Here is a 144,179-nt window from a genome sequence, read left to right as displayed (position 1 = left end):
TAGGATGTGGATACCCATACTGAAAGAGGAAGTCAATAGAAAGAAAATACCACAATTAGTAAGTCAATAGTCGAGTTAGTACATATTTTATATTTTAGTATTACTTATATACCCATGTATTATTGATATTATTTATAATTTAAACAAAATTATAGTAAAGTCAGAATTTGGTATTAATTTTGAGAGTAAATTAAATGTAAGACCAAATACTTACGATGTCGGGATAGTATCACGAGGTTTTTCCTGGTTTTCCCTCGTGATTTACTATGAGATCTCTAACGCGAGAATTTTAATGTCACCGTTGCATGTGGTTGTCTTTTTAAAGACAGATCACATGCTATGATTTTTTTGTGACGGATATTCTTGAGTTGGGGTTGATTTCATGTAATCGAATGAACTATCTTTCAGTAAAGTCGTCCCAGGAACGCAACTCATAAATATTGGCAATATCATTTTAAAGTCTTCTACTTTAAAATGTATCATGTGTATCTGAATTGCCGATATAAATGAGTCAAATTAAATAAATTATTAGAAGAATTTTTTTACTGAGCAACAACATTTTTGTTTATATTAATAGTATTTTGTATTTTGACAACGGCACCCGATTTGGGCGTCGAAACGTTAATAAAAAATCATTTTTTAATAATATTGTGGCTTATTTCCCATTCTAAATAGTTAAAACCAATTTTTAAGAGAAGGTACACAATATTTTTTGTTGATTGTTTATTACAATGTATTAATAACCACGATTTTTATAAAAACAAACAATTTTGTAACTATAAAGAAAGAATAGATAAAAACAAAGATCTTTATTTCTGTTAAGAAGAACAGTTACCTATGACCCGTTTGCCGCTAGGTGCTCAGTGCACTAAGTCAACATAGTGTTGTTTGCCATCAACACACAGTTAGTAACTATGAGGTAAAAACACCCAAGTTTACATAGCGCTTTTACCTCTCAAATTATTTGAACATAGGGTTCTATTTTTTTGGTAATTTCGTTTTCCTGGTCATTAGTACCAAGTGTAGTATACCTCTAGAAAACTCTTGGAGAGCCGAGTGAGTTAAAGGAATAAAAACAAAACAACACCATGTCGACATAGTGTAGTTTACCTCCGAGTTCCAGATTTGTAAATTTGCTTTATATACTGCTGCAATAATCATAATATATTATTTATTTGACAATTTCCCAGGATTTATTATAGTTTTTTCCGGTACCGTAACATATGCTTTTGTCAAATTAGCAAAAAAATGGACCTCTGGTTACGTGATACCTATTTTTTCTTCAGCCAGTTGACTTATAATAAAAAAATGATCGAGATATGATCTTCCTGCTAGGAATATGATTTCATATTTATTTTTAGGTACGGTAAGGATAATAATTACTTCTAGTTCTAAGACTAAATTTAAGTTATTTATTACATGTCATGCAGACTAGGGTGGGTCGAAAAACAATAATGTTTCATTTTTTAATCGCTATACCGCGGAAAACTTGCCTTTGGAGTATATAAGTAAAATGCAAAGTCAAATAAAGTTATATATTGAACCCCCAGCTAGCGCATCACACTTAAAATTTAGTTTTTTTCAGAAATCAAGACATTTTTCAATTATTTTTAAAATCTTTAGCCAATAATATTTGAACGTGCTCTAGTGAAAACTGTTTAGTTAATAGTTTAAAAAATAAGAAATAAATTTGAAACAGACAATATCTTTTAATTTGCGGTAGCGCAAAATACTCAAAAATTGTTAAAATTCACATATTAGCACCTTAAAAGAAGGTGTGGGCTAGTGTGTTGTGTTGGGTGTAATTAGCACAATCCATTTTTTGTTCTTTTACTTTACACTCCATTTAATTGGAATATAATTATTATAGTGTGTTTAAGGTTATAATTGATATAAATAAAACAACTTATACTTTTAATAACATGTTTAATTGAAAAAAAAAGAAACCAAATTATAGAAAAACAATGTAAACAAATTAAATGAAATTTTGACTTTAGAAAGAGTCTTTTACTCACTATTGCTGAGTGGGTAGTTGAAGCTGCGCTTGCTGTCAAACTTTGGCATCGAACCTCTGGATGCTACGGCAGATCTTATGAAACCATCTCATTACTTAGCACCGACGACTTTTTTAGATGCTTCAGTGACTTACTTGACGCATCGTTCCACGGCTTGACTATGACCTTTTAAATTTTCCAAAGTTCCAATCCTCGGGTGTTTCACCAGCAGTGATTTTAACCCAAACTTCATCATCAGAGACTCTCCGTAACAGTGATGGTGGTGTAATTTCAGTGGTGTTCCAATCAAATAATTCAGTAGAGTCAGTCGCATGAAAGGTGATTTTTGGAGGTCGAAAAACCCTAATTGTTTCTGTTTCTGTAGCTAACATCCTTGCTTTGATTATTCTTCGGAATCCTAATTCTCTTATCTGTTTCCCTTCATCCACTATCATCCTCAGTAGCAAATTTTCTGGGTGAGAAAAATGCATTTCTTTCGATTACAAGATCAACTACTTTAATCAAATTCTCTGGTAGAAATCTGGTTGATTTGATAGCCTCAAAAACGTGTTCAGGTCCATCTGTTATTTATTTGCTGTACTTTATTTTGAACCATACAGGCATGCATGATTTAAAAATGAATGATACTAACAATTTATGTTCAACTGAAGACGTTTCCACACTTACATACAGTCTCAAAACTCTGTTCATCATCCAGCCTCAAAAGTCCACTGCTGAACATAGGCCTCCTCCCCTCGTTTCTAACCCAATCTATCCTGCGCCGCTCTCATCCAGTTTTTATTTACCTTTCTTAAGTCGTCAGTCCATCTTGTAGGCGGTCGACCGACGCTTCTCTTGGCCTCCATTCCAATAACCTCTTCGTCCATCGCCCATCTGTCATTCTGGCTATGTGACCTGCTCATCTCCACTTCAAACTGGCTATCCTCTCGATGACGTTAGTCACTGGCGACTGACGTCAAGGTGACTGACGTCAAAACTCTGTTAGCTGTAGTCAACCATCGAGAGTGGGAAAATGGACCCGGCTCTCGAACAGATAAGTTCACAGGGCAGTTGCCTGACTTTATCGCACAACTTATATCTAGAAGATACTATTCATCTTTACTCAAAAGATTGCGATTAACTAGTCCTCCTAGTGATTAGGAACGAGATGGTTTCATAAGATCTGTCGTATCATCCAGAGCTTCGATGCCAAAGGTTGACAGCAAGCGCAGCTTCAACGTACCCACTAAGACATAATGAGTAAAAGACTCTTCCTAAAGTCAAAATTTCATTTAATTTGTTGACATTGTTTGGCTACAATTTGGTTTCTTTTTTGTTTCAATTAAACATGTTATCAAAATTATAAGTTGTTTTATTTATATCCTTTATAACTTTAAACACACTATAATAATTCTATTCCAATTAAATGGGGTGTAAAGTAAAAGAACAAAAAATGGATTGTGCTATTTACACCCAACACAACATACTAGACCACACCTTCTTTTAAGGTGATAATATGTGAATTTTAATAATTTTTTAGTATTTTGCGCTACCGCAAATTAAAAGATATTGTGTGTTTCAAATTTATTTTCTATTTTTTAAGCTATTAACTAAACAGTTTTCACTATAGCACGTTCAAATATTATTAGCTAAAGATTGTAAAAATAATTGAAAACTGTCTTGATTTCTGAAAAAAAAACTAAACTTTAAGTATGATGCGCTAGCTGGGGGTTCAATATATAACTTTATTTTACTTTGCATTTTACTTATATACCCCAAAGGCAAGTTTTCCGCGGTATAGCGATTAAAAAATGAAACATTATTATTTTTCGACCCACCCTAATGCAGACTGCTAAAAGTTTTTAAACAAATATTTTGATTATTCATCAAGTATGTCGTTAGTCCTTAATGTGATGGATTTCGAAGCAGATTGTGTCTTTTAAATGAACTTTACACAGATTTTTGTATTTCAGTCATCAGCTAAGAATATGGATGATTTAAATAACTGTTCCGGCTAATGTCGAGAGAGAGGAAAAATTTTTTAGAGAATATATGTACAAAAAGAAATGCTAGTTATCACACAAAAAACTTTTTTTTTGAAACTACTATGTTATAGCCAGTAAACCAGTCAGAATTATTTAGCCACGAGTAAAGTAAGTATAATTAGTTTAATTATGTTTTTGTGTTAAAATTATTAGCAATTATTAAACAATAATTATTACCTCTAGTACATAAAATAGCAAAGTAATTCTGAATTACATTTTATAGGAATATTTATAATACATTATAAATTACTTTGTGTATGACGCTACCAAAATTTAAAACCTGTTTCTTAAAAATTCTATTGTAATAATTACTTCATTACCTATTAAAAAAAAACAAAGAGCCATACAAAAAAGTAATTAATCGAAAAAAGTGTGAACTAAAAAATTAAAACGACTTAAAATAATTTAACTAAACACAATTCAAAAAATTTAAGGTCTCTTCCTTCCCAGACCATTTCCAAAGATCATGGAGGAGATGAAATGGTCGTCCAATCCATCCCCAGGGCTTTTTCCTTTAATATCTGTCTGTAATCTCTTTCGTACTGACTGGGCTCCAAACCGAATTCTTTGATATCCACGTGGTGCGATCTGCTTTTCTCACTTCAAATTAAAGGTTTTTGTTCAATGTAGCTTCGTAAGTCTTGGTCTAATGCAAATCTTCTATATCTCCACATTTTTAATACGTTCCAGTCTTACTACTTTACAGCTTCTTCTCAGGAACTCCATTTAGGTTGCTGTAATTTTGGACCTGTTTCGTTTGTTTACTGCCCAATTCTTTACCTACTACATAAGTCATTTCACTACATATTACCATAATAATACCATTACACTACATAATAACATTACACTAAACCAATTACAAAAAACTCGAAGATGTACCACAAGGTTACTTATTATTGTTAAGAAACATATAAAAGGACGCGTTTCGGCTTTACACAAGCCATCATCAGCTTAAATACAGGACAAAAAACAACGGACTGACCTACAATGTAAAAATATCCAACGTTACACATGAGAATAAAGTAAATGGTGACAACGCCCACCTCAGTTTAGGAACTTACCAGAAAAACAGGAAGGAGGAAGAATCAGCTAGTTTACATTATAAAATATAGAGATGTACACATTTCTTCATTAATAATTAGCTATTAATAGCATTTTGTTATTATTGTATTGTGAAATCCTCAAGAACTTCCGCATGTAGAGGAACCATCATGTGAGCCGGTCAGGTGTAAAGACCTTCCGGTGAAAAGTCAAATTGCTGTCAATGATGACATAGAGTACTCAACAATGAAGTGTCATTAATGGTGGTAACCTTTGTAACTAGGAGACTGTTCGAACTAAGGAAAGAAAAAGAAGAAGATAAACGTCAGAATTAATTTAAGTGGATTGAGCCGAGTGGAAAGGAAACTGAGACTGTATTAAGGTGTGACAAAGATGGAAACGACCAGAGAATGTCTGTAATAATGTTGAATATCGATAAATTTTATGTAAGTAACTACTGAGGCGGACGAGACCAAGTAAGGTTGGATAGAAGTAGGCCAGTCATTAAAAAGATTCAATCAGGACAAAAAACATATTACGGTAGCACCAAATAAATTACAATAAGATAATACTCCGAATTAGGTATCACAGTCAGGAAGAAAAATAAATAAATAATATATATTACAATATCTGTTTAGGTAAAATGGTTTAAAAAACCGAAATAACACTCTGTACACTCAAAAGTGTTAAACTAAAAGAGTACATAGATTAAATGTATAAGGTTATTTGGTAAGAGTATGGTACCAAGTCAACTTATGCCGATTTTGATTATTTGCATTGCTAAAAATTAATTTTTTTATTGTCAAACAAAGCCATAAACAAATAGTGTTTCCCTTGCCCTATGCATGCATTTTACTGCATGCTACGTAGAAATTACCTGTTTGTAAGCGCGCCTACTCGTTCGGTTTTAAATGAGAGATGCATTGAAAACATAACTCAAGCACTACGTGTTTATAACTTTGTTTAATAATAAAAAAATAATTTTTAACAATGCAAATAATCAAAACCGATAGAATTTGTCTTGAACTTTCAAATGGGGCAAGCAGAATTGCTATTTTATTTTTTAATCAAAAGTTGTTCGGGTTAAAATTTGCAATTTTTCGATTTTTTTTTAAGTTCAACTGCGTTTATCTCGAAAATTATGTATCCTACGAAAAAACTTGTAAGAACATTTTTTGCTTAGAACGACCCAAAAAATACAAAAAAACATAAGTTCTTTGTATATGTATAACAATCTTATCGACATCTGGATCAACTCTTACCCAAAAAATTCGTATTCTACGGGTCAAAATACATAAAAAACTTTTGAAAGTCCATCTGAATAAAGGATGCCGTTGTACTCCCTCTGGCGACAAGACTATATCGTATCTAATCGTATCTGATTTTATTTGAGATATATTTGTTTAATATATACAGGGTGAAGTAGATAAATGGCCAATTAAAAATACCTCGAAAACTAAAGGTAACTTAATCATGAAAATTGGAATAACGGGGTTTCGAAAAGTTAGCTGTTTAATGAAAATAGTTTCATCTATTTGCTACTTCCGGTTATAGCGCTTGCTTCCGGTTATATGGGTCTACCCCAAAATCCCGACAGCCAAAACCTCGACAGCCAAAATCCCGACGGCCAAAATCCCGACACGCCAGGATCCCGACACGCCAAAATCCCAAAATCTCAAAAAAGAGGATGATTTTCGCGATTACTTTACCAAAAAATAAAAGGGACCAACAATATTTTGTGCGTAACGCACTTACTTTTAATGTTACAAGTTTTTTAAAAAACAAAAATAAACCTTTTTTAAACACTTTAAAAAATTTGAAATGAATTTTGGGTTATTTCACATTGAAATATTCGATTTGGAATTTGATGAAGAAGAACCTACTTTTCATTAGATACATCTCTGCGTCTATACTGGGTCTAGAGACATCAAGCATACACCATTTTTTTCAGGTTTTTATAAGCTATATTTTTGCTAAGAATATTTGTTTTCGCTGAAATACTTACTTTTTGAGTTATCTCCAAAAAACCGTCCAAAACATGTTTTTTTCTGTTAAAGATGAACATATTCACTTGCAAATAACTCGAAAAGTATTGACTTAGGGAAAAAAACTCTATAGAACAAAATTTGCTTAGAATTAGTCATTTTATCCAATTCCGGACTTATTTTGAATGTATATTTTTCACCTTCGAGAGGGGGGTATTCCCCTTCATTTTGTAAAATGGAGGGGATTTAGAATTGTAAACTTTGTCTTATATAATAATAGACAATTTCAACTACCTATTCCCAAATTTTTATCCTTCCTTTATTTTTTTTGGGGTCAGATTGTTCTTTGATCGGGCTAGCACTCCCGAATCATAATTTACAATGTATAAACTTTGGAAATCATGATTTGGGATTTTCAATATATATACATTGTAAATTATAATTCAGGAGTGCTCCTAGTAGCATTTAACGTGTCTTGGTTTGTTTATTTCTACTGCATCTTGATTGTAAATTTAGTATAATTAACTTTTCAACTTCAATACTCTATATCCATACCACAGAGCTAAGCTGTATTAACTCAATTTTTTTGAAAAATTGTATTATTTCACTTTCTACGTAACAGACTTCATATCTTTCATATGCGATACGATATAAAATCCTATTTAATGTGGTTCCAAAGATAGGCAATGTTAAAGTGTATTAAGTCCCTTCGTAGTTCCGAACTAAACAGTCGTTTACACTTTATAATACCCAGCAAAATAAAAGTACTATCAATAGTATTAGTGGAGTTAATATCACTTGCACCTGTAAGAAGTATTAACTCCATGGAACGATGTAAGAGCGTTGTGCTGCTGGTAGTCAGTATTCTGTGGAAAATAAATGGAAGTAGAACTAAATGACTTCAAGGATTTTAAGACTCTTAACAACAACAACCGTTCACCTTTTATTATAATAAGGAAAAAAACTCAGCAGAATACAGACTTTCTTATGTCAGATATTATCCAAATTTAGGATTACTTTTTTCAAAACTAATTTTAGTTCGGAAATATTCCCATCTGTTGATATTAACAGAAATCCTAGGCGTGTTGTGTTTCATGCGGCCCTGCCTGTGCTTCACGATAAGCCAAAAGAATTTCATAATTTTTATAAAAATTTATCCCACTCCGATAAAGTAGATGAGGATTTATAAAATTTTTCCAAAATAATTGTAAGTGAACAACATTCATGATACTTAAAGTTTTGTTTTTGGTTAGTTTTGTTTACTCGTTTTGTTGTATAGATATTGTTTATTTGATTTAATTAAAAAAGAAGTGTTTTTGACTAAATTTTGTCTCATGTACCTTATCTCTGTTATCTCCAAATTATTTATTTACGTGTGTCAACTTACCATTATATTATCTCCTGAACATGGTAATTGTTTTCATGTCAAACAGTATTAACTCCATGTTTTTTCAAAAAATTAAAGATTTATAAAAATAACAAAAACAGTAATATACATATAGTACCATTTATACTTATCAAAATAGTGTTTACCACATATTTGAAGGGAAAGAAAGAAAAATATTATTTAAAATTTACTCTTTATATTTCTTTTAAAATTCTTTTTCTTATTCAGGTGCCATCTCCGCTACGGAGGTTGGCAATCGTCATAGCTACTTTAGTTATTGAGGCAGTAGCTCTAAATATTTGTTTTGAGCTGCATCCAAACCATTCTCTCAGGTTATTCAGCCGTGAAATTCGTCTTCTGCCGATGCTCCTCCCTCCATCTATCTTTTCTTGCATTATGAGTCGCAGGATGCCATACTTCTCGCCCCGCACTTCTTCTTCTTTTAAACTGCTCTCCTGTAAAATTTCAATTTTGTGAGTTAATACAGTTTAGCATACAAATATGATTTGGTACTGCATTTGAAAAGGAAACAATAAATATTATTCAAAATATAGCGGTTGGGATTTTTACTTCTGCAAAGATTGTGGCATGTCGGGATTTTGGTATGTCGAGATTTTGGTATGTCGGGATTTTGGGTGTCGGGATTCTGGCCTGTCGGGATTCTGGCGTGTCGGGATTCTGGTGTGTCGGGATTTTGGCTATCGGGATTTTGGATGCCACCGGGTTATATCAAAATAGCACAATGTCAAATGTTTAAGCAAGTTTATTGTCAAAGTCATAGCCAGCTATGTAGAATATTATATGATTTTATTAATATTCTACTCACCAACAATCTTGTGAGAATATTGCTATGAAATTAATAAAAAAACATAAATATCTTTTAAACTACCTGCCTATAACATTACCAAACCTCGTATTTTCAGAAAGAAGATATCCAGGAGAATAAAAAAATTTATTAGTAGGTATATGAACAATATATCAGTGAATATATTTATACATTATATCCATTCAAAAAATCTGTTACCGCATAGTGGTGTAGATTTGTTTGATAACAGAATAAAAAGTAGAAACACTTAAGTCGTACCCTCAACTAGATGTTAAATTGAAATCTAAACATATTATTTATGTTATATATTTTCCCATCACACAAGCTAAAATAATAAGAAATTTCAACGCCAAAAATTGGTAAAACTAAACCTTTCTGATACATTCGTAGGTGAACGTGGCTTGGTTAGCCTGTACTATATAGCCGATACTATTCTTTGACACGACATAACTCTTACATAACTGAGTGAGTGTTACATAACTGCAAGGTCTAAAGCGCAGGCGACACTTTCTGCAAACTGTCAAGTAACTCAAAAAAAAGCAGTACGAAACCACTAGACCTCACATCACATATCATGGATAAATGGAATATGTAAAAGAAGCCAATTGGTTAATTGCCAGTAAGGTTTACAACAAACGGTTTACAACAAAAAGGAATTTGCTTATATACCTATTATTGACGTTTGGACTTCCAGTCTGAAGATCTTTTTAAAAATTCAAATAACTGTATCAATAAAAAGCCATATTGACTAGGTATATAAAACGCATTAACAAAAACTTATTCTTGCTAAGAATTGTAAAACAGATCTTATCTGTTTTACAATTTTTTTACATTATATTGCAAAATAATTTTTATCATTGTTTACGACGTTTAATTTGAATAATTATCATTAAAACATTTTAAAAATATTCCTAGTCTGCCCTTTAGCAGAGAAAGTGTAGATAATAGGTTAACATCTATTTAACGAACTAGGAATATTCAATAATTTTGTAAAATTATATATTATCTCTATGGTTAAATTACTTTGATTTATATTAGAAAAATCCTTGACTTTTAGTTTATACATATACAATACATAGATATACATAATATACCTATGTATATATTATAAGTACATAAAATTTAAGAAATTTTTTATCTTTTTATTTTTTTTTCTTCTTTATATCTAACTAAATCTATTGTGTACCGAGTCAGTTACTCTTGTAGCAATTAATTTGATATTATCATTATTAAGGAATAAAAATTATTACAGAGTGGAGACCATGGACATACAAACGAAAGAGAGGGAGGCTACAGATGAAATGGGTAAATGACCTAAAACATCAAGCCGGCTCCAAATGGATGCACATGGCTTAGGATAGAGAAACACGGAGGAGCGAAGGGGAGGCCTATGTCCGATATTGGATGTTGCAAGGCTGATAAAAAATAAGAGGAATAGAAAACAAGGAAAAATTTGAGAAAATAAAATAATAAATGTATTAGTTAAATGTAATTTTCATAACAATACATATTTAACTTAGACATGCCACAAGAAAAAAGCCTAGAACCATTATTCAACTTCCGGTGTCTATCCTTTCCGGATGTTGGCGATCAGCATGACGATCCAAACTTTGCTGGCTGCTATTCGGAATAGACCGATTGTCGATGTATTAAACCACTTTCTTTGTGGTCCTCTTTATACAAAAATACTTTGTCGGGAAGAATAGGTTGCAAAAAGCCATATCTCTTTTCATTGCTCATAATATGGCCAAGATATTCTATTGTATGCTCTTTGATTGTGTTAATAATCTCGCATTCTTTGCCCATTCTACGTAGGTTCCCAACACTAGTTACCCGATCCAGCCATGAAATTCTTAAAATGCGCCTGTAACTTACTTACTTACTTATTCCTCTTAACTCCATGCGGAGCATAGGGCGTCAACTGTATGCCTCCGTTCTGTCCTATCCTTTGCACTAATCTTTATTTCTGCCCAGGTTTTCCCAATAGCACTTACTTCTTTGTCCACACTTCTTTTCCACGTTTTTACGGGTCTACCTGGTCTTCTCTTTCCATGTGGTGTGTATTCTAGGGCTTGCCTCGCTATGTTTGTATCAGGTCTTCTTAGTGTGTGCCTCATCCAACTCCATTTCCTTTTGAATATTGTCTTATATGGTACATATGGTGCATATCTATAGGTACCTGGTTAGTTCTTGTCCATAATTCTTGGTTTGATATGCGGTTTGGCCAGTAAATGTTAAGAATCTTCCTTAGGCATTTATTTATAAACACTTGCATCTGTCCGATACATTTACTTGACACTTTCCAAGTTTCTGTTCCGTATAATAACACAGTCTTCAAGTTGCTGTTGAATAATCTTATCTTGGTTTCACTTGTCATCTGACGTGAAGACCACATTTTCCTTAGCATATTGAATGCGTTTTGAGCTATTCCTATTCTCCGTTATACGTCCTCCTCCGTCCCTCCTTTGTTGTTCAAAATACTGCCCAAGTAGTTAAATTTCTTTACCGTTTCTAATTCCGTGCCTCCCAGTGATATTCCCTGCGCCTGTAACACCATATCTTAAATGCCTCGTTTTTTTAGCCTCGAAAAGTGTCCAGGCCTCTACTCCGTATTAGAGATGGGAAAACCTACCGGTTTTAACCTAAAACCGGTGTTTTTACTTCGCAATAACCGGTTTTACCGGTTGTTTTTTTGTCCCGCTTATAACAGGTTTTTCTTTTTAAAGTAAAAATCGGTTATTAGCTTTTACGGTGATTAGGATTAGGTTAGGTATTATTTTGGATCCCACTCATAATTATTATTCTCAAGTAATTATTCCGAAGCAAACTAAAAGTGCAAACTCACATCAGCCAGAAACAATTATTAAGTTTTATTATATTTGTAATCATAATATTTACATAAGAAGTGATCTGGTTGAAGTAGACGCAAACATCATATATTTTTCACACTTGACTCTTGACATTGAAAGTGGGTGAATGACTGTTTCTGATTACCAAAAATAATGTTCTGACTGTGAATATCGAATTACCGATTACGAATACGAATCTCCAAGGATTTCCCTACCTTTTCAAAACGATACACCCATACAGAAAGTATTAAATGAGTTAAAATGTACAGGGTTATTCACTATATTTTGACTGTTGCCCATGTAAACTGCTTTATTTACAGAATAAGAAAAAAATTTAAAATGCAAAAGTTATTCGATTTTTAAATTATGATTTTTTGACATATATCATACTACTGACGTCATCCATCTGGGCGTGATAACGCAATCGACTATTTTTTTAAACGAGAATATGGGTCGTGTGCTAGCTCAATTAAAAGGTTATCTCTATTTAGTAATATAAAGATTGAAATAATTATTTATACAGGGTGTCCAAAAATTTTTTTAATTTTAATTGACACAAAAAGAAGAATGTATGTAGTTTATTTAATAAAAAATATCTTCTACTGCTGTTAGAAAACAGAAATAAAATTTTATTGCACAAATAAATATTGCTTTTGCTTAAATTCAATGTTCAAACTCCCAAGAGGCAGATGGGTGGCAGCTCATGTAGCATTTCTGTTTTCTGACAGCAGTAGAATGTGTTTTGATTTAAATAAATTACTTACATTCTTCTTTTTGTGCCAATTAATTTAATTAAAAAAATTGTTTTTTGGACACCCTGTACAAATAATCATATTAATGCTTATATTACTGAATAGGCAATTGAATAACCTTTCAAATGAGCTATCACACGACCCCTATTCTCATTCAAAAAAATAGTAGGTTACGTCATCACGCCCAGATGGATGACGTCACTAGTATAATATATATGTCAAAAAATCATAATTTAATAATCGAATAACTTTTGTATTTTGAATTTTCTAATTCTGTAAATAAAGCAGTTTACAGGGGGTCAAAATATAGTGAATAACTCTGTACCTATTATACAAATAATGAAGAAAATCTTCTGTGTAAAAGGTATATTTATTTAATATACAAACGTGTTAAAAGTAATATATATGATAAATTTTTTTGATGGTAGTAAAAATAAAAGATAAATTGCATTATCCAATTTATTTTTAAGTAAAATACTTATGTTGATATTATTTTTTTTTTAATCCCATTTGAAAGAGTCTGGGAAATTTTTTATAAGTTGAAATGGTTGGGGAGTTTTTTGGGTTTGGAAGGAGAGGAAAATTGGTGGGTATTTTAGAGGATTATATTTTAAAATGGCAAATTAAATTTGTTTAATAAATAAAATAATTAATAGAATAAAATGGTTTTATTAAAAATTGTGTTTTATTTATATTGATATTGATGTTCTTTCGATAGTACTAAATTTGATCATATTGCCCAAGTACCAATTTTTCGACGCATTGGTTGTCAGTACAAACAAATGCACTGTCTACAACGTTGCCCGAGAGCATTTTCAGTTGTTTCGGCCAACGTCCCCTACCCCGACTGACATTACGATGTTACAACCTGTAGTTATACGGGCAACTAATTTATTACCATTTTGACAACTACATATCCCACTTCAGTTTTTTCAACAATCGCAACGACTTAAAAATGTTATAATGCTAAACTAATTATTATATATTTTATTTTGATAGGAATTTTCGATTTATTTAGCAACCTGTTTATTTGTTTTTTTAATAGCTGGTTTCCATTCCATTGTTTTATCAGTAGATTTGAGATTTGATAACCATCTTTGTATCTGCTTTGGTAGACAGGGTTGCCAGGTCAGTTTTAACTCTTTCAGTAGTTTTGTTTTCACAAAATCAGTAGATTCTTTTTAGGCCATGTAAATATACAGTAATAGAGTGATATGCACATCCGTCCTAAATGTCCCAAGAGCAATTCCACAAAATTGGAAACCTAATTATTCCAAACCACCAACTATTAATTATCATTTTTTAGCTAAAATCTACTAAATCAAAAACTAAAATATACTTAAGTATTTTTGGGATATATTTGGGATTTTTTATAATAAAAATAACAGCTAACTTAAGGGGATAGGCGCAAAATGTCGTCTGTTAAAATGTTCAATATATTTTAAATGTTTTCGTTTTTTGCGAATCCTTAGAAAACTAATAAGTATTTTTGAAAAATTTAAACGCACAAAGAAAGATTACGTTATTACCGAGGACCGAAAGTCCCTGAAAACTTCTATAATGTTTATTTTAATACGTTACAGGGGTGAAAAAAAAAGAAAAAATTTAGTGACCTTTAATTCCAAATATCTCGTTCAAAAGAAACCTTTTGGTTTTTCTAAATAATGCAGTCTTTCATTCTGCGGTTAAATTTTTCAAAAAGACTTATTATAGTTTCCTCATGATTTGAAAATAATGGATCAAATTCTGTTGAAATATACCAAAAATCTACTAAAAAAGATTGCCTACTAGAATTTTTTAAAAGACATCAAAAATCTACCAAAAAAGTAGAAATCTAGTAAATGTGGCAACGCTGTTAATGAGAATGATACACTTTTGACACTGGTCACATGACCTCTGTCACCCAATAAGAGGGTGCGTTCTAAAATGGTTTTGATAGTCGGCGCGGCCGGGTTTGGTTGGCGATTGGACTTCTAAGTTGTCTTATCCGTCTAAGGTTGGTAATTAGGTATTTTTTTAGTAATATTGGTAATATTGTTTAATGCGCCATTTTGGTTTTACTTGAGATTTTTGGGATGTAAAGAAAATGAAAACACAGAATATAAAAAATGCAGGCATTTTCTGATAACTTTAAAAGCACCATCAATACATTAAATTTATACAGAGCATCTTTAACATAAATTTTGACTTTTATATTAAAATTTGATTTTTTAAATTTGCATAGTTTTTGTCAAAAATGTCATAAAAATAGCAGCGCGTGTGTTTTTTAAAGGTGAAATATCCATATTTCACGGTAATCTGAGATGCGTTTATAAATTTCACATCAGGTAATAAGTCCTTTATGTATTTATATCATATAAATTTAAATACCCAATACGATGTCAAAACAGTTTACTTTTTGGTTTTTTGGCATTCACCATACAGGTGTCAAAAATATAGATAAAAAACATAACTAGTCTGACTCCTTGAGCAACCATTGCACGCGCAGGTGCTTTTTATAGACGCTTCAGTTGTCTTATGCAACAGTTACGAAACGATGTTGCTTAAACAGGAGGTTGCCTAGGCAACGTCAAGACAACTCAAAAATCGTCCACCAAATCAGTGCAGAATAGGGTCGTCTTTTAGGCAATAACAACGTTGTAAGAAAACGTTGCCACGCGGTAGACAACGTTGTCGCGTCGACAAATTGCTACTTGGGTGATATCGAGCAGAGTGGAGTATCGCAAACTAAATTGCACTGTAAATATAACATTGTAACCTATTGGATTAAAAAAACCGAAAACCGGTTTTTGGAAAAACCGTAAGCAAAAAAAAACGGTATAACCGAAAACCGGTGTTTTGCCAAAAACCGCCATCCCTACTCCGTATGACAACGTAGAAAATTCGTAGCATCTCACAAAGGAGATTTTGGTACTAAGTATTAATAGTTCAGAGAAATAAGGAAAAAAAATATCATGTTTGTGATACAAGCCCTCCAGGCCGAAACCAAATTTTTTGAGTAGTATGGACATCTATAATAACGGCGATAATAATCTATATGTTTCCTGCAAGCAAGCAAGCAGTTTGATTTAACCCGACCTGTGGGAATGTCCACCCTCTCGAAAGAGTACATTCGGGTGTAACAATTCATTGGGGCGAGGTGTTTTGACCCGAGTATATACAGGGATCACCCCACCTCGCTTCAATGCCCCAGGCCATCCCTTTCCCCCCCATAGCACGCTGATGCGCGATGGGGGCACAACTATCGTAGCCAAATGCTCTTCACAATGGAATCCTGGGTAATAAGATTCCATTGTGGTACCCTAATCGAATGCAAAAAACTAGGCCAGCGTGATGCGCTCTATGCCTTTATCTTCTTTCTTACTTATCCGCGGAACTAAAAATTGCTTGCTTGGGCCCCGAGTCATAGTGCTGAGCCCTAGTGGGCTCCGCCCGATGACTCGTTGCTCGAGTTTGTATGTGTTTTATGGTTTTTTATAATTTTTTTGGGGGCTTTCGTCATTTTTTTATTTTATTTATATTTTTTTGGGGGCTTATGCCCTTCTGTAATTTTCTAAAATTCACTTACCTTAGAGGCGGTCGTGGTACTTGATCTTCGTATGTAACGCTGTCTTCGGCACTTGTTTTCGAGCTACGAACTCACTACTATCACTTATCACTTTTGTACTCTTATCCCACTATTTGTTGCTTCGGACGTCTGTGCTTCCATCGGTGGAACTCATCATACCTTAGCGTCTCTCGCAGTATGTAATTTGGGTGGTGCTCCAGTTCCGCGAATTTGGTCCTTGCCTTATCTGTCATGATTTCGGTGACTCTCACCTGTTGGAGTTCTCTGAACAGGAATCTTTCAGCTACATATCTTGGGACTCTGGCGGCCTCCCTCAAGCTGTTGTTGTGGGCTGCTTGGATCTTCTTCTTGTGTGTGTTACTTACGTGTCCCCATGCGAGAGACGCGTATGTTTCTATATGTTTCCTGCAACCGATTTTGATGATATACATAGATATAAACAAATGAAGATCAAAAAACGGTAAATTTTCGCTTTTTTCGTCTATTACCAAAAAGTTAAGCATTTTAAATAAATTTAAGAGTAATAAGCTTATAAATCGTTTAAAAAAGCTTCAATATGGCGTTCGCGGGATATGTCTATCGTTATTGGTTGCTTAGAAAATTGCAAAATAAATCATAAATTTCGAGTTTTTATATTCATAAAATTCAAATTTAATATTCATAAATTATGTAAAAATTAACTTAAACCTTCTTATAACACATAATGCTGAGACTTCTGGTGCTTAAATCGTACCCTAAATTTCAATGAAATTGGTCAAACAGTTTAAAAGTTATATAATTTGTTTTTCCCAAATTCATTGTTTTGCAACACTATAAGTCAGAAAATGATGAAGTTAAAGTAATACTTTGGATAGCTTATGAAAGAAGAAGATTGACACTATTAATTTAATTAAAAAAATGACAAAAATAATTCTAAATATTGCAAAATTATTTTGCAAAATCATGTGAATTTAAAAATGGGGGGGGGGGCTAACTTCGTCCCTAATTGTCCTAGGTCAATTGTTTTTCTTTCTAAATGTGTATAAAAATTCAGTCCTTCTAAATATGGAAAAATAATTTTTCTACAGGTAACGGTTAAAAAGTTATTCTAATTGATTTTATGTAAGCAAAAATTCGACATGTTTTTGCAAAAAGATTTTTCACTGTTTCAAATTACTTTTTGTCATTTTTCTTAATTAAGTTAATAGTATAAATGTTCTTCTTTCATAAACTCTCCGAAGTATTACTTTAACCTCATAATTTTCTGACTTGTAGTGTTGCAAAAAAAATGAATTTGGGAAAAACAAATTAAATAACTTTTAAAATATTTGACCAATTGCTTTAAAATTTAAAATATAATTTAAGCATAAGAAGTCTCAGCACTCCGTGTAATAAGAAGGTTCTAAGTTAATTTTTACATAAGTTATGAACATTTATAAAATCTCAAAATTTATGATTTATTTTGCAAGTTTCTAAGCAACAAATAAGGATAGACATATTCAGCGAACGCCACATTCAAGTTTTTTATATATGATTTATGAGTTTCTTATTCTCAAATTTATTTAGAATGCTTAACGTTTCGGTAATAGACGAAAAAACGAAAATTTACGGTTTTTTGATGTTCATTTGTTTATAACTATGTATATCATCAAAATCGGCTGCAGGAAACATAGGTTATTAATATAGATGTCTACACTACTCAAAAAATTTGGTTTCGGCCTGCAGGGGGATGTGCCACGAGAAAAATCTTATTTCTCTGGACTATAAATCGTGACTTCTAAAAAGGGCGGTGTTTTTCTATGCGGTGTTTTATTTCAGTAAAGTGGTCCCATTGGCTGTTTATGTTTATTCTCAGTATATCTATCTTTAATCCATATTGGGCCCGATGTGTTTGCATTTTCAAATTAATTATTATCATTATGTAATATACTTCGTTCACTGACGGTAAAATATTGCAAAACCTATAAATTTTAAAGAACCCCTTAGACTGACATGAAATTTGGCATACATCTAGGTAACATGTCAAAGAAGAGAAGTAATATTATGCCGATGTGTGCGTTCGCCATGGGGGTGAGTTTCACTCTTTCTCGGGGGTGAAAATATATACGTTCAAAATATGTCCGGAAATGTCTTCTAATCAACTTTGGTTCTACAGCATTTTCTCACCAAATTAAAACTCTTCGAATTATTTGCGAGTAAATATGGTCATTTTTCAAGAAAAAAACACGTTTTAGACGGTTTTTTGCAAATAACTCAAAATGTACGTATTTTAGTGAAAAATACATTCTTAGTAAAATTATAGCCCATCGAAAATGAAAAAATGTATGTATGAGATCCCTAGACTCAGTAAAAGAAGAGTTATAACAAATGAAAAAATAGGTTCATACTTGCCAAATGCCAAATCGAATATTTCAATATAAAATAACAAAAAAATTAAGCACTTTTTGGGGAAAATCCATTAGAACTTTTTTAATGTGTTTAAAAGAACTATATTTTTGGTTTTTAGAAAAGTTTCTGGAAATGAAAGTAAGAACGTTACGCTCTCAATAAAGTTGCTCCGTTTTTATTGGTAAAAAAATCGTGAAAATCACCCCGTAATTAGCATCCCAAATAAAATTAATAGTTACCACTTGACAAGTTGCTTTACTCGTAGCTGTATTGTTTATATGATCTGTAAGTCTAATCGGTTTAAAGTGCTTATTTTTGAAGTACCTGCAGTTGAAAGGGCTTACAGAAAAACCTTTTTGCCTTACAGAAAAACAAAAAATTAAAAATATTCAAAAAAGCAAAACTTTCATTTTTGTACTCCTTGTGATTTATGGTATCACTAATAAATTTTAAGTTATTTTGAAAGAAAGCATTTGTTTTAAAATTAAGAATTAAACAAAAGAATGTGTGTGTACTTTGTACGCACGTAAGAAGTTATACTTCTATTATATGATTTCAACGAAATCAATATACTTTAAACAGTTTATTTATATTTTATTTAAATATTAAACTAATTTTAATACTTACTACTTTCCAAAAATTTTTATTAAAACTATACCAAAAATTAAAATATTAAAAGAATAAAACACACGCAAACACATTGAAAAACGAAACAAAGGAATGATTTCTGAACAATAATTGTTGAGAAAATTTTTAACTAAATACGTATTTTCTGAAAAAAAAAAATATAATAAATATACCTACAATCATAAAATGTATAAAAAAATAAAAAAAATAAAAATTTGCATTGGGAATTGAACCTGCGTCTATCAGGTTGTTAGATTATTTTGAACTCACCCCACGCAGAATTTAACTACCGAGACACGTGAATGAACTGGGAAGATATAGCAATTAGACGTTTTAAAAAAATTTTTTACAGTTGCTTATTCTCTTAGTTTAATCAAATAGGTTTAATTCTTGTGGAATTAAAATACGACAAAATATCAAATTATGTAAATCAAAGCATTAATACCTACTCGCTAGGTAGGTACATTTCCCAAATAGGTACGTATTTTGTAATTTTTTATTACAATACTGAAACATTTACAAGAAGGTACATACCTGTTGCTTTTAAAAACTATTTAAAAAGTCACTATAATTCGACACCCCCATCGAACAAGGTTGTAACTCAAGTTACACCTTTTTCCAGATTTCAACAGAGGCGAATTCAGCAAAAAATTGCGCACACGTCAATATAAACGACATAGTTTAATTCTCAATACTTTGGCTAATACTTCATTGAAAAAAGTTGTATTTTAACTTACGTGTGCCATTTTAGCGTGAAAAAGGCAGTAGCATTGGATACTCCTTATGTTAAATATTTACTTTCCTTAGACTTCACGATTAACAAGAAAGATGAGTTACAACTTTGTTGCACGTATGCTTAATTTATAAAGTATTCAAACATATGGTGCATCTCATAAGTCAATTTATCTAAATAAAACTAAAAAAGGTTTACAGACTTTTTTTCCTTTTTGATAGTTGTGGTGGACAAAATAAGTATAGAATAGTGTTTGCTACCTACTTCTATGTAGTGAAAAAGTTTAATATTAACATTACACATGTATTTTTTGAAATAGCACATTTACAAAACGAGGGTGATTCAATGCATGCCCTTATAGAAAAACGGAAAAAGCATTAAGTCGTATATGCTCCACATCAATGGATAACCATGATACGATATGCCAAAGCATCTGGCAAGCCTAAATCCGTAACTGAAATAAATCAGAAGCAACTTCTAAATTTTAAGCAATTTAAGGACACACGACATGTTAATTTTGAGGTAGATATTAATAGTAAAAGAATAAAGTAATAAAGTAAAATGGTTTAAAATTAAATATTTAAAGATACGCAATAAAATTGCGAAAAATTTGAGATACTTTGTACCATGTTTTTTCATAGTGATAGAATATTATTGTTATTGTATAATTAATTGATTGGTTGACTTACCTGTTAAGGAAGGACAATCATAATTGTCCTATCTTACATTTCGAACATTTGTACTAATGGTAGTGGCATTTTCTGGCCGATGATCACAGTTTAAAGAAGAAGAATAAGAAAAAAGAAGATATTAGGCTTCTTGACACGTGACGTGCGCACATCACTGTTTTTTTTTTATTTTGATCGCACAAAAACGGGTGGGTTCGAAAGAATCAAAGGGAGGGAGCGTACAAATGTTCGAAATGTAAGATAGGACAATTATGATTGTCCTTCCTTAACAGGTAAGTCAACCAATCAATTAATTGTCCTTCACATAACATTTCGAACATTTGTACTAATGGTAGGCTGTTGAAAGATAAAGCAATATTGTGCGATAATTAAACAACACTACATTGCAATCCAAAAATCGATACTTTACATTTTTTTTTTTTTAGGAACTTTACAAAAAAAAGAGAGAATGTATTAGAACAATTAAGAGTAATGTTTGTAAGTAATAAGAACATTAATGTTCTTATGCAATAATAATAACATAAACATATAATTACAAACGTATAACAAACAATAAACAAACGCAGAAGCATACATGGACTAAACAGACAATATAGTTTTTGCAAAGAGTCCGTAATCTTTTGCTAGAGGTTTATTATAAAAAATATTAAATACTTGAGAATTTTCTGTCAATCCCGCCGTCTCTCTAATAGTTTCTATATTTAATCCAGCTCTAGCTCCTGCTGACGTAGATGCTTATCTAACACTACACCCTTTAAACATATTGGTGTCTGTGTTACATAATTTTAAAACATCTTTTAGCCATCTACTCAAAGTCTTCGTAAATGCTGCTTTATATGTTTTTTTTATTGTTATAAACAACTTGTCCTCTGATTGAGGACGAATGATTTTAGAAATCTCTAAATAGTGACATAAAGTCGATGCTACACACAACTGTGGTTTTTCTTTAAAATAGAGAAATCTTAAAATAGGTTGATTTTTATTTTTCGAAGAAGTCTTTATCCTATCTGGTATCATAATCGCAATTTTATCTTGATCCATGAAAATATTTTGAATTTTTATTAGGGATAGGGTTTGCAACCTGTGAGCTGTAGTCAGAGCAATTAACATTACAAGTTTGTAAGTAAGTTCTTTCAAGGAAAGACCTGTGAGAGGAAATAATGTTTCTAAATAAAATAATACTGGTTGAGGGTCTCAAGTAAATTGATATTTGGTATATATACATTTGTAAAAATTTTTAAACATGTTTTTATGTTTTTATGGTATATGTATTATCAATGCCAATGCAGCTCTATGAATGTTTATAGAGCTATATGTATAATCCCGATCTACGATATATTTAATAAAATTAATAATATTTGATAATTCATAAGCAAAAGGGTCCATATTTTTTCTATACTATACCTCCACCATCTCTTGAAAACTGTATCATATAAATTTAGTGTTTTTGTTGTAATAGATGCAATCATAATTGTGATGGAATGCTCAGGAATACCTTTTCTTAAAAAAGCTTGCCTGACAAACATGCAATAGTCAGGGTAAGATGTTGGTGTCCCGGATATGGAAGACTAAAAGGGTGCAAAATTCAATTTTTACCAGGTCCTAAAATTATCTTTTTGCCTGATATCCAAGGTTGGTTGCCAAGGCTGATTTGGCCATTCTGCTACTACCACAATTCCTACTGCTTTGTCACATATGATTTTTTCTAAAACTCTTGGAATAATAGCAAAAGGTGGAGTAGAAAAGCATAAAATTTTAATCCATGCCAATTTAGAGTGAAGGCATCAACTTTCTCCGATTCGGGGTCAGGTTTCCAAGATACATACCTTGCACATTTTTTGTTAAGTTATGTGGCAAACAAATCGATTTCTGGAATATGAAGCTGTTTAAAAATTATATTAACACAATTATCACTTAAAGAATACTCTGTTCCTCTTTTCAAAAATCTTGGCTCTTAATCAGCAATAATATTTTCTTTTGTACTGATATAAGATGCAAATATTTTTAAATTTCTATTTTCACAGTATTGTCAAATTTCTCTGCAAATGTTGTTAAGATTAGATTAGAGTATTGCACACTCCCCATCTTGTTAATACAAGATACAGCTGTTGTGTTATCTATTCTTAGCAAAATATTACCATTCCTATATTCCTTGGAAAAGGATTTCAAGTCATTATATGCTGCCAATAGCTCAAGTACATTTATATGTAGTTCTCGCTGTCCATAACTCCAAAAACTATGAGTTTTATTATCATTACAGTATGCTCCCCATGCTAAAAGAGATGCATCACAAAATATTTCAAGTACATAATCAGATTTTTTTATATTTTGTTCACTAATTGGTATGTTATATAACCACCAATTGAAATCGTTTTACAAGTATTTAGGTATGGTCATTTTTGTCTTAAAACTATTAGTTTTAGAAGGAGCAAGCCACTTTTCTTTTTCTAAATTTTTTAAGTATAATTTTCCATATTTAACTGAAGGACAAACTGCTACCAACTGACAGATTAAAACTGCAAATGATCTTATCGTACATGTACTTTTATTTTTGATGGTCTGAATACTATTAATTATTTTTTCTTTTTTTGTCAGCAGGTGCAAAATATATCATTTTATTAGAATCAAACGTAAAACCAAGAAAAGTTATAATTTTTGTGGGTGAAAGTATACTTTTTTTTATTTATAGTAAATCCCAGGCGGAAAAAAGAACAAGTTTCAACAATATTTTCCTTAAATTCTAAATATGATTTTGAAATCAGTAAAGTGTCATCTAAAAAAATGACAGAAGTAAAGCCTCTTGTTCTTAGATTGTTTAAGGCTAGTTTTAAGGTTTTCGTAAATATAAAAGGCGAGATATTCAAAACAAATGGTAAGAAGTTGAAATGATATAGAATATTTTTGTACTCCAATTTTAAATATTTTTCTTTTTAATTTTCATGAAGAGGAATAGCAAAATAGGCATCTTGTAAATCTACTTTTGCCATAAAACAACCCTTGAAAAATGAGCTTGAGAACTGACCTATAGTCTTCCAACTTAAAATGTGGGGCTTCTATAAAGCAATTTAACTGTTTTAAATTTAAAACAAATCTATGACTTCCGTCCTTTTTGGGCACTAGACAATATGAAGAAAGGAATTGCTCTCTTGTATGCTAAGAAGAAGAAATAGCTCCCTTATCTAGTAATTGCTTTATAGCTAAATCATACGACTCATTTGGGTCTATGAAAAACTTTTGGTGCTCTCTCTTGAGACGGTGTTGTTTTAAATAAAATATTAAAACCTTGGACCCAACTTAAAACTTTGTTGTCTGAAGTAATCTTTTTCCGGTTTTTAAAATAATTAGCCACATTTTCTGCTGATTTTTTATTTACCTTTAGTATGACCTCCTGGTTGTCCTGGTTGGGTTTTGATGCTGTTGTCTGCTCGTCTGTTTGTATCTCGATGTTAGTTGAGGATGATTTGGGTACTGGCTTTGTCGAAATCTTGGTCTGTTCGAGGCTGGATTGAAGTTTAAACTCTGTTGATTGAAGTTGTAAGATTCTGGAAGTACCCTTGTTGGATGCTCAGTGGAAAAAACAGCTTGGCGTTGTGGCGCGGTCTTCGGATAAAAAGTGGCTTTTTGTGGCTTCATTATAGAGCTGACTTGAAAAGCTGCTGATCTTGTATCTTTGCTTTCTTTCAACATTTCAATCAAATTCTCCCCAAATAAATATTTATCTATAGGTTGCTCGTCTAATAATTTTTTAAATTTTAAATTTAATGAAGAACTGAGCAAAAATCTTCTGTGCAAGGACATCTTCTAAAACACTTCTATATTGAAGTTTATGTAATTGGCAATTGTTTCGATATTCGACCTCTTTATAAAGGGACATAATACTTGCAGCTAAAATTGTTTGCATAGTTTGCAAGTCTTTATCTTCCCTAATTTTATTTTTATCTTTTATGGCAGATAAAATCTCAGAATTCAACTGAGGTGGGCAAAGTCTTTCGCAGTTTGTAGCAGGTAAGAATTTTTCTGTAAGTTTACCCACAATACTTTTGTCTAAGCCTTTGGAAAGGGAATAGTTTAGCCTTTTTGCTACATCTGGCAACATTTCAGAAGCATTAAGGTTAGTTTTTAATGGGTCTTCCCCAATTAAGTTAATCATATTTAGAGAAATAGATTCTTTTTGTGTAGGTACCTCTCCAATGAAAAAATCTTCTGTCTGTTGTTGTGACTCCTCAATAAGTACTGCTGGTTGTAGATCTTCACTTGCCCTAAAATCTTCAATTATGCATCAGTTATGCTCAAATTGCATTGGATCTCATTTTCTGTATTATTTAGTGAAACTGATGGGTTATGCACCTCCACAATGGTTTCTGTAATATTATTTTTAATATTTTGACAAAACCAAATAAAAATTTAGTGTAAGTAAACTTGCTACGCTTGAAAAGTGAAATCAAGGTAAAATGTACAAACAAATATTTAAATAAATATTATGTATTCTATTTTAAATTTCTGTGCTACTATAAAATACCTCTGAGAAATAGGAGCACCTCAAATAAATCATAAAGATTTTCTGGGCTATTAAAAAATACCCGCTTCCCTAGTATTATTGTTTGAAGACAAGCCAAACACAAATTTTGTGTATGTAACTTGCTATTCTTGTGATGTAAATTCGAAGTAAGATGTGTAAAATTAGTTAAATAAAAATATATTCCATACTATACTTCTGGGCCACTATAAAGTGCCTCTGAGGAATAGGAGCATCTCAAATAAATCATAAAGATTTTCTGGGCTATTAAAAAATACCCGCTCCCCTAGTATTATTGTTTGAAGACAAGCCAAACACAAATTTTGTAGAAGTAACTTGCTATTCTTGTGATGTATATTCGAAGTAAAATGTGTAAAATTAGCTAAATAAAGATATATTCCATTCTATACTTCTGGGCTACTATAAAGTGCCTCTGAGAAATAGAAGCAGGTCAAATAATCATAAAGATTTTCTGGGCAACTTAAAAGTACCCTCTTTATAGTTATATCCTTAATTATTTAGTCTGTATTACTTTGGGCTACCTTAAGGCACCTTTAATGAGACAAACAGTATATTTTTTCTTTGCAAAATGTGACGTTTTTGCATGTAATTTATGTTAACACATTTTCTACGAAATAAACATTTTCAGGAAAACCCGTGCAGTCCGGCAACATAGTGCCTGTTTTATATTCGAACAGGAAGATGGCGAAAAAACAGGTACTATGGCAACAGAAAAATATATTGATAACAACAAAATAAAAGACTCCATGTTTGAATTTGATTAAGATTGTCACTTTGTAAATAATTAACAAATATAGCTCTATTTATTCACGCTAAATTTAATTTAACTACCATAAGCAAATCAAAATAAATATCATAATATAAATACCTGAGTCCTTTTCATCCATTTCCTCTCTCAACTTTACCAATTTCTGTTGCAACTCTTCATATTTCCGCCGCTTTCGGGATAAACAACCACTCTTTGATGTCACACCTTTTCGGTATGAAAATTCTCCGGTGTGGACAAGCACACCTTTTTGGCATTTTAAACGCTTTTTAACAATTTTTATAAAATTATTTCGAACACGCGTGTGATCAGCCGCGCACAGAAAAAAACAGTGATGTGCGCACGTCACGTGTCAAGAAGCCTAATATCTTCTTTTTTCTTATTCTTCTTCTTTAAACTGTGATCAGCGGCCAGAAAATGCCACTACCATTAGTACAAATGTTCGAAATGTTATGTGAAGGACAATTTATAATTTCCAATTAAAAATTTATAATTAAAATTGTGTAAACTGTGAATTAATATTTTGTTTAAATATAGCATAAAAACTAATTTTCTCCTAGCTATATTGCAAATGCCTTAAAACATAAAACCTTTAAATAGTTAAACGGGAAAAATAATTATCACGGAGAGTGTAAAATGGTTGTTATGCGAGTTGCAACCTATTTCTACTAATACTCATGTTTAATCTCAAGGTTGTATCTCAAACAAACTCAAGATTTTCAATAGCTAATAAAATTACAAAGCATAAGTACATCTCACAGTAATTCTTCATTATGTTATAAATATCATATTACATTAGTGTAAAATAGTCTAATCATTTCGCTACAAATTTTTAAAAATTAATGTTTTCGTTTTTTGCCTCTCCTGTAAAATCGCTAAAAGTGAGTTACAACCTTGTTCGATGGGGGTGTGGAATTATAAACTTGCTTGTTGCTTTTTGCCTCTGTCCTAACAACAATAAAAACTAATGTACACAACATTTGTTTATCCATAATCTCCATATTATTGAACAATTATTTTGACAGATGATTTTAACACCCAATCAGATCCCGTACAACGTTTGAGCGACTAATACCATACGTGACCATACTGTCGGTGTGTGCATGCGTCTGGCAAAATAAAAATTTACCCCCGTGCCTAAACAAGTAAAACTTCAAAAATTACTTTATAACCAAATCTTTTAAAAAATAAGCCTTTTGAACTGATCAAACTTACAGATCATATAAATAATACATAACTAAAGTAACTTGTGAAGCAGTAACGATTAATTTAAGTTAAGTTGCTAATTAGTTGGTGATTTTCCTTAGTTTTTTTTACCAAAAAAAGGGACCAACTTAATTTTAAGCGTAACTTGCTTACTTTTGATGCTAGAAACTTTTTTATAAAAAGTATTTTTTTAATAACGAGTTTACCCAAAAAGTGCATCATTTTTTGGTTATTTCAAGTTGAAATATTTTTCATTAAATATTACAACACTCTGCTTCTACTGGGTCTAGCTAGAGAGTTCATACATACACCATTTTCTTCACTTTTTTTGAAGCTAAATTGTTGCTGAGATTGTTTTTTAGATAAAATACCTACTTACTTTTTGTGTTATTGTCAAAAAACTTATAAAAATATATTTACCAGCAAATAACTCGAATTAAAGCTCTTTGTGAAAAAATGCTATAGAACTAAAGTGCTATAGAACTAAATTTCGAAAGTATATTTTTTCACCCCCGAGAAGTGGTGAAACTGGCCCCCAGGGAAAAAGCACACATCGGCACAAAATTACTTTTCTTCTTTGACATGTTATCTATGCGTATGTCAAATTTCATGTCAATTCAAGCGGTTATTTAAAATTTGGAGCAAGAACCGTGATTCAATGTACTACACTGAAAAAAATATTGTACATAGTGCCAATGAACGTCAATCATTGACTTTTTTACATTGATTCAATGAAAATTTCGTTAATACTATAAACACGTAGTCATTAAGTAATGACCATATTCATTATTACAACGTAATTATATTCATTAAAAATAATGAATAGAATCATTAGTCCAATGAATCGTTTTGTCTATACAATTACTTTTTTCATTATACTAATAATTTGTTCATTGTATATATGAAACTATACATCAGGATTATACGGTTAAATTATTAATGAATATAAAACGTTGCACTAATGTACAGTGTTCTTTAAATTACGAACTCGTTTATTAAATCAATGTTTTAGACTTTGATTAATAATTCGATAAATTGTTTTGATGTAACATAATCATTGTATTAATGTAATATACTTGAATCAATGGTCAATACATTGTAGCAATAGTCTTGTACATAAACCGATACATTTCTTAAAACTCTATAAGTGTTTTTATTGCTGTAAAAAATTCACGTGACAACAGTTGCAGCCTCCTAGCAGACAGTCACCCTGCAGACTCTGAGGAGCGGTGTTTGGCGCTAGTGATTTGGTTGATTTTTCTAAGGTATATATTTACATATATTTTTAACTATTTATAAATTATTTTGTTGGATTTCTACAAAAAAAAACTTGTACTTCTATTTCCACTTTTGCAGATTGCTATGGACTTTGGAGTGGCATTTGGAAATGGAAATGGACTTATTGATGGATGGGACAGCAATTTAGAAATAATTATCCCATTTCTTCGGTGTGAAAGTCATATCAAAGATAAAACAAATAAATTTTTATTTGAAAAGATTACCCATGAAGACATTACGGAATGTAAGTACCTATTTCATTATTTAATCCTGCATATCTAGTATTAATTAATTTTTGTTCTCTGTAAATTTTTTCAAAAGCTAATTCGACATATAGGTAAAATAAAATAGGAACCATTTGAAAATATTTCCAAATTAATGGTATATTCTAATAAAAGTTTAGTAAATTAAATCTTTAGGTGATTAAACGGTAAATAATTGAAAAATATTATTAAATCTTGCAGTCGGTAATATCTATCAAAGTAAAAATAAACATATCAACATCTACCAATTTTTTCAGGATAAATTAAAATATTTCTATGTATTCAAATATTTTGTATAAAAAAGTGATACCCAAAAATAAAATACGTTCACTATTTAGATTTATTTTTTTATAATAATTTTATTAATATAAATTGTAGATGGCTAACGTGCAGTTCTTCTTTGTGTTCTACATCGATATTTTGTACGAACTAATCAAATGGTTAAAAAAAGATCATAATGGACAACCTAATATAATAAACTATACCATCAGAGATTTCCAGTAATCATTCTTACATCGGAAAGACCCAGCAAGAAATCGAAGATCATATTAGATTTTTGAAATCAAAGAAAAATTCCATTCAACCATTTGTTTTTTGTATGGGTGGTGATAATTAATCCCAGGGAGATGTTGTATTTATGGAGATGTTATTGTAGATGTATTTATTTTCACGATATCAGCTATACATTTTTTATATAATATAAATATTTTTGATAATATATTTGTAATATTTACGTAGACATTAATTCGTCATTTTGTTTACTTATTAACTATTTGTATGTTATATACAAATATACATGAAGATGACATTCACTGAACCAAAAAAGTACGTAAATATAATGAAAAAAACATTGATTCAAAAACGGGGAGCATTAATTTTCGTCCAAAGATCAGTATCGTTGGTCCAATGTAAGAAGATATATTAACTAATGCTCAAAAACATTAGCTTCTATGAATTAGTACGTTTATTCAATGTACTTTCTAGATAAGAATCAATGTACCGATACATTGATTCAATGTACCGATCCATTGATTCAATGTAGCGATATATTGATTCAATGTACCGATACATTAATTCTTAACTAGAAAGTACATTGAATGAACGCACTAATTCATAAAAATTGATGTTTTTGAGCATTAGTTAATGTATCTACTTACATTGGACCGATGATACTGATCTTTGGACGAAAATTAATGCTCCCCGTTTTTGAATTAATGTTTTTTTCATTATCTTTACGTACTTTCTTAGTTCAGTGTAATAATATGTTTTATATTAGTTTTATCATCATCATCATCATCCAGCCTCAAAAGTCCACTGCTGAACATAGGCCTCCTCCCCTCGTTTCCAACCCCATCTATCCTGCGCCGCCCTCATCCAGTTTTTATTTACCTTTCTTAAGTCGTCAGTCCATCTTGTAGGCGGTCGACCGACGCTTCTCTTGTCTTCTCTTGGCCTTCATTCCAATAACCTCTTCGTCCATCGCCCATCTGTCATTCTGGCTACGTGTCCTGCCCATCTCCACTTCAACCTGGCTATCCTCTCGATGACGTCAGTCACCTTAGTTATATATTAGTGTAGTATACCTAAATAACTTTTTCCGTCAAAAAAAAATAGAAAACCTAATTTTTTTCTTCAAAAAAGGACACACTGTATTTGATCTTGATAAAGTTGGAAACTATTGATGAAAATAATGCTTTCCTTCATTTTCCGTAATTGAATTCCCTAATAAGTTCACAAAAGTGAAAAGAGAAATTAAGGCCTCATTTCTACCCGTCCGATATTAGTTACATCTGATGCTGTAAAAATATTATTAAACTTTTCGAAAGTAAATTTGGCACAAATCAATTTCAAGTTCGGCGGTTTTTACCGAATTAGTCAGCCGAAAAATTATAATTTGTTTTTGGAGTTACCAGTATCGACCTGATGTTGGCAAAAAACTCTTCACGAAACTTTGTCACCGAGTGGAGAAAATGTCAAATATAATTAATTTGAAGCATTTGAACTTTTTTTTTTAATAAAAACAAGCGAACGAGGTTTTGATGTGAAAAAGTTGAGAAGTATTGTGATTCTTAAAGTATATCACACTAAATTTTATTTACCGAAGTTTTATCCAAAATGATTATAGCTGAAAGCTGTCAGGCTCAATAATTGATGCTAAGTACTATTATTGTACTTTGCATCACAAAAGTTTTCTAATACGCTGCTTTATGTGATTAGTACGGAAATGTCAATTATTACACGTTTTTCTATACAGTGCAAGCCGAAAGTCCCCCCTCTTGTCTTTTGAAGGGTTATACATACACTTGAGTCCACGAGACTTTACCCGTGCGTCATTAATACCTGGCGAGATAAAACACATACTTTTTATCTAGCATCATTCTCTTCCACACATGAAACTAATGACAAACCAGCTACCGCCTATTATTAAGTAAAAACACATGTTATTTTTATGAACGATCTTCTAGACTCAGTACATTGAAAGAAATAGGTACAAAAAAGACGATTGGGGATGCTTTCACATATTTTAAGTACATTTTCTGACGTTTTGGTTTGTTTACTTTTGTGGCTGTTAGTTTGTTGAATTTGTTGCTGTTATTTTGTCGAATTTTTGCATTTTGAAGTTTTCTATAGTATACAAACAGTTGTTTCACAACTAATTTTATATTGGAGTTTGAAATCTTATGGTAAGTTTATGTTATTTTACGATTAATTTTGACAACGTACAAAGCTAACCTCATTCACACAGTTAAGGAATTCTTGTGTTTAATGTTCCGCCAAAGTGAATTAAATAACAAAAAGAAAATATGTTATTGAATTATTTATAAATTGTTTATTTATTTATTAATCAAACATATTAAAATAATTTCTTAAGCTACTTCAAATGTAGCTGTAATTATGCACCAAAATTTTAAAGCAAAACTTAAATTTGACATTATATATATTTGATAACGTCAAATTTTATAATATAAACCGTGATCGGAGTAATACCCACATTCTGTCACTTGCTGTTGCGTTTAGTAAATTTTCTACTTATTTCGTATGCATTAAATAATGACGCACGGGTAAAGACTCGTGGACTCAACTGTATAATAGTTAAATTTTGAAGGTGGATGTTAACGTAACACGTGACGTAATAGTTATAGATGACATTACAGAGCCACTTTGACCGGTCATTTTAACTGGTACCTTAATGCAAGTGATATTTCGTTGAAACATATTGAAAATACCTGTTCAATCGTATTAATTTTGTTTGGGTTTAACTTGCTTTTGATTAATAAATTAAATGACTACTCTACGTGCAGTTTCGTAATTAAATAATAAAGATATAAACGTCCACCCATAGTCCAAGTAATGAAGCTTAAAATAGGACAAAACCTCGCAATTTTTACAGAATGGATCAATTTGCATTCCACCTCCGAGACGGGGTGGCAACCACCCCCATGGTAAAAGTGCCTTTCGGCATCATAATATAGATTTTGATCCTTGGACTATCCACTACTTCTTCTCAAAATTTCAAGCAAATCGCTCGATTCTGTAAAAATTGCGAGGTGAAAAGCTTCGGTTCCTGGACTACCATGGCTATTTTTCAAAATAGATGACGTTTTTCTATTCTCTATTTGTTTTTACGTTAATGTTTTTAAAAAGAGTTTTTTTGCAAATGACCATATGCCGACGTTTAAATCTTTAATAAAATTAATTCTAAAACTACAATATTTAAAAAATGAATTAAGATCAACATACACTCAAACAAAATTAGTATGATTGAATAGGCATTTTCAATACCTATCAAACGAGATATCACTTACAATAAGGTTCTGTTTAAAATTATCGGTCAAAGTGGCCCTCTAACTTCATCTGTCACTATTATGTCACATGTTATGTTTATTTGAGAAGCATACGTCCATTTATTTCCTCGCTCCAAATTCCACCATTATAATGAGTAGAACCATTCAAAAGATACGAGGGGGAGAAGACTTTTAGCTAGCACGGTATAATATTACTAATACCCCAGTCAAACTGAAAAAAATCATCGATTTCACATATGAATTGTATGCTGTATACAATTGTTAATGTATACAATTTTCACCTCAATTGTATATACAATTGTTATTAAAAAACCGTTTGAAAAACCTGAATTTTCCTGGAAAAGCGTTAGTTTCCTATTTAATTAATAAAGATTCAAATGTCCGCCTATGGTGATTTGTCGAAAAAGATGACGTTTTTCAATTCTCTAGTTGATTTTACGTCAATATCAACTTTTTTGGTCAATAACCAAATTGAAAATTTGGCATTTTCATTAAAAAAAATGACACCTTTTCGGACGGTTTTTTGCGATAAACATTTTTGTAGCTTATAAAAAAATCAAAGAGATTAGTTTCTTCATAAATATTCTAGTTATAATACAAAAAGAGATATGGTAAGTAAAAAAATGATTTTTTTTGTGCATGCTAAAATCGGTGTGTTCAACTTATAGTAAAAGAGAAATTGTCGATTTTAGGGGTATAATGCTACGAATACCTTTTGTAGTGCTTGAAAAGACTTTTAAACGGGCACTGTTAAATGTCTATTGCATTCAAACTAAGTCAGATATGGTACAAAAAAAACTGATGACTAATGTATTTTAAGGAAAAATGAGAAATATATTTAGCCCCTCATCCACCAGAATTTAAATAGACCATTTCCTTCTACAATACCTTTTATTACAGTATTATTTCTACGTTTAAAAAGTTGGACGGGTTTAAAATGCATGGGCGGGTTTAAAATGCAAATTATAGAGCGCATTTTTAAATGTTCTTAAAAATCCTTTTTCTCCATGTAACTCGAGAATGATAAAGAGATATAATAATGAAAAACAAAACAAAATTGTGACCTGAAAAGAACCACCCTTCAATTATGTACTGTATCTTTTTTTGTATCCCTTATCATTTTCGAGTTACATGGAGAAAAATGAAAATTAAAAAAAAATTTAAAATGCGCTCTGTAATTTGATTTTATTGTTTTCAAAAACCGTTTATTTTAAACTCGTCCAACCTTTTTAACATATAAATAATACTATAATAAAAGGTATTGTAGAAGGAAAACGATGCATTTAAATTCTGGTGGATGAGGGCCTTAAAATGCATTAGTCGCCATTTAACAGTGCTCGTTGTAAAGGTCTTTTCAAGAACTACAAAACGTATTCGTACCATTATAGTTCTAAAATCGACAATTTCTCTGTAATTTTAACTTGAATACACCCATTTGAGCATGCACAAAAAAAATCATTTTTTTTACCTACCTCTTTTTGTATTATAACTAGAAGATTTATCAAGAAACTAATCTCTTTTATTTTTCATAAGCTTCTTCTTCTTTAAGTACCGTGCCCAAATTTTTAGGCGTGTTTAGCTTCCATAACAATTTGCCGATATCGTTCTCGATCTTGTGCGGCATGTAACAATTGATCTGCTGATAAGCCAGTCCATTGACGAAGGTTTCGGAGCCATGAATATTTCTTTCGACCAATTCCTCTTTTTCCATAGATCTTTCCATTGAGTATTAACTGCAGCATCCTGTATCTGCTACCTCTCATTATATGCCCCAGATATTCAAGTTTTCTCTTTTTTATCATCTTCATTAAGTCACCTTCGCCTTGACCTACTCTGTTTAAGACTTCTCTGTTTGAAATGCGTTGAACCCAAGATATTCTGAGCATTCTACGATACGACCACATCTCAAAGGCTTCTAATTTGTTCATCATGTTAACCTTCATGATCCAGGTTTCACATCCATATAGTAATACAGGATACACATAGCATTTTAGGAACTTGATTCTTAGTTGTAAGTTCAGCTGAGAGTTGTTCAGAATAGATCTAGTTTCATAAATGCTCCTCTTGCAATTTCTATACGAGTTTTAATTTCTTCATCCGGATTTAGTGTCTCGTTTATCCAACATCCTAGGTATTTAAAATGGTTAACTTTTGTTATTGATTCATCACTTCATAAGCTACAAAAATATTTTATAGTTTTTTTCGTTATATGCATAATTTTCAAGGTATTCGCAAAAAACCGTCCGCAAAGATGTCCTTTTTTTAATGAAAATGGCAAATTTTCAACCACGAAAAACTCAAAAAGCACTAATTAAAAAAAAATAGAATTAAAAAAAATAGAACAGTTTTTGCTTAGAATTAGGTTCTCTAGCCACTTTCGTGTTTGTATTGACCAAAAAATTTTTAACCCAGGAAGAGGTGGAAACCACACTTATAGGGGAGTGCATTTAGATTTTCACTTCGGAAAAAATCAAACAAGATAAAACTTTTTGTAATTTCATTAAGAAATGTTTATTAAACAACATGTCAAAAAGTTCTACTCGAGAAGTGGGTGCTTCATTTTTTATTAAACAAATGAACAGCGAAGTTAGATGTTTTTTTAAATAACTATAACTCCGAAAATATAATTTTTAGAAAAAAACTGACTTGACGATTGAAAAACTCAGAAAATTTTACAAAAAAACCTTTTATAAAGATTTTTCTAAAATTAAATCTCTAGCTTCTGTAATTTTTTATTTATAACGCTAAAGTCACCCTTCTCACACACATTGGCGCACTGTAAACTAGCGTTGGAAGAAGTGCACGATTGAGTTTTTTTAATGTAATTCTTTAACTAATGGATCAAAAGAAATTTTACAAATTGGACATGAAAGAAGGTGAAATAAGCTATCCTATGGTTGTAATAAAAAGAAATAAAATGTATGGACATAAGTACGGTGTGGGCGAAAAGTGAGCCTTACATGAATTTTGTTTAAAAATGATTTAAAAATGTGTAACTAATAAAATTTTACTTATAAAACTCTCAAATTTGCACAACTTAACCCTCAATCATCTTATTAAACGATGTTGTATTAAAAAAAATCTCAAAAATTTAGTTCAAATAATACGATGTCTCAAAAAATGCAATTTTTGAAATCTTCGTAGTTTGACAGAACTCCCACTATTTTAAGACGGTATTATTCAAGTTTGAATAAATCTAGTACAATTTTTTTGCTATTTTTTTAAAGCCTGGGATGTAATTTAAAAAAAAACACTGAATTATTTTAGTTTAAAAATAAAATAAACAATTTATTTTTGAGAAAACTAAGAAAGATAACAAAAATGTAATACAAAAACCGAAAATTACCAGCTGAAAAAATGTATATACAGAGTGATCAAAACTTTTTTCTGTCAAACTTACCTAAAATACATTTAACAATAAGCTTCAACAATAATAAATGTTCAACAAAAAATTTTTTTTAGCTCTTATACAGTATGTCTGCTTAACTTGGAACCTATTGATAACTTTTTTAATATCAGTTTAACGAAAAAAAGTTATTCTTTATAAAATACTCTGCATCGTATATAACATAAGATGCAACCATCAAATATCAAATTTTATTAATTTTGTACGAGGTATGTAAAAAATATGAATTTCACTCAAGAGTAAAGTACCTTTATATTTCACAATATCGAAAATGCTTATAAAGAAAAGTTGTTTGGAATTAAAAACTATGTTCCAATATGTAATTATACCCTTCTAATCGAAAATTTGTTTTTTTAATATTCTTTCCAATACATTTTAATTTTTAATATTATTGTGAAAATTTTTGTTTATCTTTTTTTTAAGAATGAAATTTCATATTTGTTTGATTGGATTCTACTTGTTTTTCATTTAAATATCCGTCATTTTGGATCCGGCATTTTGAAATTTAAATTTTTAATCTTTAATTCAGATTCAACAACCTGTTAAAAATATAGACAATAAATGTTTTAGAAAAATGTTCTTTTTTATGTTATTTTTATAAAATCCGCATTTTAGATCCGCCATTTTATAGTTTATAATGTTAATATTTAAGTTAGGTTTATCAAACCACTCAAAAATAACAATATCTAGAAATAAATACATTTTGTAAAGAAATTATGATTTTACAACTATTTTTAAGTTATTCGCCATTTTAGATCTGCCATTTTATGATTTAAATTATCAAAATTTGATTCAGGTTCAGCAAGCTCTCAAAAATATCCACATATATGCAAACAAACACGTTTTATCTAAAAATTCGGATTTTACAAATACTTTTTAAGGATTTTTAGGAAAAAATCCGCCATTTTGAATTCGTCATTTTGAATTTGCAAATCGTAATGTCAGATTCGGGTTCAGCATAATCAAAACTGAAATAAAAACATTTTTTATCAAAATAAAATGTTGAATTCACCCATATTCTTAACATTATTTTTATACAAAACAATTGTTATTGTTTAAACAATTACTAAACAATTAGCGGCGAAATTTGTGAGTAGAACTTTTTACTTTAACATATTTATAAACTAACAAAAAAAGTTTTAGAAAAATATAACCTTGTTTGATTTTTTCCGAAACATTGTATCTTTTCGTTCTAATTGCACTCCCCTATTACAGTGGTGTTAAAAAGTCCTGCATCACCTAAGCGCCTTATAGTTTTTGAGGTTTAACAGAAGTTTTTTGTATATTTTCGCTAATTCATTTTAAATTTGTGCTTGTAATTTGGCATTATCGGTATACTTACTAATGTTTTTTAATTACTAGCTTAAAATTCTACAGAAAAGATCAAAATAATGTGATTGCAGGGATTTCCCATAATCCGAGAAAATTATGAGGTGATTATTAAGTCGTTAAAGTACTATTAATTTGAATTTTAATGACAAATGTGTCACATATTTTGACTATATAAACACTGTAGTTACCCTTATAACACATTTATTCGCTTTTTGATTTTTGATAAAAAGGTCAAAATGTCATCCCAGGCCAAACAAACTAAACTATCAAACGAAAAGCGTTTTGAAATAATTTTTCACCATAAAAACGACAAATCTAGTCGCGAAATAGCATCCGCAGTAAACCGTAATTAGTCTACAGTAATTAGAGTCATTAAGAAGTATGCTGAACAAGGAAAAATCGACGACAGACCGCGTATTTGGTAAGGTAATGTCGGATTTTTAACACCACTGTAAGACAAAAGTGCCGTAGGATATAGCGTAACCTTTATTTCTTGAGCTATTTCCTATTTACAATGATAATATCAAGTAAAGTGATGCAATAGGATGGAATTCGGAGCCAAATTACGTATTGACTGCACTATTAGTAAAAAAATCTTCTAATAATTTAATTTAATGTGACTCATTTATATCGGCAATTCGGACATGTAGTATAAATTTTAAAGTAAAAAACTTTAAAATGATATTGCTAATATTTATGAGTTGCGTTCCTGGGACAACTTTATTGAAGGAGAGTTCATTTGATTACATGAAATCAAAAGAGGAAATTCAAAGGATCGGCTCTAATTATGTTAAATGAAACCAATTGTGTCGAAAATTCCTCTGTAGAATGCAATAGGATGTGGCTACCCGTACCAAAATAGAGGAAGTCGGTAGAAAGAAAATACATACCACAATTATTAGTAAGTCAACAACATATCGAGCTTAATATATAATATAATTTATGTTTTAGTATTATTTATATATCAATGTATTATTAATATTATTTTTATTTAAAATGATATACTACTTATAAAATCAGAAATTGGTGTTAGTTTTGAGAGTAAATTGAATGTGAGATCAAATTAATAGTTCCAATATCGGGATAGTATCATAGGGTTTTCTCCTGGTTCTTCCTCGTGATTTATTATGAAATCACTAACACGAGAATTTTACTGTCATGATTGCATGTGGTTGTCTTTTTAAAGACAGACCACATGCTATAGTTTTTTTGTGACGGATATTCTTGAGTTAAAGTTGATTTTATGTAAACGAATGAACTATCTTTCATTAATGTTGCCCCAGGAACGCTACTCATAAATAATATTTGTAATATCATTTTAAAGTCTTCTACTTTAAAATATAATATATGTCTGAATTGCCGATATGGATGAGTCAGATTAAATTAAATTATTAGAAGAATTTTTTTTTACTAAGCAACAACATTTTTGTTTAATTTAATATTATTTTATATTTTGATAACGACGTCCGAGAGGGAAGTCGGAATGTCAATAAAATCATCTTATGGGTTTATTGTGTTATATCGATCATTTCATTCATAGGAGATTCTGACCAATAGAAAGCTACAGACATGCAAATTAAGGTTGACATTAATGACAAATGTTTTAAAAATTATAAAAGTGATGACTTTCAACCGTCAAATACATATTTATAATAACTGTGTGTTTAATTTCACTAATTGGTACTTACATATATAAATTACAATAAAATTTTGGTTTTGAACAGTTTTATTCATGAAATAATCGCAACAAATTGCACTCGAACTCTAAAATTAATATAGAATTTTTGCCCTCGTGACACTTTGACATAATTTCACTCGCCTTCGGCTCGTGAAATTAAAACTGCCAAAATGACACTCGGGAAAAATTCAATAATTTTAGAGCTCTTGTGCAATTACTACTGATAATATTACTAATGAGATGAAGATATTTTAACAAAAATATGCTTTCAAAAAAATTGCTACGAACGATCTTTCTAAAAGGAGATGGTTAGTAACACAATGTCTTTAATTTAATCGTTATTCAGTAAATACGTTGTTTGGTCGATTTAAAAATCAAGCAGACCTCAACAATAAAAATTCGCAATTTACCAGAATATTTGCCTAAAGATTGAAATTCTCAAATCAAAAAAATAAAACCGCAGTTGATTTATTAACTTAACTTCGCTCGAATAAACTTGAATATTCAAAAAGCATTAGTCCGGTCTTTTAACATGATGTAAAAAAGAGTGTGTGTACTTTGTACGCTTGTACGCCCGTAAGAAGTTATACTTATATTTTTATGATTTCAATGAAACAAATATATTTGAAACAATTTAATTGTATTTTTATTTACATATTAAGCTAATTAATGCTTAAAATAATACAAAAAATTAAAAATAACGTTTTATTAACTGTATACTAACTGGACACGTGGGAAGGTACACGTGGTAATTTAAACCACTTGTTGTTTTGTTTGTGTAGTTATAAAAATCCTATGTGTTCTGTGTTAATTTATTTATTTATTTTAATAATTTCTCAATTTAATTGCCTACACCCTGTAATTATTTATTCATATATCTTTTTCATTAAAATTGTAAATATTTATCAATATTTCTTTCTGAACATACACTATCATAAAATAGCTTAAACAAACACCTTCCTTTCTCAGATAGAATAGAATAGAAATATGCTTTATTGCCACTGAAAATTTTTACAATTTTATGGACAAAGCTTACATACAGTCAAAAGAAAAACATAATATAAATAACAAATAACAACTACAATTTACTAAAATTAGATAAATCGTCAACAATGTACAGTATAAGATATAAAAGCCAAGACAAAAACAATTTATTGCAAAACATATATAAATTGCAAATTGAACATATAAAGATCACCTTTAATATTCTACAGTTTTCAACCAATTTTTAATTTGACAACCTTTTTTATCTAATTAATTTTCTTATAATCCTCTACATTTCATATATTTCCAAGTGTTAGGCACCTACAATGATACATAATAACTGACATCCCGTAGTCCTGTGACCGGGAAAAATACAAACTTGAATATTTATTCCTATTTGTCATTTACTTCGACCTTTGCCCATAGCTCAAAACACCTAAGAGCAAAGACCTTAACAATCGTACAAGTGTTTACAATAAGTTTATTTTCACCTCAGCTGCATTTATGAACATTCCCACCCGACCGTTGTCTTTCACATAACTAATACATCTGTCTCTGTTTCACAACACACATCTGCCTTCAGGATCCATTCCAATTCACTGTGTTTTGACCTACGAAGCATGCCCCCTTACCCAGTCTCTCACCTAGCTATCCTATTAGCATAATTTGGACGTTTAAACATGTTATCGATGAACTTATAAAGCATCCCTTGTAACGGCATGTAAGTGGATCAAAATTATATAGTTTTTTAGTATTTTAGTTTTTTAGAAAAAAGTTTTAATAATTTTTAAAATTTACCTTAATTCAACAAATAGTCATAAACCGCATGCATTTATGTGCGTATGCGTGCTTATGAGTACCTCTAATATGTGTTCATACGTATGTATCAGTTTGTTGTTCTGAAAATGTCATCAGTTGCTTACTTTTCAAAAAATTTTGAGCTTTATATTTGCATTTTGACACAAAAAGACAAAGTTCTAACTCTGGCATTCTTTAATTGTAGCATTTAACTAATTGTAACGCCGACCTGAAGATGATCTGAATAGTGTAGAGATCGAAACCGGTCGTCGAAGTATTATTAAATGATTGTGAGTAAGTCTGTGTTTCTTTACTTCAACTTTATATAACTTACATAACTTATAAATTTTATTTAATTACACTTCAGTCTATTTATACACTCCTTCACCACCTCCCTCCATCTCCTTCTGTCTAGTGCTAGTTCTATCCATCTCTCATTGTTACTTTTCTTCAAGTCTTCATACCCACTGTCCTTCCATTTTTCCTTGGTCTGCCTTTCCTTCTCTTTTTTATTGGTCTCTGTGAGAGTACCATTTTGGGCATTCGTTTACTTCCCATTCTCTCGATGTGTCCTAAATGCCGTATTCTCTGTGCTTTGATCGTCGTCGTGATCGTTGGCTCTTGATATAATTCTTCCAATTCTTTACTGGTTCTTCTTCTCCACTGACCTTCTATTTTCACACCTCCATATATTGCTCTTTGCATCTTTCTCTCCCATCTTTCTAAAAGGTCTGTTTCTGACTTTTTGAGCATCCATCGCCCGGTTTCCGAAAGGATGATCATCTCAAAAATTATGTAATCGACGATTAACAATAGATTTAATCGACGATTAACAATAGATTTATCAGAAACGTCAACCAAACTAGTTTAAACAACAGTCGATCACCTGACAAAAGATTAATCGTTAGTTAACAGCCGATCATGAGTGTTTTGAGTCTCCGAAAGGTCGATTAACCAGTTTCGCTTGTCAAACGGCGGTAAAAATGGACTGTTACCTAATCTGCGACTATCCGTCGATTAACGGGCTGTTAAGAGTTTTTTTTAGTTTTTTGATTACTGTAATTAACAAATACCAGGAAAAAATTGTCAAATAACACATATATAAATGATATAAATCATATTATTTAATGAAAATAAGATTTTTTTATGGAAGAAATAATTTAAAATATTTATTTAACTTGCAGAACATGGATATCTCGGACATTTTTTATATTTGAGTAAATAATTTATATTTTTTTTCTTTTAAAAATGTAAGATAAGAAGGAGGCTAGACTCATAGAGCTATTTTTTGAGAGGCCAGAGTTCTAAAAAGCAGAACATAATGATTATAGCGATGTAAATAAGAGGGAAAACGTGTGAGAAATTATAGCAGCTAACTTTGAAGACAATAAAACAGCCGGTAAATAAATTAAAAATAAATATAGAAAGTAAATATATAGACCCAAAATAAAAATACGATTATAAAATATTATAGAGCATAAATAAACTGTTTTATATCTCCAACTCTCGTCACATTACCTAGCCTCATTTTTAAAATGCTCTCGTTTAATTCTTGCTCCAAACAAAAGTGACAGTACGTAAGAGAGAATGCACCTTTAGAATCTAAAGATACAAGTTTGGATTTAGAGGTTAATATAATTGAAATTTTGAAGGATAACAGCCAATTGTGACAGTATCGCTACCAAATTGTATGTCAGATCATCGATTACATGATCTATGATCATGCAATTTTACAATAATTGGCGTTTGAGAAACCCATCACAGGTTAACAGTTGATCAAATCTGACAGCCGATTAGATGATCGGAGATTTGAATAACGTTTCGGAAACCGGCTGCATGTTTCGCATGCGTATGTTACTGTAGGTCTGAAAACAGTCTTATAAATTCTTATTTTTGTTTTTTTTAAAACGTATTTGGATTTCAATAGTGTGCGTAGGGCTCCATATTTTTTATTTCCTTTAGTTATTCTTGCCTTTTTCTCCCCTTCTTCATGACCATTTTCATCTATTTTGGCTCCCAGGTAAATAATTTCTTTGGCTCTTTTGAACGAGTATGTTTTTTCTCCATCTATTTGTATTATGATGTTATTTTCTTTTTCTTTTTGGATCTCTTCCATTATTATTATTATGATAATAGGACGGGGAAGGATTAATAAGCCTGTCTAAATCTTCGCTAAATTCATCGTTGTGTAAGTTCTGGATATACTCCTGTCATTTGTCACAGCGGTCTTCACCTTTTAATAGTATTTCTCCGTTATTATTGCGCAAATCAGATGATTTTTAGTTCCTATATACCTACCTCAACGTTCCTTAAGCTTTGTATGCAGATTAAAATTATCATGTAGTCTGAAGGTATTAATATTTAGTTTTCCTTCAGGATTCCCTCACCCATATTTTTTTTTACTTGTTTTGTGTACAATTTTTGTGTACCCATCACGAGCGTTGTTCTTGCATCTTCTTGTATTTATTTCATTTATTTCAAGTTTAAATTTTCCTGTGATATCAATATTTTTCGGTTTAATATTTTTAGGTTTTATTTTACATTTCATTCTACTACTTCATAACGAAGCTTTGGAATACCTACAGTAGGAAAAATGAAAGAATACCCATAAACGAACATATAAAACATGCTGTATTTTCCTGTCACCGTGTCATACAAAAAATTGGCCGGCGCAAGTACATGTATTATAATAATTATTATTACATGTTTTTGCGCTGGGTAATTTTCTTTGTGACATGGTGACAGGAAAATACAGCGTGTTTTATATGTTCGTTCATTGGTATTCTTTCATTTTTCCGACTTTAGAATACACACATTGTCTAAAGGGCTAAAACTGCTAAAGTAGTTTTTCAAAAACAAAGATAAAAAATTTTAAAAATAATATCATTATTATACCTTCAAGTCAAGACAACGATGACACTAGAAAAGATGAAAGAAACTATAGACCAGTTGTTAAGACCAAATCAAGCGGAATTCGGGCTTCAGAAGTAATGGACATTAATACATTAAGAAACATTGTAGAATAAATGGTAGGGGAGCCCAAGCGGGAATTTTTGCAGTTAATCCTACGCGTCAGATTAGCACATGGGGAGAAACCCTGTAACCTGTAAATGTACCTCTACCATATATTAGCGCTCAATACCGGGGAGTTCTTTAATGGGGGGCCGACAAAATATTCCATTCTTAGAAATACTTGAAATCGTCAGATTAAGATAAGGCAAGTTAAGTAATACATGCAAAACAGTGTATATTTCAAGAATCTGACGATTAAAAAAGCGAATATTTAGCTAAATAAACGACAGATCGAAAAACTAAAAAATACGTGCTCAATATGTTTCAAAAATCTCTGTCGAATGATATAAAACACGACTCCCCCCGGAGAGGGGTAAATTTAAAAGGGGTACCCTTTTAAAAGAGAGGGGTACCCCAGGGGGGTAAATTTAAAATTTTAAATACGAATCCTGTGATATTTCGCGAAATGAATATCAGATCGAAAAACTGAAAAAACACTTATTCAATATTTTTGAAAAATCTATCGAATGGAACCGAACACGACCTCCCAGCGGCGTGGAGTGAGGGGTTGCTTAAAATCTTAAATAGGAGCCCCCTTTTTATTGCAGATTTGGATTCCTTAGGTACGTAAAAATAAGTAACTTTTATTCGAGACATATTTTCGAATTATGGATAGATGGCGCTATAATGGCTTGTTGGAAATGGAAAATTAAATTAAAAAATGGAAAGTTCCCCACTTTATGGAAAATTTTTCTTAATCTTTTTTGGTTTTAGCGAAACTCGAGTGACTACACATTTAGCATACTTTCCTCCCCTACTAAAACAACAGAATGACAGAGCAAAATCTATATAAATTTCACTGACTTTAGATAAGCCTTTGACCTGACAAACAAAGAAAAAATGTGGGAAATATTAAAGAGATATAAAATTCCATTAAAATACATAAGAATTATCAAAATGTTCCATGAAAATTATACCGCACAAATCATGCACAATGAGAAACCCACAGAACCAATCAACATAGACAGTGGAGTCAGACAAGGGCGTATTGTATCTTCAACCATATTTTTTATCTTAATCGACTGGGTCATGAAGAAAGCAACGAAAAATAAAACAGGAATTAGATGGAATGCTTTCGGTCAGCTTGAAGATCTAGACATTGCGGATTAGACCTGGATCCTGCGTACCAAAAAAAAGTTGATTAATAGCAAGCTAAAAATTTGTTAATAGCTTAACGGTGTCTAGTCGGACAAATTTTGATGTATGGGAACACTGGAACAGGTGAAGTTTTAATTGTAGAACAGGTTAAAAATTTGGAAGGTTATACTACGAAAACGTTCCATGTATTTAGTCGGACGGAACTTCCAATTGAGTTGTTACCATTTCACTAAACTCTCATGCAAAGTTCAGGCTGGAGTTTATCACCAACGGGCATTTTAATGAGTGGAACACTAAGAACATATCAAATGACAGGAATCATGTCTGATTTTTGCATGAGAGTTTAATGAAAAAGTAACAAATTAATTGGATGTTCTGTCCGACAAAATACATGGGACGTTTTGGTATTCTTACGTTCCAAATTTTTAAACTGTTCCACAATTAAAACTTTCACTGTACCGGTGTTCCTTTACATCAAAGTTTGTCCGACTAGACACCGTTAAGCTAGAAACAAATTTTCAGCTTGCTATTACTCAAGTTTTTTTTGATAAGCGGGATCCAGAACTAGATATGTCTGGTGTCCGAAAAAAGACAACATATGCAGAAAAAAAAAACAGAAAAGGTAACAAAGAAAGCAAGAAAAATAGGATTAGAGATTAACACAAGAAAAACCAAACTTATGAAGATAAATACTGGAAGAAAAATGGGGATATTCATTGAAGAAGAAGAAGTCGAAAATGTACATATGTTTTAAAATAGAAGAAGAAATTAGTGGAAGGATAAATAAAGCCCAGAATGCGTTTTATATACTGACGAAAACATGGGAGTCCGATAAATTAACAACCAAAATTAAAATTAGGATAATTAGACTCTTACGGAGAAAATGAAGATGATCTAAAGAAACAAGTCCTGGATTACCAACCAACTGAAAAAAGAAAATAAGGCAGGCCAATGACATCCTGGAAAAGAAATATTACCAGAGAGCTAGAAGACAACGGGTTAATGTGGAAAGAGGTGCAAGCCCAGACCAGAAACAGAGATGAATGGAGGGGGACTGTAGAGGCCCTATATTCCAAATGGAATCAAGGGGAGTAAAGTAAGTAATAGGGTGGGTCGTTTTTATAATTTTTTTTTTAATTTCAAGACGCCTGAAGTTGAAAAATTTGATATTGGTAAAATTATCTTGTACAATTTGTTTTAAATTTTTTTTCATCATTATTTGAGCCCCCCGGCAGCCCCCTCACAAAACAAAAAAAAATTAAATCAACAAATTAATTTCCCTGTATTATGAAATAATGTAATATGGTTCTCTTATTACCTAAAAAAAAATGTTTTTAATTTTTAGATATATTTAGGCCCCCCGCCAGCCCTTAATGCTTGTTACGCACGGGGAGCTATACTATAATATAATAGTATATTATATCATATGGCTCTCTTAGTAATGAGTGAGGCTGTATACATGGAACTAATGCTTACGTGTGTGCAGGCTCACTCATTACTATAGTTAGCGATATGATATACCATAATATATGTATATTATACTATTAGTCCATGTGGTGAGACCGCTCCCGTCTGAAAAAAATTTCTGATTCGGTTTTTTTTGTGGATTCCTATTCAAAAATGTCCCCGTTAAACAAATCTGAAGGGTGCCGGGCGGAATTTTTGGGCAGAAATTGTTTTAAAATTTTTTTTTAAACAAATACAAAAGATCGTATTTTTTTTGCACCGGAGCATATATTTTTAGATTTTTTGGGTCAATTTAAACAAGAAAGGTATCTTGTAATTTTTCTCAGAAATTGATAGTTTTCGGGTTATAGGCGATTTAAAATCTGAAAAATGCGAAAATACGCATTTTTGAGGCTTAAAGACTCATATTTAAATTCGTATTTTTGACATTGCCATATACTTAGATTGAAGAGTGAACATTCAGCTCCAAGATTCTGAAGAGTGATCGCGTCTAACTTTAATTTATATCGTTGTTTTTTAATTGTTAAATATGCGTGTTTATCTGATTTTTTTGCAGGTGCGGCGGACTCCATTTCAAAAATCTCCTATTTTCTTCCGAAAAATATTTTTTCTAGATTCTTTGTGATATCGTAAATAAAATAAGTTTCTTGCCATTTTTCTCAAAAGTTAATAGTTTTTAAGTTATAAGCGATTTAAAATCCGAAAAATGACAAAAAAACGCATTTTTGGATTTTAAATCGCTTATAACTTTAAAACTATTAACTTTTGAGAAAAATGTCAAGAAAATTATTTTATTTAGAATGTTGAAAAGAATCTAGAAAAAATATTTTTCGGAGGAAAATAGCAGATTTTTGAAACGGAGAGCGCCGCACCGGCAAAAAAATCGGATAAACACGCATGTTTAACAATTAAAAAACAACGGTACGAATTAAAGTTAAACGCGATCACTCTTCATAATCTTGAAGCTGAATATTTAGTCTTCAATTTAAGTATCTGGCAACCTCAAAAATACTAAATTGAATGTGAGTTTTTAAGCCTCGAAAATGCGTATTTTCGCATTTTTCAGATTTTAAATTGCCTATAACTCGAAAACTATAAATTTCTGAGAAAATTTAAAAGATACCTTTCTTGCTCGGAATGACCCACAAAACTCAAAAATATATATTCCGGAGCAAAAAAAACGTGATATTTTGTATTTGTTTAAAAAAATTGTTTAAACTATTTCTGCCCAAAAATTCCGCCCCGCACCCTTCATATTTGTTTAAATGGAACATTTTTGAATAGGAATCCACAAAGAAACCGAATCAGAAATTTTTCCAGACGGGAGCGGTCTCACTACATGGACTATATAGCTCCTCGTACGTGACAAGCTTTGGCTAAAAGCAATCAAGTACTTTTCCACTTTTGAGCAGCTCTTCGCTTATTTTGTGGTTTAAAATATACAAAATACCCTAGAACTCACCATAAGGAGGTAGCTGCCATCGAGTTCCATCCTTGTCCACCCATCCACCCAACCATATGAGCAATTTTTAATTTCCTACTTCATAGTCTGATTTGCTATTCAACTTCGGCATGTTGCTTCTAGATGCTATAGTTGTACGTATCCAACCATCCCTATTAGTAAACCCACATACAGCCAAAGATACCTTCCCCACTAATTTGACACCTCTTTGACCAGCCTGTGTATGGCAAGGTAACTTCCATAAATCTTCTTCTGGATAACTACCAGTTTTAATAAATTCTTGAATGTCCTCATCAGCCAGATTAGTCGTCATTAGCGGCTCCAATTATCTGAACTCTTTACAATTTATTCAATGAATCTAGGATTCCACTTCAAAATTATTGAATTTGGGAATTTGCAATTTTCTCGCAGTGTTATTCAAATTTATAAGATTTTATTTCGCTTTAGATCTGCTCTTTAATATCCTTTTATATCCTAATTTTCTTATATAACTACGTGAGTCAAAGATCATCTTATCAAAATATTTTCAGGATGGCCATAAAAGCCATTTCGTTGGATCACAGTGTCAACTACAGCTTTTATTTCGTCACTTAAATGTCTGGATTATTCAATTAGCTTCCAAAGGTGAAGAGTTCCAAATGTATACACTGGTACAGTTTTTATTAAAAACCAAACCTTAGCATATACTCGCAGAATATACTCTGTTAAAATTTTTAAACCAGGCGGCGGATTCTTTACTGAAATGTAAGCCCTCAAGATACGATTCGCCGTGGTTAGCCATCTTCCATGAGATAATTTGCCAGGAGGGTTATTCGATAAATTATTTGGACAGTTTTCGGAAGATGTGGCAGTGCACATCTGGTATAAATATTTTTGATTACTGCTTAGTTCTTTTAAATTTACCTCAGGCAACTCAACTTTGAATTTTTCGTAGCACACAGCAGGTAATCGCTCATAAGTTTCAATAAGTCTGCCGATAGAACACGAGAATGTTAGAGGTCCTGTGGTATTTCCATCCAGATATCTAACCAAATGTCCAGATATATAACCAAATTCATTTGTATGTAGTTGACATATTTTCCATTGCAAGGGTCGTTTATGACGTAGGTACTCGCAATTCCATAAAATGTATTACACTACTGCGGGGCCCAGTGTTAACGACAGTACTACCGCAGCCAACAGCTGTCAACTCGCTAATTGACACCTGATTTTCTATTAAATAGTTAAAAATCGTTGTTGCTATGGTCTTTGCAGTACCATTTTGACGTGTTACGTGCCCTATATAGTCGCTACCAGGTTCCTTCAATAACATTTTATGTTCTTCGGCAGTGGTTTTTCTTCTTCTTCTTTTTGTATAGACATGACTCTGTCTGTTTGTCCTTTCTGTGTCGGGTCGTGTTTCTGCCGCGTATGTCATTATTGGTCTGATGGCTGTTTTGTAAATTCTCCCTTTCATTTCTTTTCCGATATTTTTATTTCTCCATATTGTGTCATTCAGGCAACCTGCGGCTCTGTTTGCTCTATTCACTTGATCTTCCACTTCTGTTTCGAGCCTTCCGTAGCTAGATAGTGTGATGCCTAGATATTTAAACTCCATCACTTGTTCTATTATCTGACCTTCCAGCTCCAATTTACATCTTATTGGATCTGCTGTTATAACCATGCATTTTGTAGTGGTTTTTCTAGATGACCATTCTCCCTCTTCTTGAGACCATCAAAATAGGGAGCTTGCAGACTAGCATCATCCTTTTTTTTTTGTAAATCAAGTCGTTGCCTTTTTCTTTGTCGATTTAGTCTATTACATAGACTTGTCATTTTTGGATATCAATCCAATATCTTCAAGAACTGCACTAGCGATCATTGCTCCTTTTCTACTCGATAATCCAGTTCGGTATATTGCAGTCAAAGGTAGGCGGTGTAGGCGTAGAGTGCTTAGGGCTATTAGAGGTCCTTCTGGTTTAAGGTTGTTTAAATTAAATAAGTATTTTTTAAGTGCATTTGAAGCTATTTTTAGTCGTTTGAAGCATCAGGTTTCATTGATGTAAGAATTAATTTTTTAATTTTTTTATGGGTCGGGCGGGGGGCTAATTATTAAAATAAAAAAAATAAAAATATCACTATTCATTCTAGACCATTTGACAACTTTCTTCACTACAGGCATAAAAAAACTAAAGAACCGACCCACCCTAGTAAGTAAGTATTATACCATATTATTTTAATTTGTCTATACACCGTGTCAGTAATGACACATAAATCAATACCAGTGGAATCATTGCTTTCTTATTATTCTGAATATATACATAACAATAGAAATAATAATCTAAATATTTATAACAATATTAAAATAATTTACTGAAGCAGCAACATTACAGGACATATTAAATCAGCAACAAATACAAAGATTATTTTTAAATAGAAACCATATTTTAGAATGTTGAGACAATAATAATCATTTATTGAGGATGACACAGCAAACTCAAATTTTAAAAGTAGAGTTTTCAAAATTTTTAAAAATAACCTTTAATGTTGTAATTAACATACACTAAGCAGCAAAATTAACGCTCCACCTTAAAAATGGGATATTTTTGTTGTCTCGAATTTCCTAAACCTCTTGTTCGATTTGAGTGATTTTTTAATATGTTATAGCCTTACGAACAAACTGCAGCTTTTAGAGTAGGGGATCAGTTAACAGACAACATAAAGATAAAAAGAGGTGTGCGACAGGGATGTATATTGTCCCCATTATTGTTCAATACATATTCAGAGCACATTATGAACCTCGTGCTAACGGACATAGACGACGGAGTACTTATAAACGGAGAACGATTAAACAACATAAGATACGCTGATGATACTGTCATTTTTGCAGACAGTCTTGAAGGTCTGCAGACACTTGTCTCCAGGGTGGCAGAAGTAAGTAGCAGGTTTGGGCTTGATTTTAACATAAAAAAAAACCAAATACATGGTGATAAGCAAAAATAGGACACCACCTGGTCCATTACTAGTTTACCAACAACCTATAACACAAATCACCAACTTTTGTTATTTGGGTGCAAACTTAAATGAACAGTGGGACCAATCAATGGAAATTAAGATAAGGATCGAGAAGGCAAGATCAGCTTTCATCAAAATGAAAAAAATCTTTAACAGCCACGATATAAAATTGGAAATAAAAGTTCGTTTACTAAAATGCTACGTATTTTCCGTTCTTTTATATGGCGTGGAGTCATGGACCTTAACTGAAGCATCACTGAAGAGACTCGAAGCATTTGAGATCTGGTGCTATAGACGCATGTTGAGGATTTCCTGGATAGACAGAGTTACCAACGAAGAAGTTCTACATAGAATGGCTAAAGAGCGCAAACTATTCGTAACCATAAAACGTCGCAAACTGGAATACCTGGGCCATATAATGCGCAATGAACAAAGATATGACCTCCTTGGGACCATACTTCAAGGTAAAGTGCATGGGAAAAGAGGTCCAGGACGAAGAAGAATATCCTGGCTGCATAACCTGCAAAAATGGTTTAACTTAACCACTAGCGGACTTTTCAGGGCAGCAGTCAACAAAGTCAGAATAGCCATGTTAGTGTCCAACATCCGTAAAGCCGATGCCGCATTGCAGGATGCTAGTTGATGGCTTGGAGGATGGATTTTAAAGGTGGATGGTGGAGGGTCGCTGCATCCTGGACACAGTGAAAGAGTGAAATGAAGTCAGAAGTCAGTATCCAACTGACGGCTGAGGAATCGTTTGTTTCATTTGTTACGTTACATTTGATTTGTTTTTTTAGCATATCGTCATATTAGAGGTAAACTCACTCACTAAACTTTTCAGAAAGTGGAGAAAAATCGACTTAAGGAAAAAATTGTTTTTTAAATTCACCTGACTTGAATATTGGATTTTTTTATGCAACTGCAAAGAATAAATAAAACAGATATTTTAAGCCATGTTTCGTCACATAGTGGGTCTGCTGGGTCCCAAATTGCCCTTCTTTTATACACAGAACTTATTACGCTTTCATCCATAGCGAGGCTACCCGGATGGATTATCAAACACGACTGATATGGGTGGATAGACGCCTGGCGGACCACCGGGTGGGTAGATGGTAGTGGGAGGCCACTGCGGCTACCGTCGTTGCATTATTCGTGGTATAAGTAGCTGGATGGTCGCCAGGCGGGTATCAGTGACCAACCTGCAAACTGCGCTACAAGAAATAGAGGAATGGAGTATAAAATGGAAGATAGCCATCAACTCGGAAAAGACACAAGCGGTTCTATACAAGAAAGGAAGACAACAACCAGAGCAACAGCTGACGGTACAGAACACCCCCATCGAGTGGAAAAACGAAGCTAAATACCTAGGAATCATCATGGACAAAGGATTAACGTTCCAAAAACATGTAGAAGCCACAGTCCAGAAGGCCAACATAGCGAGAACAACACTAAGAGGACTTACAGGCAGATAAAGCAAATTAAGACTAAAAACAAGGTTAAGATTGATAAACAGCATTATACTACCGGTATTAACATACGCATCTCTCGCATGGGGACAAGTATGTAACACCCACAAAAAGAAGATTCAAGCGGTCCACAACAGCAGCTTGAGAGAAGCCGCCAGAATCCCAAGATACGTAGCAGAAAGATTCCTGTTCAGAGAACTCCAACAGGCGAGAGTCACCGAAATTATGACAGACAAGGCAAGGGTCAAATTCGCGGGCCTGGAGCACCACCCAAGTCACATACTGCGAGAGATGCTAAGTTATGATGAGTTCCACCGATGGAAGCACAAACGACCGAAACAGCAAATAGTGGAATAAAGTGAACAAAAGTGAAAAGTGATAGTAGTCAGTTCGTAGCTCGAAAACAAGTGCCGAAGACAGCGTTACACACGAAGATCCAACACCACGATCACCTTCAAGGTAAGACAATTATAGAAAATTATAGAAGGGCGCAAGCCCCCAAAAAATATATATATATAATATAAAAAAGGCGTAAGCCCCCAAAAAAATATAATAAACCAAAAAAAACACATAAAAACTCGAGCAACAAGCCATTGGGCAGAGCCCAATAGGGCTCAGCACAATGACTTGGGGCCCAAGCAAGCAATTTTTAGTTACCGCGGATAAGTAAGTAAGACGATAAAGGCATAGAGCGCTTCACGCTGGCCTAGTTTTTTGCAATCGACTAGGGTACAACATGGAATCTTATTACCCAGGATTCCATTGTGAAGAGCATTTGGCTACGATAGTTGTGCCCTCATCGCGCATCAGCGTGCTATGGGGAGGAAAGGGATGGCCTGGGGCATTGGAGCGAGGTGGGGTGATCCCTGTTTTTTACTCGGGTCAAAACACCTCGCCCCAATGAACTGTTACACCCGAATGTACTCTTTCGAGAGGGTGGACATTCCCACAGGTCGGGTTGAATCAAATTGCTTGCTTGTTGGCGGGTATCTACCATCCACCATCCTAGCAAACTTCCTGCACTTCGGCATCGGCCTAACGGATAGGCACCATAAGAAGAAGATAGCCTTACTCTTTAACAATCTCACTGTAATAATATTGTTGCTAGACAGGTAAGTTGTTTATATTTACCGGATGTACCAATCATACTGTGTTTTTTCTAAAAGTTCGAAACATCCAGTGGAATATTCTAGCATTTATAAAATGTTGAAATTAAAACTCAATTATTGTAGCCTTATTCTTTCTTAATATTCCCTTTCTTGATTTATTCGCTTATGTTCGATAATAAAAGAGATATGTATGTACTTTAATATGACAAAAATGAGGTTTGCTATTGGGTCTTAAACAATATTATTCCAAATCTCGAGAGCTACTGTTTTTAACTCCTCTGAGGTTCTAGTAAGTGGAAAACGATGTAGTCTGCTGCCAATTAGGTCCCACAAATGTTCGATTGGGTTAAGATCTGGGCAATGCGGTGGCCGATTCTAAAGTACGAATATGTACTGGTTGTAAATATTCAGGTACAGTTCGTGCAACGTGACCTATTGCATTATCGTGCATTATCGTGCATTAGTAGAAAAATGGTACCAATATAAGGACTAATAAGGAGTCGACAGCATGGTGGCTAAGTCCTTCGTTACTACTTGAACACATTCATCGCGGTCAATTCCTTGTAGCACATTCCAGTTCCAACCACAACAAAAATTACGGATTTAATTGAAACATTAAATAATAAATCTACTAATTTTCACAACAAATCATATTTTTTTTGACTATTAAGGATTTGCCATTTATAAAATTGTTAATATCTCATAGCCTTACTGTAGACTTGGTTATTAAACCAAGCAGAAAATGAGGATTTATAAACTAAGAACATGGCTAGCTGTTAAAATACCTAACTTTTTTATTTTCCAATATAAGCGAACGAATAGAAAAACAGAATGTTAAGACAGCCTAAGGCTACAATTGAGTTTTAATCCTAACATTTTATAAGTGATAGAATATTCCACATAGTGTTCCGAACTTTTAGAAAAAAAACACAGTATGAATGGTACACCAGGTATATAATGAAAACTTACCAGTCTAGCATCACAATGATTACAGGGATATTGTTAAAAACAATGCTATAAAATATTGAACAAGTAACTTAAATCGGACAAAAGTTTAGGAAATTCGATATATCAAAAATATCCCATTTTTAAGGTGGTGCGTTAATTTTGCTGCTTAGTGTATAATTGCAAAAAATATGCAAATGAGATTATGATCTTAAAAAGCAACATCTAAGCTCAAAATATCTGGATGTGTTGCCAGATGTATCAAGCATTACAGCAGTCTTCTATTTGGGAAGAAACCCTCGTGTATTAAGGCGCGTACACATCTGGCGAACGCATGCGTCCGAAGCCCTTCGACCGAAGCCATTCGATGTTTTCAGTGTTCGATGAAAAATTTGGTCTTTTGTCCACATTACAGGGAACGAATTCGCTTGAAGTCACTAGTTCAGTTTCGCGGGTATTTTTGGCGATTCGTGATGCGGCAGTTATTTACTTGATATAAATTGTAAAAATGACATGGGATGAGGATATAAGTGTGTCGTATATTATTATTTATAAGACGGAGGCCGAGGCAGTGGAAAACGTCCCCAATAAACGACGAAGACGGCGCTGGTGGACAACATCATTGTTCAAAATCAGAAGTCGGCATAGAGGGATAGACTTATTTAATATATTTAATGATCTAAAAGCTGAAATGGAATACGGGATTTTCAAAAATTTTGTAGAACGAGATCTACTGATTTTGAATGGTTATTAAATGAAATTGGTCCAAAAATTGCGAAAGAAGATATAGAGATTCCATTTTCTTTTTTTCCTCCTCTGTATCGCCTTCCAAAATTGGCGTTCTAGGCATCTATTTTCTTTTATTTCTTTTGCATGCCATATGATATACAGGGTGTCCCGATAAGATTGGTCAAAAATTATACCACAGATTATGGGGTCAAAAATAAGTTGATTGAATCTCACTTACCTATACAATAGAGCACACAAAAAAAGTTACAGCCCTTTGAAATTACAAAATGAAAATCGATTTTTTTTTCATATATCGAAAACTCTTAGAGATTTTTTATTGAAAATGGACATGGGCATTCTTATGGTAGCAACATCTTAAAAAAAATTAAAGTGAAATTTGTGCACCCCATAAAAATTTTATAGGGGTTTTGTTCCTTTACACCCCCCCCCCCCCAAGCTTTTCTGTGCGTTCCAATTAAATTATTATTGTGGCACCATTAGTTAAACACAATGTTTTCAAAATTTTTGCCTCTTAGTACTTTTTCGATAAGCCAGTGTTTATCGACATACTTTGAATATTTGTCGAATCCACCACATACGTGTATAATATGGTTAAGCACGATTACAGAGACCTGTTAATGCATCAGAAAATTTATTTATAATTTGCATTTTTAGGTATATTTGGAAAAAGAAGCCACATCTCGATAAAAGGTGACTTGTCAAAAAAAAACTAGGAGGCAAAAAAGTTTTAAAAACACTGTGTTTAACTAATGGTACCACAATAATAGTTTAATTGGAACGTACACAAACGTTTGGGGGCTTTAAAAGAACAAAACCCCCATAAAATGTTTATGTAAATATATTAAAAAAGAAACCGCGTCTCGATAAAAACTGGATTATCGAAAAAATACTAAGAAGCAAAAAAGTTTTAAACACGTTCTGTTTAACTAATGGTATCACAATAATGAATTAATTGGAACGTACACAAAAGTTTGGGGGGTTTAAGGGAACAAAACCCCCATAAAATTTTTATGGGGTGGACAAATTTCACTATAATTTTGTTTTAAGATTTTCCTGCCACAAGAATAATACATGTCCATTTTCAATAAAAAAATCTCTAATAGTTTTCGATATATTGAAAAAAATCGATTTTCATTTTGTAAATTTAAAGGACTGTAACTTTTTTTATGAGCACATTTGTACTAAGGTAAGTTAGGTTCAATCGAACTATTTTTGACCCCAGAATGTGTGGTATAATTTATGACCAATATTTTCGGGACACCCTGTATACAGGGTGAGTCATGAGGAACTGTACATACTCCTACCTCGTATAGAGGCCCTTATGGGGAATAACAAATCACCATTAAAAAGTGTCTGCTCCCATTGTTTAATAATATACAGGGCGAGTTTCGCCTTTTGACAGAAATTTGTATTCGTCATAATTTTTGAACGGTCAGATCGATGTGTCTCTTATTTTGGTCAATCGTTACACTATTACCACCTAATCAACTGATTTGTTCAAACTAGAAAAAAATCAGGTCCGGCTTCACGTTTGGGTCTTAGAAAAAATTTCACCCTGTATACGATTTTTGAAAACTATAATATGAATTTTATAAATTAGACAAATAGGAAATTAAAATGACATATTTATTTTTTCCCCACACGATTATTTAATTTTTTATAAAAAAAATCAAATTTGAGTATGCATTAAAAGTTTGGTAAAGTGAACCATAAATTTAAAAAAAAATAACTTTTATTATAAAAATTAGTTTTTTTTTGAACAAATATTTAACTTATGTTACCACCCAATCAACTGATTTATACAAACTAGAAAAAAATCAGGCCCGGATTTAAAAAATTGTATACCTGTATACGCTTTTTGAAAACTCTAATATGAATTTTACAAATTAGACAAACAAGCAATTAAAATGGACTATTTATTTTTTTCCCCACACGATTACTTAATTTTTTATAAAAAAATCAAATTTGACTATGAATAATAATTAAAAGTTTGGTAAAGTGAACAATATTTACTAGAAACCAGATTTAAGAAAATTAACTTTTATTACAAAAATTAATTTTTTTTTGAACAAATATTTAATTTATGTTACCACCCAATCAACTGATTTATTCAAACTAGAAAAAAATCAGGCCCCGATTTAAAAAATTAGTTCGTTTTGGTCTTAAAAAAATTTCACCCTGTATACGTTTTTTGAAAACTCTAGTATGAATTTTACAAATTAGACAAATAGGCAATTAAAATGGCTTACTTATTTTTTCCCCACACGATTACTTAATTTTTTATTAAAAAATCAAATTTGTCAAAATCGGAATTTTACCATAAAAATAAAAAAATTAAACAACGTTTTTATCAAAATTTAAAGCTTCACCATTTTTTTTATACCACATCTAGATCTAAAACCCATAACACGTCTCGTTGGACTCTATAGTTTCACATAGACGTGATCACATACATAGATAAATCTTAAATTTTTTCACTTAATTTTTGCGATTTAACTTTGCAATTCACGAATCTGCACCTTTTATTTTTAAAAATCCATAACTTTTATGAGAAGAAGACCGAAAGTCTACAACAATTTTCATATTCACAATGGTAAGAGATATGTGCTGTAAAATTTCAGAAAAAAAAATATTAAAACGGAACAGAGTTGTAGCGAGTTAACCCGTGATTTCATTTTTTTTTTCAGTGTTAGGTTAAAATTCCGATTTTGACAAATTTGATTTTTTAATAAAAAATTAAGTAATCGTGTGGAGAAAAAATAAATATGTAAAATTCGTATTAGAGTTTTCAGAAAGAGTCTACAGGCGAAAGACCAAACCGAACAAATTTTTTAAATCCGGGCCTGATTTATTTCTAGTTTGTATAAATCAGTTGATTGGGTGGTAACATAAGTTAAATATTTGTTCAAAAAAATTAATTTTTGTAATAAAAGTAAATTTTTAAAATCTATGGTTCACTTTACCAAACTTTTAATTATTCAGTGTCAAATTTGATTTTTTTATAAAAAATTAAGTAATTGTGTGGGGAAAAAAATAAATATGCCATTTTAATTGCCTATTTGTCTAATTTGTAAAATTCATATTAGAGTTTTCAAAAAGCGTATACAGGGTGAAATTTTTTCTAAGACAAAAACGAACTAATTTTTTAAATCCGGGCCTGATTTTTTTCTAGTTTGTATAAATCAGTTGATTGGGTGGTAACATAAATTAAATATTTGTTCAAAAAAACTAAATTTTTCTAATAAAAGTTATTTTTTTAAAATCTATGGTTCACTTTACCAAACTTTTAATTCATACTCAAATTTGATTTTTTTATAAAAAATTAAGTAATTGTGTGGGGAAAAAAATAAATATGCCATTTTAATTGCCTATTTGTCTAATTTGTAAAATTCATATTAGAGTTTTCAAAAAGCGTATACAGGGTGAAATTTTTTCTAAGACAAAAACGAACTAATTTTTTAAATCCGGGCCTGATTTTTTTCTAGTTTGTATAAATCAGTTGATTGGGTGGTAACATAAATTAAATATTTGTTCAAAAAAACTAAATTTTTCTAATAAAAGTTATTTTTTTAAAATCTATGGTTCACTTTACCAAACTTTTAATTCATACTCAAATTTGATTTTTTTATAAAAAATTAAGTAATCGTGTGGGGAAAAAAATAGATCTGTCATTTTAATTGCCTATTTGTCTAATTTGTAAAATCCATATTATAGTTTTCTAAAAGCGTATACAGGGTGAAATTTTTTCTAATATCCAAACGAACTAACTTTTTTGAAGCCGGACCTGATTTTTTTCTAGTTTGAATAAATCAGTTGATTAGGTGGTAATAGTGTAACGATTGACCAAAATTAGAGACACATCGATCTAACCGTTCAAAAATTATGACGAATACAAATTTCTGTCAAAATGCAAAACTCGCCCTGTATATTATTAAACAATGGGAGCAGACACTTTTTAATGGTCATTTGTTATTCCCCATAGGAGCCTCTACACGAGGTAGGAGTATGTACAGTTCCTCATGACTCACCCTGTATGCCTTTTTCAGGCATATAAATATAAATATCATACTAGTGAAGTCACTCATCTAGGCGTGATAACGCCATCGATGTTTTTTTAAACGTGAATAGAGGTCGTGTCGTGTAGTAGCTCATTTGAAAGGTAATTCAATTCTCTATTCAGTAATATAAACATAAACCTATTTATTTATACAGGGTGTCCAAAAAAACTTGTTTGAATTCAATTTATTGACATAAAAAGAAGAATGTGTGTAATTTATTTAATTCAAAATACATTTTACTGCTATCAGAAAACAGAAAAAAAATGTTTATATAAATAAATATTGTTTTTTCCTTAAATTCAATATTAAAGCAGCCATCCACCTGCCTCTTGGCAGTTTGAACTTTTAATTTAATTGAAAAGCAATATTTATTTATCAAATAAACATTTTTTTCTGTTTTCTGATAGCAGTAAAATGTATTTTGAATTAAATAAATTACATACATTCTTCTTTTTATGTCAATAAATTTAATTAAAAAAATTTTTTAGACACCCTGTGTAAATAATTGTGTTACTGTTTATATATTATTGAATAGAAAATTGAATTACCTTTCAAATGAGCTATCACACGACTCCTATTCTCATTAAAAAAAGCATCGATTACGTCATCACACCCAGATGGGTGACATCACTAGTATGATATATATGCCAAAAAGTCGTAATTTAAAAATAAAAACTGACCTGTTTTTGGATTTTTTCCAAAGTCGTTCATTCTCGAGAAAATGAATTTATTCCAACCGTTACGTGCTCACTGTACTATAATATTACAATGTGACATAATGCAGATTTTGTGAGGTAAACAATAAAATCTTCCTACATATACTTTCAAATTTTCACGTCTTAAAAGATTCATCAGTAAGTTATCTGAACGCTTTTGGGATATAAGCGCGAGATTTTCTTCTTCTTATATTATCTCATATGCTCCCAGATAATCTGTTAACCTTCTGATGACCAACTTTTTTTTGTTACACGGATGACCAACGGGGATAAAAAATGACCCCAGGTCAAAAATGACCTGGAGTGAATGTTTTCAGCATTTAAATCTTCATCTAACAATACATCCTCGTTTTCTGATACTATTTCATCTTCTATATCATCACAAAAATCGCTAGCAGTAACAATTTCCTGTAACTTAGCCTCAGTAAGATATGTGCGGGCCATATCTTATATGTAGACAAAACACTAAGAAACTATAATAATATACGCCAGGAAATAATAATAATGACTAACTGTAGCAGACAGGAATGTCATGATTCGTACATAACATGCACCACAGTCTAAAAATAGATTTTGATAACGCGCATTGTAAAACTACTTGGAATTCCACATAATAGACGGTATTTTAATAAACATAAACTTCAAAATATATTTTTTATTTGTAAAATATAGGGAATTTTTTTTATTTCATAATATGAGGATATCTACTCTATATTCACAATCAAGATGCAGTAGAAATAAACAAACCAGGGCACGTTATATGTTACAAGGAGCACTCCTGAATCATAATTTACAATGTATAAACTTTGTAAATCATAATTTGGGATTAACAATGTATATACATTGTAAATTATGATTTGGGAGTGCTCCTAGTAACATTTAACGTGTCTTGGTTTGTTTATTTCTACTGCATCTTGATTGTGAACTTAGAGTAGAATGATATTAAAGTCAAATAAAAAAATAATGAGTTAAAAATTGAAAATACTTTTAAATTTATTAAAGAAAAACATACGCAGGGGTCCAAATTTACCCCCTTGTTCATCCGAAGGTTAAAAGTTTATTGATATACCAAATTTCCTGGAAGAAATAGGACTGTTTAATCTGCTCTGCTGAGGATTTATCAAAATTTAATAGAATTAGTAACACTAAAATTGTTGTCCAATACACATTAACAATGTGTATTGGAGGCATTGGAAAAGTGGATTCACAGACAGATGCTAAAGATACCTTGGACAGCAAGAAACACTAATGAAGGAGTGCTAAGGAGGGTCAAAAAAGGTAGAGAAGCGTAGGGGTGTAGGAAGAAAACAAGTTTCTTGGTCAAAAAACATTCATGAATGTACTCAAATATCTATCAAATGTAGGGTAATTATTCCATGTTGCAGAAGATAGAGAAGCCTTCGTAATGGTGATCGCCAACGTCTGATAATTCTGATATGGCACGTGAAGAAAAAGGACGAGTAATGTGCCTCTAACACAAATAACAATAATAAATATTATAACACGTATTATTGGCAATAATTTACACTTTTAACAATGTATTTTTTTTATCTACAAGCAAACATTTGCCTTTGTAATTACTTTAATAATGTGATATGGATTACGTGTTTGAAAAGCTATAGAACCATTCTGGTATAAATTTGGTAACAAATGACATTATCCAAATATTTGAACTAGTGGAACAGTAAAAATGGGTTCACCGATATATCTTTTTTTATCAGTCCTTTGTTTTTCGTGTTCGGTCACATTAACTACTGCAGGTGTGAAAACTTGTACTACTGAACTGGAATATTATTTTAATTTATTTGGACAAACTAATGGTGGCACTTGCCAAATTGATCCCGATGGAGGAGCCAGTCCTGTAAGTTGATTACTTTGATTCTTTTTATTAACATGAATCATAAAAAATATTTAACTCAATCATGAAGATTGGAAGCAGGGGGTATTTGTGTGAACTATTTAATGTGTGAACTATTTAATGAAAATATTTTCATCTCTTTCCTACTTCCGGTTACACTGGAAGTTGCTTATAACTTGGTTTTTTGAAATAAAACGATATTTTTACATTTTTTATTTCTCTTCGATGTCTTCTTTTTTAAAATATGAGGTTTGGTAATGCTACACGGGGTGGTTTAAAAGATAATTCCTTATTTTTGTTAATTTCTTAGCAACATTCACACTCTGTGGAATTGTAGTGATTTGACATCAAAAATTCTATTCATGTTCAAATTATTTTTAGCCTGCTTATGTGTAGTAATATATATAGTTGTTAAAAATTATTCATATATCGAAATGTTCAATTTTAGTATACAGGTTGTTCAAAAGTCGGAATGAGTATTTTGTGACTTTTTAAATTAAACACATTGTATTGTAATATTGCAATAAAATTATATTTTATGATTTTTTATTTCTTAATCATTCCCTACACTGGGCCCAGAGCACGTAAAATAGAATTCTATCACTGCTGAACTGTTTTAAATTGTGAGTTATTCGTGACCTTTTAAGCCACACATTAAATGCAACACAAACTAAGTGAAATTTTATTAGATTAGCCGTGAAATGTTCAATCAATAATTATTTTTTGAAGCTTAATACAAATTTAGACTGATCCTTAATTTATTATTGTTTAATGATATATCAAAATACCTACATTTAAGATTGTTGGTGCGTAAAATATTTAAAAAAACATACAATATTCTACCTAGTTGACTATGACTTTGACACTAAACTTCCTTATAAAAATTTGACATTATAATAATTTTATAGTTCCAGTTGCTTTGCTACCATTCATCATCATCATCACTGGCTCAACAACCCTTTCTGGGTCTTGGCCTGTTCCAGGATTCTTCTCCATTCTGATCTGTATCGTGCTTTTTTTCTCCAGTTTTTTATTTTTAAGGTTACTATATCATTTTCTATTTGTTCTAAATATCTCAGCGCCGGTCTTCCTCTAGTTTTTTTTCCTGCTGGCATCTGTTTGAATATTTTGATTGGTATTTCGCCTTCTTCCATTCTTTCTACATGTCCCATCCAACGCAGCCATCCTATTTTAATGAATGTTATGATATCCGTATCCTGGTATATTTTGTATAGTTCAAAGTTGTACCTTCTTTGCCAAATTCCGTTTTCTTTTGTACCCTTATAATATGTGTCGCAAGATTATTCTTTCAAAGGTGGCTAGCAATGTTTCCTCTCTTTTTGTGTGTCCAGGTTTCTGAGCCGTATGTGAGTACCGGTCTTATTAAGGTTTTGTATATTTGGCATTTTGTTTTTCTTGCGACGTTATCTGATCTTAGTTGCCGAATTAAGCCATGGTAACTTTTATTGGCAATAAATATTCGCCTCTTCAGTTCCTCCGCTACGTTGTTATCAGATGTGACTAGGGATCCCAAGTATGTAAAGTTTTTTAATCCCTCAATGTTGTATTCTCCTATTGTTATATTTTGTGGCTGCCTTATTTCTGCGTTTTTACTTACCGGCATATATTTTGTTTTGTACTGGTTGATTTTAAGGTCACTATTTTGTGCAGCTCATTTTATTTGATTGAATGCCTCTATCATTTCTTTTCTTGATCTTGCGATTATGTCAACATCATCTGCAAATGCTAGTATTTGCACGCTTTTATTAATGATTGTTCCTCGAGTATTGACCGTTGTGTCCCTAATTATTTTCTCGAGTACGATGTTGAACAAGATGCATGATAGAGCGTCTCTCTGGCGTAGTCCCTTTTTAACATCTATTGTTTCCGTTAGTTCGTTTTGTATCCGGATTTTACTTTCTACTTTTAGATTCTTTTATCAGTTCTATTAGTTGTGTTGGTATATTAAATACTTTCATTGCTTTTATTAAGAACTTTGCTTTGCTACCATTACTAATATGAATTTTTTTTTGAAGGAACTGATTAGTATAGTTTTTGCTCTAGGAGAGTATAACCAAAATGAGCTACTAGCAATACGAATTTATCATCAGAAATTCCCTGTAAGACGACAACCCAGAAGAGAACCTTTTCAAAGTTTATTAGCACTGATTCGACTAACTAGACACTTAAATTACGAGAATAGTCGTACTAATATGCAGATTCTCAGTAATACTTAGGATTACCTTAAATTAATTTTAATCATTTAAAATAGTGTTTGTTTGTTCGATGAGATTTCTCGTAATCTATGTGTCCGGTCCATTGAAACCGTTCCAGTTTTCCTAGAAAACTTTTAAAAGTTTTTTTCTTCATCGTTGTATATCAGAGAATTGCTGAGGATACTAGGAATTTTTATTCCTAGTAGCACATTTTTTATACTTTTCTAGCACATAAGCCTTATTAATCAGTTCCTCGTTAGAAAAATTTATATTAGTAATAGGAACGAAGCAAATGTCAAATGTGTAAGCAAATTTAGTGACAAAGTCATAGTCAACTTGATAAAATATTGTATGTTTTTATTAATATTTTACTCACAAACAATGTTAACTACGAAGGTATTTTGTTATTTCAACCAATATTAATAAATTAAGCAGTCTAGATTAATATGTATCTATCTATTTTCGAAAAATTATTTTTGATTAAATATTTTTACTCCCAACATATTAAAATTTCAAGTAATTTTTGTTGAAATAAATGTTTGGTTTAAATAATCACAAATAACTCACAAAATTAAAGTAGTTAGGTAAAGAAAATACTTAAGAAATGAAAAAGTACTCTAAAATTTAATTTCATTACAATGCATAATATACAGGGTGTTCCATTTAAGAAAACTCAGAAAATCCTCATTTCGAGTTTCGATCAAACCTGTATACTAAAATAAATATACCCCATTCCACGAATATACGACTCTCTTGGATTATCGCGACAACGAATATTTTACTGTGCAAAATATGAAGAACGAAATTAAATTGCAAATTATATTGTTGTTTATTGCTATAATTATTAGAGCAAAACACTTTCGTACTTCTTATGTTGCACACTAAAATATTCGTTGTTGCGATAATACAAGACAGTCGTATATTCGTGGAGTACACTTTTTGACAATAATAAGCTACATTGCAAATCGTTTGAACATAAATAATGGAGTTTTTGACATCAAATCACTAAAATTCTACAGGGTCAACAGGGAGTGAATATTGCTAAGATATTAATAAAAAAAGCGTATTAATTATCTTTTAGATTATCCCATAATATAACATTACAAAACCTCATACTTTAAGAAACACCTCACAGATGTTTGCTGTGATATTCGGTAGGCTCACTGTTAGTATATTATTATGTCCTAACTTTTCAGGGATTCCAAGATTCTCTAGATCCTTCATTATTTTCGTCCGATTAATTGTATCAAAAGCGCTTTTAAAATCTATGAGAATTAGGTGCATTATTTCTCTGTTGTATTCTCTCGATTTTTGAATTATTTGCTTCACTGTATTTATGGCCCCGTTCTGGGATTCTCCTAATATTTATTTTTAGTCTCATGTTTATTATGTTTCTAGAATTGTATATGGGGTGTTTAATAAATTGATTGCTCTGTAATTCTCGCAATTCTCCCGAACTCCTTCTTTATATTATATATAAACAAGGCGAAAACGGCGGGTTCGTTGGGAAAAATATTCCAATGATATTTTTTTGCATAATTACATTCGTCAGACATCCCAGAATAAGGTTCAAGAAGTCGCCCACGTGAAAAGTGGGCCAAATTTTTTTTAACAATTTTTTTTAAATAAATTGCAAAAATCAATAATTTTGGCACGGACAATTTTTTTGTAGGTTTTTTCTGGACCATTCTGGATAAAAAGGTCTCTTATAATTTTTCTATAAAGTTGATCGTTTTCGAGTTATAAGCAATTTAAAATTGAAAAAAAAAACGAAAAATTGCGATTTTCAAGGCTTAATACCTCGGTTAAAAGTTATTATTATGTAAGTCAGAAACTGATCAAAGTTTAATGCCCCCTACAAGATACCAAAGAAATTTTTGTCATTATTTTATTACTAAGCTATTATTTTTAAGTAACAATATTGAGCGCCATGCACGTGGTAGGCGGCCTTAAATGTCGGCAGAGTCCGAGAGAGATGCTACTCCGGCAGTCCAATTGTGCATCTTACTTGCATTCACATTTACGGCCGCCTACCACGTGTATGGCGCTCAATATTATTACTGAAAAATAACAGCTTAGTAATAGAATAGTGACAAAAATTTCTTCGGGATCTTGTAGGGGGGGCATTAAACTTAGATTTAGTCACTTTCTGACTTTCATAATAGTAACTTTTAACCGAGTTTTTAAGCCTTGAATATCGCCATTTTTCGTTTTTTTCAATTCTAAATTGCTTATAACTCGAAAACGATCAACTTTAGAGAAAAATTATAAGAAACCTTTTTTATCCAGAATGTTCCAAAAAACTACAAAAAAAAATTGTCCGGGCCAAAAATATTGATTTTTGCAATTTGTTTTAAAAAAAAATTAAAAAAAAATTTGGCCCACTTTTCAGGTGGGCGACTTCTTGAACCTTATTCTGGGATATCTTAAGAATGTAATTATGGAAAAAAAATTCATGGGAATATTTTTTTCAACTAATTCGCCATTTTCGCCTTGTCTACTATAATACCACTGTTCCAATCGTCTGGTAGTGTGTATTGTGTCCAAATTTGTTCTATTAGCTTTTTTATTTCTTTATGTAATTCTCTTCCTCCGTGTTTTATTGTACTTAAGTTAGTTAGGTTATTTTTATTTTTATTTTTACATGATTAATTGATTGGTTGACTTACCTGTTAAGGAGGGACAATCATAATTGTCCTATCTTACATTTCGAACATTTGTACGCTCCCCCCATTGATTCTTTTGAACCCACTCATGTCTTGTGCGATAAAAATAAAATAAAAAACAGTGATGCGCACGTCACGTCTCAAGAAGCTTAATCATCTTCTTTTTTCTTCTTCTGCTTCTTTAAACTGTGATCAGCGGCCCGAAAATACCACTACCATAAGTACAAATGTTCGAAATGTAATGTGAAGGACAATTATGATTATTCTCGGTTTTGGATAGAAATTATGCGGAGATGAGGCTTCTTTTGTATCCTGAATATGTTATGTAACCTCTTGACTTTTATTGTGATTATGTAAACTCAGTTTAGTTGCTTTTTATTTTTACTATAAGCATGATTGTAATTAATATTGGTTTTAGATGGAAATTTTGGGGAGATGGGGCTGCACTGTTGAAGAAAAAATACTAACAACTGGAGACGGTTATCAAGTTTCAGTCATCAGAGCATACAGTAAAAATTTGAATACTTCATTGGCACCCATTTTAATGGTTCACGGTATTTATATGAATACTAGAGGCTTTATGTCCTCACAAGAAAAAAGTCTTGGTATGTATATTTTCAATTAATTATGTATTTTCTGTTAATGTTCGAAACATTTAAACATAAGTAAAGTGCACAGATTTTAAAGGTGCCGGTGGGGGACGGCGTCTATGCTCAGTCTCAGTATTATAGTCGGTGTATCACAGAGAAGGTAATCGAAATAATGAAATACAAATTAATATAGAATTTGTAATTTCATTATTTCGAATACTTTCTCATACACCGACTATATAATACTGCGCATAGACGTTATCCCACACCGGCACCTTTAGAGTCTGTGCACTGTACCTTTCTATGACGAGAATAAATTTAATTAATGTTCCTGACAATTTTATACCAACAAACGGCACTACCACTTAAAAACGTTTTGTTAACGTAGGTACGTCAATGCCAATCTGACACGTCCCATTATATCATCAGCGACCAATTTTTAGAATACAACTGTAAATAACTAATATCTCTCTCTCTCTCCCTCTCTTTTTCTCTCTCTCTCTCTCTTACTCTCTCTCTCTAGTTCTATCCCTCCTTGTGGAGTATTGGGTGCTTATGCTTTTCTTGAACAAAAATTGTAAGATTGCTCTCTGGCCCGGACAGCGCATCTTCTTTTGTCTTTAGCGAACGTTCACATAATAAGAATTTCGACCGTGCGATGGTTAAAATCTACATAGTGGCTCGAGCAACTTTCTCCCTTCACCGAATATTTCAAGCAGTGAAACGAGAAAAATTCCATATTTATGTTAGCTCGAACCACTTTGTAGATTTTAACCATCGCACGGTCGAAATTCTTATAATGTGAAACAACGCATATACTCTGGATAAACTGTGTAGTAGTTCCTTCCATTCTCTTCTATTTTTTGCTCTGTTTTTGACTTCACCCTATCCTGGTCAAATTTTGTCGTCTTCTCTCGTCTTTTTTTCCCTCTGGTTGGTAATCAAGTGCTGGTCTTGCTTTGTTGCTTCCATTTCCATTTTTGTTCCTGGACTGTAGTGGATATGTTAGTTTGTTTTGTTATTTCCCATAGTTCGGTATTAGTTATTCTGTTGGGCCAGTATATTTTCAAGACTTTTCTTAGATATTTGTTTAAAAAAGTTTGCAGTCTTATTTTCTTCCTGTTTTCAATCTATACTTTTGGTGTAACCATTTTGGAGAACCAAAATACTGGCCATCTGACAGTAACAAGATTCCCGATGCTATTGACTTTTGCGTCACAAATGGTGTTGATACTAAAAAGTGCATAGCGAAATTCTGCCATGAGTTTTCACCGGATCATTCTCCAATGATAATATTAATATATTCAAAAATATTGGATCTGTCAAAAGAACCATCCCTATATAATAATAAAACCGATTGGGGAGTATTCAGGGAACAATTAGATCATTTAATCACCTTAAATCAGCCTTTAAAAAATGAACTTGACATAGAAGCAGAGGCAGAAAAGTTGACCAAGATTATAAAGAAGGAGGCCTAGTTTGCTACCCAACACTACGAAACGCGTCAAGGAAAAAATGAAATATCTCCTTCAGTCAGAGAAAAAATTGCCGCAAAAAGACACTTGAGAAAGCAATGGCAACTTCAGGGGCCATATAGGGGCAATATAGGGGCCGCTTCAGTTCTATATGTTTATAACGAAATCTGCGCCCCTTCCAACCCGAAATAAAAGATTGAGAAATATTTTACGCATTTGTTTACATCAGAATATGAAAATATAAATTTTTAGAAGGGGAGTGGATCTAGGAATAATTCTGTACGATTTTTTTTTCAAAAAGGTATACATTCTTGTATAATATTGTTTCATATTTGCAATGAGATCTGGAATACCGGAAAGTGGCCAAATGACTGGGGTAAACTCACGTTTATTCCCATATACAAAAAAGGTTCTCCGACAGATTGCAGTAATTACCGTATAGTCTAAGAGCTGGGAGCGGATTTTGTGCGTGATAAGTAATATGGAAAAACTATACTGGGACATGTTGAATTGGTTGTGTACATGACTTTCACCAACGGCCGGAAACCAGAGTTGGGGCCGAGGGTAGTTATAAGGGGTCAAAGTCGCGGATTTTATTATTTTTTTTATGGCGCTCATGATCGAGATAGTGCACCAAAATTTGGGAATAAGTAGGTCATGACGTACCTAAGTAAAATCTCTAGGGGCTCAACGCTGCGTGGCCGACAAAGGGGTGGGGGTAGGGGTGAATATAAAAAATATAACGGGTCTTTTGCGACGTTCGTAATTGAAATAGTGCACCAAAATTTGGGTGTAAGTAGACCATGACATAAATAATTAAAATCCCCAGAGCCGGAAACCAGAGTGGGGAAGGAAGGTAGTTATAAGGGGTCAAATTTCCGTTTTTTATTATTTTTTTTTTGTGACGCTCATGATCGAGATAGCGCGCCAAAATTTGGTAATAAGTAGGTCATGACGTAACTAAGTAAAATCTCCAGGAGTGGAACGCTGCGTAGTCGACAAAGGGGTGGGGCAGGGGTGAATATAAAAAAATATAAGGGTTTTTTTGCGACGTTCGTGATTGAGATAGTGCACCAAAATTTGGAAATAAGTAGACCATGACATAACTAAGTAATATCCCCAGAGGCGGAAACCAGAGTGGCGGACGAGGGTAGTTATAAGGGGTAAAAGTCGCGGTTTTTATTATTTTTTTTTTGTGGCGCTCATGATGGAGATATTGCACCAAAATTTGGGAGTAAGTAGGTTATGACGTAACTAAGTAAAATCTTCAGGGGCCGAACGCTGCTTGGGGTACAAAGGGGTGGTATGCAGGGGTGAGTATAAAAATAATAATATATGGGGTTTTTTTTGCCGTTCGTGATCGAGATAGTGCACCAAAATTTGGAAATAAGTAGATCATGACATTACTAACTAAAATCTCCAGGGGCGGAACGCTGCGTGGGGTACAAATGTTGATCCGGGTCACAAAAAAAATAATACACACTGCGATTTTGACTCCTTAAAACTACCCTCATCCCCAACTCTGGTTTCCGGCTCTGGGGATTTTACTTAGCTAAGTCATGGTCTACTTATTCCCAAATTTTGGTGCACTATCTCAATCTAGCACGTCGCAAAAAACCCCTTATATTTTTTTATATTCACACCCACCCCCACCCCTTTATCGGCCACGCAGCGTTCCACCCCTGGAGATTTTACTTACTTACCTCATGACCTACTTATTCCCAAATTTTGGTGCACTATCTCGATCATTAGCGTCCCAAAAAAAAATAAAAAAACGGCGATTTTGACCCTCATGCCCCACTCTGGTTTCCGGCTCTGAGGATTTTACTTAGTTATGTCATGGTTTACTTATTCCCAAATTTTGGTGCACTCTCTCAATCACGAACGTCGCAAAAAAACCCCTTATATTTTTTGTATTCACCCCTGCCCCACCCCTTTGTTGGCCACGCAGAGTGCCACCACTGGAGATTTTACTTAGTTACGTCATGACCTACTTATTCCCAAATTTTGGTGCATTCTCTCGATCATGAGCGTCACAAAAAAAAATAATAAAAACGGCGATTTTGACCCCTTATAACTACCCTCATCCCCAACTCTGGTTTCCGGCTCTGGGGATTTTACTTAGTAATGGCATGATCTACTTATTCCCAAATTTTGGTCCACTATCTCAATCACGAACGTCGCAAAAAACCCTTTATATTTTTTATATTCACCCCTACCCCCACCCCTTTGTCGGCCACGCAGAGTTCCGCCCCTAGAGATTTTACTTAGTTACGTCATGACCTACTTATTTCCAAGTTTTGGTGCACTATCTCGATCATGAGCGTCATAAAAAAAATAATAAAATCCGCGATTTTCACCCCTTATAACTACCCTCGGCCCCAACTCTGGTTTCCGGCCGTTGGTGAAAGTCATGTACACAACTAATTCAACATATTCCCGTATAGTTGTTCCATATTACTTATCACGCACAAAATCCGCTTCTATCTCTCCGTAGTACAGTAGCGTTGATATCTCACGCGAGCAATGTACTTCTAACAATAATCAATGAAAGATTAAAATCCATTCTCTTACCGCAAATTCCCCAAGAACAATGCGGATTCGTCCCAGGTAGGGGAACAAGAGAACACATTCTTAATATTCGTCAAATTATCGAAAAATCTCGAGAGTTTAACATAGAAATATTGTGCTTTGTTGACTATTTCAAGGCCTTCGATAACGTAAAATGGGACAAAATGTGGCATATACTTAGAGAAATGGGTACGCCAGAACATCTAATCTATCTATTACAAGCACTTTATGTAAATAACACCGCTAATGTAAGAGTTAATTATGTGGTTTCGAAAAACTTCAAATTAAAATCCCGAGTACGGCAGGGATGTATAATATCCCTCATTCTATTCAATATATATAGTGAACACATTATGCGTCAAGTTTTTGAGGAATGGCAAGGTGGAGCAACGATAGGAGGAAGAAAAATAAAAAACCTACGGTATGCTGATGACACTGTTATATTGGCGTCTTCACCAGAAGAACTGGAAGAAATTATGAATAGGCTAGGAACGGTGAGTACGGAATATGGTTTGAAAATAAATATACAGAAAACCAAAGTAATGATCATCGATAGAATCAGAAACAACCAACCGGAGATAAGAGACTTGGCAGGTTACGAACAGGGGCGGCTCGTGATAGTACAAGATGGTGAGGCACACTACACTTGAGGATTATGGTTAGATTTTCTTTAATAGCCGGAAGGTCGATTTTGTGACGTCATAACGTCACAGAACGGCACCGTATTTATTTTAAGGCTTGCAAACGATAATAAATAACAATTTTATTCGCAAAAGAATAGCTACGAAAGTTCTAAGTCTCTAACAGGTTCATACTCATAGTAGCTGTTTTTTAGCTAAAAATAATAATTAATATGATACCACATATCAAAACAGCAAGAATCAGATGTTTCGTCGTTGGCTCATCAGCGTTGAACACTTGAACAGCCATATTAAGCAAAATTTACATTATATACTACATGAAAACAACGGACAACTGATTCCAGTGGCGTAACTGGGGGGTTGGGGGTTATAAGCCTTAAATGCCTTAAATCCTTAAAGCCTTAAATCCATACCCCCAGAGACCCACCAGTTGTAGCCCCCCTTAGGATCATTCTGGTTTGTCCGTTGATTGATTCTGTTATTATTAATCACTTGCCAAAATGAAATTATGGTACGCAAACAATATACCTGCAAATACGTGATAATTTCATTTTAGAACCAATTTTATTATATTGTAAATGTATTGCATATATGCAAATAGAAACAAGCAAGTAAGCAAATTACGGTTATATTATAAGATTGTTTTTTTATGTTAAATAAACTAAGGGTTAGATTTTATTTTTTTGGTTTTTTATTTATTTTATAAACAGCGTACTTAAAAGTAAATTCATTATTATGAAAGAAATCATAATTTCTAATTTTTTTATTAATTTATTTATTTAATTGACATTGGCTAATGACTTTCAGCCAGTCAGAGCATAATAACATATTCTAAACATCTATTGTATCTCTTATACTAATAGTAAGTACACGTAACTAGAACAAACTGCTCTAACAAACTACCTAAAACTGCAAAACCACGCTAGAGGCATATTTTTGCCTACCTCTGAAAGGATACTTAATCCCGCTTCCAAAAATTATTCTCAGTCATGCTGCCGGCCGATCTCCGTCGGCTTCGTAATATGCTAGAGGAGGTACCATCAGAGGCAGTGCCTCTAATGGTACCTAGTAGAGTAGATCGGTGTGTTATGAAGAACGGGTCAGGGCCGTACTAATTTTTTTTTATCATAAAAATAAAGTTAATAAAAAAAGTTTTATAATAAAAATTAAATTATTTAGCAATTTTCAAAAAGTTAAATTGTATTTAAAGAATTATTGATGATGATATAACGAAAATAAAGTTATTTAGCAAATTTCAAACAGTTAAATTGTATTTAAAGAATTGATGATGAAATAACGAAATAACGTAAATAGTCGATTGGTATACTGGTGAGGCACTGCCTCACCTGACTCATAGGACCAGCCGCCACTGGTTACGAAGTGGTCAGACAATTTAATTACTTAGGCTCCGTTATTACTAACAGTGGAGGATGCGAAGATGAGATCCGTAGGCGCGTCATAATGGCCAGATCGGCAACAGCCAAACTCACAAAAATATGGAAGAACACTGACATTACAAAAAACACAAAATTACGCCTAGTCCGAGCGTTAATATTTCCTATCGCCACCTACGCTTCAGAGACTTGGACCATCAAAGAAGCAGATTCAAAACGTATAATGGCATTTGAAATGTGGGTCTACCGGTGTTGCGCATACCATGGACCGAACATCGCACAAATAATTCAATATTAGCCTAACTTAATATAAAAACTAGACTCAGCACAACTATCAACCAAAATATACTGAGATATTTTGGACATATAACTAGAAGAAGAGAAGGCATGGAACGAATGATAGTTGAAGGCAACGTACAGGGCAGAAGATCCAGAGGAAGATCTCCATTACGATGGTCGGACCAAATAAAGGACATGACCAGCTACTCATTCTCCGAAGCAAAACAGCACGCACAGGAGAGAGAGAACTGGACAAAAATAGTCAAACGACTTACATGACGCCACTACATCCTTACGAAGGAGAACAGATAGAGGAGGAGGACACATTCTTGATCAACAATTGATCTCTCTTAATAAACAATTTAAAATATCTAAGCAACAAGTTCACCAATCGGGCTTTACAATTTTTTTTATTATTTGAAATGAAAACATCTTCATTTTAAATTCTTAAAAAAATAAAAAAAAATATTATCAAAATAAATCACGTAATTTATATTTAAAAGTGTTTCTCTACAATGAATATCCTAAGCTGCACAATTAAAAATCTTTAAAAATTGCAAATTTAACAGACGAATGTAAAACGTCATAAATAAAAAGCTCTTAAAATATTTGGTTACATTTTAGTAGAAGGTGTTCCTGGCATCGTCCTTTACAACACCTGAAAGGTTTCAAAAATTCCTGAATTATATCCTGAAATCGACATAGTTTTCATCCACAGCTTGGACTATAAATGTTATATCATTCATTACTTATTTTATTTTATTATTTTAGCGTATCAATTTCTGGTAGCGGGCGGCGGTGATAGGCAAGTTTTTTTCTTATCCCTAAGAGGTACGATTTATAGTACTGGAAATATAAATGGTCTTGATCAGAGTAACTACGACTACTGGAATTTTTCGTAAGTAATTGTCACGTCCTTTTTTTAAATATTTTTATAGTATATGGTGTAGAAAAGCTACTATATAGCTACGTGGAACGTAACAACTATATTTAAAGGTGCGAAATTACAAAATATTCAGCTAGAAATGGCCAGACTAGACATTACTATCCTAGGTTTATGCGAGACGAAATGGCTAGGGTCAAACATATTTGCGAGTAATGGATGCATTGTATACCACTCGGTAAAGGCAGAAGGACCCAGACGTAACAAAGTCGCAATCATTGTCAAAGAAGAAATTCGTAACTGTATCCGAAATTTCGTCCCCTTCAATGATCGTATCATGATGATTCAGCTGCAAAATAAACTACTGAATATTAATATAATGCAAGTCTATGCAATAACAGCTGACAAACCAGATGAATAAATTGAGAAATCCTACAGCCAAATTAAACAAATTCTCCGGAGCACAAAAAAACATGAAGCTACAATTATTATGGGAGGCTTCAACTCAAAAGTTGGTGCCGAAATCACACAAGATATAGCCGGAAATTATGGACTTGGAGAAAGGAACGAAAGATGGCAAAGACTAATATAGTTCTGCCAAGAAGAGAAATGCATTATAGCAAATACTTTGTTTCAGCAACCTAATAGACGACTATATACCTGGAAATCTCCACCTGATCGAGAGGGAAAGATAGTCAGAAATTAAGTTGACTATATTATCATTAATAGAAGGTTTAGAAACAGTATTACATTTGCAAAAACATACACAAGTGCAGACGCAGCAAATAACCATAATCTACTCTGTGCTGAATTTAAACTAAAACTAAAAAGAATAAAAGCCCCCACAACGCAGGAGAAACCTAATACTCGACTCCTAAGAAATGCCGTACTAGCAGATGAGTTCGGAAATAAGATAAATCGTGAGATTAAAAAAGAGTTAGAAAGATCTAAACAAGAAAATATCGGTCAATATCTAGATATCATGAATTTCGCCATGGTCACCATAGCAAATGAAGTTTTGAAACCAGAAAAAACCCAATAAAGAAAAAGGATTGGATAACCGATAAAATACTAGACCTTATTCAACAAAGAAGAAATTGGAAAAACAAAGGCGAGATTCGATATAGAGAGATATATCGACAAATAAGATACGAAGTTAAGCGAGCAAAAGAAGAATGGGTGGAACAAAGATGTCGTAAAATGGAAGAACTACAAAGAAAACATGACGAGTTTGATATACATAAAAAGCTTAAAGAAATTACCTACACTCAGAGAAAAAGAACTCCCTCACTTTATGAGAAACCCCAAAGGAAAAATAATGCTCGACTTGGATGAAAAAAAGGAAGAATGGACTAACTATATAAAAGAGCTCTTCCTGGATACGAGGCCACCACTTAACACCACAAAATATACGAATACTGCTCCTAGTATTTGAAAAGCGGAAGTGAAGAAAGCCATCAAACAGAGCAAAAATGGGAAATCTCCAAGCCCTGACCAATTACCATCAGACTGGCGCAAACTTCAGGATGACGACAATATCTCACAACTAACAAACATATAATAACCATATATACGAGACTGGAATGATGCCACAGATATGGTTAGAGTCTACATTTTTTCCGCTCCCAAAAAAACCTAATACATAATCATGTAAAGACTTTAGACTCATAAGTCTCATGAGCCACTCTCTCAAGCTACTTCTTAAGATAATTCTTAATAGAATCAAGCAGAAATGTGAAGAGACAATGGGAAACAAACAATTCGGTTTCAAAGAAGGATTGGGAACAAGAGAAGCTTTGTTCTTAATGTTAACATTACTTCAACGATCATGGGAAGTACAGAAACCAATTTACGTCTGCTTTATAGATTTTGAGAAGGCGTTTGATAGAGTTCAACATGATAGGTTGTTTGAATATCTAGAAATGATTGGAATAGATGATAAAGACCTGAGCCTTTTGCAACATCTATACTGGAATCAAGAAGCTTTAATTTTAGTATACGGCAAAGAAACAGACAAAATTTGCATTCAAAGAGGTGTCAGACAGGGTTGTGTGTTATCCCCAACTTTGTTTAACGTATACTCAGAAATAATTTTTAATGAAGCCTTGGAAGGACAATGTGGAGCTCGAATCGGGGGAGAAACTATTAACAACATCAGATATGCAGACGACACCGCGATCATGGCTGAAAATATCGAAGATCTTTAATTCCTTATAGGTCGAGTGACTAGAGAATGCTCCAATAATGGACTTAACATAAATGCAACAAAGACAAAGTTACTTGTGGTTACTAAACAAGAAGTCGGCCCTATGCAACTAATTGTCAGTGATGAACCAAAAACAAAAGTTAACCATTTTAAATACCTAGGATGTTGGATAAACGAGACACTAAATACGGATGCAGAAATTAAAACTCGTATAGAAATTGCAAGAGGAGCATTTATGAAACTTAGATCTATTCTGAGCAACTCTCAGCTGAACTTACAACTAAGAATCAAGTTCCTAAAATGCTATGTGTATCCTGTATTACTATATGAATGTGAAACTTGGGTCATGAAGTTTAACATGATGAACAAATTAGAAGCCTTTGAGATGAAGTCGTATCGTAGAATGCTCAGAATATCTTGGGTTCAACGCATTTCAAACAGAGAAGTCTTAAACAGAGTAGTTCAAGGCGAAGGTGATTTAACCAAGATGATGAAAAACAGAAAACTTGAATATCTGGGGGATATAATGAGAGGTAGCAGATACAGGATGCTGCAGTTATTACTCAATGGAAAGATCGACAGAAAAAGAGGAATTGGTAGGAAGAAATATTCATGGCTCCGAAACATTCCTCAATGGACTGGCTTATAAGCAGATCAACTGTTACATGCCCCACAAGATCGAGAACGATATCGGCAAACTGTTATGGAAGCTACCCACGCCTAAAAATTTGGGCACGGTACTTAAAGAAGAAGAAGGTATAGAAAGAAAAATAAATAAACTTAATTATCTCAGGGCTTTCTTAGGAAGTTTCTATAATACCAATTATTATGGTATTCCAATAGTTCTTATTAAAATAGAATGTAGTTGAATGAATATACCGTCATATCAGAGCAACAGTAGTATTATAATATGTAAAATATTGTGGTTATGGTTTTTTCAACAATAAATGGTTGAGTTTAATTAGTGCGGTCGTAAATATTATTAAATTCATCTGACCTGGCCCATTGTTAAGACCCACCCGGAGCTATAAGCCACCGAGGTAGACAGAGTTGGTCTTTTGCAATTAACACTGACTAGACGGTACTCCCATAATAAAGCCTGAAATAAATTTTACCTGAAACCGGGCGTTTTATACTATTATCGATTAATCCAGGATGTTTATAGTAGTAACTAATTGAACTCAACCATTTACTGTTAAACATACCATACAAGAAAAACGCGATAGAAAACTTTAGGAAACTTCAGTACCTAATTAATAACTTTTTTATATTTGATTGGATTTACATGAAATTTTTTTTGTGTACCTAACTTTACGGGTGGGTTGTAATTGCGCGCAGCGGTCAAATACCTCCTGGGGTACTGAAATTTACCTTTAAGAGGGTTGCTGTTCTTGCGCGCAACGGAAGGATTAAGGTAATTGTGATTGCGCGCAGCGGTATATATAAGCAGCTCTAATACCCGAAAGTTAGGTTTGGACCGAAGGGTTAGGTCTTCCTCCTTTGAAAATTGTACTGTATAATATATAATATATATATATAATATATTAATTTTTTAATTAATTATGTGCAACTAAATAGCTTACATTTACAAAAAAAATTAAAAATATTAATTATGAAAGAACATTAAAATATGTAACAAATTTGATAGAGAAATTTAAAAATAAAGAAATATCCAGAATAGAATTTGTTAAAACTATATGTTATAAGGCATGTTCAAATTAAATGTCTACATATGTACATTATTTAATACAATAAATATTAATTATAAAAGAAACACTATTTAGTTTTTTTATCACAACTATTTTAATATAGTATTCACTTGTTATTATCTTAATTTTTTAAAATTAGCAAAATTTCCGTTCAATAACAATTTATATTAATTCATAAAAAAGTGAACAATAATTAAAAAAAGTTACTTGTCTTACTGCTGCCCTAAAAGATAATCTGTTTTTAACGATATCCGTAAATTGTTTTTATTTAATCGCAGTAAACTAAACTGAACTTATAAAGTTTTGTCTAAAGTTTTTTCATTTCAATAGAAAAAAAAACAATTGTGTTGTTCAAACATTTTATTAGATAAACATGAACATACTTGATTTTTTAACCAAGAAACTTGTTTTCTTCCTACACCTCCTGCGTTTAAGGATCAGTTGTAATATTTTATATCAGTTTGAAGCGTTTTACATGTCTGCTCAAATGGGAACAGGGATAGAACCAACTATAAAAATACTTTGGGACGAAATGGGGCTAAAGAAGAAAGAACAGGCATATAAAGCTTCTTGCGTACGACAGCTCATTTTCTGTGCGGTGGCAGGTCGTGGAATCGTTAGGGGCGTAAGAGGGTTTAAAGAAGACTAACTACCATATCCAAATAAGCAAAGGATACTTACACAGACTTGAGGACTTTCCTACTATTTAAAGAAATTTGGACGCCGTTTGAAAAATCCTCAAATTCACATGTCGGGTACTTACTGCACATATTCCATACTTTTGGGAAACAAATTGGGGGACATTCATCTTAGATTCCTCGTTGGGTCAAACTGGGCCATTATTTACCATCCTATGGCTTCTATGCCATTTCATTTTCTCTACTCTAAAACATATTTCATTTGTATTAGACATCTGGTTAATAATTTTCCAAAAAAAAGGTTACAGAAATAAAAATAGGTACATTTTACAATGTTTATTCAAACCTTTAGACCTTATTATTTTTACTTTGAGAATAAACATATTCTCAAACAAGAAATGAGTAAATAAAACAAATATATGATTTTACAATTCTTAACCTTATTTTTAGCAGTGTATCTCTAAACAAAAATTTGACTTATGGCTGTCAAAAGTCACTGCCATTTTATTTACTTTACATAAAACTTTCCATTAGTTACCATGTTGAAAACAAACTATTTAAATATTTAAAATTTTTACCAAATGTATATCCACTTGGAATTTAATTAAAATAAACATTATTTCATACCTTTCTTTTTAAAACAAAATCCAATCGTCACTTCGTACATAACCAAAATTTTCCATTCAAGAAGGGCGGGGAGGGAAGACATTCAATTTTAACCAAACAGGAAACAGTTGATACCAAATAACATATCATCGGGTACTTCAATACAGGAATTCTTACAGGAACAGGAACAAATCCATAACATCATCATAAAAACAGGAAAAGACAGGAACCACGCACTTTTCTACCGGCAAACCAAACTGCATCACAATAATACTGTTTCACATGAATATATCTAACGTAATGCTGTGAAACTTTGCACCAATACTCCTTAATATTTATAAGACAAATTGCAAGTTCTTTTCTTCGTTTACCATAACAAAAAAGCCATTTCCAAGCCGGCAAGTGCGATTTTCTGTGAGTCTGTTGAGTTTTACCCAAAAAGATGTTCAACCTTCAAACATACTTTTAGAACTAAACTATTTTTACTTTGTCTCTTCTCACACCCTCGCGCGTCAAACCGATCATTCTTTCGGCTGAAGACAATTGACCAATCGGCGGAGAGAACTCAACGATCTTTCAAAATTCACACCAATAATAACAGGGAATATTTCGCGCTCAAAGAAAGGGAAATATACTCGGGACTTTTCAACGGATCCTTTTAAGAATTATCTACGTAGTTAATAAATGCTTACAACATAAACAGGAATTTTCCTAAGTTTTACAATGTTGCGAAATATTTGAAATATTTCCAACAGGAGCGGCTTAAGAAATTTTACTGATATATAAACTCACCAAATATATAAGAAAAATAGATATTTTTCTTGGGATAGGATATAAAATTAATGGATACTATTTACAAATCATTGTAGCGGAAATTTGTAATGCTACAAATTTTAAGAGACTTTTTTTATTTTTAAAGACACATACAATTTTTAAATAATTTAAAATAGTTTCTACAAGTTATTCTCGAAACCTGCATAGTTTTCCTGTCTTTTGAGTTGCAAACCACAACATTTAGCATTTGGCGAAGAAGAGCTAGCCTATAATAAAAGATAGCTCGGTTACTATTACTCTCAAAGAAAATAAAGAAAACGTTTCGTTTATTTTTTCAAAATGTATATTTTTGTTAATTTTAGTTGTTTTGATATACGAACTAATTCATTCGAATTAATTCGTATACGAAAAAATTCGATTGAATTCGAAAATACGACCCCTGGTCCAATAGAATCGCGGTTAAAATATCGCACCCTCAGTGCAAGACTGCAGTAAGTCAAAATAAGTAAGTTTCGAGATAAAGACGATTTTGTTTATTTTCGTGCTAATATCGGTGAAATGAGATATAGTCCAGGGCGGATCTGTTTTGAGATGGACGTTGAGAGGTGACTCAAATTTTTTTGCAGAAATTGCTTGAAAATAAATCAAATAATAATATTTGATTTATCCTCCCTCTCAAAAAGGTCCGGAACATTGTTTAAATAATCAAAATGTCAAGGATTGGAGGAAAAATTCGACTTTTTCCTTCGTTTTTTGATTATAACTTTAAAAGTATTCATTTCCGAGAAAAGTTGTACTGACAAAAGTTGTGTAATTCAATTTACTACAACATAGAATTGGTTAAAACTTTAAAAAATAGTCACCCTAGTTGTAAAATAGCAATAATTGCGAAAAAACCATACAAAAACAAGTATTCGCATTTTACGTTTTTCAACCATTTATGCTACACTTAGGACCTTCATATTTCATCCAGAAAAACTTTATGATACCCTAAAACAATACTGTAAATTTCATTAACCTTCGGAGTACGAAGATTATTTGACTTACTTAGATTACGAAGATGGGTCAAGCGTGACCCATTCTCATTTTATTTATAAGGATGTTTTAAATATTCAGTATTAATAAACAGTATCTTTAATTCAACAAAAAACAAACAAACATAACCATTATAATCCTAAATTATTGTATTTAAATTTTTTAAGATGGTTTCCCATGGGTATATACTAGTTCGCTCCGGCGGCCAGATTTTAATACTTTACAGAAAACGAGCATAGGTAAATTCGCTCCGGCCATATATTTGAATACGTATACCCGTAAACAGAGACGGCTGCGATTTACGTGTACCTACAAACATATTATAAATATTTTTCGAAATCCGAAGACCGGGTCAGGACTGACCCGGCATCATAGATGTTACGTAGAGGAAAAACTGTAATTTGCATGTTCACGAATAATATACGAAAAAATAGACCGAAACAAATAAGGAGAACTTACGATCAATCGGATTTGTAAAAAAATTATTTCATAAAATATTAAGAAATAAGTGAATTTCGGGTCACGCTTGACCCAGTCTTCGTACTCCGAAGGTTAAGACCGGTTCAACAGATTTTGCAAAATAAATTTTGCAATACAGCTTTCGCAAAAAAAATTCATTTTTTCAAAATGTTACAGGACTGAAAATAAAGCCGATAGCAAGTTGAATTTTTTTTTACTTATAGAAGTGTACTGAAAATCGATTAATTACCACGGCGTCAGAAAATTTTTGAAATAAACAATAATTTTTGGTGCTACGCGCAGCTCAGCGGTGTTCGATTCACACAGGTTGATTTCCACCAAAATTTCTTCCAATCTTTATCTAATATAATTATTTTCTTACTCTATATTTTGTTGTATTTTAATTTTTAATTCCACAAAAATCAAACTAATTTTATTATTGTTTGTGAAATATTGTTTAAACAATTGCATATGTTTAAAAATAATAAACTTTTATTATTTAAGTTAAAATATATGAACAAAGAAAGTTTTTGCTAATAAAAGTGTTATTTCAAAGGATAGAGTATGTGTTTTTATTTTGCAATAAACAAATTTATTTATTTATATCGAAATGTCATAAAAATTAAAATGTATCAATCATTATCAAAGGTCATTGGAATGCCCAATCATAGCAACCTATCCGCTGTCCTGCGCGTAGCACCAATAATTAATGTTTATTTAAAAAAATTCCTGACGCCGTGGTGTTAAGCGATTTTAATTTTGCAAAATTGAAAATGAAATGTACAGTGCACTTATATATACAAAAAAATTTTCAACTTGCTATCTGCTTTATTTTCAGTCCTGTAACATTTTGAAAAAATGCATTTTTTTACGAAAGCTGGATTGCAAAATTTATTTTGCAAAATCTATTGAACCGATCTTAATGAAATTTACAGTATTGTTTTACTGTCTCATAAAATTTTTCAGGGTGAAATATGAAGGTCCTAAGTTTAGCATAAATGGTTGAAAAACGTAAAATGCGAATACTTGTTTTTGTATGTTTTTTTCACAATTATTGCTATTTTTCAACAAGGGTGACTCTTTCTTAAATTTTTAACCAATTCTATATTGTAGGAAATTTAATTACGCAACTTTTATGTCAGTACAACTTTTCTCGGAAATGAATACTTTTAAAGTTATAATCAAAAAACCAAGAAAAAAATCGAATTTTTCCTTAATTTTTTGACATTTTGATTATTTAAACAATTTTTCGGACCTTTTTGAGAGGGAGGATAACTCAAATATTATTATTTGATTTATTTTCAAGCAATTTCTGCAAAAAAATTTGAGTCACCTCTTAACGTCCAAATGTACTAATATCTTTACAGATGCGCCCTGGTCTAATACAAGTTTTAAGAAAAATTTACATAATAATGATTTTGCCTGATTTTCAGCTTATGGTACATTAACCAAAAACAGAAATTTAAATAAAATAATATTTAATGCTAAAAAAATTAGGAATTTCATAGTTACAACACTTTTGCGTGGAGAAAATTGTCAATCACTACACATTTAGTATTAGAATTTCAAAGTTACAACACTTTTGCACGGAGAAAATTGTAAAAAGTATAGACACATTTACTATTAGTTGTTGTCCTCTTCTCGTATTCATCATCTTGTGCCAAAATATTTTTATAAAAAGTATGGTGGGCTTCTCTGCCGTCCCCAAATAAAACGCGGTATGTGCAGCTAACTTAAAACCGAGAAATCGACTCTCAAAGTTTTTTCTCAGCACTCTTTATGCACATAAGGCATAATATTCCAATTGGTTTAGTTTGGTAGTAATTAAAATGATACGGCTTTCAGACATTGCAGAAGCATAAATAAGTTTACAAGGAAAACACATATAGCAAAAAGTCGATTTTCAATTTTCTTGCAGATACTGTGTTTTAATTGAGGACGGCAGTTCTGGAATCATACCTGAATGGCATAAGTATACCAAATCTTTATTTTTGGCTTTTCTTTGGCAAGTTTTCTGAGAATAGATATTTTTGACCTGTCCGTGTTGTTAATACACAAGTTTAAAAATAACTGTTTTTCCTTTCATGCGAAAAAATACTTTTTGGTCGTAAATAATTAGTCTTAATTTGTGTTTTTAATCCAATCTAACAAATAAATGGTCAAACGACATCGCACACATCTTATGGAAAATATAATGTTACAAAAAGGACATAAAATTTACATGAATATTTTGGTCTCATAAATCTTTTTTTATTATCTCGGCCGTTAATGGATTACGTAGACACGCTGTATATTAAAATTTAACACCACGGATGTAGATAATATTATAATAACAAATATCTTACTTTTTTCGTGCCTTTCATTGCTTGTTATCGAAGCCATTGCAATGTTCCGTGTAAAACTGTTGTAACTCTGTCACATTAGAGTTACAACAATTTTGCACGGAATTTATGTTCAAAAACGTAAAATAGTTATACTGTTGTTGTTGTAATATTTAGCCGGTTAAGCATTTGAAAGTTACTAAAGGTTTACAGGGGATATATATGCATGTTTACAATCAAATTCCAAGATTACTTCATTTTCATAAAATTTTTGAGTTACTGCAGTCTTGCACTGAGGATGCGATATGTCTGTTTCGGAAAAAATACCTTTATGAGAAATATTTTATAATCTTAGATGGCACGAGATGGGCAAGTACGATGTTGCAGCTGCCCTGGAGTTTGTTTGGGCCACCACTGGACAAAAGGCAATAGTAATTGGATATTCTATGGGAACAACGGTCACAACTGTTTATCTCTCTTTAGATCCAGCGACAGCTCAATCTCGAGTAAGAAATTTTATTGCAATGGCACCAATTGTAATTTTAAATAAACAAATACGATCTATATTAGGAGGCTTAGCAACTATTTGGCCTTTAGTTCAGGTGAGTTGAAAGTAAACTCGTAATTAGACTTCTTTTAGGACTACGCTAACGTATACAGTAGTGAATTATTTCGACCATATCGATGGCTTTTTGACAAAACATCGTAACCGACAAAACGCAAATTTTACAGGAGGCGACTATTTCTTCTACCGACTTTCCGGTTAATATAATTAACATTTTGAAACTGTGATAAATTAGTACATAAAAAAAGATAATAATTAAAGAAAAAAAAAACTGTAATATAACATTCCTTAATTAAATTATGTAGCATACGATACTTTGTGAGACCTTGTCTGTGTAAATTTTAGTTGAAGCTTGTCGCTTAAGATAAACATCGATAGTTTTAAGGTATCAATTTATAAATGAATATTCATAAATAACGTAAGTATCTTAAGAGGAAAAATATTATTCATGACTCATGACAAAAATCGACAAAGAAAAATAAAATTTAATACATTATACAGGGTGTCCCGAAAAGATTGGTCATAAATTATATCACACATTCTGGGGTCAAAAATAGTTCGATTGAACCTAACTTACCTTAGTACAAATATCCTCATAAAAAAAGTTACAGCCCTTTGAAGTTACAAAATAAAAATCGATTGTTTTCAATATATCGAAAACTATTAGAGATTTTTCAATGAAAATGGAGATGCATCATTCTTATGGCAGGAGCATCTTAAAACAAAATTATAGTGAAATTTGTCCACTCTATAAAAAATTTATGGGGATTTTGTTCCCTTAAACCCCCCAAACTTTTTTGTACGTTCCAATCAATTCATTATTGTGATACCATTAGTTAAACACAACGTTTTTAAAACTTTCTTGCCTCCTAGTATTTTTTCGATAAGCCAGTTTTTATCGAGATGCGGCTTCTTTTTCAATATATTTACGTAAAAATTTTATGGGGGTTTTGTTCCTTTAAACCCCCCAAATATTTTTGTACGTTCCAATTAAACTATTATTGTTGTACCATTAGTTAAGCAAAGTGCTTTTAAGACTTTTGCCTCTTAGTCTCTTTTTTATAAGTCACCTTTTATCGAGATGTAGCTTCTTTTTAAAAATATACCTAAAAATGTAAATTATAAATAAATTTTCAGATTATTAACAGGTCTCTAAACCGTACTTAACCATATAAAAATATATGGTGGATTCGAAAAATATTCAAAATATCTCGATAAACACTGACTTATCGAAAAAGCACTAAGAAGCAAAACAGTTTTAGAAACATTGTGTTTAACTAATGGTGCCACAATAAACATTTAATTGGAACGTACACAAAAGTTTGGGGGGGTTTAAGGGAACATAACCCCATAACATTTTTATAGGGTGCACAAATTCCACTTTAATTTTTTTAAGATGTTGCTGCCATAAAAATGCCACATGTTCATTTTAAATAAAAAATCTCTGAGAGTTTTCGATATATGAAAAAAAATCGATTTTCATTTTGTAACTTCAAAGGGCTGTAACTTTTTTTGTGTGCACTATTGTATATGTTGTGAGGTTCAATCAATCTATTTTTGACCCCAAAATCTGTGGTATAATTTATGACCAATCTTTTCGGGACACCCTGTATATTAATATGTAACACTCTGATCTTCTTCATCAGTTTCTGCCAATGTGTCAGGAATTTCACTTTTGTAATTTAACTCTTCATATTCTTGCACAAACTCCTGTGGTATGACATATTTCCGACATAGGTTTATGTGTTTTTTAAAGCTCAAGATGTAATCTTTAAACTGCACTAAATTATTTTGCGTTAGACATGAAATAAACAACATCTTTTTGAGAAAATTAAGAAAGATAAAACAAATGTAGGTAATACAATAACCGAAAAATATCAATTCAAAAAATGTTTGTACAAAGTCATCAAAACCTCATTCTGTACCTACAACTTATAGACCAGTAAGAACACAAGAACAGTAAGACACCTTCAGTAATAATAATTGACTTATGCTCCTTCTCAAATATGCCCGGAACATTAATAAAAAAATTAAAATATTTAAAAATTTCAAAAAACATCGATTTTTTTGTGCTTTCTTTGCTTATAACTTTAAAACGATTCGTTTTGGAACAAAGCCGTAGAGAAATAAAATAAAGATAATTGAATTTTGTATGATATACGAAGTGTAAAAAAAATGTCTTAAGGTATTACCTTTTCTGCAATATAGCAATAAATACAAAATAGGGGGGCAAAATAAGTCTGTTGTTATTCAATATTTTTTAACCACTTTGGTGCCACCTAGAACCTCATTAATTCGCTTAGGAAATTCTTTGTAATATACTTAAATCGTGTACCAAATTTCATTAAAATCGACCCAATAAATTTTGCAAAATAAATTTGCAATCGAAATGTTTTTGAAAAAGTTCAAATTTTTAAAATCTTTCTGAACAAAAAGTACACCATTTAGAAGTTGACTAATTTTTTTACATATAAAGAGGTACTCTACCTATCTAATACAAAATACAGAATTAAAATCGGGTTATTTAAGGGGCCCCAGCAATGTTTTAAATTTATAAACAATTTTTTGGCTTATAAACAAATAGCTTTGTTTAATAATAAAAAAATTAATTTTTAACAATGCAAATAATTAAAACCGGTATAATTTGACTTAAACTTTCAAATGCTGTCAGCAGAATTGCTATTTTATTTTTTAATCAAACGTTATTCGCGTTCAAAAATTGCAATTTCTCGATTTTTTGAAGGTTCCACCGCGTTTATCTCGAAAACTGTGCATGCTACGAAAAACTTGTAAGAGCATTTTTTGCTTAATTATCCAAGAAATACAAAAAAATGTTTTATTTTGCGAAAAATCAATTTTATGTAATTCCTCAAGTTCTTTGTTGGTAACAATCTTATCGACACCCGGATCAACTGTTACCCAAAAAATTCGTGTTCTACGGGTCAAAATACCTAAAAAACTTTGGTAAGTCCATCTAAATAAAGGAGCCCGTAACACCCCCTCCTGGCCACAGCACTAATTTGTTTATAAGCCAAAAAATTGTTTATAACTTTAAAACATTGCTGAGACTGCTTAAATAATCCGATTTCAAATCTGTTAAGTGCATTAGATAGGTGGAGTACTTCTTTATATGTAAAAAATATTGGCAAATCTTTGTATGTTCTAGTCTTTGTTGTGCAAGATTTTAAAAAAATTTAATTTAAAAAAAAAAGTTTAGATTGCAAAATTATTATGCAAAATCTAGTAAGTCAATTTTATTGAAATTTGCTGTACGATTTTAGCACATTACACAAATTTTTTAAGCGAATTAAGAAGGTTCCAAGTGTAACCTAAGTGATGGAAAATCATTGAATAAAGACAGGCTTGTTTTGCCCTCTTATTTTATATTTATTGCTATTTTGAAGCAAGGATGATAAATTAAGACATTTTCTACCGATCGCATCTGATAGAAAATTTAATTATCTTTGTTTTATTCCTATAGGACTTTGTTTTAAAATGAATAGTTTTTAAGTTATAAGCAAAAAAAGTAGAAAAAAACGAAATTTTTAAGTATTTTATTTTTTTTTATTATTGTTCCGGGCATATTTGAGAAGGAGCATAAATCAATTATTATTAACGAAGTTATCACCTAACTTTATCCGCAAAAATCTGAATGCCACCTCTTACATCCACCTAAAAACAGATCCTTACTGGTCTATTACCTAAATAATAACAAGCTTAAAAATGTATAAATGTAATTGTTTTTGAGCTCTTACACAGTATGTCTGCATAACTTGGAACTTATTGATTACTTTTTATTATTAGTTTAAAAAAACTACCTATCAGATATTAAATTTCATTAATTTCATACGAGGTATGTCAAAAAATGTGAATCTTGTTCAAGAGTAAAGTAGCTTTATATTACACAATATCGAAAATTGTTAATAAAAAAAGTTGTTTGGAATTAAAAACTATGTTTCAATGTTCGTTCTATATTGACTCCCCTACATTTGTTTCAGGTTTCAGTGAACTTACTACGTTGATATATTTACTACTAAGTTGATATATTTTTGTTGCAAATATAATATTTATGATATGTCCACAAGAACAACTAAAAACCATAGGTTACGTCATTACCAAATTAGTAAATTAGACTTCCAATTCTATGAAAAAGACAATAAACCATAAAAACAATTATTAAAAACTTACCGCATCTATTGAATAAAAGGATTTATAAAAACTACCACTATTTTCGTTTTAAATTGTTGGAGCGAAATAAAATTTCCACTGAATTCTAACACATTTAAGATAACACTGAGTAATCCTAACGGTCATTTTGGTCATTGAATCTTATCGTAAGCGGCAAAATATCCAAACGTAAACGACAAGATCGATGGCGTTTACCATCAACTGTCGGTACGACCTTGGCGTTTACGATACCATATGCACAAAATGAGTTTGAAATGCGGTGGTTACGATAAACATTAAATTCAATTTTAGACAATTCGGATGTTATTAGGAAAAAAATAATTTTTAATTAGCTGTATACTATCGTAAGGAACTATTTAGGATAAAAATCCCATTTTCGGAAAATTGATGCTTACGATGTTTTGTCAAAAACCCGTCGATATATCTCTGTACACAATAGTTATTTATAAAGCAGTTCGTGAAGTATGCTTTTTGCAAACGCACGCGATGTTTAGAGCACGAGCGACTGGGAGCGAGTGCTATACATCGCGTAAGTTCGCACAAAGTACTTCACGCACAGTTTCATACAATATTTTATCTACGATAAACAAATAAAAAAAACTAGAAAATAAATAAATAAAAATTAGAAATATCTCGAGAACTAAAGGCAACAGAATCATGAAAATCGGAATACAGGGGTTTTGAAGGATGATATATTAAATGAAAATATTTTCATCTCTTTGCAACTTCCTGTTATACCGGAAGTTGCATATAACTTCGTTTTTTAAATGGGACACCCTGTATACTTTTACATTTTTGGAGTCTTTTCAATGTCTTCTTTCTAAAAATATGAAGTTTTGTAATGTTATACAGGGTATTTTAAAAGATAATTACGTTTTTTTATTCATTTCGTAGCAACATTCACACCCTGTAGAATTGTAGTAGTTTAACAACTGGAACTCTACTTACGTTCAAATGATTTTTAATATAGTCTACTATTGTTAAGAATTATTAGTATAGCAAAATTTTTAATTTTAGTATAAAGGGTTGGTCTAAACTCGGAATGAGTATTTTCTGAGTTTTCTTAAATGAAATACCCTGTATTTTAGTATTGTAATGAAATTATATTTTATAGTACTTTTTCATTTCTTAAGCATTCCCTATACCTAACTGCTTTAATTTGCGCTTAATTGTTAATCGTACCAACAATCTTAAGTACGTAGGTATTTTGATAAACCATTCAAGCTAAACCATTATTGGTAATTTTAAGGATCAGTCTGGATTAATATGTATTTATTTCTGAAAAATTATTTGTGATTGAATATTTTCACGGCCAACCTAATAAAATTTTACGTATTTTTTGTGGCAATTAATGGTTAGCTTTAATCACCAATAACTCACAAATTAAAGCAGTTAGGTATAGGGAATACTTATAAAATAAAAAAGTACTATGAAATACCATTTCATTACAATACTAAAATACAGGGTGTTCTATTTAAGAAAACTCAGAAAATATTAATTCCGAGTTTCGACCAACCCTGTATACTAACATTTCAAAATTAGTTACACTAATGATTCTTAACAATAATAGGCTATATTAAAAATCACTTGAACTTAAGCAGAGTTTTTAATGTCAAACTATTCAATTCTACAGGGTGTGAATGTTGCTAAGAAATTAATAAATAAACGTAGATATCTGTAAAATACCCTGTATAATATTACAAAATCTCATATTTTCAGAAAGAAGATATTGAGGAGAATCCAAAAATGTAAAAATATACAGGGTCTCCCATTTAAAAAAACGAAGTTATAAGCAACTTCCGGTATAACCGGAAGTTGCAAAGAGATGAAAATATTTTCATTTAATAGATACTCCTTCAAAACCCCTTTTTTCCAATTTTCATGATTCTGTTGCCTTTAGTTCTCGAGATATTTCTAATAGGCCAGTTATCTGCCTCACCCTATATATTTACATAATACCTATTTGTAACATCTCATTAATTATAATCTTCATTTTAGCCAATGGCCAAGTTGGCATTTAACGGTCAAGTACTTAAGAAGAACCCAGCATACACGAGTTTCTGCGCACTGGTCCCAGTTACGATGCAAATGTGTTACTCGGTTACGGTGCCCATATTTGGAAATAATTACCCCTGTTTAGATTATGTAAGTATAATATCATAGCTTTATTTTGCAGTTATACTTCTTTAGGCTCGTTTGGGAGTAAATGTACCTATACAGGGTGCGCCAAACCTCTGATTTTCTTTGATTACGGCTAAACTATGAGATATACGAAAAAATATTTATAACAAAACTAATGTGTATCAAAGAGGTCTATAATTTAAAATTATTTTCAATTATACAGGGTGAGTCAGAACGACGGTATGAACCAAAGTTGTATTTTTTTTTAATGAAACACCCTATATATCAAATCATTTTTGAATATATTATTTAAAAATATGAAAAATTTGTGTAAGGTCTTATAGGCCTGAAGTTAATAATTTTCGAAATATTTACATTTTTATTGAGAAAAATGGTAATATTTATAGGGTTGTGGATTATGTTTCCAAGGAAATAAAAATTTAGGTGCTAGGTCAAAGTTTTTAAAATATAGTGCTATTTTTAAATAATTTAATATTTTTAACTTTTAGCCATAAAATATACAGTGTGATCACTATTTGCAAATACAAAATTTTCTCATTTTTTTTAAATGGGACACCGTGTATATTAGTTTTGCGTTTTGTAGTAAATATTACAACCTTTCTTTTGGTATAAGGTTGTATGTACCTAGCATGTTTCGTTTTGTAGATATTTTAAAAAAACTATAGATTCTACGTTTTTGCGAATTTTTTATTTAAAAATTTTTTTACAAAAAAAATAATTATAATCTGGTTTTAGAAACATACACTAAAATATAAAATATGAAAATAAAAACGTAATTAAAGATTAAAATAAATCGTATGCTAGTACAATTCAATTGAATTTAATTTCTTTAAATTATTTTACAAAAAATATTTACCATATTAATGAATGCATAAATTAGTTACTAAATTAAATAAACAACCAAATTTTAAATCAAGCGTAGTAATTCTTCTACCGCAGCAACTTTCCTGTACCAAATTTTTTTTTTTTTTTTTTATTTACACACATAAACCCGCATCAACCACTAAGGGTTATTAGCGGGGGGACATACACAAACAGTAAGATACATATTATTATATAAACATGCTTTACAATCTGGTGTATTGTTTAGTCATTTTGAGATAATTTAATAAGGAGTTTAGGTTTGAAGTCAGTACACTTTTAATATTGTCACTAAGAGCACACGCGATCCTTTCTTTCTGGTACACTGGACACTCGATAATTATATGTTTCACTGTCAGTTGCGTGTTGCAATTGGTACACATCGGAGCGGCCTCCTTGTTGAAGATATGCTTGTGTGTTAGTAACGTATGTCCTATTCGGAGTCGGTTGATGATGACTTGGTCTTTTCTATTTCTTGGTAACATGAGTTTAGTTCCTACTTGACTTAGGCATTCTTTTAGTTTGTTGTTAGTCTGATCCCAAGTAGTTTGCCACGTTCTGTGGACATGACCTTTGATATTTACTTTGTGATCAGTCCAAGGTATTTGATCTGTGATAGAAATACTTTGGTCGGTAGTTGCATTGCTTGCTAGAGAGTCCACTTCCTCGTTGCCAATTATTCCCATATGGGAAGGTACCCAGATGAAGAGAATATCTTTCTGTTGATTCTGTAGATAAGATAATTCTTCTTTGATTTTGAGAAGAATAGCGTGAGTTGTATATAGCTGTTTTATCCCAAGTAATGCGCTCATTGAATCGGTGATAATCACAAATTTGCTTTCATGGATAGAACCACATTTTTTCATTGCCTGGTGAATTGCTGTAAGTTCTCCGGTATATATACAACAATTTGTTGGGATTCGTACGGTAGACTTGATGTTTCCGCAGATATAAGCTGCAGCATGTCCTTCATCACATTTGGAAGCATCAGTGAAGATTCGATGAGTTGTTGGGTATTTGGAAATTAAATTTTTAAAAGCTTGCTGGATAAGGAAAGGATGTGTGGAATGTTTAGGGAGATCTTTTAGAGACATATCTATTTTTGGAGGATTGATCATCCAGGGAGGAAAATTTACATGAATGGGTATAGTGAGACTGAACTGTTCTAAATTAAAACCAATACGTTTTGTTCGCTCAGGAAATGGTAGCATATTTCTTGCAATGTTTTCGTAATGATCAGAAGATATATTTGTTCTGTAGAATATTGTTGAGTAGGTTACGTTGCTTTTGTTTGCTGAAATTCTGGCAACGTAATTCAGTGATAGAAGTTGCCTTCGTTGGCTTAAAGGGAGTTCATTAGCCAGAACTTGTAAACTACTTACTGGACTAGTTCGTGTGGCACCTAAAACCAATCTCAAGCACGTATTTTGAATGTAGTCAAGTTTTTTTAAAGATGTTTTGTTAGCAGTATCGTAGCATAAACAGCCGTAATCTAATTTACTTCTTATTAATGATCTATATAGATTAAGTAAAGTTGTTGTATCAGCCCCCCAAGAGGTATTTGACAGCATTTTTAGTAGGTTAATTCTGGATTGGCAAGAACGTTGCAGATTCGTTACGTGGTTTTTCCATTTTAAGTCACGTTCAAAAGAAAGTCCTAAGAAATTTATTTCTTCTGACTGCTTCAGCATAACTCCGTTAAGTGTTAATTGAATATTAGGATAGTCTTTCCTTTTGCTAAAAATTAAATAACGTGTCTTTTCGCCAGAAAATATAAAACCCGTGTTTTGCGACCAGTTTTCAATTGTATGTAAGGCCGTTTGCAATATATGTGATCCCAGAGTTACATTATTTGTTTTTAGATAAATGACTAAGTCGTCTGCATATAGGCTAGTAAATACAGGCAGCTTTATTTGATGTATAATACTATTTATTGCAATCAGAAAGAGTGTAGGACTTAGAGTAGATCCTTGTGGAGTGCCATTTTGCAGTACTCGTCTGGAAGATGTGAATCCATTGGCTCTAACTCGAAAAGTTCGTGTTTCTAGAAAACTTTTAATAAACGACAACATATGCCCTTGGACATTCCATTCTTGAAGTGTTTTTAGTATAAGATGTCTCCATGTTGTGTCAAAAGCTTTTCTTATGTCAAAAAATACGGCAATAAGTTTTTGATTGTGCAGAAAAGATTCATGTACAGCTGATTCAAGGGTTATTAGATTGTCTGTTGTGGATCTACCCGTACGAAATCCACTTTGTCTGATACTTATTAGGTTATTGTTTTCGAGATACCATTTAAGACGATAATTAAGGATTTTTTCTAAAAGTTTGCAGGTACAGCAAGTAAGTGAGATTGGACGATAGGAATTTGGATCGTCTTTTGGTTTATTATATTTAAGGATTGGAATTATAGTTGCTTGCGACCATAGATCAGGAAAGTCGTGCTGAATGAAAATATTATTAAAAATATCAACTAATATTAGTTTTGCATTTAGAGGAAGATTTCGTAAGAAAAGAGGGTGGATATCATCAGGTCCTGGCGTCGAATTTTTTGCGCTTAAACAAAATTCTAATTCTTGAAGACTTATGGGTTTGTTTATTGGATTGTCGCTCTCGGTGATTTGTATATTTGACGATTCCATCAGATTTTTATATTCTAAAAAAGATATGCTATAGTTGGAATCACTAGAATTAAGTTCATATATATCTGCTAGTATTTCTGGAATAGCTACCTTGTTTGAATGCATTTGGTTATTGTATGATAGCGTATCTATGCCTCGGAAGTATTTTGTTCCTTTTATTCTGCGTACTTTGTTCCATATGTCGCCTATGGGAGTGGAAGGATTTATTGAAGCCACATACTTTTTCCAACTGTCTCGTTTTCCTTTCTTGATCAATTGTCTGCTTTTTGCTCTGAGATTTTTAAAAATTATAAGGTTATCGATAGTTTTATGTTTCTTATAAACGTTGAAAGCGTGTTTAGACAAAGTAAGTGCTTGCGCAATTTCGTTATTCCACCAAGGAACTGGCTGCCTTTTACTTGATTTTGTTTTCCCCACTGCGATTGTTGCTGCAGAAATAATAATATTATTAAATAGTTCCAGATTTTCGTTTGCGGTATTGGTTAAATTAAAGTTGTTTGTTTGTCCTTCTATAAGTGTTCGATACAAATCCCAGTCAGCTGACTTTATTTTCCATGTTTGGTGAATTGGAAAAGTCAATATATCATTAGTATCTATGTTTATTGTGATAGGGAAATGATCACTATCATATAAATACCCCAATGTGTCCCAGTATAATAAAGTAGCTAGCGACGGACTGCATAAAGAGAGATCTATAGCTGAAAATGTACCATTGTATGAATTGAACCTAGTAGATTTGCCAGTGTTCAGTAACACTAAATTTAAATTGTCGATGAGATTGTTTAAGAGATTACCACATTTGTCGGTTTTGTTACTTCCCCAGGTACTGTTGTGACAGTTAAAATCGCCTAATATTATTTTTGGGTGTGGAATTTGGTTTAAAACATTGCTTAGTTCAGTTATATCTAAATCAGTAGGATGAGGTAAGTATACGTTGCAAATATTGATTTTCATTTTGTGGGTGACTGACACTGCAACTATTTCCAGGTTTGTTTGCAGTTGTATTTCGGTTGACTCTATGTCATCCCTTACGAAAATTGCTGTTCCGCCGCTTGAATGATCTGTAACTCGGTTTCTTAGAAAAGGAACATAATTTTTTAATGTTACATTTTGATGTTTGAAATGGGTTTCTTCTATGCATATGACTAAAGGAAGATAATCGTTTATAAGAAGCTTGATGGATTCTATATGGGTAAAATAACCATTGAGGTTCCACTGTAATATGAATGTATTATTGGCCATTTTAACTATTTACTTGAGAACTTGATTCGTAGTCAGTTTCGTCAGTAGAAGAAAGACTGCTTAGAAGTAGTTTCTTCTTCAATCTGGTAATATTGTTTTTTAAACTTTTATTTTGTGTTTGAGAATATATAAAGTTTAGAATTTCTTTGATTTCATCGCTTTCATTTGAATAATTTTTAGCAATAAGTTCAGGATGTTTTGAGTGAAGGGAAGTTGACAGAAAATCACATATTTCATGAAAAGAAAGTGTGAAGGAAGGGATTCTATTTTCAATTTTTTCTTTAATTTCATTGAGAATATCTGGAATAGAATCTTGAGTTTTAGGCTTTTTATTTTTTTGTTTTTCAGTAGTGGGAGGAGGTAGGTCATTTTCAAGGATTTCGGGAGAAGTGGAAATTTGTCTTTTAGTAACATGAATAGCTTCAGAGATTTTTCTATCGCTTTCAATTACTGAATCTTGGGATATTTGTGGTTGTGACGAAATCTGTAGTTCTTTGTTTGTTTGTATGGAAGTGGTTTGGTCGTTTGTGGCTGATGTTAATTCGTGATTTTTTGTGATGTTAAGTTTCGGTTCCTTTAATGTCTGGGTACCTTCTTCGTGTTCTTTCCGTGGTTGTTCTTCTGGCTGGCTATATTCTTTATTGGCAGAGTTGAGTACGTTCACTTGATGGTCAGTTTCCGTTTGATTAATTGGACTACTTAATGATGATAAAGAAGGACAGTCAGAATCTTGATGTCCGACCGTCTTGCATCTGGAGCAGTTTAAACCGTCTATGGAAATGTATATTCTATATGATGTATTGTCGAATGAAATTAGGAATGAGTCAGGAATCGATGCATTTTCTAAAGGACTTATGAAGATTTGCCTTCTAAAGCTAAGCACGTGGCTATATTCCGGGTCTTGCATGCCTACTCGTAGAAACGTCATGTTGGAGACGGATTTTATACCCATAGTTTTTAGATGGTCTTCAATTATGCTATTAGGTATAGTAGGACATACACTTGATATGATTAATCTCTGGGCAGGAGTTATTAATCTTCTTACTTCAATTTGGTTGCCGTCAATAATTACATGTTTGTGGGAGCTAAGAAATTGGTCAACTATATATTTAGACGAGAGGTAGATGCAGATGCGGTTGTTTGCGATTCTGGATGCCCAAATAACGTTTTTGGGCTGTACTATTGATCCAACAGCTTTTACATATTCGAAAACTTGTATTCCTTGTATGGTTGAAAGTATGATACCTTGGTCTTTTGAAGGATGTTTAAAACTGTTTAATGCATGAGAGTAAGAGATATGTGACGTAGTCGGTGTATTTCGTGAAGTAGTAGCTAATTCCGGTTCAGCCATCGTCCCGTTGAAAATTTACATGCATTGGAACAGCGGATCTGAAGCCGGACCTGGCCTCTTAACAAAATTAGACGGCAGCCTAATTACTTGAATCAGCAAAAAGTTGTTGTCGATAATCGATAATTTGGATTGAAATCGATAAAATATTGCCTTTTAACTTCTGATTTTATGGTTAGATATAAATAATGCAATTTTGTACTCACAGAATCGTTGGTTTTTTAACACACTGTCACATTTAAACTTTATCTTGCAAACAATGTAAAAATTAAATTATATTTCAACTTTTAACTACTTGAATTTATAAATTTGTCAGGAGTGATATAAAGCTGTAAGATTTGCTTGCTATCAGGACCGGACTCCATCCTGTACCAAATTAATTGTTAGTTATATTGCATTTACGAGAAAGATCAGCTAATAACTTTTTAATTTACCTACATCTTGAGAACGTATAAAGTATGCTTTGAAACAAATGAACGTTATGGAAGTATATTAAGAAGTAAATAGTATTTATGTACCTACTCGTGTCACAAAAGCTGGTGATAATTTCTAATGGTTTCGCCCAAAACAAATGTCATATCCAAAAATTTTTCGGTTAAAAAATTAAAATTTAAAATATAAAAAATTGTTACAAAAATTTCAACTACAAAAGTATTACCAGCTTTTGTGACACCAGTAAATACTATTTATATTAATAAATAATTTGGCTGATACATTTAACATTCATTTGGTTCAAAGCATACTTTAAAATAATTTTTATATTCTCAAGATGTATGTAAGTAAATTTAAAAGGTAAATTAAAAGTTTAACTAAATACAATTTAATTAACAATTAATTTGGTACAAGAAAGTTGCTGTAGTAGAAAAATTACTACGGTTGATTTAAAATTTGGTTGTTTATTTAATTTAGTAACTAATTTATGCATTCATTAATACGGTAAAATATTTTTTGTAAAATAATTTAAAGTTATTAAATTCAATTGAATTGTACTAGCATACGATATATTTTAATCTTTAATTACGTTTTTATTTTCATATTTTATATTTTAGTGTATGTTTCTAAAACCAAATTATAATTATTTTTTTTGCAAAAAAAATTTTAAATAAAAAATCCGCAAAAACGTAAGATCTATAGTTTTTTTAAAATATCTACAAAACGAAACATGCTAGGTACATACAACCTAATACAAAAGAAAGGTTGTAAAATTTACTACAAAATGCAAAACTTATATACAGGGTGTCCTATTTAAAAAAAATGAGAAAATTTTGTATTTGCAAATAGTGATCACACTGTATATTTTATGGCTAAAAGTACAAAATATTAAATTATTTAAAAATAACACTATATTTTAAAAATTTTGACCTGTAACTTAAATTTTTATTTCCTTGGAAACATAATCCACAACCCTATAAATATTACCATTTTTTTCAATAAAAATGTAAATATTTCGAAAATTAATAACTTTAGGCCTATAAGACCTTACACAAATTTTTCATATTTTTAAATAGTATATTCAAAAATGATTTAATATACAGGGTGTTCCATTTAAAAAAATAAACCTTTAGCTCATACCGTCGTTCTGACTCACCCTGTATAATCAAAAATAATTTTAGAATATAGACCTCTTTGATACATATTAGTTTTGTTATAAACATTTTTTTGTATATCTCACAGTTTAGCCGTAATCAAAGAAAACCAGAGGTTTGGCGCACCCTGTATGTACGCGAATTCGTCAAACGTCTTGGTCCTGGGCTCAGCTGAAACTTTTGTGTTCACAAAAATTACTTTACAGCTGCATTCCTAGATGTCTCACAGGCATTCGACAAAGTTTGGCATGTAGGTCTTATCTCCAAGATTAAATCCATATTTCCTTATCCCGTCAGTTCACTATTAAGTTCCTATCTGACAGATAGATTTTTTCAAGTCAAAAGAGGAGGGGAAATTATTAACCTGTTTCCAATATGTTCTGGAGTTCCACAAGGAAGCATATTAGGACCAACACTTTACTTAATATACACATCGGATCTTCCAACCACCATTAATACAACAATTGCTACATATGCGGATGACACAGTTATAATGGCTTCAAATCCTATAGTAACAGAAGCATCCGAGGTATTGCAAAATCATCTGACTGAACTAGAGAGCTGGCTTAAATTGTGGCGAGTACAAGTCAACAGTTTAAAATCCACACAAATAACATTTACTTTAAAAAAAGGTGTCGCGCCTCCGGTTTCTATAAATAACACTCCACTACCAGTCAATACCGCCGTAAAATACCTGGGAATTCATTTAGATAGTAAACTTAATTGGGGCATCCACATCTGGAAGAAACGTCTTCAACTCGGCCTAATCTACAGGAAAATGTATTGGTACATGAGTAGGAAATCAGATCTTAGCCTGGAGAACAAAATTATGATTTATAAATGTATTTTAAAACCGGTGTGGCTATATGCAGCACAAATATGGGGAACAGCAAGTAATACCAATATTCAAAAACTTCAACGGTTCCAATCAAAAGTGTTGCGCCAGATCTGCAATGCCCCTTGGTATGTTACGAACCAAAGATTGCACCACGACCTACAGCTACCAACAGTTAGCGAAGCAATATCTGCTGTAAATTCTAGTCACAAGACCAGACTATCCTGCCATCCAAATCCACTCGCCACGGACCTGCTCAACATTTCTCATGAAAGACGATTAAAAAGACCTGACCCTTTGGACCTCCAGTACATCTGGACATCAGAGCAACAACAGAGTGCAGTGTCATAGTGCAGTGAAATAATCATGTTTTAGTTTTAGTGATTTTTTAAACTTCTTTCATATTTTTATTCATGTTCCTTAGACTTTTAATAATCATATTTTTATTGTCTGAACTGTCCACTATACTAAATTTTATCTATATATTATGTTCCAAGTAATTGTTATGTCTTATTTTAAAATTATATAATGTTATATGTCTTACTGAGTGCTCGCCAATGGGCGGCTTTCATCTGTGTTATTTTTCAATAATTATATGTATTGCTTATTGTTTGTGATCAGACAGATTGCAATAAACGTTGGATGTTAAAAAAAAAGCTGAAACTTTATACATGCTCTGATTGGGTGTTAAAATGACCTATCAATAATTGTTCAATATGGAGGTTATGGGTAAACAAATGGGTATATTAGTTTTTATTGTTGTTGAGTACAGTTTGTTGTTGTATTGTTGTATTTTATAGTTGAGTACAGAGCAACGAACTGTTAATACGGATGGAATGGCCCCGTCCCATTCAAATAGTGGAGCGAGATTACCACCAACATACAAGAGAGAGGTCCTAGAGAGCGACAGAGAATGTGCTGGAAAATTTGACAGGCCGTGTAATTTGAGTTGCCTATATAAAGCTAAGGCCTCTGGCTGATTGACAGTACATATTTCAAAATTTAAACACTTTTTTGTATTTAGAGGGTGAATAGAGTACAGAGTGCCATACTTGGTGTTTAAATACTTTTCAGAATTGTTATTTGTATTTATCAAAAAAAATATCTACTTTCCTGAAGTATTTGGGAGTTGAATAATTTTGAAACTATTTAAATACTAAATTAGTGTTTTACATAAAGTGTAGAAGTCCTTGATTATGTTATTATGTTACTTTTATATTTAGAATTTTATAAGAATTTTATCAATAATTTTACATAGGTATATACAATTTATTCTATTGTAACTAAACTCCCACAATGCATAAACACTTTTAGGTACAGCCAAACGGTTCCAACAGGTCAATTAAGGGTAATAAATTTGCTGAATTAATATTAGTTTTACGACTTCAGATAATGTACGTGTTAATATAGATTTCAATCCTCTACAAATAGTCTCTCATTTCTTTTGATGTAAAATATTTATTACTACAATCTTCAACTACCGTTTACCACTATCAATTATTATTTGTTTGTTTACGAAAGATGGCGATTATCTTCCCTCTTTCCCTGGCTATTGCTCTCATCCTGACCGCATTAAATCCCTTCATTTGTATTTATATACGTCAGAACTCTCTTTTTCATTAAAAAAAAGTACTGGTTTTAGTCTTTGTTTCTGGCATATTCTATTTTGTAGGTTCTGGAACTGCGCCATGATATATTTAATAATTATAAGTAATTTTATTGTGTATCAATTAATGACAATGACAAAAAGACAGATTAAAACCAGTACTTCTTTTAAAGAAGAAGAGAGTTCTGACGTATTTAAATACGAAAAAGTATTTAAATTTGGAAACACTGAATACAGCCCTGATACCAAGTTAAAATATGAGGTCCATTTCTCCGATTTAAGTTGATATAGACAACTGAAATTAATACACGGCCTGTCAAATTTTCCAGCACATTGTCTGTCTCTTTCTAGGACATCTCTCCTGTATGGTGGCCGCATTAATTTTCTTCGTGCCTATTCCATCCGTATTGACAGTTCATTGGTACTTACAGAGACAAGTTTAATACAAGTTTTAATTATCAATATCTCACTCAATTTTTGTTGTACAAAATATTTTCGCAATCCGCCTTATTGTGAATTTAAGAATGTACAGCTTCATTTATAAGCATTTGTTCGTCTCTCCGATGCTAGTCTTTCTATTATGAAGAAAATGGCATTTTTAGCAAACTACAAAAATTCAATATTTGATTTTAACTCCAGTTTTCTTAAAACTAATCATTCTAAGCGGGTCAAACTTCTACAATATATTAACAATACACAAATAAAGAAGACTGAATAAGATAAATGACTATTTAGGTTAATAATTAGGGGGTTTTTCCGCTCACTTTCTCGCTGAAAAACATAGGGACTGACTTTCTTTTCATCATAAGTCACCCAATTTTTGTAAAGACTTCCTTTTTATTTTTTAATATAGACCTCTTGAAACACCTTATATTAGTTTTAATAAGTTATCCTCGAAAAATGCATATTTTCCCGTCCTTTAACACTGAAACTACAAAATTTGACGTTTGACGAACAACAGCTAATCTATATAAAGTATAGCTCGGTTACTATTGGTCTTAAAAAAACAAAAGTAAACCATATTTGATTAAGTGGTTAGCGGTGTCTAGTCGGACAAACTTTGATGTACGGGAACACTGAAACAGGGGGAGTTTTAATTGTGGAACGTGATTTTAATTGTGAAACTTGTCATCCTGACAAGTTTACGCTTGTGAAACTAGTATGTTGTTTTTAAGTTTAATCAATAGCAAACTTTATATTAATATGTACGAATGAAAAAAATGTATGCTCACCTAGTCCATGTGATGAGACCGCTCCCGTCTGGAAAAATTTCTGATTCGGTTTCTTTGTGGATTCCTATTCAAAAATGTCCCCTTTAAACAAATCTGAAGGGTGCCGGGCGGAATTTTTGGGCAGAAATTGTTTATACCCTATTCCACGAACATACGCCTGTTTTGGATTACTTCGACAACGAATATTTTACTGTGCAAAATAAGAAGAACGAAAGTAAATTGCAAATTACATTGTTGTTTATTGGAATAAATATTAGCGCCATTTACTTTCGTACTTCTTATGTTGCACAGTAAAATATTCATTGTCGAAGTAATCCAAAACAGGCATATGTTCGTGGAATGGCCCATAAACAATTTTTTTAAACAAATACAAAGATATTTTTTTTTTGATCCGGCCATATATTTTTAAGTTTTGTGGGTAATTCTAAACAAGAAAGGTATCTAATAAACTTTCTCAAAAATTGATAGTTTTCGAGTTATAGGCGATTAAAAATCTGAAAAATGCGAAAATACGCATTTTCGAGGCCTGAAAACTCATATTTAAATTAGCATTTTGAGGTTGCCAGACACTTAAATTGAAGTTTAGACATTCAGCTTACAGATTCTGAAGAGTGATTGCGTCTAACCTTAATTTATATTGTTGTTTTTTAATTGTTAAATATGCGTGTTTATCCGATTTTTTTGCCGGTGCGGCGAGCTCTATTTCAAAAATCTCCTATTTTCCTCCGAAAAATATTTTTTCTAGATTCTTTGGACTGTTCCAAATAAAATAACTTTCTTGACATTTTTCTAAAAAATTAACAGTTTTAAAGTTATAAGCGATTTAATACCCAAAAATGCGTTTTTTTGTCATTTTTCGGATTTTAAATCGCTTATAACTTTAAAACTATTAATTTTTGAGAAAAATGTCAAGAAACTTATTTTATTTAGAATATATCAAAAAATATTTTTCGGAGGAAAATATGAGATTTTTGAAATAGAGCCCGCCGCACCGGCAAAAATATCGGATAAACACGGAATGTTTAATCTTCAATTTAGGTATCCGGCAACCCAAAAAATACTAATTTAAATATGAGTTTTTAGGCCTCGAAAATGCGTATTTTCGCATTTTTCAGATTTTAAATCGCCTATAACTCGAAAACTATCAATTTTTAAGAAAAATTACAAGATACCTTTCTTGCTTATAATGACACAAAAAACCTAAAAATATATGTTCCAGAGCAAAAAAACGTAAACTTTTGTATTTGCTTAAAAAAATTTGTTTAAACAATTTCTGCCCAAAAATTCCGCCCGGCACCCTTCAGATTTGTTTAAAGGGGACATTTTTGAATAGGAATCCACAAAGAAACAGAATCAGAAATTTTTGTTAGACGGGAGCGGTCTCACCACATGGACTAGGGCATTCTAATAAATCCGACCCGAAGAATATGTCAAAAATGACAGGAATTATATTGGTGGTAAATTGCAGTCTGATTTTTGCATGAGAGTTTAATGAAAGGGTAACAAATTAATTGGAAGTTCTGTCCGACAAAATACATGGAACGTTTTCATAGTCTGACGTTCCAAACCTATAACCTGTTCCACACTTAAAACTTGGCCTGTTCTAGTGTTCCCATACATCAAAGTTTGTCCAACTAGACACCGAAACTATTAACAAATATTCAGCTTGCTATTAATAAACTTTGTTTTGGTACGTGGGATCCAGGCCTAATACTTCTTCTTCTTCTTTCCTATAATCCTTAGTGCCCTTCAGGGCGTTGGATGTCTGGTTCCGCCTTTTATTCATTTCTTCCAATCGCTTTTATTGGTGGCCAGGTTCTTCATATCTCTCATACTCATGTGTCTCCTTTCACCTATATCCTGGATCTGGTCCATCCATGTCTTCCTCGGCATCCCTTTTTTCTTTTGTTTCCCATTTTGTCTTCATGTACCTTCTTTTAAGTCTTTTTTGCTCCATTCGTTGTATGTGTCCAAACCAGCTTAATTATTTGTTTTCGATCTTCCTCATCGGTTCTTTTTCCAGCTCTCTTCTTATATCTTCATTTCTGGATCTATCAAACTTTTTAACTCCGGCTATTCTTCTCATGTATTTCATCTCGGTCGCGTTTATCATTGATTCATGTTTCTTTTGCACAATCCATGTTTCCGCCCCATATGTCATTATCGGATTTACTATGCTGATATATACTCTGAGTTTAGTTTTGTTGTTTATTTCTGAATTTCCAAAAATTGTATTATTTAAAGAGTAATACAGGTAAGTTGCCTTCTTCAGTTTATTACTTATTGCCAAGTCCGTCTTCCCATCATCTGTTATTATATTTCCCAAATATTCAAAAGTAGATACGTGTTCCATTACTTGTTCCCTTACTATTATATTAGTATTCACGAAAGTTCAATGAAAGGGTAACAAATTAATTGGAACTTCTGTCCGACAAAATACATGGAACGTTTTCATAGTCTGACGTTCCAAACCTATAACCTGTTTCACACTTAAAACTTGCCCTGTCCTAGTGTTCCCGTACATCAAGGTTTGTCCGATTAGACACCGAAGCTATTAAAAAATGTTCAGCTTGCTATTAATAAACTTTTTTTGGTACGTGGGATCCAGGCCTAATACTAGTACCAATTATTTCTACTATTTATAGACCTGGGCATTTAGCACTAAAATCACCGGAATAAATCGATTTCTAAATACAGCACCTAGAGACTTGCAGCTTTTTGTATTGTGTTCAGGATGATATCAGGAAAAAAGTCTATTATACAAAAATGGGTGGAAATGCACAACTGCGTTTGAGGTCTATAGAAACAAAACCTGCTAGATCAATTTGTTGGTATCCGGGATTTCTCAATCAAAGGGGTATCAATAAATATCATAAAAAGGCACATAAATTTGTCATTTTTCTGCATGGTACTTAAATTTTCAGAAATTTGTACTTACCCGTAGACCCGTTACCCTAGACACCCGGAACACCTGGTTCCTAGGATAACGTCATCTCCTAGAGTTTCGAGCGATTTCGGCACTAAATTGATGCAAACAGATTACACTAGGTCGTTTAGGGGCTACTAAACACGAACATGTAATCAGAACTGACCCCCGGAGTACCTGGTGCCCATGGTCACTGCTAAGGTGCGTCATCGTCCGGAGTTTTGAAGGTTTTCGTTCTTGAATGTATGCAGATAGCTTACCAGGCGGATTTTGGGGTCGCTGAATACGAATTAATACATCAGATCCGACCCAAGGGCCACCTGGTGCCCACGGTAACTGTTAAGGCATGTTATCTTCTGGATATTGGAGGGTCTTTGGGCACCAAGTGCACCGGAAGTCATTTCTGTTGGCGTTTTCTTATTCAGCGATTCCAAAATCTCCCGAGTAATCTATTTACATTAATGTAGTGCCGAAAACCCTTGAAACTTCAGATGACGTGCCTTAGCAGTCAACCTGGGCACCAGGTACTTCAGTGGTCGATTTTGAAGGTGTATTCGTCTTTAGCGGCCCCAAAAAACTCCAAATAACAAAGTCTAGCTCTTATTATACTTATTTTGACATGTTTATGCACTTTTGAATGCATTTTATGCACAATTCAACTATGAATTTCCACCCATTTTTCTGTAGTAGACTTTTTTCCTGACATCATCCTGATCACAATACAATAAGTTGCATGTCTCTATGTGCTGTATTTAAAAATCGATTTATTTTGTGCTAAATGCTCTGGTCTATTATTAGGTCAGGGTAATAAGACAAAAATATACCCTGTTCGTGACACTTCAGCAGCCAGGGTACTGACGCGTTTTTTCGACAGGTAATACATATAGGAACAAATTATAACTATTTCCTGCTTAGGATCTGGCGGCCATTTTTATTTATAAACAATTAACTGTCAAAAAATGGCACTTTCCCATTTTTTTTTTCAAATCAACGGAAAACAGTGAAACTTATGATTTTTTTATTACAAATATCTTCGAGATTATGGAAAAAGCTTTAAAATGACGTATTACAAAGTTTGATATACTCACTTATTGTTAATATAATTGCGAAAAAAGTCGGAATTGCAAAAAAAATATTTTCTCAATAACTGTTGTAAAAATTAGTGTACAGCTTTGAAATTTTTGTCAAATGAGGGGTCTTTTGCGCTTAATATGTGATAAAAATTTCAAAGCGATTCATTTCATTGTTTAAATTTTATTCAAATTGTTTATCCCAGAGAGCATTTTTTTGAAATAACATAAGTCAGTAAAAATGACCATAGAACCATTCCACAGGTGTCAAGTGAAAGAGCATGAGCTACATTTTCAACTTGGATTAAAAAGGTGAATAAAAGATGCATTTATTAGTAATAAATAATTATGCAAAAGTATCGTCAATTTTTCTTTATAAACTTTTTGAATAACTTTTTCCAAAAAAATTAACTTCTTTACCATGTTTTAAGTGCACAACTACCAAGCAATATTATCTATATCATAGTTGATAAAAAATTGTAATAAATATGTATAATTTCTTATACAACAAAATAAAAAGTTTATAAGGAATGATTTACGATACTTTTGCATAATTATTTATTACTAATAAATACATTTTTATTCACTTTTTTTAAACCAGTTTGAAAATATAGCTCATGTTCTTTCATTTGACACCTGTGGAATGGTTCTAACGTCATTTTCTTCTGACTTATCTTATTGCAAAAAAATGCTCTCTGGGATAAACAATTTGAATAAAATTTAAAAAATTGAATGAATCGGTCTGAAATTTTATCACATATTAAGCACCAAAGAACCCTTACTTGACAAAAATTTCAAAGATGTACACTAATTTTTGCAACAGTTATTGCGAAAATAATTTTTTTGCAATTTCGACCTTTTTTCGCAATTATATTAACAATAAATGAGCATATCAAACTTTGTAATACCTCCTTTTAAAGCTTTTCCATAATCTCGAAGATATTTTTACTAAAAAAACCATAAGTTTCCCTGTTTTCCATTGATTTGAAAAAAAGTGAAAAATGTCATTTTTTGACACTTAATTGTTTATAAATAAAAATGGCCGCCAGATCTTATGCAGGAAATAGTTACAATTTGCTCTTTATAGGTATTGCCTGTCGAAAAAACGCTTCAGTACCCTGGCTGTTCAAGTGTCATGGAAAAAAACCTTATTACCCTGGATTATATAATCAGTTTTTAATTGTGTTAATTTTTACAGGAGAAGCGTCCGATACAAATTACAAATAATCCAGACAGCATTTGCGAAAAGGTCATAACTCATTACGCACAACTAATTAATTCAGGAAGATTCCAGAAGTTTGACTATGGATCAGCCGGAAATCTGGTGGCATATAACAGCGCTACACCACCCGAATATCCATTGAGTGATATTAATGTTCCAGTTACATATATTGTTTCAGATAATGATTGGTTAGCAGAAAAATCCGTAAGTCAATCAAACAAAATAATTGTTACTCTGGGAAAATTAGAAAAATACAAAGAAAAGTTATTTACCAGCAATTTTATTGCAGGAATCGAATCTTGTTCAATTATTGCTCTATAACTTAGAAGATTTTAACGTTGCACCAAAAACACTTAAATAAAAATTCACCGCAAATAAATTCTGTATAGCGGCATGTCTTTTCGGATTTGCTTCGACGAAAGTTTTCCTCGGAAAATGCGGATTTTTCCAACAAAATCTTTAATTTTTAACAAAAATTTTAGGTAGGTAATTATTTATCAATAATTAAATAACTTCGAGACATAAAAGCTTTTTTGGTTATATTATAGATTATATTTCCAGACGCCGTCGGCCGGTAGAAATTAAACGAACCATTTAGCAAAAATTAAATTTTTAATTAACAATTTACGGTCCGATCATTATAAGATCGGATATCGCATATAGAAGAGAAATGCATTATAGCAAATACTTTGTTTCAGCAACCTAAAAGACGACTATATACCTGGAAATCTCCAGCTGATCAAGAGGGAAAGATAGTCAGAAATCAAATTGACTACATTATCATTAACAGAAGGTTTAGAATCAGTATTACATCTGCAAAAACATACCCAAGTGCAGACGCAGCAACTAACCATAATCTGCTCTGTGCTGGATTCAAACTAAAACTAAAAAGAATAAAAGCCCCCACAACGCAGAAGAAACCTAATACTCGACTCCTAAGAAATGCCGTAAAAACAGATGAGTTCGGAAATAAGATAAATCGTGAGATTAAAAAACAGTTAGAAAGATCTGGACAAGAAAATATCGGTCAAAATCTAGATATCATGAATTCCGCCATGGTCACCATAGCAAACGAAGTTTTGAAACCAGAAAAAGACCCAATAAAGAAAAAGGATTGGATGACCGATAAAATACTAGACCTTATTCAACAAAGAAGGAATTGGAAAAACAAAGACGAGATTCGGTATAGAGAGATATATCGACAAATAAGATACGAGGTTAAGCGAGCAAAAGAGGACTGGATGGAACAAAGATGTCGTGAAATGGAAGAACTACAAAGAAAACATGACGAGTTTAATATACATAAAAAGCTTAAAGAAATTACCTACACTCAGAGAAAAAGAACTCCTCACTTTATGAGAAACTCCAAAGGTAAAATAATTCTCGACTTGGATGAAAAAAAGGAAGAATGGACTAACTATATAAAAGAGCTCTTCCTGGATACGAGGCCACCACTTAACACCACAAAGTATACGAATACTGGTCCTAGTATTTTAAAAGCGGAAGTAGAGAAAGCCATCAAACAGAGCAAAAATGGGAAATCTCCAGGCCCTGACCAAATACCATCAGACTGGCTCAAACTTCTGGATGACGACAATGTCTCACAACTAACAAACATTTATAACCATATATACGAGACTGGCATGATGCCACAGATATGGTTAGAGTCTACATTTATTCCACTCCCAAAAAAGCCTAATACATCATCATGTAAAGACTTTAGACTAATTAGTCTCATGAGCCACTCTCTCAAGCTACTTCTTAAGATAATTCTTAATAGAATCAAGCAGAAATGTGAAGAGACAATGGGAAACAAACAATTCGGTTTCAGAGAAGGATTGGGAACAAGGGAAGCTTTGTTCTCAATGTTAACATTACTTCAACGATCATGGGAAGTACAGAAACCAATTTACGTCTGCTTTATAGATTTTGAGAAGGCGTTTGATAGAGTTCAACATGATAGGTTGTTTGAATATCTAGAAATGATTGGAATAGACGATAAAGATCTGAGACTTTTACAACATCTATATTGGAATCAAGAAGCTTCTATTCTGGTAGACGGCAAAGAAACAGACAAAATTTGCATTCAAAGAGGTGTCAGACAGGGTTGTGTGTTATCCCCAACTTTGTTTAACGTATACTCAGAAATAACTTTTAATGAAGCCTTGGAAGGACAATGTGGAGTTCGAATCGGGGGAGAATCTATTAACAACATCAGATATGCAGACGACACCGCGATCATGGCTGAAAATATCGAAGATCTTCAATTCCTTATAGATCGAGTCACTAGAGAATGCTCCAATAACGGACTTAACATAAATGCAACAAAGACAAAGTTACTTGTGGTAAGTAAACAAGACGTCGGCCCTATGCAACTAATTGTCAATGATGAATCAATAACAAAAGTTAACCATTTTAAATACCTAGGATGTTGGATAAACGAGACACTAAATCCGGATGAAGAAATTAAAACTCGTATAGAAATTGCAAGAGGAGCATTTATGAAACTTAGATCTATTCTGAGCAACTCTCGGCTGAACTTACAACTAAGAATCAAGTTCCTAAAATGTTATGTGTATCCTGTATTACTATATGGCTGTGAAACTTGGATCATGAAGGTTAACATGATGAACAAATTAGAAGGCTTTGAGATGTGGTCGTATCGTAGAATGCTCAGAATATCTTGGGTTCAACGCATTTCAAACAGAGAAGTCTTAAACAGAGTAGGTCAAGGCGAAGGTGACTTAATGAAGATGATAAAAAAGAGAAAACTTGAATATCTGGGGCATATAATGAGAGGTAGCAGATACAGGATGCTGCAGTTAATACTCAATGGAAAGATCGACGGAAAAAGGGGAATTGTTCGAAAGAAATATTCATGGCTCCGAAACCTTCGTCAATGGACTGGCTTATCAGCAGATCAATTGTTACATGCCGCACAAGATCGAGAACGATATCGGCAAATTGTTATGGAAGCTACCCACGCCTAAAAATTTGGGCACGGTACTTAAAGAAGAAGAAGGTCCGATCATAACCATAATAATTATAATATTCCAGAATAACTATGAATTTGGTATAAAAAGGCACCATTCCTATTTAACATATTTTACAGAATTGAAATTGGACAATTTGATCGGCCTCATATCAGGGATGTTTTGAAGTTATAAAAAATTTTTTGGCTTATAAACAAATTTTTCAGCAAGTATTAAATTAAATATAATTAGGAAAACGGTATTGGACGGGGTGTGATAAAACGCTTGTCTTAAGGGGATCGGTACAAAATTTAGGCTCTTATGCTATTTATATGCATTCATTTTTTTCGAATCCTGAGAAAACTAATACGTATTTTTGAAAAATTTAAACGCAGAATGAAAGATTGCATTACATGAAAAATTCTATGATATTTAGTTTAATAAGCTACAGGGGTGACAAAAAAGGAAAAAAATGTGTGATTTTTTTCCAGATAAGAGGTCCGGATAAAAGGTCCGGAGAATCCAATAAGAGTCGAAAATCTTCGATTCAGAGTGCTGGACTGCGCTCCGTATTCTAAGTGAAAAATAAGATTGATTTGCTTTCGCATTGCAACTGAATAAAAATGAAATTTTTATATTATTTTTATATTGGTCTTATATTTAAAACTAGGTCCATTTTCCGTTGGAATTTACCAGCTGAACAGACGGGGTCGTGAATTGTACGTTTTTGAATTCCCTCTTGTCTTCTTCGCTTCAGCATCCATCTGGCTTCCAATTTTTAGAAGCCATGGAGGTGTCACCAAGGAAATGGACCAATAAGTTTTCAATTTAAAAATCTTTTAGTAATATTTTTAATATTTTTCAATATTATAAATGTTGCTATTAGGATTGAAAACTTTACCTTTCAATTGCCAGATGACGCTAGTCGCTAGTCATCTAATCCATACACGTCAGTTGCAATGTGGGGTTAAGCTTTCATTGTTGGTCACTTCGAGTATGGAGAAGCAAGCCTACGTCTCTCCGATGAGACTCCAATAGTGTTCCCAAATGCAAGACCAAGACGAGACTTGGACAGTCTTGGTCTTGGTCTTGCACCAGTACACCTGGTCTTGGTCTTGGTCTTGGTATTGCACTCCCAGTCTTGGTCTTGGTCTTGGTCTTGCAGCAAGAGTCTTGCAAGTCTCGCAGTTACCCACTAGCATATTGCTATTTATTAATAAACAACTCACATTAGGTGGGTTTGAACCCACGATCTAAACTATCCCCGCCTATACTCTAACTGACTGGGCTATCTACCATGTCCCACGGGAGTTAGTCTGTTTCTTAATAAACGTTTGCATTTAATAACCTGACATGTGCTAAAACATGGGATTGATGGACTCTCACATTAAGTATATGAAATGAAATGGAATAAAAGAGTTCTACAATTTGTAGCCATTACTGTACCGCCATTAAGAAGAACAAAAAAATACACTTTCTTCAAATAAAGTATTTTATCCGATGCCTAGGTTTTGTGTCATTTTGGAAATACTAAAATTTTTTATATCATTAGTAGTTCCAAAATGACACAAAATTTAGGCATCGGATAAAAAAGTTTATTTGAAGTGTATTTTTTTGTTCTTCTTAATGACGGTACAGGCTCGTTTTTTTAATATTGTATGTAATTACAGAGTAATTTCCACATATTAATATATTTTTCAAATTGGGCTCTGTACCGCCATTCTTTATTATATTACGAATATGTACGTGTGGCAAATAACTCGAAAAAATATTCAAAATTACAGCCACAATCTTGGAACGCGTTTTCGCTACCTGTTGATCGCTACTGTTTCCTCTTAAGTTATTAAGTAATGCTCAAAATCTCAACTGATTTCTTAAATGTTGTAGATATTCCAAATAACTCTAAACTGTTGCTGTGCTCATTGGCAGTTCGCAAAATTCTTGTAATGGGTTCGTTTTGACCGTAATTTGTATTGTGAAATGGAATGTTGAAGATCCCAGTGTTACGAGTTCTTCTAGTATTAACATTGGAACTTATTAAACTTAGTAACTCTGGATCTTGAATATCTCCATTTATAATTTTAAAAAGGATATAAAACATAATCCTGCTCTAATGGCGTATTCGTTTTCAGCAACTTAGTCCAGTCGGGTTAGACGAATAACAGGCCTAATCTTGCATTAGGAGCTGCCCCAAATTTTATTTTTCTAATCTTTAGGAAAGGTCAATATTAGTAAAAATTTAAAATCTCGACTGAATTCCACCGTTGCGTTAGCCGCCATCTTGATTTAAAACGAGAACCGTCTTTGCTCAATATCTCCGCCATTTTCAATTTTTTGACAAAAAGTGTAGAAACTGAAATTGTTGAAAATACGATTTTCTCTAATTTCATTTATTTTAATTTTTTTCGTGCGGTCGATATTTTCCGAGTTATGAGGGGAAAATAGTGACAGTTGGAGCATAATTATTGAATTATTGAATTATCTCGTTTATTATTAGTTTAACAACAAATATGTACCTGTACAAAAATGAAGAGAATTAAATTCTACACAATTTTCATCTGTTTAATTTTTTTGCTAAAATTAATATTTAAGGTAGTACGTATGCGGTAATGGCGCGAGCGTAAGACCGGATTGATTTTATAGCAATTGTTTTTGTTCAATATCTACTCCATTTTCAACTAAAATTGTTCAAAATATAATTTCCTACAATTTCTTTTTAACAATTTTTTTCATGCGGTTGATATTTTACAAGTTACATGGGAAAATAGTAAAAAGTGGTGGGGGGGGGAGCCTAATTATTGAATTGAATTTTGTATCCGAGCTGCCCCAAATTTTATAATTATATCCTTTAGGAGAGATCAATAATAGTGTAAATTTAAAATCTCGACTGAATTCCGCGGTTGCATTAGCCGCCATATTGATTTTAAATGAGAACTGTTGTTGCTTAATATCTCCGCCATTTTCAACTTTTCGATATAAATGGTGGGAAAGAAAATTGTTGGAAATGCAATTTCCTTCAATTTCTTTGGCACAATTTTTTTATACGATCAATATTCTCCGAGTTAAGGGGGAAAATAATGGAAGCGGAAGGGAAGCATAATTATTGAATTGTCTCATTTATTATTAACTTTACGACATAATTGTACATAAAGAACAATAAAGACAATTTATATTTTACACAATTTTTGAAACTTCCAATGAAACATCAACCAAACTAAGTATATAAAAGACATAAAAAGACATTATATACATTAAGTTCACTTCATTTTATTAACTAGCGGGTTTTATTGGTTGAATTTGTTTGTCGATATTTTAAGTTTTATGTAAGTATTTTGTCGTGATGTCCCAACAATTTTTTTTTTAATTTTGGACCCTGTTGGGGGAATTTTCCCATTTCCCCCCTTGTAGACCCGCCACTGGTTCTCTCGAAAAATTGTAGTAAATCGTAATTGCAACAATTTCAGTTCTTACACTTTTTGTCGAAAAGTTGAGAATGGCGGGGATATTGAACAAAAACCATTGCTAAAAAAACCAATCAGGTCTTACGCTCGCACCTTTACCACATACGTACTACCTTAAATATTGATTTTATCAAAAAAATTAACGGCGTCAAATTTGTACAAAATTTAATTCTCTTCATTTTTTTATAGGTAAATATTTGTTGTAGAACTAATAATAAACGAGATAATTCAGTAATTCAATAATTATGCTCCAACTGTCACTATTTTCCCCTCATGACTCGGAAAATATTGACCGCACGAAAAAAATTATAATAAGTGAAATTATAGAAAATCATATTGTCAACAATTTCAGTTTGTACACTTTTTCTCAAAAAATTTAAAATGGCGGAGATATGGCAAAAACGGTTCTCGTTTAAAATCAAGATGGCGGCTAACGCAACAGTGGAATTCAGTCGAGATTTTAAATTTATACTAATATTGACCCTCCCTAAAGATTAGAAAAATAAAATTTGGGGCAGCTCCTAATCCAAGGTCAAATGCTATCCCGACTCGGCTAACTCCAAAAAGCCATGAGTAATGCATTCGTATCAAATTAATGCCAAAAACTCTCGAAACTCGAGAAAATAACCTTAGCCACAAGGTGCCCCGTGGGTCGGATCTGATGGTATATTAGCGTTCAGCGACCCCAAGTAGCCATGAGTAATCCGTTTTTATCAATTTAATGCCGAAAACCATCGAAACTCAGGAAAAGGACTTGCCGTAGGCACAATGTTATTCGTGGGTCGGATCTGATAGTGTATGCATGTTTAACAACGCCATAAAACTAAGAGTAATCCATACGCATCAATTTAGTACCGAAACCTCTCGAAACTCTAGAAGAAAACCTGTCTTAGGCACCAGGTGCTCCTGTGTCTCTGCTGATCACTTATTCGTGTTTAGCAACCCCAAAATCCCATAACTAATCCGTTTGCATTAATGTAGTACCGAAGACCCTCGAAACTCCAGGAGCCCCTTTCATTGACCTTGGAAACCAGATGCTCCGTTAGTCGGTTCTGGTGGCATATTCGTTTTTAGCGATCTCAAAAAATCCTCCAGTAATTCATTTGCATCAATTAAATGCCGAAAACCATTGAAACTCTAAAAGATGACTTCCTTTGCAGTGGCCCTGGCCACCACGTACTCCGGAGGTCAATTCTGGAGGCATATTCGTGTTTAGCGATCCCAAAAACACGAGTAAACTGTTTATATCAATTTAATGACGAAAACCCTCGAAACTGTAGAAGTTGACGTCCGTTGAAGGTCAAGGTCAAAGTAGAGGTTGCCATTGGATAGACAGGAAAAAATCCTAGACTATTAGTACTTTTCTTTGATCCAAACTTCTACATGTTGCCAGACAACCAGTAACTCAGGGAATTGGAATGCACAGTAAATCTTATAATTTTCCGAGTTTGTGCCGCTATATCTTGAATATCCTCCATACGATCAAAATGTGCCCATGAGAACTATTCATCACAATACTTTAAAGAGTATTTTCTTAAAGCATGAACAAAATCCACTGGGACCTAATTTCCATATACGATGGCTTAGTGTGAAAACCTCGTATCTCATTAAATTACAATTTTACAGGAGAGGCAAAAAACTGGTTTTCTGCATATTATAACCTAAAAACAAAAACTGCCGTTACGTATTTTTAATTTGAGCACATTGAGACAAATATCTGATATTGGCCTAGAGCTAAAAGTGTGAAATGTTGCTAGTAAATTGGAAATAAAAATATTAACTATGAAAAACACGTAAATCTCCTTGCAGTATATAGAGCCTTTGCCCAAGTAACTATGATAAACACGAATATCTTGATATACGTGTTTTTCATTTCAAATGAGGTTGTGTTTATTATTATTTACGAGGTTTTCAGTTTTCGTAGCTTATTGCACACCTCCAAATACTAGGTTGATACAGTACAAATGTTTTGATTTAAGGTTCACAAAATGTTTCTGTATGCAGGACTACCTTTTGATGTTCACAAAAAACATTTCTCCAAGTCAAATCTCTCAAACAAACACTCCAAATTAAGTACCAAATTCTTGGTTATAAATATACGTGGTATTCACACTAAATCAAGAGAGCAATTATTGATATACGTGGTTTCTTTTTTTGGCTGTAGAAAATAGTCTAGTGTATTTGAATTTTTTCTAACAGCTGTAAATCGTGAGATACAAGGTTTTCAAACTAGAACCACCAAAAAGTTATTTCCAAAAAAAAAAAAATGAGATACGAGGTTTTCACACTAAGCCATCCATAAGTACTGTGCGGGGTACTTTATTTTATCTATTTTTGCAATTGTGGTGTATTAATTATATTTATGTTTCTTTCAGAATGCACTACTCGCGTATAATAAAATACGATCAGATTGTCAATGTGGATTTATGAGAGTTTCAGACACCCAATTTGCGCACGACAATTTCATTAACCATAAAGATCAGTTACTACTCCTAAATCAACGATTAGCGGCCATAATAAACAATCAATTAGATCAAATTAATCCAACTTGTCCTACCCAACAGACAATTTGATAGATGTTTTAAATTGTATTATTTTTAAAATTTATTGTTATTTATTGTAATGTAAATGAGAAGTACTTAGTTATTTTAGTAAAGTTTATTTAAAAGAATCGTACATTTTATTTTACCAATAATCCTAATCACATGCGAATTTAAATTTAAATATTCTTAAAATTAGAATTTCATTCTTATTTGGTCGGTAGAAAGACGATAAAGGAGGGTGGATCGAGATAGACCAGGAGATATCGGATGGCAGTGCAGCTACGATTTTCTGAGTCCTGCCCTTTGCAATACTGGACGGTTGAGGAGGTACTTACAATAGGGATCTTGATATTTTTTTATTTATTTATTTATTAAATATGTCTACATATAGAAACAACACATACCAAATATCAACCCTCAAATCGCAATATTTCATTTACAATGAACATTTAAAGTTGTGATCGCCAGCTATCCAACACGAAAAGCGCGGCACGCTAAGTGGCGTCACGCTGCTCGTTCCAGGATACGAGAACAAGGAACTGGCAACACTGGAAGATTGCTTGTATTTAAAATTGACAGTTCGTTGATTTAAAATCATTGTGTTTTAACGGTTAGATTTTTTTCGTGTATAATTTCTTTTACTCAAAATCGGTTATTAATTTATGGATTTCTAACCTTTGAAGTAATCAGGAAGCGACTTATAGTCGAGGAAATGAAGCTGAAAAAATGACAAAACCTCGCAATTTTTTCGTCCAGCATTGATTTCTACAAAAATTTGGGATTAGGCTTATTACAACCTCTAGTTCATTTTCTATATTGAGCTGTTGTACGCTTTTGGTTTTGTAAGGGTAAAAACTACCCCTAATTGTAAAAAATTATAAAATAACATTTTAAACTTTAATATTGTCAAAATTTGGTTCTTCTTAGTTACGTAATGAATGTTTTATGCTTTAAGATATACTATCATAATATTTTAACCCTTAAAACCACCCTTGTTGGAGATATATTTAAAAAATATACTTATCCTAAACGAATTATTTCGGCTTTCATCGATTTACATAAAAATTTGGGATTATGATCATCTCACCCTGTACTTCATATTCTATATCATGCTTAAGGGCGTTGATTATTTTTAGGGGTGTAAACTACCCCTTATTTTCAAAAATTATATAAAAATATTGTAAACTTTAATATGGGTAAAATTTGATTTTGATTTGTTAAATAATGATTGTTTTATACTTTAGGACATAATATGATAATATCTCAACCCTTAAAAACCACCCTTAATAACATTACAGTTTTTATAAGTAGATATTTTAATAGGTCTATACAGAAAAAAAAGCAGAATTAAAGAATTACAAAAACATTTATTTACACAAAAATACGAATTTACAAATACAAATACAAATACAAATACAAATAGTTTTTAAGTAATCTTCCAGTATACGAACCGGTTCTGTGGTATTATACATACATTGAAAATGATCCATAAGTGGGCTATCCGAATTTTTCGAAAAAAAAAATTCGTTTTATAAACATAGCTGCTTCATTTTTGGCGGCGAAAAGTTTTTTCAGAAATGACTTTGTAGGATTTTTGAAGAGTTATAAGACTGTGTAAACTAAATTCCGTAAGATCCCTCAGTTTTTAATTAGGGTGGGTTTAAAGGGCTCGAATAAGGGGTTGTTTGCTCGTAAATAGAGGTTTTAAACAGCAATATCTCGATAACTGTTCACTGTAATGAAAAATCTATGCACAAGGGAATTTTAGTTAATAATGAAGCTACAATTTAGTAGTCTATCATTTTTTTCGTATCTCCAGTATTTTCGGAGATATTTTGAAGTAAAAGGTGAAAAATGGTTAATTCCAAAAAATCAATTTTTCTTTAAACTCCAATTTTTCTAAAATTAGGACTTTTAAATAGGTCAAACTTTTTGGGTGTATTGATAATACAAATATAAAAGGAATTACAGAAAGGTAAAGAACAATTTTTAATCAGGAGGATAGTTAGGGGGTTGTTTGCCCTGATTTTTTCATAGAGAAAAGCAGCTACCGACTTTTTTTGATCATAAGTCGCTTAATTTTCAGACTAGAAGCTTTATATTATTTTTTTGTAAGGCTTAACTGTATTCTTTAAAAAAGAGTATTTAAGTTCTCCTCGAAAATTGCAAATTTTTTCCGTTATTTTACTTTGAATATTTCAAATTGTGCATTTGACGAAAAAAGCCAACTTTTAACATGTCGTATCTCGGTTTGTGTTGGTCTTAGCGATATTACAGAAAAATAATCTGGTTTGTGCTACCAAAAGATACAATTTTTATATTCACAGTTTTTTTGATTAAATGCATATTTTTCGAGGTATTCTCAAAAATCCCTTTAAAGAAGTCGATTTTTGAAGTTATACTTCTTTACGGGCGTAATGACGGTGAAATTTTATATGGGAAAACCTAGCGACCGGGCGCATGCGCATTATAACTTTGTTCTGATTGGATGTTCAAATGACATGACAAAAATTATCCGACTGTGCATGGTTTGGTTATAATGTATGCTTGTTGCGTTTTAAAATTTGTAGGAAGAGAAACAACAAACAAAAAGTTAGTTAATGGTTATACTGCCTTTTTAAATAGTTTTCATATTATATTTTTGGACTTATTTACATAGAAGAGATGATTGTTGCATGCCAATGTGAAAGCTCATCAAACTGTGCCTAGTATGAGTGCCGCAGATCTCGCTTATTCAAAGCTAAATAATCTTTCACTGGTAAGTGTTTTATAAATAGTTGATCAAATTTTGTTATGATATTTGAACATAGCCACTTCGCACGACGCAATTGATTGCGAAATTTATTAGTCGTTATACGGGCTCCGATACCTACCTTGAACCTACCAAAATACATAAGTAGTATGTAATACTTTTATTTTACACCTTAATATTCACCTAATATATTGTCTTCTTACCCTATGTTTTGTTGTATTTTTTCAATTCTAAATCATTTCAATTCAAAATCAAAATAATTTGATTTACATAAGTTAAAAATGTCAAAAGGTTAATCTGTTTAGTTAGACGATCTTCGCACATAATGACAAGCTGTGTCTGTAGCGCAGTTTTAATGCGGGTGAATCCCAATACAACGCAAATACCAGCCGCGTGGTAAGTTGGTTCGAATCCCAATAGAAACTTTTATTTTTTTATTTTTTTTTTATACATTTTATGATTGTAAGTATATTTCTTATATAATTTTATTTTCAGAAAATACGTATTTAGTTAAAAAATTTTCCGACAATTAATGTTCAGAAATCATTTGTGGCATTTTTAATGTGTTTGTGTGTGTTTTATTTTTTTATTATTTTAATTTTTGGCACTGTTTTAATAAAAATGTTTGAGAAGTATTAAGTATAAATTAATTTAATATTTAAATAAAATATAAATAAAAAGTATATTAATTTCGTTTATAATCATATAATCATATAATCATATAATAGAAGTATAACTTCTTACGTGCGTACAAAGTACACACACATTCTTTTTCATCGAAAAACTGTTACTTTCAAGCGCGAATAACTCAAAAAATATTAGTTTTACGAAGAAAATGTAAAAAACATTTTTTTCTTATAATTACTTTTTACATCGATTTACATAGTTAAAATGTAATAAAAAATTCCCGCCCCCGAGATGAGGTGGCAACCACCCCCAAGGTTTTAGCGTACAGCGGCATGATATAGAAAATGATCCTTGGACTATTCCCTACCCTCTGTGAAAATTCCAAGTAAATCCATGCTGGACGAAAAAATTGCGAGCCAAAATGCTTCATTTCCTCGACTATTATTACTTACTTTACTTTTCCAGCTAGCCGGCAAAGTATTTTCCCGGCTAGCATCTCTCACTTTTCTACCTGCAAATGTCAATAATATCATTTTTCTACAACCACTATTCAAAGTGCACTTTTCTGCACGGTTTTATGTTAGCAAACTTGATATTTTCTCACAGTATAAGATATTTGACATTAGTGTGCAGAAAAGTGACGTTTCTGTGCCGCAAAGTGACGTTTCTGTGCCGCAAAGTTCTTTTCTGCACAGTTGACTACCTCATTCTGAGTAACGTTATATTCTGTTTACATCCGTGGTTAAACTTTAGATAAATATATAACCTATAAGACAATTATTATATTTAACTATAGCATAGAAACTAAATTATGGATGTTACAACTGTTTTATTTTACAATTTTATTCTTATTAAACATTTTATAATTATCAAATAACCAATAAGGATTAGCAACCTGTGCAAGAGACGTCGAATGAAGTAGGTTTTGTGTAAATCCGTGACTGGATAAATATAATGTCAATAATGTGTAATAATTGTTTAAATTTAAACAAATTAAGACAGTGCATTAATTTTTTAACTGATTTCTGTGCAATTTATTTAGGTATAAGGAATTTAAATTGATTAGTAGGTATTAATTAAATACAGTTTAAAATTTATCACATAGGTACCTATTATAATTAATCGTCGTTTGGAAATTGTGATTTTTATTTTTAGGAAAAACTGTGCTTGTAGAAAAAGTATAGTGTGAAACACGTGCAGAAAGGTAATTTCTCACTCGTTTGAATTGCGGCACTCGCTTGCGCTCGTACCGCAACTTTTCAAACTCGTGAGAAATTAGTACCTTTCTGCACTTGTTGCACAATATACTATTTTCTACAACCACTATTCAAAGTGCACTTTTCTGCACGGTTTTATGTTAGCAAACTTGATATTTTCTCACAGTATAAGATATTTGACATTAGTGTGCAGAAAAGTGACGTTTCTGTGCCGCAAAGTTCTTTTCTGCACAGTTGACTACCTCATTCTGAGTAACGTTATATTCTGTTTACATCCGTGGACTACCGCATTCTGAGTAACGTTATATTCTGTTTACATCCGTGGTTAAACTTTAGACAAATATATAACCTATAAGACAATTATTATATTTAACTATAAAATAGAAACTAAATTATGGATGTTACAACTGATTTATTTTACAATTTTATTCTTATTAAACATTTTATAATTATCAAATAACCAATAAGGATTTAGCAACCTGTGCAAGAGAGGTCGAATGAAGTAGGTTTTGTGTAAATCCGTGACTGCATAAATATAATGTCAATAATGTGTAATAATTGTTTAAATTTAAACAAATTAAGGCAGTGCATTAATTTTTTAACTGATTTCTGTGCAATTTATTTAGGTATAAGGAATTTAAATTGATTAGTAGGTATTAATTAAATACAGTTTAAAATTTATCACATAGGTACCTATCGATGTCTGCTTCAGAGAAAACACTTGAATTTTTAGCTTGATATCCCACATTCTGCCTTTTCAAAAATGCCCGCAATTTTGCGTATTTACTAATATCAACATTATGCCTAAAGGTTAATACTGCTCGCAACATCGAATATCTTGACCATAATGTGGAGGCTTTACTTTGTTTGCTCATTTCACAAAAATAAGCAAGAAGTACCGTCTCAGAGGTATGCTGCACACCTTTAGCCACGCACCATTTACTGTATAGTTCATAGGTGTTTTCATACCTCTCCCTGCTTTTTTCAGGAATTATTCCTTCAGTAGCTCTCTCTGCAGCTACCCGCAGTTCTGGTGGCGTACATGCAAATTCACTATCAGACATTTTTGTAAAATAAACACAATTTGATTATATGTACAATTAATGGCGTCATGTATCGCCTAAATGTCAAATTCAACAAACTTGTTTTGTTACCTAGCAACGATCTCACAGGTTACTTAAAATAATTCATCTTATCACATAATGAAAATGGATACAGATATTTGAAACGAAATTATTATTGGTAGATTGTGAGTATTAGAAATCCATAAACTACTAACCGATTGTGAGTAAAATAGTATACAAACCTAGCGGGAACTCATTCTAGCCTCGCGTCTATAGTTGCCGCTCGGCTGAAATCGAGTACTGTCCCGCTAGGTATGTAATATACTATTTATCTGTGCTTTAACCTTCCGTGACTACGATTTGTTCAACGTGTTTTTTGACACTTTTGACTTGTTTTTACGATTATATCAAAATTGTTCGTTATGTATCTTCGCCGCCATCAGTAGCTGCCTGATTCAGGTGCCTGTTTTTAGTGTTAAAGTTTGAGTCTTTGGTGTCAAGTGATTATGCAATTATCGGCCAACTTTGTCTCAGAGGCCGATGTTGGAGGTGACATACTCGATGAAAAAATGAAAAACGTGCGAACAAGTGCTGACAATTTAGTATCTCAATTGCCAGGAGTAAAAGGTGAAGCTAAGTACAAGAAAACAGCAGTGGAAAACTTTAGTTTGTTTTTGCAAATGAGATGTTATATAAGTGTTTTTATTTTCTTTGGCATTTTGCTAACGTTTAAGAGGCTTAATAAATTAAAAATAGGTATCATTATCGTTTAACTTCACTCATTCAAGGAGTAAACATAATCCTACGCTTAAAAGTGTGTCAATGGAAACATATTTTGTATGTCGGTCTCTGACACCGATGTTAGCTTTAATGTTCAGAAAACCTATGTTAGTTGCGGAAGGTTAATAACATTGATAATAATAATGGAAGCAACACAAAACAACATGACAAAAATATTGTATCGTTCACATGTGTTCCAATGCCACTTATAAGACGCCCTGAATACTATTTATTCGTGTACCTCAAGATCAAAAACGTCGTTTAAAATGGTTAAAGGCACGCAAAAGAAATGAGAAAGATATTTCACAGAACACATGTGAGGATTATTTTATTGTGAGCACGAATGTAAGTATAAAAATCAGACTCTATTTTCATCTACATGAAAATTTCGTAAGAAGTACTTATTTTATGTTCACTTCTTTGCTACACAATGCAAAAATAATATTAGTTCAGAGAAATAAAGAAAAAAATATCCTGTTGGTGACACAACCCCCTCCAGGCCGAAACCAAGTTTTTTGAGTAGTATGGACATCTATAATAGTAACCTATATGTTTCCTGCAGCCGATTTTGATGATATATATAGTTATAAACAAATCAAAATCAAAAAACGGTAAATTTTCGCTTTTCTCGTCTATTACCGAAAAGTTAAGCATTTTAAACAAATTTTAGTGTAACAAACTCATAAATCGTATAAAAAACTTTATTATGGCGTTCGCTGAATATGCCTATCCTTATTGGTTGCTTAGTAAATTGCAAAATAATTCATCAATTTTGAGTTTTTATAAGTATTCATAACTTATGTAAAAATTAACTTAGAATCTACTTATTACACGGAATGCTGAGACTTCTGGTGCTTAAATCATTCTCTAAATTTCAAAGCAATTGGTAAAATGGTTTAAAAGTTATTTAATTTGTTTATCCCAAATTCATTTTTTTTTGCAACACTATAAGGCAGAAGATGATAAAGTTAGAGTAATACTTTGGATATTTTATGAAAGATGAATATTTACACTATTAATTTAATTTAAAAAAATGACAAAAAATAATTCTATATTGCAAAATTATTTTGCAAGAACATGTGAATTATTAAAAGGGGGGCTAACTTCGTCCCTAATTGTCCTAGGACAATTGTTTTTCTTTCTAAATGTGTATACAAATTCAGTCTTTCTAAATACGAAAAAATAATTTTTCTACGGGTAACGGTTAAAAAGTTATTGTAATTGTTTATAAGTAAGCAAAAAATCGACATGTTTTTGCAAAATAATTTTACACGGTTGAAAATTACTTTTGTCATTTTTTATAATTAAGTTAATAGTATAAATGTTCTTCTTTCATAAATTGTCCGAAGTATTACTGTAACCTCATAATTTTCTGACTTATAGTGTTGCAAAAAAAATTAATTTGGGAAAAACAAATTAAATAACTTTTAAACTATTTGACCAATTGCTTTGAAATTTAGGGTATTATTTAAGCACCACAAGCCTCAGCATTCCGTGTAATAAGAAGGTTCTAAGTTAATTTTTACATAAGTTGTGAATATTTATAAAAACTCAAAATTTATGATTTATTTTGCAATTTTCTAAGCAACCAATAACGATAGACACTTTCAGCGAACGCCATATTGAAGTTTTTTATACGAGTTATGAGTTTCTTACTCTCAAATTTGTTTAAAATGCTTAACTCTTTGGTAATAGACGAAAAAAGCGAAAATTAACCGTTCTTTGATCTTCATTTGTTTATAACTATGTATAACATCAAAATCGACTGCAGAAAACATATAGGTTATTATGATAGATGTCCATACTACTCAAAAAATTTGGTTTCGGCCTGGAGGGGGATGTGTCACGAGAAAAATCTTATTTCTCTTGACTATATAATGCAATTATATACTATTATAATATATTATATTAATGCAATATACAATATAATAGGAATTTACTATAGTAATACAATTGCAAAGAACCTTATGTTTTTAATACTAATCCTTTTTAATTCTTTACGATTTAATGATTCCTTACGGTTTTATCACATATTGTTCATAATGTGCCGTTGCAGCGTTGCAATACTTATCGCTTTCGCCCGTTTATAGGGACGAACAACAAACTGTTTTACGTCACAACCGATTCACCCGTTGAAAGAATAATTTAAATTCTGCAGTTTTTAATTGCTTGTATTTATTTCATAAAAATAAAATATGAGTTTTTTTGTAAACTGAGGTTCTTTTAACAGCATTAAATAACGTTTACTTATCAGTAATATTCCTGGAATATAATTTTTATGCAAGTTCCGTATTTGTACCGGGTGTCCCAATAAGAATGGCTCTCGGCCATATCTCAGGAACCGTTTATAGTAGAGCTTTGAAATAAAAAATTGTATAACAAAAGTTGCCTCAGGAAAAGCCTGGAAATTATTTTCATAACTGTGGGACCACCGCTAGAGGGCGTAATTGAATATCAAAAATAAAAAAATCAAAATTTTACAAAATTTTCCTAATGAAGGGGCACTGGAAATCCGATCGTCGTATTCTTCATAAAATTCTACGCATATCTGATTTGACAAGTTTAGGTCTACCTTTGGAAATAAGAGGTGGGGGTGAGTGGGAACCTTGTTATGAAAAACTGGCTGTGAATCCGGTTCTGCTTAATCAAATTTTGCAAACTTGGTCTTGTTGAAGACAGATCTTTTTCGTCAATGTAAAGGTTATGATTTCCAACCAACTTACTGAGTAATATGCCAGCTAGAAGGCCTTATTTAATTTTTTTCAGAAATCTGGTGTTCCTTGGAAAATATTAAATACAAACATGCATTTTTAATACCATATTACAAAATTAGACAAAATTAGCAACAGAATAGCGAAAACCACATGATAATACCTTTTTTCTATCTCGAGATATCTTACAAAACGTGTAAATTAAAAAACATAACTGTTACTGTCACCGGTAAACGAAATTAATTAAAAGTAGTGTGCTATGGAAACAACAAAGAAACATTTTCCAGCTGTCAACGTATATTAGGTCTTTTCAACGCTTCTCATTTGTTTCGAGCCTCGTTCATATCTCGTATATTAATATTATACACGGATTATACGGCATATGACAGAGGCTCGAAACAAATGAGAAGCGTTGAAAAGCCCTATTACAAAGAAATAAAAACAATTATTTAGTGATGACATAAACGTTCAAATTTTTGCCCATCATTTTCGTTGCAAACATTTACTCTTTCAAGAGTAGATTGAACAGCAGTCTCAATTTCTGCTTTCGATATGCTTTGAATGGCGTTTAGTATTCTCTGGATAATGTATCCTAGAGTAGTGTATGATGGGCAACAATTTGAATATTTAGGTCGTCACTAAGTAGTTCTTTTTGTTTTGTGTTATATTTAATTTTAATAGTATTGTCTCTCTTTATATTGTTGTTTTAATTAATTGAGTATATTTTTATACGTTGACATCTGGAAAATGTTATTTTGTTTTTTTCCCCAGCACACTACTTTTCATTAACTTAGCTTACCGGTGATAGTAACAGTTATGTATAAAATTTACACGTTTCTCGAGATATCTTGAGATAGAAAAAAGGTATCGACATGCGGTTTTCGCTATTCTATTGCTAATTTAATCTAATTTTATAAAGTATGATTAAAAATGCATACTTGTATTTAATATTTTTCAAAGAAAACTAGATTTCTGAAAAAAATTTAATAACGCCTCCCAGCTGGCTTATTACTTATTAGGATGGTTCAAAATTATCACGCTTACATTGAAGAAAAAGATCTGTCTTCAACAAGACCCAGTTTTCAAAATTTGATTTAGCAGAACCGGACTTACAGCCATTTTTTCATAACAAGGTTCCCACTCACCCCCACCTCTTAGTTGCAAAGGTAGAGTTAAACTTGTTAAATTAAATATGCGCAGAATTTGATGAAGAATACAATCATCGGATTTCCAGTGCCCCTTCATTAGGAAAATTTTGTAAAATTTTGATTTTTTTATTTTTGATATTCAATTACGCCCTCTAGCGGTGGACCCACAATTATGAAAATAATTTCCAGGCTTTTCCTGAGGCAACTTCTGTTATAAAATTTTTTATTTCAAAGCTCTACTATAAACGGTTCCTGAGATATGGCCGAGAGCCATTCTTATTGGGACACCCGGTACAAGCGCTACGATAGGAGGTAAAAAGATAAAATAAAGGCGTATGTACGGACAGCGTTATCAAGTTAGTGACGACTTGAGGTATCTCAATGTAAGCAATTGGAAAGAATAAGCGAAGTATAAAGAGAAATGAAGGAAGATTATATACTAAGCCATGAGCCTGACTGACTCGATATGCTAATATACATATTATATGAATTATTAAAATGTTGTTTAAAATGCTATTGCAATTTGAATAAAAAAAAACAACGTGCTACTACCCATATAGCACACAACGTCCGATGGACGTCCATATAACGTACATTTAAAGTCCAAACGTCCATGGACCAAAACTGGACGTACTATGTACGTCCATTACGCGACGTCCATTGGACGTTTGATTTCAACGTACATTGGACATCCATTTGTGGTCCATGGAGATTTTACACAAAATGCGACTATTATTATGAGTAATTATATATAGCTTCTTGTTTTAATCAAAGCAATATTATTAGTAGAATACAAGAAGCTTCTAACAAATGTAGTCATATATTTTTTCATCATCGAATTAAAACACTGAACCACTAAAATTATTTTAATTAAACCTATATAATATTCTTCTTCTTCAGGTGCCGTCCTCGTTCCGAAGTTTGGCTATCATCAAGGTTATGCGTATTTTTGATACCGTAGATCTAAATAATTGGCAGCTGCTGCACTTGTACCAGTCTCTTAAATTCTTCAACCATGAATGTGATATATAATACTAGATGATGATAAAACGATGGTAAACTTTTTCAGAATAACGGAGCTACATCGCGCATCGGTAATTATAGAACTTACAATAATAATTAGACACTACCAATTTAAATTTTAAATGTGCATTTTGTAACTCTTAAATTTCCCGCCAAACTAAATGAGAATCTTCTTGACAACGTTGTCGCTCTTCACGCTATCGGTCGTAAAGGCAGGTACTTTTAGGGGATTATCGCTGTTAATTGTTGTGGAATACTGAAGGAGGATTTATTTATGATAATTCACAGAATGGCAAACCCGCTTGCAATATACAACCGTACCTACTCTCAAGTTCTAAGAAATAATATTTGGAAGGAACAGAACAGAAATAAACCTGTTTTAATGTGCATGCGTTATAGGACGCCATTATCTGAATTTTGTCTGTATTAAGTTATTACATACAATATAATACTGTTTATCTTTGTATACATACTGTGTATACATACTGTGTATACATACTGTGATATCTTTATGTTTGCTGTTTATCGTGCAAGTGCAGTCGTGCATTAATAAAGTTCTTATAATAAAGTATACATAATAAAGTTATAATAAAGAGAAATAAAAAAGGTATTTAGTGTAATACTTTACAGTATAAGTTTAGTATTCTAGGAACTATTTCCTATACCTAAAGGTTTTTGCTATTTATGTATTCAAAAAATTATGGACACTAGATTGCTTTCTGAAAAGTGCCCTACCAAAAAGGTCCATAAGACGTACATTGAATGTACATCAGATGTACATTGAATGTACATAAAATGTACACTGAAAGCTTCAATAACGTACACTGTACGTTTGTAGCGAACGTTCTATGGACGTCCAATTTTGTGAACTCTGGACGTTCGTTGGACGTCCATCGGATGTTCATTGTACCTTAGCGGGACGTCCATTGGACGTTCCAATGTACACAGATGTACGTCCATTGGATGTCCATAAAACGTACTTGTGCTCTCTGGGTAGTGTAGGACCCAGCTTGATAAATCTGGCCATTTGATAAATCTTGATAATGTATAAATCATTTTATAAGTTTAATAACAGTAGTGCTACAATAACTCAAAAGGGACATTTTGAGCTTGGAAAAATGTTCGTAGATTTAATTCTTGGCCAAGATATCGATATTAGCGGACTCTGAGGCTCAAAATCGGCTCACACTGAACTGATACGCGCTCGAACCGCTCAATACAAATTATTATAAAATAGCTTCAGAACAACAAATTATAGTGCAGTCACTGAAGGTTTTCACCTCCGATTTCGGTGAACCTACATCGATTTTCATGAAAATTGGTGAGTAATTAGAGGATACCTCAAGCAACAAAGTTGACATGATGCCAACTTGTGCTTTTACCCTGGGGGTGGATGCCACCCCTTCTCGGGGGTGAAAATTATTTTATTAAAAATAAGACCATAAGTCGATAGAGGGAGAAATTATAAGCAAAATGAGTAATATAAAGTTATTAAAATAAATCAACACTTTTTGAGTTACTAAAGACCAAAGATTTTATTTTTTCGTAAAAAAATGCATGTTTTAAATCGGTTTTTCACGTATAAATCAAAAACTATAAGCTTTTACAAAAAAGTTATTATTACTGAAATTGAAGAAAATAAAAAACTAAATACATTGCTTAGTGTATCTTGGCCAGAAATAAACTTTCAAACATTTTCCCAAGCTCAAAATATTAATTTTTTTTGTATTTATTCCCTGACTATTGTTAATAATAGTAGATTATACCACGAGTCAATAATGATGGCTATTATTCCCGAGGAATATTTACGAACCGAGCCGCGTTAGCGGCGAGGGAGTAACATTCCGAGGGAATGAGAGCCATTATTGCGACTAGTATACTCTACTTTATCTACGACAAATTAATTAATTTAAGATTTTTAATGAACAACTTTATTTGTTAAAAACATTAAAATTAGTAATAGTACAATTAATAAACTGAATTGGTTGAGAATCATCATTAACTTTAGTAGAGATTTTAATACAAATATTTACATAAGGTATTAAGGTAGATGCTGTTGCTGTAGCTAGTTCTACAATTTCTGGTGGTGTACAATTAAAAGATTCTTTATTTTCGTCCATCTCAACACAAACTATCAAATATACTATTCGTTTGACAGTGACACTTTTTGAGGTTGATTATTTTGTTTCCGTGGTGAATTTTGTGATTGTTGTGCCAGAGGGATTAATAGCTATTAATCCCGCATTATTAATCCCTAAGGGATTATTGTATGGCATTATATTGCAAACACCACAAGTATAATACATATATTATGTATCAGTCGTAGATAAAAGTATAAATAGTTTTTGCTAAAACTTGCTTAAACCCGTTATAAACAAATTAATTTATATTTTTCTAAGAAAATTGTAACTTTTAACGGGTATAACTTTAATAAAACTAAATATAATGCAATTCAACATTTTGTTTGAAAGTCTATAAACTAAGCTTTAAAAAGAAACTTTATAAAGTTCATTTGGATACGTTAAAGCCGAGTTACGATTGAAAAAGCTTCGTAAAACACTTATTTTGCCACCATTTTGCACCAATTTTACAATATCTCTAGTTTTAATTATTGTATTAAAGTTTAATAAACGCCATTTTCTTTAATTTGCTTCAAGAAACGAATTTTAGTTAAAAAAAATTGTGTCTTATTAGGGGTGTCAATATATATTTCGACTTCCGAAAAAATCAAACAGGATAAAACTTTTTGTAATTTGATTAAGAAATGTTTAATAAACAACATGTCACAAAGTTCTACTCCAGAAGTAGGTGCTTCATTTTTGATTAAGCAAATGAACTGCGAAATTATCTGCTTTTTAGAATAACTCCGAAAATAATAACCTTAGAAAAAAAACTGACTGGACCACTGAAGAATTCAGAGAAGTTAAAATAACATTATAATATAATGACGAAAGAACTTATATTATAAAAGATTTTTCTAATATTAAATCTATAGCTTCTAAATTTTTTTATTTATAACGCTAATGTCACCCTTCTCACACACATTGGCGCACTGTAAACTAGCGTTCGGCGAAGTGCACGTTTGAGTTATTTTAATATAATTCGTTAACTAATAATAATTGATCAAATGAAATTTTACAAATTGGACATGAAAAAGAACAATAATTGTGCATAATAATGCACTTAATTAATTTACTTTAGAAATAAAATTAACAATGTATTTTTGAGAAAATTAAGAAATATGAAACAATATAATACAAAAACCAAAAATTGCCAGCAAACAAAGCGATCCAAACTTTTTTCTGTAAAACTTTGGGATATTGGGTGAAACATTGACTGGCGTGTCAATGGGAGCAAGAATAGGATATTACCTCCCAATTATTCTATCCTACTGCATGGATTTTAATAAAATTTTGGGCCTAGCCTCTACTTATCTACTAATTCAGAGTCTACCCTATGCCGATGTGTGCTTTTATCTTGGGGTGGTTCTCACCTCTTCGTAGGGGTGGAAAAATTTTTGTTTAAAATTACCACGGAATTCGCTAGAGAACCTAATTCTAAGCAAAAACTGTTCAATAATTTTTTTTGAAAACTCAATACTTTTTGAGATATTCGTGGTTGAAAATTGGCCATTTTCATTGAAACATAATACCTTTTCGAACGGTTTTTTGCGAATACCTTAAAAACTATGCATCTAACTAAAAAACTATATTAAAAATTTTTGTAGGTTATAAAAAACAAAGAGATACTTGCCTTTATAAATCCTCTAGCTATAATACAAAAAGAGATATGGTAGGTGAAAATAGTTTGTTCTTTTGGTACATTCTCAAATTGGTGTATTCAACTGGAAATAACAGAGAAAGGGTCAACTTTAGGTTATAATGATACTAATACTTTTTGTAGTGTGTGAAAAGACCTTTAAAAAGAGCTATATTAGAGGTCCATTACATTAAAACTCAGCGAGATATACTGCAAACAAAATTGATATCTAATGTATTTTAAGAAAAAATGAGAAGCAATTTTAACCTCCACCAAAATGTAAATGCATCGTTTTTCTTCTATAATACCTTTTATTATAGTGCTATTTCTATGTTCAAAAAGTTGGACGGGTTTAAAATGAATGGTTTTTGAAAAGAAAAGATCAAATTATAGAGCGCATTTTTAAATTTTCTTAAAAATCTTCCTTTTTCTCCATGTAACTTGAAAATGATAAGAGATACAGTAATGAAAAATAAAAAGGAAATTTATATCTGAAAAAGCCCTACATTTTTGTGTTGTATCTTTTTATCATATCTTTTATCTTTTTCGAGTTACATGGAGGAAAATGAAGATTTTTAAGGAAATTTAAAAATGCGCTCTATAATTTAATCTTATTTTTTCAAAAACTGTTCATTTTAATCAAAGTTTAATTTTAGTCCAAATTTTTGAACATAGAAATAACACTATAGTAAAAAGTAATGTATAAGGAAAACGATGTATTTTAGTTCTTATGGATTAGGGGTTAAATATACTTCTCATTTCTTCTTAAAATACATTAGTCATCAACTTTTTTGCAGAATATCTCACTTAGTTTAAATGTGATTGACATTTAGTACTGCTCATTTTAAAGAACTTTTCAAGCCCTATAAAAGTTATAAGTGTCATTATACACGTAAATTCGACAGTTTATCTGTTATTTCAAGTTGAATAAACCGATTTGAGCATGCAGCAAAAAAAACAAACTCTTCTTACCTACCACACCCCTCTTTGTATTTTAACTAGAAGAGTTATGAAGGAACAAATCGCTTTGTTTTTTTATAACCTACGGAAATATTTTATATGGTTTTTTTGTTAGACGCATAATCTTTAAGGTATTCACAAAAATCCATCCGAAAAAGTGTAATTTTTCAATAAAAATGGCCAATTTTCAACCACTAGTAACTCAAAAAGTATCGAGTTTTCAAAAAATAATTATAAAACAGTGTTTGCTTAAAATTAGGTTCTCTAACCTCTTCCGTGGCTATTTTAACCAAAACATTTTTCAACCACGAGAAGGGGTTGGAACCACCCTCAAAATAAAAGAGCACATCGGCATAGGGTAGACTTTGTTTCTTGAGCTATTCCCTACTTACTGTGAAAATATCAACTAAATCGATGTAGTAGGATGGAATTCGGAGCCAAATACCTTCATTGACTGCCCTATTACCTAAAATACATTTAATAATATGCTTTAACAATAATAAGTGTTCAACATGTTTTTTTTTTGAGCTCTTATACAGTATGTCTGCGTAATTTGGAACCTATTGGTAACTTTTTATTCTCAGTTTTAAGAAAAACATTTATTCTCTGTAAAAGACTCTGCATCATATGGAACCTAAGATTCAACCATCAGATATCAAATTTTAATTTTATACGAGGTATGTCCAAAATATGAAATCCACTCTAGAGTAAAGTACCTTTATATTTAACAATATCGAATATTCGTTATAAAGATAAGTTGAAAATCTGTACATATTGTTATTAATGTATCAAAAGTACTTTTGTACGATTGCTGTGATTTATTTGGTAACAAAAAAAATACTAGAGGATCATAAAAACCATTTTTGTAGCCATGTATGGTAAACATCTGACAAACATATTTAGAACAGTATTGAAAAGTTCCATCTACATACGAAGAATCTACATTACACAAAATGTAAAGATTTGTGAAACAACTAAAAATTGCGCAATTATTTTTCGTAGGTAATAAAAAGTTTTCAGCTGTATATGTTTTTTTTTTAATTTAAGTTCGCTAACACTTATAGAACTTCTTCCTGTGACTTGGGCAATGATGGTGTGGATTTTCGTCTTGCAGCATAGATATTTCTTCGAAAGCAAGAAATGTCTTTCGTAGTCAGCTGTAAATTGCTGAAATTTTCCTTCCTCAATCCCTTGTGGACAATCTTTAAAGGTCTTTCACATATATCTTCTGCAGCTTTCCTCTTTGTAGAATTACTAAAAATTTGCCGGTCAACGTGGATATCTGCCTCCACCGATGCTTTTACAAGAGTAACGTAATTTTCATCACCTTCCTTTGTGTACACTATTTGTTGACACCCTTTTTTGATGCATCGCCATCTAACTTTTCCATCTTTAGAGACATGGGCCTTTGAACATTTATATTCATTAATTATTAATAAAAGTAAAATAAAAATTCCATTTTTATTCAGTTGCAATGCGAAGGAAAAACAATCTTATTTTTCACTTAGAATACGGAGCGCAGTCCAGCACTCTGAATTCTGAATCGACGATTTTCGACTCTTGTTGGAGTCTCATATACTGTGGGGGATAAACTCTTGGTGTTGGTCACTTAGAGTATGGAGCATCAGGCCTACGTTCTCTCCGATGAGCCTCCAACAAGAGTCGAAAATCGTCGATTCAGAGGGGCTGGACTGCGCTCGGTATTTTAAGTTAGAAATAAGATTGTGTTGCCTTCGCATTGCAACTGAATAAAAATGGAATTTTTATTTTATTTTTAATTGGTCGTTACTTCTTTGAGTAACTAGGTCCATTTTCTGTTGGAATTTACCAGCTGAACAGACGGGGTCGTAAACTGTAAGTTTTTTTGAATTACCTCTTGTCTTCTTTGCTTAAGCATCCATCTGGCTTGCAAATTTTAGAAGCCTTGGAAATGTTACCAAGAAAATGGACCAATAAGTTTTCAATTTAAAATATTTTAATATTTTTAAATATAATTAATATTGATATTAGGATTGAAAACTACTTCATTAATAAAAGTTCTCCACTTTGACTAAACATAGTCGTTGGATTCGCCATTTAAAAGTTAAACACTAACGGACAAAACCGGACACTATACTGTAATACTTGCAACTGAAGTGAATAACTGAAAATATTTATATTCTTACTTTCAAAATCAAATTTGGAATTTCCGGTCATTAAGACTTAATCTCCAACTTTCTCGGCGATGGGGCAGCAGGTACTTGGTATTAATGGGCCCAGGTATTTCTAGGGCAGTTAGATAACGCCGTACAAAAAGTGAATCTGTAGTCCACGAAAATTTTAAGTCGCTGTGCAATAAAGGCTACTTTTTGCACTTATTTTATAAAAAAATATTGAATTTTTTTAAATCCCTAAAATTTTTTTTAAATAATTTTACCCTTTAAACAATAACTAACCGATTTGCAAACTACCGATAACTTCTGTAAAACAACACAATAAATTTGTCGGGGGCCTCTACTCATTCTAAACACTGTAGTTAGGTAAGGCTAGAGCCGCTGGTAGTTTTTTAGTCTATTTTATTCGAGTTAGATCAGTGTCCTGATTTACCATGAACTAAATTCTTGAAGGCTGCGAGTCTAATGGAATTAAAAGCAAATGAATTGAGTTTTCCGAGGATTTTCCAAAACAGTAATTGGGGATTACTTCTACTTCCTAGTTCTTTACTTTGGATATTTTTTACATTGTTGTAGGGTATTACAATGATGCCAGTGAATTTTGCGTTAAATTTTCAAACTATAAAACAGAACAATTTAGGACAATTATTTAGAATATAATATTTTATAATTTTTTATATCTTACCTACAGTTAGTTCCACGAGTTTTTACCCGTGCCTCATTAATACCTGGAGAGATAAAACACATACTTCACTACACATAATCCATCATCATATTTATAACTATAAGCATTTGAAAAAAATGTTATTGAGGAAACATGTAATCTTAGCATATGAAGCAGCTTTTGGTAAAGTTTATTGTCCAATTGCTGGTGAAGTAACTTCTTGTATTTTTTGCTAAGGATGTCATGGATTGCCTCTAAAACCCATATCAATTTTGAGATGAAGCGAGATTCATTTGCTTCAATCGCAATTAAATTAGACCTTTTCCTTTTAAGGCATGCATAAGAACCTTGAATCCTTGACTTTCTAAATAGAGTATCACATCCCTAAAACCTCTGTCCACGATGCAAACATCACCTTCCTTTATTAAACCAGTGAAGATCCAGTACTTATACCAACTGGATCATCCATTACTTTTCTAATAATAGTGCCGTCGTTTTTGGTAATTATGTTTACATTTTTGACGACGTAAATTAATATGTCCCATCAAAAATCAAAGCAAGTTCACCATTGAAAAGCTTTTTTACATAAACTGAAATGTGGTTGATTATTAAATCATTCACTTATGTAGTCCAGTCGGGTTATACGCATAACAGGCCTAACCTTGCATAAGGAGCTGCCCCAAATTTTATTTTTCTAATCTTTAGGGAGGGTCAATATTAGTATAAATTTAAAATCTCGACTGAACTCCACCGTTGCGTTAGCCGCCATCTTGATTTAAAACGAGAACTGTTTTTGCTCAATATCTCCGCCATTTTCAATTTTTTGACAGAAACTGTAGAAACCGAAATTGTTGAAAATACGATTTTCTATAATTTCATTTATTATAATTTTTTTCGTGCGGTCGATATTTTCTGAGTTATGAGGGGAAAATAGTGACAGTTGGAGCATAATTATTGAATTATTGAATTATCTCGTTTATTATTAGATTTACAACAAATATGTATCTGCACAAAAATGAAGAGAATTAAATTCTACACAATTTTGATTTCTTTCTTTTTTTTTCTAAAATTAATATTTAAGATAGTACGTATGCGGTAATGGCGCGTACGTAAGACCGGATTGATTTTATAGCAATTGTTTTTGTTCAATATCTACGCCATTTTCAACTAAAGTTGTTCAAAATATAATTTCCTACAATTTCTTTTTAACAATTTTTTTCATGTGGTTGATATTTTCCGAGTTACATGGGAAAATAGTAAAAAGTGGTGGGGGGAGCATAATTATTGAATTTAATTTTGTACCCAAGCTGCCCCAAATTTGATAATTATATCCTTTAGGAGAGATCAATAGTAGTGTAAATTTAAAATTTCGACTGAATTCCGCGGTTGCATTAGTCGCCATATTGACTTTAAATGCGAACTGTTGTTGCTTAATATCTCCGCCATTTTCAACTTTTCGACATAAATGGTGGAAAAGAAAATGGTTGGAAATGCAATTTCCTACAATTTCTTTGGCACAATTTTTTTATACGATCAATATTCTCCGAGTTAAGGGGGAAAATAATGGAAGCGGAGGGGAAGCATAATTATTGAATTGTCTCATTTATTATTAATTTTACGACATAATTGTACCTAAACAAAAATAAAGAGAATTATATTTTATACAATTTTTGAAACTTCCAATGAAACATCAACCAAACTAAGAATATATAAGACATAAAAAGACAATATGTACATTAGGTTCACTTAATTTTATTAACTAGCGGGTTTTATTGGTTGAATTTGTCTGTCGATATTTTAAGTTTTATGTCAGCTAAAATATATCGTGATGTTCCAACAATTTTTTTTTTAATTTTGGACACTGTTGGGGGGAATTTTCCCATTTCCCCCTTGTAGACCCGCCACTGGTTCTATCGAAAAATTGTAGTAAATCGTAATTGCAACAATTTCAGTTCTTACATTTTTTGTCGAAAAGTTGAAAATGGCGGAGATATTAAACAAAAACAATTGCTACAAAATCAATCAGGTCTTACGCTCGCACTTTTACCACATACGTACTACCTTAAATATTGATTTTATCAAAAAAATGAACGGCATGAAAATTGTACAAAATTTAATTCTCTTCATTTTTGTATAGGTAAATATTTGTTGTAAATCTAATAATAAACGAGATAATTCAATAATTCAATAATTACGCTACAACTGTCAATATTTTCCCCTCATAACTCGGAAAATATCGAGCGCACCAAAAAAATTATAATAAATGAAATTATAGAAAATCACATTTTCAACAATTTCGGTTTCTACACTTTTTGTCAAAAAATTGAAAATGGCGGAGATATTGAGCAAAAACGGTTCTCGTTTAAAATCAAGATGAAGGCTAACGCAACAGTGGAATTCAGTCGAGATTTTAAATTTATACTAATATTGACCCTCCCCAAAGGTTAGAAAAATAAAATTTGAGGCAGCTCCTAATGCAAGGGCAAATGCTATCCCGACTGGCCTATTAATAAATAGCATTCTAGAGATAATACACAAGCATTTGTTATAAATATGTCTATTTAAATTACGAACTGGATCATCAAATAATCTTATTTCATCTGTTTTCCGAGTAAAAATGAAATAAAATTTTCAGATTTTTGTGAATCGGTTATTAACTCATTTGAAAAAGGTGTTTTACCAAAATATTTTGGTAAAAAGTAGAAAGTATTAAAAGAGTCACGTATAAATTAGATTATGTGCTTAAAATATGGGAGAAAATATCAAAAAAGAGCTTTTGTTATTTTTTGAGCATGTTTTGGTTTGAAAATGGCAAACCTGAAAATGTCATGTCAGTAATATCAAAATATCAAAAATCGTTATTTATTGATATGCAGTTTATGTGCTAAAAAGTTGGGGAAGGGGAGACATCAAACAGTTTTTTTATTTTTAGAATTATAGGGAAGTTCCGGAGAGAACATGGCAAATCTAACAGCGTCATTCTAAAGAGGGAAAAAATTACGAAAATATAATTATTTCGAAGTTTGCCAAAAATTACTTACATACCTAACCTAAATTGTTTTTGAAAAATCCAAAAATATTCCCTGGGCTTAATTTTAATCCAAAAAATCTGAAAAAATCAGGATGCCTTTGGGCATAACAATATATGTTCATATTTTTTTTCAGATTTTTTAGAGCAAAAGATCGCTTAGTAAACGCTAAAAGTATGAAGGGAGACCAAAAATGGCGGACCAAAAATGGGTTTTTTCAAATTTCGAGGTATTTCCAACGAGAAAATGGCAAATCTGTCCCCGCCATTCAAAAGAGTGGAAAAAAATACACTAAAAAAATATTTGGCAGTTAGCCAAAAATTATCCACATAACCTAAAATTTTTTTGAAAAATTCAAAAATTTTTCCTAAGCTCAATTTTGATCCAAAAAATTTGAAAAAAATCAGTACGTTTTTGTGAAAAAACACATTTTTTGCGATAGGTGACATCTGGGGCCACGTAGGGAGCTAAAAATTTGGTTAGGGGGGTTTGTAGATATGCACTTTCGATTGCCCTATCCGAAGTAAGAATCCAGCCGAGTGCAGATTTTACCATTTTATCGCGCTATAGCCTTTCAATAAAATTCTCAGAGATGACGTAGATACAGGGCACCAGTTACCTCGTACAGCATCGTCGAAGCAATATTCCTTTTCAGCGACCTCAAAATACTCGGGATAAGAAGTTTCAATGATTTTCATAATGACTTTACATAAAACTCCCGATATTCGTGTTCAGCTACCTCAAAAACCCTGAGATAATAAATTTCAACTATTTGCATAATACTTTGGGCTAATTAGCAAAATTCATGGAAAAGTTATTTACGAGCAATTTCATTGCTGGTATCGAATTATAAGATCCTATATATTAATAATATAGGTATGCAAAGTCCGCAGATAGTGTGCTACTTTTTTTGTAAACAAAATGGCGCCGACAAATCGTATTTTTTTCAATTATTGCTCTATAACTCCAAAGATTTTAACTTTACCACAAAAACAACCAAATAAAAATTCACCGTAATTTAATTCTGCATAGAGATATGTTTTTTCCGATTTGCTCCGACGAAAATTTTCCTCGGAAAATGCGGGTTTTCCCAACAAAAACTCTAATTTTCAAATAAAGTTTTAGGTAAGTAATTATTAATCAATAATTAAATAACTTAGTGACATCAAAGTTTCTTGGTATAGATTGTAATTCCAGAAGCTGGTGAAAATTAAACGAATATTTTAGCAACAATTCAATTGTTACTTAACAAATTACAGTCACAATAACAAACAAAATAATCAAGAGACATTGATCAAACTTAGAAAGAATATAAAGATGTGATGCCTATTAAATTATTTTTTCGACATAATATAAATTTTTCATTATTTTGCATAATTTTTAAATGTTAAAAAACAGTTATAAACAAATTTACATTTCTCAGAAATTTTTTATTATATTCCAATTTTAAAAAATTCTTAAAATGCGTATTTCAAAGGTCTTGAAAATGAATGCTTTAAAAATGTTTTACAACTATTTGCAAAAAAGTTATAAAACAGCAAAATTAATATACGATTGCTCCGTTGTTTGTAATTTGTTTTAATTGTTTCAAAGCCTTAAAGTGAGTCTATGGTACAATCTAATTACCCACAAAGGATATCAAATATTAGTTCAATGGTTATATTTTAATCAAAGATTAAAAATACTTTTTTTTGTAATTTTTAGCGCGAAAGTAGGCTTGACACAAAGCCGGAGCTAAAATGTTCACTAGAAGCGACTGACACGCAAGTTATAGTACAACGACCGCTACCATCCAGTATATTCTACCACGTGGAATCAACACGAGGCTACGCCGCGTCGCAGCGTTGAACATTATGGACCTAATTGCGACGTATTGGACAGCAAGATCAGTAATTATAAAATTATAAAACACCATGTAAAAATCAATATTTTTCAGTCTGATTAAAATCTCTAAATAAAAATCTAATTTAAATGTTAAAGTAAAGTCTAATTTTAAATTATTGAGTTGTAACTAAAATCTTTGTTTGTCGAAATAAAAGTTTTAATTGTGAAGTTCAGTTCTTTAAAAAAGTGTTTTTCCAAAGAACATTCATAATTGGCGCAGTCAGTAGGATTAAATTACTTCCACGATATTCTGCAAAACTTGTAAAGAAAAATAACGAAGTTACTGTACAAACATCAAAAGCTACAGTACATAAGAAGAACATAAAACATCAACCTAAATCAAAAACTAATTCGGAACCTTCCCCACAAGATCAGCCAGACGATAGGAAAGAAATTAAGGATAAAGAAACTGAAAAACAAACCAGAAATAATTCCCCTCAACCTGGGACAAGCAACGATTTAGATTACTAACAGACAACAAAAAAAAAATGATAAAGAAAAAATAAATTTAACTTTTCAAAATATCCAGAGTTATTAAATTCAAGAGCAAACGTTCCAGATAAATCGCGAATACTTCCCAAAAATTAGGACTACAGAAATTCAAACCATTCAGGATAGACCACACCCCTTTAGAATTATTCCATAAACTCTCCGAAGGAAGAAGAAGAAGAACATCCAGAAAAAATAACCAAAAATTATGGAACCATAGCCATAGCCATTTTTTGGTTAACTCCTGTATAGATTTTTAATAAAATTATTTGCCTTGTATATGTTACAGATACAAAAAACAAATTCTAGCAACGAAATTCCAAGAGATGCCAATCCAAAAGTTTTGTTCATCCCTTACAAAACTTCTTCAGGGGATGGAGTAGTTATAGTACAACGACCGCTACCATCCAGTATATTCTACCACGTGGAATCAACACGAGGCTACGCCGCGTCGCAGCGTTGAACATTATGGACCTAATTGCGACGTATTGGACAGCAAGATCAGCAATTATAAAATTATAAAACACCATGTAAAAATCAATATTTTTTAGTCTGATTAGAATCTCTAAATAAAAATCTAATTTTAATGTTAAAGTAAAGTCTAATTTTAAATTATTGAGTTGTAACTAAAATCTTTGTCGAAATAAAAGTTTTAATTGTGAAGTTCAGTTTTTTAAAAAAGTGTTTTTCCAAAGAACATTCATAATTCGCAGCATACATAATATTATAATTTTATTTATTAAGTGAACGTCGCGCGGGCGGTCATCGCTTCGAGTGAAAATTTTAGCCACAGTAGTGTATTAGTCTACTTTCGCGCGTGTAAATTAGAAAAAAAATATAATTATAATCTTTAATTAAAATATAACCATTAAACTAATAATCGATATTTTTTTCAAATAATTAGGTTGTACTTTAAACTCACTTTTACGCTTTGAAGGAATGAAAAAAAAATATAAACAACCTAGTAATCGTATGTTAATTTTGCTGTTTCATAACTTTTTTGCAAATGGTTGCAAAAAAGTTTTATAGCATTCATTTTCAAGATATATGAAATACTCATTTTAGCTATTTTTTAAAATTAGAATACAATAAAAACTTTCTGAGAAACGTTAATTTGTTTATAAGTATTTTTTTTAAACATTTAAAGATTATGCAAAAAAATAAAAAATTTATATTTTGTCGATAAAATGTTAAATAGGCATCTCATCTTTATAAGATTTCAAAGTTTGATCAGTGTATCATAATTATTTTGGTTATTATTGCGACCGTAAATTATGAATTAACAATTGAATTGTTGCTAAAATATTTGTTCAACTTTCACCAGCTTCTGGAACTATAATCTAAACCAAGAAGGCTTTTAAGTCACCAAATTATTTAATTATTGGTAGATAATTACTTACCTAAAACGTTATTTGAAAATTAAAGATTTTGTTGGGAAAACCCGCATTTTCCGAGGAAGATTTTCGTCGGAGCAGATCGGGAAAAACATATCTCTATGTAGAATTTAATTGCTGTGAATTTTTATTAAAGTGTTTTTGTTGTGTGTGTGTGTGTGTGTGCTATCGGATTTCTTGACTGTGGACTTAATCCATTACCCGAACCAAATTTGTTTACTAACTAAAATCTTATGAGATATCTGTTATACTCTCATTATATTTTTGAATATGAATGACCTATTTGATAATAATGATTTACAAATATAAGTACTTATTATTTTAATGATAGCTTCTTTCATTTTTTTTATTTTATATATATACACACATATTTTTTTTTTATTATTATTTTTTTTTCTTTTTTTTTCTTTTTTTTTAATTATTTTAATTTATTTTTTTTTTGTAATTTATTTATATATATTTTTTTATTTTTTTATTTATTTATTATGTGTTTTTTTTTCTTTTTTTTCCTAACCTAAGGATTATTAACTGGGATACATAAGTGCTCAGGGGTCTTTCAGAGCAAAATCAAACAAGACCAGACCACGGAAAGGAGGGTCAACAAATGGGGTAAACAAAGGTAACTTATATATATAATTTCACAATTTTAGTTTTATATTATTAATGTGTTTAATTAGGATCTCGTAGATACTTTTATCTTTTGTAGCAATCAGTGTTTGTAAACTAAAAGGTTTTCTTATGTGTTGTTTAGTATGAATTTGATTTATAAAATGTTCTACTTCTTTTTCTTTTAGTTTGCAATCTAATATCATATGTTCTGCGGATCCTAATTCTCCACATTCACAACAGTTTGTGTCAGACAATCCTATTTTATATTTATGTTCTGGAACTAAGGAGTGACCAAACCTAAGTCTACATATATATGATATGAGGACCTTGTTGCCTTGATAATCACTAAACCAGCCTTTAGATGGAATATCTGTTTGAATACTTTTATAATACAGTCCCTTTTTGGAGTTGGTATACCATTCTTTCCAGTTATTCATTTTGTTGTTATTAATATAAGCATATGCGTCATTTAGTGTTAGCTTATATTCACAGTTAGTTTCTAGTTCTGTAGCACTCTTTGCTAGTTTGTCTACAATTTCATTGTGTTTTAAATTGCAATGAGCTTTTATCCAGCAGAAAGATATTTCTTTGCCTTTGGCTTTGAGTTCGATAAAGTTTCTTATTATTTCTATAATAATATGATTGTTATGTCCTGTCCACTTTTCCAATTTACTTAGAGCACTTTTGCTATCTGACAGTATTACGAATCTATTGTTGTTATTGTTGATCGTGGCTATGTATTGCATTGCTTTCAATATTGCTATTAGTTCGCCTGTAAATACCGTGGTATCTTCATCCAGTCCTATTCCTTCTTTGTACTGTGTTTTAGGGTCCCATATGGCAGCAGCAACTTTAGAGTTAATCTTTGAGGCATCTGTATAAATTTGGTAATACTGTGGGCATAGTGTTTCTATATCTGCATTAAACATAGAGTTCCTTAAATTCGCTGGAAAGTTCGAATAATCTTTCATGTAAATTGGCTGTATATTAGGAGTGCTATTTAGATATATTTGAAATGTGGGTGATATTTTTGATGTGTATAATTTATTTTTAAATTGGCGCAAGCTGTTATATGTTTCAGCAAGTAGTAAAGAAGGTTT

At 31.9% G+C, this 144,179-nt stretch overlaps 1 protein-coding gene across 1 annotated transcript; it reads left to right on the top strand.

Moving 5' to 3' along the window:
• The first annotated feature begins 61,698 nt into the window (after positions 1–61,698).
• On the top strand, positions 61,699–116,944 carry LOC126889623 (gastric triacylglycerol lipase-like). The gene is made up of 7 exons (XM_050658097.1): positions 61,699–61,915; positions 67,213–67,399; positions 74,516–74,642; positions 84,731–84,977; positions 91,127–91,273; positions 107,817–108,044; positions 116,649–116,944. The coding sequence occupies exons 1-7, from the start codon at positions 61,745–61,747 to the stop codon at positions 116,844–116,846; spliced, it is 1,305 nt and encodes a 434-aa protein (XP_050514054.1). The 5' UTR covers positions 61,699–61,744; the 3' UTR covers positions 116,847–116,944.
• Positions 116,945–144,179: the final 27,235 nt, after the last annotated feature.

Source organism: Diabrotica virgifera, chromosome 8 (genome assembly GCF_917563875.1).
Source record: "Diabrotica virgifera virgifera chromosome 8, PGI_DIABVI_V3a".
Taxonomy (NCBI): domain Eukaryota; kingdom Metazoa; phylum Arthropoda; class Insecta; order Coleoptera; family Chrysomelidae; genus Diabrotica; species Diabrotica virgifera.
This window is presented reverse-complemented; position numbering and strand designations above follow the sequence as displayed.

What these genes read in the sequence shown, in the direction of transcription:
- LOC126889623 (XM_050658097.1), top strand. Translation starts at nt 61,745, where the DNA reads ATGGGTTCACCGATATATCTTTTTTTATCAGTCCTTTGTTTTTCGTGT. An exon ending in CCGATGGAGGAGCCAGTCCT is followed by an intron (nt 61,916 to 67,212) that starts GTAAGTTGATTA and finishes TATTGGTTTTAG; the next exon opens with ATGGAAATTTTGGGGAGATG. An exon ending in CTATTTGGCCTTTAGTTCAG is followed by an intron (nt 84,978 to 91,126) that starts GTGAGTTGAAAG and finishes TCTTCATTTTAG; the next exon opens with CCAATGGCCAAGTTGGCATT.